At 40.0% G+C, this 143,342-nt stretch overlaps 1 protein-coding gene across 1 annotated transcript; it reads right to left on the minus strand.

Annotated features, from left to right (window-relative positions):
* Window positions 1-21,153: 21,153 nt before the first annotated feature.
* LOC129098348 (protein shisa-8-like) lies at window positions 21,154-114,244 on the minus strand. Its single transcript, XM_054607342.1, has 5 exons — window positions 114,168-114,244; window positions 104,344-104,919; window positions 70,722-70,837; window positions 30,347-30,463; window positions 21,154-21,653 (listed from the first exon to the last, which is right to left on the minus strand). The coding sequence occupies exons 1-5, from the start codon at window positions 114,242-114,244 to the stop codon at window positions 21,154-21,156; spliced, it is 1,386 nt and encodes a 461-aa protein (XP_054463317.1).
* Between the last annotated feature and the right edge of the window lie 29,098 nt (window positions 114,245-143,342).

Here is a 143,342-nt window from a genome sequence, read left to right on the forward strand (position 1 = left end):
CAATAGGAAAAGCAGTTGAAGGGTGCACAGGACAAGTTTTATTGTTAAGTTTTGTAAACATATTTACTGTTTACATACTTTGGATATTCAACATTATTTTGCTGAATTTCTTTAATGTAAAGTAAGGATATGTCCCCTCCAAAAGTATGGTTACATTTGGAAAATTACATTAGTTAGAATTGTAACGGTTGCCTAAAATATTCTCTTTTTTCTGGTCTCCGATAGTTTAGAAACGTTCAACTTTGGATAGAACGTTGCACACGTCCCGGGCCCTCTTTTACCCAGCTGCCAATCACAATGGAGTAGGTGCGGGACAAAAACCATAAAGACCCACCTACATGTATGCTACAAGTGCTGAACAACAACAATGACAGCAATATTAATACACGTAGTCCAGTGGGTCCATCCCTACCTGCAACATTCTTCCCTTAATCCAAAGTAAATACTCTACCTTGTGCTGACACTATTACTTCTGCGGACATTACGTATTATAGCAATCAGACTCAACCAGCGCCTCATTGCCTTCTGTTTTCTGCATTTAACAATAAACAAGTATTAAATTAGTTATTAAACTTGATTCACTTCTTTTTCTTTAAAAAGCAACAACATACCAAATAATAATAAATAAAGCCTATTTATATAGCACTAAAAATATTAGGATAATGAAATGATTTGCTTAAAATAATGGCAATAATAAGGCATATCACGCTGTTGTACCAATCATTATCAACACAGGGGTCATTTCTTTACAGCCTAATGTTAACATTTTGAGGTCATTGCATAACCTCAACTATCTTGAGAGGTTTCCACAACTTGTGTGTCGCTTATTAGACACGACCATATGATTGAGATTTGTCAAAATGGTCAATTCATATAGCTCAAGATTTTAAAAAACATTGTGCGTAAAATCATTCAAACCGTGGTGGAGTTTCTCAGGAAGGATAAAATTAGAAGGTTGGTCTATAGAAAGTTTGGATGTTTTCTCAGATGTGAGTAAAGAGCCGGAGAGCTGCAGGGGGCTGAGCCCTGCACTATATAGTTGACTTTACTGATGAGCTGGAACAAGTAGCCCTGAGCAATAAGTGACAGCGCAGCGAACAAAAGATATCAAGCCACACAGAAAAAAAAATAAACATCGGGCTGAGTCAAGAGAATGAGAGGAAGGGGACACAAACAGAATTAGATAGAGGAGACACTCAAAGAAACAGACCTGAGGGGAAGGATATACAGAAATAAACACAGCCAGTATTGCATGGATCTTTATGCTCTTATGCTAACTATCTCTCTCTGTCTGTATGTAGTCTATGCTTTCTACACATTTTGGGTTGTGCTTTTCATTATTGCACATTTTCACAATGCCTTGTCATTTTGATCCATTTCCTGTTGCTGTTTGACACACCTTCATGAGGCCATGCTTGGCCACCTTTTTCATCTTTCATACATTTCTCACTAACAGTGTTGAAATTCATTCCATTGTTTTATTCACACACACATTTTATTTCCACAATATTTTTTGTTGTAGCCTTTTGCTACCTGCTGCTGGTAAGTGGCATTTTTCGCCCAACCGAGATCCTGAAAGATTGATCTCACCACAGAGAGACAGAGGGGCGGGAAAGAAAAACAGAGAGAGAATTGGTTAGCAGGGAGTATACAGGCCACTGAGCTGCAGTATCTCTCGCTTTGTATTCTGCTGCTGTCAAGAGTTGTTGTTTTAATTGGAGCCCAACACAGCAGTCAGATCCTCTCAACCTGACCCCAACACAACAGATACTCACCCAACACACACAAAGAGACAAAGTGATAGACATAGAGAGGACAGCAGAGAAGTAAATACCGAGAAATGCAACGAATCATATCGCAATATAGTTAAATGCAATCATAACTATTCAATGGATTACTAACCTACAGTATGCCAATTATGTTTTGAGAACTTTATGAGCTACAAGCTGTCAAGATGGTGGCTACATTTCATGGCAGTAATGTATTTACTCCACTCCCTAGTACTGTCAATCCCCACTGATAATGATTATCTAAAAATAACCATGGTATTTATTTACTAATTTTGAACATTGGAGTGATAAGGAGTCTGAATACTTACATTCTTCTTATCTCTAATCCACTAGGAAGCGGGGATGGGATTCATTTAAAACAATGTTGATTATGTGCTTGATTGCCTTGGCATCAGATTCTAATTCAGCAATTACAAAGACAGTTTAATTTAAACTCAAGTGAATAGGATCGAAACGTTCATTGTGGCACAAAAGGAGAGGCAGGCAAACTAACCGCAGGGCAGAGTGTTATAAATGAATCCAGCTGCTTACAGGTGCCAAATGTATCGCCAAGTGTGGATGATTAAAAAGGTGGGACATCCAGGGGGAATCAGAACAATGGTTCTTTGTAAATCTAAATGTAAATCCAATCTGACGTATTGTCAAAAAAAGAAGAGACCATTTTGAATGGAAAATGTGTGGAAAAAAAATATGGAAGTTGCCTTATCACGAGCCAATGTGCCTAAAGTAATTTAACTTTTAACTAGTGTTCTGTGATCTTACAGGAAACATTCCCGATGGGATTCTGTTAAACAGTTTTTTAGTTGAGATAAACAATTCTTTCCAAGTCATTTAACTGTACCCACTTATCTATGCAGCCAAAGCTGCTGGGTATCCCTATCTAAGTTACTGATTTTGTACATTTCTAAAATCGTTTGCCTTGTGCCAACTCAGTGGAATGAGGAGAAGTCAAAGCGACTGTTGCGTCTTCCAGGTGACAAAAACAAGAATGAAGAAAATAATGCTAATAATGCCTTTTCCTATTTCAAAACTGACAAATATTTGATGTGTTCGTGAACACCTTGGTTTCTCTACCTCCCCTAGAGGCAGTTATGTCTGCAGTTACTGAAAGTTGAATAGTTTTCTTAAATGGAAAGACACCACCACCACCAATGCAAGATGAAACGTGTCAATTAGCACCGATTCCCCCATACACACCATTACATGCAGATGTTTTGCTGATTAGATGTCTTTTTGGGACTACGTGGGCCTTTACAGACCATGTCTCATTCGCTTCTCCCGACTTTCCTTTTAGCTTTATTACACTTGATGATCACAAAACACTGAATACAAGTCCAAGCTTATTGGGAGGCCTCAGCATACTTGCAACAAAGCTCAAAACAACAGTCCGCCTGAAAAAACATCCAATCAGCAAAAGTAATCAAAGTCATCTGTGGGTGTGCAGGGCCTTGAGTGCTTTTCCAATAATGTCGGTCCGTACTTGACATGTTATAGATTTAACTTGTAAGAAACATCCAATCGTTCTGTACATACCCTCTCTGAGGTTTTGATACCATGTACCATTTATTATGTCGACTGTTTAGCTCTTTACCATAAAAGAGCTGCTTGACTGAATTGCTATGGGAGACAGGTTAGTTATTGTGGAGATGGAACATAAAAGCTTCACATGAAACAGATTAATGCTGACAATTGAGTAGAGAAATTGCAGCTCCTGCAATGGCGAGAGACTGTAGTGGTGGTGAGGTAGATTAGTACAAAGTGACACAGGGAAAAGTGATGGAGAATGAGAGGATTCAATCATAACCATTTAGTGATTGCTCACTAATGATTTTGACTGCAATTAGTATCTCTTTGGGTTTGTTTACATTGAAAAATAATAACTGTAGGAAGACAAATAGTTTTCCTTTGAATGGGGATATATTTAAACGAGGTGGGCCTCTGAGCGCCATCTAGTGGGCTAGATACTGACAAATGGTTAAACAAAAATGACATTTCTTAAAATTGAACTTAACCGTTATTTTGTATATATAAACATCCTCAAAAATTCACATAAAAGAAAAACATCAAATTAAAACGCATAAATTCTATGACCAGTTACATTTGAATATTACCATGCCAACCACGACACATCAGGTAGAGACAAACATGATTTCCTTTGTTGGCTAGCTAACGTTCTTTTAGACGCACTGACACAGAATGGATCAGTTTTTAGAAACAAATAAGTGATGAAGAGATAACCTTTTGCTGAAAGTATGACCTTTAATACAATAAATTATGATTCATAAATGCAGGCTGTGATGGGGGAGGGTAAGCACAACATGTATGTTGGTCATTACAGCTGACAGTGGCATGACAAATATTGACAATTCAGTTTATTTCTTCTCCGTCTTTGGTCATCTTATGTTTTTTTCTCATTTATGCGGGAAGGGGGTCATCAGATTTTTTTCAAGCAATCACAATCCGGCCTAAAGTTACTAAAGGTTTCTTGCTGTGTAGTGACCCATATATGATTACATTTGTATTAACCTGAACCAAGGTTTCCATCTCCAGTTTTACATCTGAACAATAATCATCAAGCAATGATGCCATTACATTCACAAAAAACCTGAGCTAATTTATTATCATTTTTATTACTTTTGATGGACAAGACAATAAATGCAGGGAATTACACAAAGGCAAGATTTTAAGTTTCACCCCAGTGTCTTTGAGGTTGTGTAATTTTCACAACCACTTCATTGATTAAAAAACAGCCTACACCCATGATAGCCAGGGGCTCTGTGAGGCTGTAGGCTATGTAATGCTTTGGGCTGAATGCTAACATGCTCACATTGCTAATATGATGATGTTTAGCAAGTAGGTATACTATTAAGTTTAGCAGGTTAGCATGCTATCAATTGCTATGATTGATGAATATGATCAATTTTGCAGGTATTTTGCCATGGCAAAAAAAATAAACTAGGCAGACTGACTGAGTTAAATACACTTACTCAGTGGCCTGGAAGTCAGTCTGAAGAGGTAAACTTATCCAAAGAGGTAAGGCAGAGAACCACCAGTCCCTGTAACAGGCAGAAAGTCAGACAGGCAGGAAGGTACAGATTTAGGGTCAGGCAACAGGACACAGTTTCAAATGACTGGAAAGCAAGTGTATAAAGCAACCTTGGCTACTTTGACGATCTGGCAGGGCACCATTACAAATGGGCGGGTTAAATATCTGTAGGTCTGATTAGGGAAAGCGGGAACAGGTATGCAGGTGGGCGGGGGAAAGTCAGGTGACTATTATTGGAGATAAAGGGGTTACTGCATGGCAGGAGGGAGGGGCTGCATGTTGGAGTGAAGTGATTGGGACAGGAGAACGAGTCAGAGGGCACCTAGTGGACAGGAAAGGAAAGGCAATGAATGGGTTTCAGGAAGTGGGAAGCTGGAGGGAGGGGCAGAATGTATATATTATAAATATTTGGTCATAATCGAAAAATTTAAATTTGACCCCCTGATGGCTCACGAGGAAAAGTCTGTCTGTCTGCAGAATATCTGTACATAATTTCATGGTAATCCAATCAATAGTTGTAGAGATATTTCAGTCTGGGCCGACCAACAGACGGACTAACATTGCAGTCCTTAGAGCCACATCACTATTTTGGCCAAAAAAAAACTAAGTCATAGATTATAGCCACTCAGGTTTGCAACTGGGAGATAGCAGATTCAATTACCCTGAAGGACTGAAAACTGAATGAGGTTTATGTGTCCATCCCTCTCTCTGCAATTACGGTGATTGTTTCCTTAAGCAGCAAGCTGAACTCCCAGCTGGTCAGCGGGTAACTGCAGGTAGCAGCACAGTAAGGACGTGAGGGAAGATGGTGCTGCACACTCAGCAAAGCTGTACTGGAGAACATTTGGAAAGAAACGTTCCCAGCAGACACTCACTGATTCATTGTGATTGATTTCTGTTCAGAGGGACTACTGACTGCCTGCTACCAGATGAATGACTCGTTTACTCACCGGGAGTGAGGTACTTCACTTCCAAAGAGTTAATTTAAAAGTGTGCACACAAACACACACCACTACATTTCATTTTCAACTACAAATTACCCCCCCTACTCTGTATCTGTGATAAGACCTCCATCATTAAACACACACATACAAACAAAACACAACACACACACACACACACACACACACACACACACACACACACACACACACACACACACACACACACACACACACACACACACACACACACACACACACACATGCACTACCAGGCCAGAGTAATTATGGATGTGTCCAATCACCATGAATTTCCTTAAGTTTAATTAATTTTGTGCAGTAGGTCTTGGCTCTATCTATCCATCAGGATTGATGTGCTGTTTGCCGCCCACCTCTCCATCTCCTATCATTTCCCCTTTAAAGCAGAGGTATTGATTGGGGCTTGTCTTCGTTTTATGAAGAAGTCTGGAGTGCTTTTCTCTATTTTCCTTTTCTTTATATCCCTGTTGTTCTGGCGCTGAAAGCAAGTGGAATTTGACTTGTCTCTGCAGTAATAAAAACGACGTTCCCTTGACATAAATTGTAAGATTTGGCATTGAATAGCATTTGTTTGTTGACAGAGAGCTAGCAAAGATATTAAGGATTTAAGAACCAGATAATGCTGCAAAACCTGGATCTGTTTTCACTTCAAGTCATAATAAATGAGGGCAACAAAAGGTGTTAAGTAAGTGATCTATGGACAGTAGTGATATTTGGAATTTTCCTATGTTATATTGCCTCTGACATGTAGAGGGAAAGGGTGGAGATTTAATGGTTCAAACTTGTAGATTTCCCGCCAGATTAGAGGGGGAGGGATGGAGAGTGAGATTCAGATAGATAGATGGAGAGGGAGAGTGTTCTTCCTCAGGAGGCCTGCAGTTTAATTGAGTTTATGAAGCAGTGGACGGAGCAGATTGATGGAGGATATCCATCTAATAGCACCACGATGTCTGTGGACTCTCTTCTTTCTCGCTCTGCATCTTTCACCTGAGCCTTTTACTCCCTTACTCCCTTTTCCCCTTCATTCTTCCTCTATTCATCTCACTTACTGTCCTGCTACTTTCTGTCTCCCTCCCTCTTTTGTTCTTTGTGTTTGTCTCTTCATTTTTAGATATTTCTTTCTGCCTTCTTCTCTTCACCCTCTCAAACACACTATCATATTGTATTGCCAAATCCTTCACACACACAAATTTCCCACTTTACAGTCTCCATCGTCTCAATTTTTTTTCAAATTTTCCTCCTTTCCTCAGTGTTCTGAGTCATTTCCTCATTTACATCCTAATCTCTTTCTTTTTATGACACACTTCCAATCTTTGATTTTGCCTGTATTGTCAGAATCTACCCCCACATCTTTCTTCATTCCATTTCATACACCCAAATTAAATAAATTCACAGAAATCCAAGAGCACAGACAGTCTAATATGAAAGTTCCATTGAATATGTTGGATGCAATAGGTGAACCGTTTCCAAAGCAGACTTTAAGACTATATTTCATCCTTGCAATTCAGTCATTTATTTACCTTGATTGATATTATGATATTATTGTAATGTTATGTATATTACTATTATATAAGAAATTGATCTTTTCAAATTGATTCACTTTTCAAACAGTAAAATCAAATAATCAAACACAAACAAATCATGCTAGATTTGATTAATCATGTTGAAATACTGCTGATAACATCAGGCGGAGTTAAGTGGAGCATCAATAATTTCAACTGCAGCAGCTCTTCTCATAAGCATGCAGCAGAGAGTTTAATGAGTAGAGTTCAGGAGAGCCACTGGAGTTCCTCAGTTTGTAAATGTAGGCGAGTAAGCATTGATTTGGTGACTTAAAGTAAAAGTTTAAGATTAGAGGCGAGGAGAAACCCTTCAGTTTATGAAAAATATTCTATTTGAAGATCATGAAATTTGGAGATACATGGTTTCTATAGTATACGAAGGATATGAAAAGTTGAATTCTGATAAGTAACTTTAGCTGTCAGACAATCGTAGTGGAGTAGAAAGTATAAAATTTGCCACTGAGATGTATAGTAAAGCATAAAGTTGCATAAAAGTAAATACTCATGTAAAGTGCAGGCCCCTCAAACCTAAATTTCAGTACACTACTAATGTACTAAGTTACTTTCCACCACTGGTACTGTGTAAATAAACCAGAAGTAAATATACACATAGACACAGACTACAAATCTACAAATACTATTTTTTGTAATTACCTTAAACACAGATGAACAGGAGCCTTCTCTATTTTTAAGCACGTACACCCAGAACTAACACTAAAAAAAAGAAGTTTTCACATTTTCAATGCTTTGTTTTGAAAGCACTTCATTTTTTTATATTTCTACACTATTTACCTAATAACTATACAGATGTTTGTAAACTCTAATCTAAAACGTTATTTATTTGAAATAGACGACACTGTTACACACCCATGCAAACACACAGACACACACACACACACACACACACACACACACACACACACACACACACACACACACACACACACACACACACACACACACACACACACACACACACACACACTTAAATCTGTTTTGTCAGCCTGTTACACTTCTGTATGTGTGTTGACAGCTGGTTGTAGACAGAGAGCCGACCAGAGTGATGAAGCTGTCGCTGGCCAGGCCTGCAGAGTTGCACATTTGCGCATGTGTGTCTGGCTGGCTAGGCTGTGTGTGTGCTTGTATGAGAGGAAATTTTATTGATTGAGGATTAGGGCAGATGCAGAGCAATGTGAAAGAGTGGAAATGATATGCTAATGAATACATATGAATAACAGAGCAGAGAGTAAATATATATGTGTGAATGTTAGTGTGCTCCAGTGTGTGCTCTTCTTTCCATGTACACATGAAGTGAACAGTCTCTTCTGTTCCTGATGATATTTAGTGTAACTGTTATCCCTGTGATTATAATAATACACACCTAAATGCCTCAATGCTTCTTATTCACTCTTATTTAACCATATCAGTTGTATCCAGTGCCTTCATGATCAGTAGCTTATTAACTAATTAAAGCTGCTTAGGCAGGACTGAACTGAATACTCATAAATATACTTGATCTGACAAAACAGTGAAGACTAGCATACAAATCCATCTACAAACCTATAAACAGTAAATACAAAAAATAGGGGGAAAAGAAAGGACAAAAACATTCCTCATACGGAGAAAACAAAATCAGTGAAGAAAATAGAGTGAAATCTAAATTACAAAATGTAGGAGAAATTATGCTTTTTGAGTCTCAACAGAGAAACTCTCATCTTGGCAACTTATTAAAATGTCGGTTTTAAAAACAAGTCTAAGAGTCTATATTGATGCTAGCAGCACTGTTAAATTGTGCTCTGAACTAAATGCTAACATTATCATGCTAACATGTTCACAATGACAGTGCTAGCCTGCTGATGCTAAGCGGATATAATGTTCACCATCTTAGAGCGTGTTGGCATGCAAACATTTGCTAACTAGCATTAAACACAAGGGCTGAGGCCGATGGTAATGTGATAAACCAAAGTATAGGACAAATTTGACCAGATGGTGGCGCTAGATAAAAAGTCAGGGGACCACCAAAGTGATTACAACTCATCCTGAGGGGGGCTTGAATGTCTGTAGCAAATTTTATGGCAATCCAATCAGCACTTACTGGGGGAGTCAGAGAGGATTTATCCTCTGGGGACCATAAATGTCTGTTCCGAATTTCACAGAAATCAATCCAAATCCAATAGTTGTTGAGATATTTCAGTCTGGACGCAATTCAGTCAGGAAATTGCCATCCCTAGAGCAGCTAGTATGGCTAAAACTGAAAGAAGTGAGGGTCTGAGTGTGTAATGGCTCAATGGAGTTGCCTCTGGTTGGAAAAGAAAACCAGTATAACCCACATGATTTTGGCCCTCCATGTCACTTAGCCAATCAAACCACCAGGCTAAGCACTTCCTCAGCTCTCCATGGCCCCGTTTCCAGCTGAGAACTCTCAAGTCAACCACAGCATTAGCTGGATTAACCTCTAGGCTCACTCTGGTTGTCTGTCTTTCTCCCGCAGCACCAGACTTAAAGCTGTTCTTTGGTTCTCCCTGCCTCTGCCCATCTAGCTCTCTTTCTCTCTCCACAGCTTATGTTAAATTCTGTTAGTTCTGCGGCAAACGCACGCCTCTCGCTTCTTTCTCCCTGTGCTGCTGGAAATGTCATCTCCCTTTTCTCTCAGATTTCTTTTGTTCTTCCTTTCGTCTCCTGGCATTATCTATCTCAGTCTCTTTCTTCCGATCATTCTCTTTTTGACAATATTTCTTTAGACAGGGGATATTTCCTCCCATTTTCCCTCCCTCCCCTCCTCCTCGTCTAGCTTTTTGGTGTTTTTTTGTTCCTTATTCATTTGGTCCTCTGCCCTGTCATTATCGTCTGCAGTGAGTGGCTTTGTGTGGCAGTTTCTGTCTTATCTGGTTCTGTCAGGTGCCGGTTAAAATCCATTCATCGCTAGAATGCACAAAGGTGGGCTTGTGAAATGCCACTGCTGCCTCCACGATGCAATGGGAGGATTATTTATTTTAGCTGGACACACACCCTAATGTGTCTTGATTCCCTCCTCTTCTCTTTTAGTTTATCTTCATCTAACTATCAGTGGAACAGTGGAAGGAATTAGTTGGTTTGATGTTGTAACTGTGCTTGTACTGTTTCCTTAACTCTGTGTGGAAACGGGGTTTGACATACAACAAAGGCCCCGAGATTGGAATCAAACACCGGACGTTGGGGCAATTTGGCATAATTTAAGGCGTTCCAGAATGCTTTTTGACTTTAAGAATGTTTCATTTTATCTATTAGAAGGGATTCACCGATACCAACATCCGGTATTGGTCCGATACTGTGCTCATGTATTAATACTGTAATTGTAAAACTTCTTCAATACAAACAGTCTCCATCGCATCAATAAGTTTAGCTGCATGGTTTTTAGCAGTGTTAGCGAGTGTCCGGTTGAGAGTGAGAGCGTGTCTGTTATGATGGAGTATGGAGTACGCAGTAAAGTTAAAGTTGTGAATGTAGTAGTGCAGTATGTGTACAGTTTGATTGTACACACGTTGTACAGTCTACTGGCTGATTTAATAGAAGGAGGTTGGCTCCGAAGTTAGCGACAACAAAGGCTCAGGCTCTTTTAAGGTGGACCAGCTGTTCTACTTTAATTTTGTATTTTTTTTAACTGTTTAACTGTTATTTTAAATTGTTTTAGTCGGTTAAATGGTTAGTAGGTAACAGCCCCACTGCAAACATTTCACCAGGAAAATACAAAATGAAAATCTTGAATAATATTACATTTTCCAAGTCGGTACATCCGATGAAAATAAAACATGTTTTCAGAATAATTGTTGGCACTGTAAAGGTATTATAAAGTTCTGATATTGGTACTCAGTATCAGCAAGTACCCAAATGTAAGTACTCGTACTTGGTCTGAAATAATGTGGTATTGGTGCACACAAACAAAAACAGGGCCATTATCAGGTGCTTATTTTAACATCTAGCAGACACAGAGCACCATAAGCATTCATTTGGAGTTATGTTTCAGGCTACCTGATGAATGTTAGTCCAATACTACCTCTCCCTTTAGATCTGTTTTGTCTCTACCCACTCCGGAGGACAATATCTGGCTTGTTTGCTTCCTCTATGACAAGTGAGATTATCCGCAGAGAAAAGGGACTATTGATTGGATGCAGAATTGTTTTATATAATAAATTCCTAGATTACAATTATATTGCTTTCTCAAGGGTCACTGAAAGGTTTCGTTTTGCCACTAGAATGCAGAGTTCCTGCATTAGTTTTAGTGAGATGGCTGAATAAGTAATGGTAATGCAATATTCCAGTGTCCTCTGACCTGAATAACAACATTTATACACTGGTACTGAGCCCCAGGATACCCGCCATGGGCGAGAGAGAGAGAGAGAGAGAGAGAGAGTTTATTTTTTTTGCTCTCTGTGATGGATTTGGTCCAAACCCTTGAGACACACAAATGAACTGTGACATTTATGACAGCTGGAGATGATGCCCACTGCCCTGCCTGCCTGCTCTCACACACACACACACACACACACACACACACACACACACACACACACACACACACACACACACACACACACACACACACACACACACAGCAAACAGAAACAAACACAAAACACACAAACACACACACACACACACACACACACACACACACACACACACACACACACACACACACACACACACACACACACACACACACACACACACAATCACACAAAGCCCACTGTGTTGCATCCTTGGACAGCTGTTTCCAGTTTCTAAGATGAATGAGGCTATTACTCATTTATGGATTATATATCTATTGGGTATCGAGTGCATGTGCCATGTTTACTATAATAATTCATATTATTGTGTTGACATCTCTTGCATTAATAAAAACATATGTGAACAATTATTACAATGTGTTGAAACACTTGCATGACCATCAGTGTGGGACAATGGTTGGGGGCTAAACTGGAGGTTCATTCTGTTGCATAATCTTCAGACTTTAAAAGCACTTTGGATTAAAATGACACTTTGATTTTTTATTTCAACCCTGCTGGGAGTGAAAGCAGTGTCAATATGAAGAATGCTATTTAAATAAAACAATAGTCGAAGTGCCTCTCCGTTCTGTGTTTCTTATAAGGCCACTTGCCTCAGGGAACCCACATCCTGTTTAACCTCTCGGCTGGGTTGTTGACACTGTGTTCTACATTGTTCTGCTTCAATATTTGTTCATGTGTGAACATCTGTTACTCCTCTGTCTTTCACACATAACTTACTCCGTGCACATTAGATATGCTTATTTTGCTCTATTTCTTTTAGCCATGTGCATAGAGGACAGCATAAGCTATTCAGATGCTTGTGTGTAAAATATAAAGACAGCACAATAATATTTCAGGTCAAAATCTCTGTCTCTTACTCACCCCATTTTGTAATGCTCTCTTTATTCTCTTTGTTATGTCCCTCTCTCGCTGTACTGTGACATTTCTGCAGATCAAAAGCAATAAAATGTCTAATTCGCAGCATGTCTTTATTGCAAGATAAATGGACAATCCTATTATAAGTGTCAGAACCAATTCACTAACTCATCTTAAAGATGTTAAATGTAAGCTGCAGGTTGAAAAATAAATTGAGTCCGATGACTGTGCAGACATTCATAACTGGATTAGTCTATCGATCCAGCCACGAGGATGTTGCTGCACTAAGTGAGGCATAATTAGTTACAGTAGGTCAATTAGATACGACGCCTGACGAAATGCGTATGGTCTCTCTCACCCCTCACTATTTAACAAAACTACTCTTAATGCTTTAAGATTTAACTTTATCTCTATTACGTGTGTGCAGAAGGGATTGGTCTTTCGACAGGCTGCAGGAAACAAGGCGACGCCAAAGGTTTTTTAACGTGCTGTCGGATGACATCACACACTTAAGGGCTCTAAAACACACGCTGCCAGCTCGCTCGTAACCCAAGGGAAACACATCCAGTCAAATCCAAGATGATGTCAGAACAAATTAATTGGCCAAACGCCTCTTTGGGAGATCCAGACTTTAGGCTGTGTGTTACAAAGACATAGGAGGAGAAAAGAGAAGAGAAAAAAGAGAGAGAGTTGTTATCTTCCCATGGTCCAGCTGAATACAGGGGATGTTAGAGGATAAGGAAACTGCTGTTCCTATTTCTCAGTTCCTCATATTCTAACCTTTTTGTATATTTTGTATATTTTTTTATTAAATGTTGTGACTTTCTATCCTTACTGTTTGAATGTGCCGCATTTAGCAGTAAACCTGAAAGCATATTGTGAGGAGCATCGAGCTTTGAAACTCCCTAACTGGGTCAAATAAAAGCATGAAGCAGATATTTTGGGCTGCAGCTTGTAGTAGGCAGTAGTTCCCATTCTAGCACTACCATGGATGTTGTTGTCACGACCATTTAATTAGGATGATTTTTAGGAGAAACCTTGATTCTTGGATAAACCCATGCTTGTTTATGTCACCAGTCTTTGAGAGTCAGTGCTTTTGGGGGCTGTTTTGTGATAAAGTGTCATAATTTACCCAGCTGGTCAAACCACAACTTTGAGATATTTATCTTCTTATATTTCCCTGGATTTATTTTGACAAGCTTCAAAAAGCCTGAACTTGGTGAATTTCAGATGAAGCCTTTACCTTAAATGTCTGCAAGGTGGTCTTCTCAGGCTACTGTTGGTATATTTCCTTTTCTGCGTTCAGTTTAATCCTGTGAAAAAGTGAAAAAACAACAACAACTGATGTTTGCTATCAATACAATACAATATTTCAACTCTTACACTTACTTGTTGATGTCCTGAAAATGTCTCAGCTACAGTCAGAAATGAGTTTAGCTTAGCATATTGACTGTATGAAAGGGTGAAACAGCTATAATGGCTCAGTTCCGTGCGATCACAACAAATTGCCGGTTGCTCGCTTCAATAATTGCATTTTTTGGAGAGACGTGTTCACGTGATTCAGGCGGGGAGGAATTTTTGTAACAAAGGTCAACGTCACAGGATTCAGATTAATCTGTTTACTATTTGGCTGCAAGTCCTCTATGGCTGCACTTTACTGCAGAACCAAAGCTGAGCTTAAAGCGTTCATTGCAGCTTTCCATAGTATCTAATAGTGGATCTCAATTTGAGTTCTCACGTAGCTACACTTACTTATTGAAGGCTTACGTATGTGCACACTGACATGTATGGCAAAATGCAGTGCACTATGAGTACCCGGATTATGTACTCTTCACAAAGAGTTGAGTGTGGACATTTCTCACCCTTTAAGGTTGCCATCTTTTTCTCACCCTTTAAGTTTGCCATCTACAAAGATTTGTCATTTCGCTAAGTGTACAACAGCCATGTTCTATTTGAGACAACACTAACCTATTGAAATCCAGTTCATACTCTACACAGTTTACTACATTGAAGTGTACCAACCAAAGTTTCACAATTGAGACACAGCATAACTCGGCAAGAAAGCGAACAAGCGTATTACCCAAAATGTCAAACTGTACTTTTAATGATCTAGTTTAGACTGTCACAAAAAGTCCTTTATGTTAGCATTTCTTAAAATATTGCTCCTACTGAACAGAAACAGCCAGTTCACACATGTACGATTAACAAATGAATGCTATATTTGTCGAAAGATTTATTCAAACAGGACACATGGGCCAACGTCGTATGTTTGCCTATAGACAGTTCAGCCAGTTTGTCAGTCAAAACTTTATTTATATAGCATTTTGTATGCATGAAAATTCTGTTCACATCCCTTCATCCCTAAAAAAAAAAAAAATAACTCTAGAGAAATTTTTCTTGAGTTACAGAGAGTGATTGCCCAGTCTGTTTTTATATCTATAAAAAGCCCTTATATAAGCTGAGTATTCAACAAATTTCACAGCAGACAAGTGGTACAGCATACATATATACACAAGTAGTACATAGCAATCCAAAGCAGCCTATTGCTGCCCATTACAAATTATCATGAAACATTGCATGAATTTTTTTTTGTCATTTTTTGCAGATGTAAAAGCTGTACAAGAAATCACTGACTATTCCTTTCATCTTTCAGCTAATGTGTTGGCAAAGCACTTGGATACAATGCAATATCTTTTAACATTTAATACATGAGGACATGTATACCATACAATGTAACTCAAAAGATCACAAGCTTCAAACATATGACATCCTCTGATGGTAAAGGAAGGTGAGCAAGGGGAGGGTTGAAGGGTGCGCAGCCATGAGTCTAACATCTGGAAGCACTTTTAACTTTCCATTGGTCAAATTAACATTTTTTTTTTGTTTTTGACAGGGGTTTAATCCTTGAAAAAACACATTACAAAAAACCAAACTGACAAAAAACAAATAAACAATTGAACCATACATCATAATCTATATATTGCTAGGGATCATGGAGCCCAAGTATGTCTACCAGGTTGCATTCAGATAACCCGCGGTAGAATACTTGCATTGTTTCTTTTATAGAGAGAAAGTTTTACAAACAACAGTCTGTTAGCTCTGAGATGAGCAAGTGACGCCATAGTCTGTCGTTAATCGGGAGAAATTGAGTAAGTGCACTCTAAACTGATGATCCAAACAGTCTCAGCATTCTGACTGTTTTGGATGTTTAAGCATCAGTTAGGTGTACTCAGTTTCCCCTGATTCAAGGCTTTTGGTCCTGTTGCGCACCACAAAGTTGTGGACATTGTATGGAAGATATATAATTAATGTGGCTCTTGTGTCTTGTTTCATGTGTATGTATGTGGGTGTTTGTTTTTGTATGTGTTCCAGTATTTACATTGTCCACAACAGAGGCAAAACTTATCAGAAGCTATTTCAGTCTAATTTATTCAGCTTTACCAATTGCTTTTCCAGGCAGTCCTTTGCCTGAAGGGAGTCATAGAGTTCAATCAGCATTGAGAAAAAAATATCTTGATCCTGGATGCCTGGCCACAGGGAAATTAACACAAAAAGGTGTTTTTACAGAACGTCAGCAAGAGTGTTTCTTGTGATTGTGGCACCTCTGATGCACATATCCCAAAGAGCAAGAAGATATTCAAGAATCTGCCATTGACAGTGCTTGTTGTTTAAACTCTGTCGGGATAATCATTGTGAGCAATGTCAGCCAACGAAACTTGAGGAAAGTTGAGAAGAAGTTGTCAGAAGTTTGCTGGTAGCCTGTCCTCAGGCTCTGTTTGTCCTGAAGGACTTACTGTAGACTCCTGTTATTGTAAATCCTGGAGCAAGTGTTGCCATTGTGTTAAACCTCCAGTGCTGTTTGTTAAGTCAGCCAGAGAATTAAAGACCGAGACCCAACCACAACAATAGCTATGATGTTCAAATTGTGCAATTCAGTAAGTAAAGACCGACTTCCCCTTTCAGCTACAGTCACACCATGCTTTTGAAAGCTGGTTGTTTAAGTACATCAGAGAGATAAAACCCAGAATTAATGTTTTTGAGACGACACAAACAAATCCAAATGAAAAACAACCATCGCCATATTAGCTGTGTCCATGCAACACCATTTATCTTTGCTCCCAAGCCCTCTACAGAGCCCAATCTTTTGCTCAGCTCTCCACTCGGTTTGAAAACCCACACCCTCATTAGCACCCACCCTTTAAACTCAGAGGAAGGCTCCAGACAGACAGACAGACAGAGAGAGATAAGGATAGGGTGAAGACGGTTGGACGCTTATTGCTTTACTGACGCATATTGCTTGTTTACTCGCTGTCATTCCTCGTTTGCTCTCAGCCTCTAATGTATTCCGAGTGATTAAGGACAGACCCCACAGAATATTTTGGTAGGGCTTTTAGAGGCCAGAAAACGTTTCATATGGAGTGACCCACTTAAAGTGTGGCATCCAATAAAAGTTAAAGATAAAGGGAAGCCGTGGAGAAGAGACCTGCTGCCTCATGGTACATTACATACAGTGCAGTGCTGGCTAGAGCATAAGCGCAGATGTGTTTGATGCATATTCACACCATGCATATCCCATTCATGCTTTTGTATTCATGATCCCCACTCTGTGCTGATCCCTTATTACAAAAGCATGCCAGCAGCTCGGAGCAGCACTCCAACAGCCTTGCTTTACAGGTTTTTCACATCTTGGAGAGGTAAATGTGGAGAAGCCAATGCAGCATCACAAACAAGCATTATATTGCTAATTTATTCTCTCTAGTTAAAGTTTTACTCCGTCGCTTGCTTTATTTGCTTGTGCACATTCACAACTCCATTAAATTGAGATGCAAATTGAGGAATTTGGCTGACAGACATATCTGCTTGGGGGGGAAATCAATGGATTAAAAAATGTAAATTTATTTTACATAAAATCCACTTGGTGCAGTTTTAAGGTAGGAGGTCGGCACCAGAAAAGCTCAAGATGTGAATAATGTATTGCAAAGCATCTGGTCATTCATGTCCCAGTCTGTGGTTGTGGATGCTATTGTGGGAACGTTTTCTTTTTGAGTGTGAGAGCTTGAGTTTGCTTGCATGAGTGTGTGTTTTGGAGTAAATCTGGAGCCTGCCCTGTGACTGACTCTGTCATTAATAATAGTTTGCTCCCCCCAAACACACACATGCATACACACATGCTCTGAAGACCCAGTGAGAATACAATGCTTAACACCAGCATTGAGCACTGGGTACCAATCACCAGACACGTGCTTGGTATCCATCACTCAACTTTCCACGGACATGGATACACAGAGGGAGGTCGGGGGTAGAAGACCGTCTGTCAGAAGGCTGCCAGGAAGTGGAAAAAAGAGAGAGAGAGCGAGGGGAAATGCTAAATAGTGTGTGACTTCTGGTAAGCACTGACGTTTGATTAGGTTCCACCACCTGTCTGATGTGCTATAGCATGTGCCAGGCATATGCACTGCGGCATAGCTGGTGTCCTCACGATAACAAATGAAGGTGAATTCAATCAGTGAGTCAGACTGGCTGTTGGGCTGTTCTGAACGGAGGAGGAGGAGGGGAGAATATGTGGTGTGGATGCACGATATTTTGAAGGCTGAAAAGCAGCTGAAGCAAGCAATTGCCAGGGTGTGACAAGTAACTTGAAAAATGTAATATAATGTCCGATATTACTGACTGAAAAAGTAATTACTTTACAACGTATTTAGCATAAATGTGGTTTCTGTGACTCTACGGGTCGTGGAAACTTGAGGATAGGCGTAGAGATCTACATCCGAGGCATCGTGAGGCTGACCTTATCACCCTGCATAGTCAGTCATGCGGGAGGCTGACTTTCACTGTGGTTATACTGTCTTCTAAGGAAACTGAGAAAACTAAATGCAATGGACATTATAGCATAGATTATTATAAGAATTATTACAGGTAATTTCACTTTGATTAATTGGAACCGGACACATCAGACGAGGTGCTAAATCAAATGGAAGACAGAAAGAAAGACAACTGAGCTGTCTTGAAAGTCATACTTCAGGAAACAGGTGGTGTACTTGCGGTCACTGCTGTCATGGGAAATGCGCCAGGTTGAAATATACCAGAATTTTCCTTTAAATAACAACAACAACACATCAATATTTTTGTATTCAACCAAGTAGAAATAGAAATAATAGATTTTGGTTAAAAAAATAGCCAGCCTAGAGTTTGGAGGTATTTCAACAGCTAGCTTAACGTTAGCCCCGCTGACTGCATGCAGCTCTCCAAAAGTCCACATTATGAAGTTTTGGGGTTCAGACGACCCTTAAACTCTTAGCAAAAGCAGCTAAATCTTGAATGTGGCTTACACCAGCAAAGAAGACACAACATGTAAATAGCATAAAAGCATCCAAACAATCTGATCATTTTCATGCCAAAGAAACTAGATGCATTTACTGTGTTTGAATGCATTAAAAGCAGGAAATAAATTATTTTTCTGGATGCAAAAAGACACCATTACAGGGAGTGAAGTAAATTGCAGTGCACTGACCAGTGGTTTGAGCCGCTCAGATCATGTTAGCATTGCAGCAGTAAACACATGCGTTAAACAGCTGCGTTTAGGTTTAGCCATAATGTCAAAAGTAACGCATCAGTGCTGTTTTCTTCTATAAAACATCCATAAACACTTCATGATGTTAATCATGAAGTGTTTGATAATGAAAATCATGTCTCTGCAAACTTGTGGATCTGTCTGCTAAATAGAGTAAAATGTTCAAATGGATGTACATAATCTCTATTCACAGACCATAATTTCACTAAATGTTTGTACCAATATGCAGCGTTGGCTGAAATTTCTCGTAAACAAACCCAGCCTAGTTTTTTGAATCTAATGTCGGGCAGAGAGGAGGAGAGAATGCAATGACTTTATAACGGTCTATCAGGATACATTGACTCGTTAACTTTCTTTCTGTGCATCGTGACCCATCCTGTTTTTTCTTTAGAGGTAAACATCCACAGCAACACAAGGTGACTGAAGTTAGCAGCTCAACAAACCCTTACAAATACCAACAAGAGCACTTGCTAAATCACTTCCCCAGTTTCGAAAGATCAATGTGTGAAGAGACAAATGTGTGTCTCTTTGTGTGTCATTGGGAGGTGCCTGTGGTCTCCGACACTGCTGGGAACAGTCTGTAGTTTTTGACAAGTGTGTAGTGTGTGTGTGTGTGTGTGTGTGTGTGTGTGTGTGTGTGTGTGTGTGTGTGTGTGTACATGGTTGGGATCCTTCTCATCTCATTTGCTCTTGGAATGAGATGAATAACCAGCCTCCCCTCTCCTCCCCCTCTCGCCCCCTGCTGGTATGAATTGCCAGGCTGATATCTCCCTCTCTGGAGGTGCTGGAGGGTAATGGGAGCTGACAACACAATGGCATTGTCTCTGCTGATGGGGAGCCAACGTCTTAAGGGAAACACTCCCCGTAACATCCTCTCTGACAGTCTCGAGTCTGACAGGCGATTTTTAGGGGGGGATGCCTTCCACCTTGTTAACCGGCAATCCCCCCTCTCTCAATCTCCTAGTAGTAGAAAGAGTGCAGGGGGCAGAGGGTTTGTTTAGTTGAATATGTTTGTCTAGTCTGCCTGACTCATTGATCCTTTATCTAACAGAGGGTTGTGTATGTTAGAATCCATGGCCCTGACCTTATGGCTCTGTAATATCAGTAGCCTCCACCGGGCGCAGCTGTGCCACATTCCAGTTGTGCCGCGGGTGCCGGAGCTGATCACGACCTCTGTAGACTTGATTCCATTTTGTGATTCCACCAGACCCGTCGCAGCGTGTTTCAGGATCGTCCCAGAAGCGGCTATCACTGTGCAGTGTAATGAAAAATCAATGGCGCTGTCCGTGGTGCTGAAGTAGCAGATAGTTTGAGTCTTGTCTGGACTAGTTTGTAGGGTAAATAGTGTGTGTATGTGGGATTTGAACATTTGTGTGTGGTGGAGTGGTGCTACAGATCTGTGCAGAGTGTCATTGAGGTGCAAGGGGGTTGAGAGCAGAAGAAGGGGAGAGCTGTGCCAACACACTGAGAGGCCACTCAATTATTTAGAGGAGCGGCCAGGTTCAAAGAGTCACAGCCAGCACCTGCCGATCCACCACCTTCACAGCTAATCTGCTGCTTTTGTTTTGATCCAGTGGTCTTAAAAGAACACAAATATCACTGACATTATTATTATCATTATTGTTGTCAACAATAATGAGGAAAGTGTACAAAAAAAGAAAATCTGATTTTACACGATATTTGCTTTCTCTCCTCTCGCCATTATGGCTGTGGATATAAAAGATATCTGACCATTTATTTGAAAGTTGCTTACAACTCCACATGGTTTCCTCTTCTGTCTATTCACCCATTCATCCCCATGTTCAGACAGTGACCTCCGTCTTGCTGTTAGTGGGCAGTCCCTTGTGCTTGGGATGCACATGCGGCGAGTGGCCGTAGCCCAACGGCTGCGAGAAGAGCTCAGGCAGCGTCTCGATGCTGAACTGCCTTTTGTTGGAGTAGGCCAGGCGCCGGCTGTTCTGCTGGTGCAGCGGCTGGTGGTGCTGCTGCTGGATGGGGTGGTGCTGCTGCTGCGCCTGGAGGCCCATGTGGGTGGCCACCGGGTGCTGGATGTGGCTCTTACTGGGGTCCCATGCTTTGAAGGCCGAGCTGGAGGTGAGGGGGTGGGTGTTGGTCTTGGAGATCTTGGGCTTGGGGATCTGGGAGGCGTTGATTGTGATGGCCAGTGGCGCGTGGATGTCGGGTGGCGGGAGGAAGGGCTTGTCCTTGGGGTGGAAGTTGATTGGCTGGAACGTGGGAGGGGACTGGCGGTGGGTGTAATCCACCATTGGGTAGCTCTTGTAGTAGTCTCTTGGAGTCGTGTCTGGATAATAGGGGGAGACAGTGGAGGTAGAAAAATAAAGGCAGAGACATGGTTAAATTTATCATGATCTGACCCTGAACATAGTAAGACAGCTCATATGGTTAAAGTCACACATTTCTACACACACACACACACACACACACACACACACACACACACACACACACACACACACACACACACACACACACACACACACACACACACACACACACACACACACACACACTCCAGGCAAATCTGGCAAATCTGGCAGGTAAGCAAATAAAAAATAAGCCAAGGCAAACAAGATGAATCCCACAGTATGTATAGTCTGTGTGTGTGTCCATGGAATTGTGATTGTTTGTACCATATATTATGTATTTGAGCTCTGAACTGTCTATGCAAACACCAACAGCACTAGAGAGAAAGGAATAGAGGGAGAGGGACTGAGAATCAACAAAATAGTCGACAAAACAGGGGGAAAAGGAGGGTGAGTGAGGGAGTGTCGGGCAAAATGGGAGATTTGTTGGGAGTAAAAATAGAGTGGGTTCAGCGTGTCGAGTCATATTAGTGTGAGCTCCCTGAGTGGAACTCGACTCTGCTGTTCATCACCACTCCCCCACACCCCTATACACACACTGCCCTAAAGATACTAACAACCTTGTTTGCTTGGCCCTGCTTTATTGTTCCGTTTTTCCTGGAGAGAAATAAAAAACATTCTTCACTATGATGATTTTGGGGGGTCTTTTTATACATTCTTGAACACTTATTCAATCAAACTGCCTCTTCGACTTGGTATCTTTCAATATCTCATCATCTGTCTTCCTCATGTGATAACAGGACGCAGCTGCTATCAGCTTGTACAACATGTTTATGAAAAAGTACATCTGTCTGTTTTTTTTCATCTGTGTATGTGCCTGCGTGTCTGATCTTATCATTATTACACCCCAAACAGGAAGATAATAATAAGATTGTGTCAATTGTCTGGTCTGAAGATGTATGGCCTGTTCAGTTTAATTTGTTGTAATGAATGCCAATAGATGTGACTGGGTGTTAATGCATGCGTGTGTGACACACAAAAGTTTCAAGGTGTTCTGAGACTTAAACACTCCTCAGAAAGAGTATTTGGGGGGCTGTATATTTGCAAAACTGGACAGCTTGAGCTCTGAGGTTTCTGCCTACAGTCTCAGGTAAATAGATCTTTGCAAGGAGAGTCTTTGGATAGTATTAATTTAAACAACATAAAAAGAGTTCATCCACTGGCTGTCTGAAAACAGACTGCTGATTTATGGCTTCACGTATCCACTGTATTTGTTAGAAAGCAAAGTTTAGCAGAAGCCTGCGTTTTCCTCTGTAGCCGTTGCTCAAATAATTTACTTTAGCCAAGATGACTGAGAACATTTCTACTTATATTTGTTTTTTCAGAAAACACCTCGAGGAGTAATCTCACATTCACTCATGTCAAGAAACTGTCCAGTGCTATCACAGTCTGGTAATTGCTTATTGAACACTTCAAATGTGGGTCCATTGTGTAACTCCAGGGCACTTCAACAGCAGCTGTTGAGGAAGGAGACAGAGTCACCAGCAATCATTCAATAAAATTATCCAAGCCGGTCCAAAGATTGAAATACAATCCATCTTTTCTCAATGGATCATCAAATAAAGCAAGTGCCATTACAACTATTTAAATTGTTGTTCATCTCAAAGGATGCCTGGATATCTTTTCTCATAACATGACAAAGCAGCCTACGTTTAACTTGAACTTTAACAATTTGGTTTATTTAGAATAACTGGATTATTGATGCAAGATGTCAAGCATTTTAAAGGAGACATATCATACTTATTTTCAGGTTCATGCTTGTATTTTGGGCTTCTACTTAAACATTTGTACATGCTCAAAAAATACTTTATATATCTCATACTGAATGTACCTGCATTCACCCTCTGTCTGAAACGATTCTATCTCTTTAAGCTCCTCTCCCAGAAAAAAAACAGCTCTGATTGGTCAATGGCAAAAACCTCTCATCTTGCTGCATTGATGTGGAAATGTACTTCACGGTGTGTCAGTACATTGTGACATTACTGTTGGGTGTGGTTACATACCTAACTAAACTCAGTGAGCAGGGACGCTGAGGTGAAAGAAACTTTAAACATTTATGTTACTCTTTCAACCGAGAAGCACTTCTGTGCCACAACAAGTAATTCAACCTTTGGACAGTTATAAGAGACAATTAAGAGAGAAAAAAACTATTAAATAAATCACCTTAATTGTTCAAAAAACAATATTAAAGTATCACATTATTGATGTCTAAGAATGAGGAGAATGAACAGAAAAACTGCGTTGCTTTAATTCTAATTTTGCAAGATAGGGATGAACGTGTTTGGGATTAGTGTGTATTTGTGTCTGTGGATTCCTATATTTACTAACGTGTGTATGCAAATTGTGTGTCGGGCATTGTGCAACAAAGATTACATTTACATACATTCTTTGCACATTGAAAGGGAATAAGCCGCTTGATGTATGTGTCTGTGCAGTACAGTGCATCACATGGTTTTGGCAGCTTGCCTGTTTGTCACAATGACGTGAAGATACATGTTTGACGTCGGCACTTATGCTACAAATGCAGGTTTTAAGCATAGATACGTTTTGTGCAAAAAAAATATTTTCTGTTTTTGTTCCAGTTATTGATTATGGACCTGGTGACTCTCTTTTTGGTATAATATACTGCTACTGATTTTCAAGAGAAAATTGGTTCAAATCTCTGGATAGGGCGGCAGAACCTGGGACGGCACAAAAAACAATGAATTAAACACAGCCTTTCTTCCCACAACAACTGCTGTTGCTGTCCATTTCAGTGTTTCCACACATGTTGCCAGGAGGAGCACTTGACAGCAGGGCCCTCTGTGACAGTGTTGTGTGCCTTCCTCTCCATTTCACAGACTCTCCATCTGCTCATTGTTTCTCCTGCTCTCTTGTTATCCAATCTTTCCATCTGTATTTCATTTATTCCATACTCTTCGACAACATCAGCTTCCGCTCTCTATCCAGCAGCAGCCTAAAGCAAGGCCCGTGGGCCCAATCTGGGCCACCGCATTATAACTGCAGAAGGTGGGCCCTGCAACCAAGTTTGCTGGATTGTATTCGGTCTGTTTTGTGTGCCATTTAATTATGTTTGGCACAATGCAGATCTTATTTTTATGTATGTTAATTTCAGAACTTTTGCAACTCAATTCTGCAGTTTTTAAGGTGATTTTCGTACTTTACAGACTTTACTAAGTACATTTGGACAACATGCTGGCCACTTCAAATACATTAAATATTTTGATCTGCATCCTTAACCTCTTAATTTGCCAATGCTCTTATGGCTGCACCATTACCACAAATAGGAATATTCTATGCCGTTTTCACCACTTAATGCAGATTTCAATATAATTCAGACTGACATATTTGGTACTTAACTTTAGGATCTCAATCCCACCTCATACATTATAGTGTATAAGTTGTTTTTTAATTTCCTCATTAGTCTGCAAAGGTACTCCATTGATCATTGCATGTAAAGATACCTCTTCTTGAAGTGCAAAACATAAAAAAACAACCGTGAACCAGTGGAGTTCCTTCAACTTCAAAGCTATCTTTCGGGGAATATGAGATCACTCCAGTTCATGTAGCCATAAAAGAAATCCCCAAATTTATTTTATGTGACCTGAAAAGCATGCTAAAAAATGTAGCAACCTCACTGCAAAAATATCTGCTTCCTCAAGACCAAACCAGAGCATCTAAATTCTGCAATTTAAGTTTATCTCTCCCTCCTCTCGCTTCACACTGATTGTTCATTCTATTGCTGTCCTCTCTTTTTCCCTCTCTAACCTTTTGCATCTTTATCCAACATTTTTCTCAGCCTGTCGGTCCACCTGTCCAGATTTAATAAGGACAGATATATCAGAGCTGCTGGAGCCAGAGTCCTGTTGCTTCACCTGGCAAAGGTTTGCTGTCAGAGAGTAGCAACATCTTCGACCTGTTATGCCCTTCTTCTTGTTGATCGTCCCTTTTTTACTTACTGCTTCTTTTTGTTGCATTTCACCTTGCTTTGCTTGAGATGTTTTAGAAAACAAACGTGTCAACAGCTGCATTAAGCGCCAATGTGTTAATAAAGATTTTTAAAGCAGCTTGGTCCAGGTACCTTCTGTTTCTGCTGGCAAATGGTCAGCTATCCCACCCAAACTGTTGTGTGTCCTAGCCATGACTTTGTCCACACAGCCAGGATCTCTGGACCTGGTGCCTTGTTTATTACCCAGCGAGGGGGTGTTAAGCATGTGTGAAAAGATGATTGGACTGTGTGTGAATTCATGTTTATCTCTTTGTTAGTGCATTCTAAGGACACAATGAAAACAAATAATTCTAAAAAAAACAAAGCTTGAGGTACAACTTATAAAAAGAGTTATAGAAATGCTGTGTAAACATCTGTAATGTTAGTGCAGTAAACTTATTTAAAGCCATTTTAGTTTCCTTGATAGATAATTTGATTGATACTCAATTCTGTCTTTTTCAAGGATGTCAAATACACACACAAAACACTTTAAATGAAAATATGACTCAAATATTATATTTATTTTGACTCAAATTAAAGCAGAGGATATAGCCCTATACTATATTTAACGTGCCCCTATAACTTAAAGCAAGAAGATCATGCAGACTGCATGTAACTTATGAGGCAAAATTCCGGACAAAAAAAAGTCCTCTTTTTACTTTTGATATCTTTTTTCTGTTCGTTTTCCTGCCATTCTCATTATTTTTAATCTGATATTGTGTCAATTTATGTTGCATAATGTACGCGGGATTAAGCACAAATGAAGACAGCGATAAACAGAAAACAACAGAGAGAATAAAATAAAAAGACAAGCTAAGAGTGTGTCTGAGTGTATTCAATGTAAAACAATGCTGAATGTGTGTGTTGTACGTGTTTTGTGTTTGCTGTTAGGTGCATCATTCAGAGCATGTAGACCCACAGATTCAGAGGATCATTGTTTCTGATAGCAGAAAACACTACACAAAAAAACTGTACTAGAATAGAATAATGCATACAGAAGATGCATATGTGTGTGTGTGTGTGTGTGTGTGTGTGTGTGTGTGTGTGTGTGTGTGTGTGTGTGTGTGTGTGTGTGTGTGTGTGTGTGTGTGTGTGTGTGTGTGTGTGTGTGTGTGTGTGTGTGTGTGTGTGTGTGTGTGTGAGAGAGAGAAGAGAAGAGTGACAAAAACAGTAGAGGTGCACAAAGAGGAGCAGTTCATTGTCTGTGTGTCATCAAACAGAGAAAGAACTGAATACCAAGAAGTCAAGAGAGAGAGAGAGGTAAGAAAGGAGGGTTGCACCTCAGTGTGTGAGGGATTTGTTATTTGGCGTAGTTTTCAGTGAAATGCGTCTGACTTCTCACACTCATCACTGAGTGTATTTTGGGGGCTGCTGCTGCTGCAATCGGCCTTTGTTTCTCACTCACTGAGCAGAATAATGAGATGATTTCTTTCCTCTCCTGCTCTTCTTCTCTTCAGTCACTTTCTACACTCGTTTTTCCTTCTTTTTCCTTATTACTGTCTAAACTGATTAAACAGTACAAGTTTATGTAAACGATAAAGAAAAGATTAGAAATTCCTTATTAGAAATAGCACAGTGAGCTGTACCACCTCGTGTTCAGGGGGTCCTCAACAACAATGAAACAATAGAAGCACAATGAGAAAGATATTTAGCACAAAAATAATAACAACTAAACATAAACATAAATTAATAATTAAACAGAATAAAATGTGGAAATTATAGAGGTTTGAAACAGATTATATGATAAGAAGACAGGGCATTAATGAACATGGAAAGATGAGATGGATCGAACATTTACAGGTAAAATTTTCCAATCAGAGGGACTTTTGCACACAAAAGCCTCTCTTAGCTATTGACTAAGTAATTAATATAAAAAGAGCAGGGGAGAGTCTTTCAGTGATATTGAAATGTATAGATTTACAAATAAACTGCAGCCAATGTCATTTTCTTCTTATGATGGGGGAGGGCAAATCAAGAGTTAAAGGAAAACGATTTTGATGAAGATAAAAAGAAAACAGATCAATTTTGCTTAATAAAAGACTGAACAGCCTGCTGAACCAACACAACTAATATCTTCTGTCTTTGTTTTCCTTGTTTAAAAGGTCACACATCATCGGTAAACAGATAACTAATGCTTTATGCCTTGTGGTCGTATGCTTCCTCCAACCAGTCAAGTTGCAGGTTACACCCACATCCAAAATGTCATCACTTCATCATATTACCCTGTTAGAGATTTGTGTGAAATTGTCATAATTAGCATATGAATTATTGAGTTATGGCCAAAACATGTTTTTCGTCATGTTTCGTCACCCCCAGTCTAATAATTGAGTCCAAGTGGTTGTCGCTGGTGCGTAGGCATAAAAGGCCCTGTCCATGACTAGCTCATCCACTGTTTGCTGCTGGCTAGAAATCCAAAGCCTGTGTTTGTCTACCACAGTCTGAAGTCAAGGACCGGTTGTAAAAAAAAATATTAACAATCTGCCATTGTTAAGACAGTAAACTGCACAATATGCCATTTAAGAACAGAAAGCTTAACAAACGTAACCAAATAAGCTAAAGCTGGCTGGTTCAACCAATTATGGCTTTTCTCCTTAAAATCTTTGGATGTGTCACGCTCCTTAGTTTCTGTGTTTAATACTCTTCAGCTATGATGGGCAGTCCTGTATCTATTTGCATATGGTGCCAATGAACAGCACATGTACATGTGTCAAACTGCCGTTCCTCATCATCGTCACAATGTCCTTATCTGTCTGCAGGGATCAGATGATGTATGGTATGTATATGTGTGTATTCGTTTATGGACATGTTTACCCTCGTGCCCCTTACAGTATGTGTGCCTGTGAAGTACGATAAAGTATAATGTGTTCATGATGGAAACATTCATGTGTGTTTTTTCTCAGTGTGATTGTGTTTCTGTGTGTGAGAGAGAAAGAGAGAAGGCAAACTTTAAGCCTGAACCAGTCGTTTACAACTGTTGCTGTCCAGACAACCGTTACCCACCAATGTCTTACTAATGTTGTGTGTGTATTTTACCCTTTCTTTTACATTGTGAAACAGTTAAGTTACCAGTCCAGCATTAGTTATTTTATCATCAGCATTTAATTTATACCATCATCACATCTTTTTTTTTCCACAGCTGATTCACAGTAACCATTAACAGAGAGGCGAGCTGTCAATAACTGTCAGCCTTATAGTGGCTGCGCTTTAGGCAGATGACTAATATGCCAATAACAAACAGTGGACACGAGTGATTTTTGTCATGCAATACAATGATCCTAATGTTTGCTTTGTTCAATAAAGGAATTCCCCAGTTTCATAAAGCATTACATAAAATATGTTTTACTCAGTTAGAAGTGAACAGCATGCAACAATTCATATAAATATACTGTCCATACATATTGTACATTGTGTACATAAATGACACGCATTATATTTAAGACTACTATTGGTTTATGTAGTCCATCGGTTTTTCTACGTTTTAAATCCACATTGACCTGCTAATCTCTTGTTCAGCAGTGACAGCTTTTCGGTGAAGTGTGTGATGTTCAGCTTAAGAGGACAGAATAAGAGGTTACATTGATTCTGTGCTTCACCATGAGCCCAACTGAAGTTCCCAGTGTTGTACTTGTGCTGTTCATTTCACCGAAGAGATCTTCGCTTACAGCTTTTTCTTCTTACTCAACAAAGAAAAGGTTTCTTCCAGTTATGCCTTTACTCACTCTAGTTTGTCCCTGTAAAGGTTAGTTTTTGTTGCAGCATTGGTTTACGCATCATGGTGGAAAAGAACATCATTCATTTTTTTCCAAGTATTAAATATAATCCCACTGTTTTGGGAAAGTAGCATTATTGAAATCAGGTTGTGGAGTTATGTTGGGAGGGCCCCATTTATGCTTTCCGTAGGTCCATGACCAGTCACCATAAACCCCAAGTCCTATGTAGATGTCCGTGTGCAGCCCAAAATGTGTCACCATGCAGACTGTATGCATAACAAGTGCCAACTGCCAACTGTGCATGCTTCAGGTTCGTTCAACAGGTAATGATCTCATGACGATGTCCATCCAGCCAGCTCACAGCCAGTTAGGACACATGGTCATGGACATAATGCTCAAAAATAGATATTCAAATAGTTCAAACATAAGTGTTATCTTAGAACAAATCATCAATCATCAACTTTGACAGCCCTAACCGCTGCCAAAGAGCATGCGTGGAATGCCAGACAGACATGGACCCTCAATTGTTGTGTGAATGGTTTGTATGCGTGTCAACACAGTCATATTTACATAATAGCTGCAGTCATCTAATATAAATCTTAAATCAGCCAAAGAACTCAAGCATAATTCATGGATCAACATAGATGAAAGTCAGACTTAAAACATAATCATTATCCTAATTGGTGCTTGCTTCCCCTTAACCACTTTCCAACCCTATGTGTGTACCAATGTGGGGACATTTAGTATTTTTTTACTCATCCTAATTCAGGATTGTTTATACTTTACAGTATTTAACCTCACTGACATTTTTTTATTTAGTATGTGCTCTGTGTCTCTCATGATAGACACCTCTAGTTTTATCGATTGTGTGTCCATGAAGATGCTCGGTGTGTGTTTGTGTAATACTACTCACCCACGGCCTTGAGCGAGGTGTACTTGTTGAAGCCAATTCCCAGGTTGTTGTGAGGGTGAGACAATGCCATGGCTGGTCCCAGGGGAGACAAGGCTGCATTGTTCAAATGGTTATGATCTGAGGGAGAGAGAGAAAGATTCCATTTAATGATGTGCACATAAAAAAAAAAAAATACATTTCTGAAGTGTTAGTCAGAAGAAATGCAAATCCAAAAATGTTTCCATAAACTAGTGTTATGAGAATATACACAAGAGGGAGTAACAATATTACAAGTCCTCTGTTACTCTGGTACATCAGGGCCTTAGGATTGATTCTGACTACAGATAACATAAATGTTTTGTCCTCTAAACACAATGTTTGCACACTTAAACCAAAAGTAAAATCCAAAAACATAAATAAATTGAAATTTCAAATTTCAGGTAAAACTTAAATTCCTTGTTGGTGTACACAATGTTCCCACTGTGTTAGAAGAACCCTCTCACACACACACACACACACACACACACACACACACACACACACACACACACACACACACACACACACACACACACACACACACACACTCACACTCACACGCACATGCATAAACAAACCTGACACACACGTCCACCAGCCCAATGATGACAGACACGCATCAGTAAGAATGGAGCGATGGGGAGAAAGGAGAGCGAGGCCGGGACTGATTGAATTAGAAACAGAACTTCACTTCCCCCTGTAATTGATATGCAGTTATGACACGCTGGAGTGCAGGAATGCACAACTGTGTGTTGTAATTTAATGCATGTGTAGCTGTGTGTGTGTGTGTGTGTGTGTAAAATGTGAGTTGTTATTGTCTTATGCAAACTGCTGATACCACAAGCTCTCCTCACTCATTCATCTACCAACACTTCAAAAATAGAAATTTAAAGGTGCATGACCTTAAAGCAAATAAACAAAAACAAAAGCAATATAAAAAATAATAAGTGGCTAGAAACTTTGGTGGTAAATGAAGGGTTGGCACAAGCTTCTGCGACAATACCGCGCGTTAACAGTGGTAACCGCTGTATGAGCTCAGTGCAAAGCGGTGCTGATTAGCTAGCCAGTGAGGAACACACAGTGGTACTAACATGCACGTGGGGCAACTTAATTCTCTGCTCGGGTAGATATTTACTTATCTATATCTTTACATAGAAGAAAGTTGTTTGCAGCTATACTAATGCTCAGTAATGCTGAGTTGGATTTGACACCTTTAAAGTCAGAATTGTTGGATTTTCCTACAAAACATAGACTCATATTAAAGTAATCCCTAGGAATCATTACTTATGACCCATTAAGCGTGTGGAAGTGTTTGTATCTTTTAAGACCTCTGCCCATATTTTCTTATTTTCTTCTTATTTCTGTTATCTGGAAAAAAAACAAAAAAAAACTTTGCAACCAGGTGCCAGATTGCAAGCACAGAAAGGGAGGCTACTTAAATGGTGGACACAGCGTAGAAAAAACCCCACAAATATAACGAGGCGAAGCGCCAAGTGGAAAATGTTTGTTCCAAAATAATCTGGGGCACCGTAAACCTAAAAACTGCAAATTTACAAACTGCAGCCGACAAATCCTGCTCATTCTGCCTTTAATAACAACATTTAAAAGAACAGCTTTTGCTCTTTAAGTGTCCTACATTCATGTTCTCAAGCGTTCTTCTACCGAGCCGATAACAGTGGAAATAATGAGACAGACAGAGAGAGAGAGATAGAGATAGAGAACAACAGAAAGATTACGAGAGAGAGTTGAAGGCAGAGATGGACAGAAGAGAAAAAAAATCAAGTAATTGATGGAAAGCTCCCTGGCCGGTCTCCAGTTTGACCACAGGGCTGTTCCTGGCCACCAGAGAGGGAAAGAGAGAGAAAGAGAGAGAGACATAGAGGAGAGATCTCATTATAAATCTTGTACAGCCTGCTTTGACAATACTATACTAAATAATAGTCATGCTTATAAGGCATGGGATGTGATAAAGAATATAGTATACTAAAGAGAAGGTGTGCGACCATTTATTAGTTCTGTAAAGATGGATGCTGAATGTCTCAAACAACCTACCGATTTCTCTATTTTCATCCAGAGTATATAACTCCAAAAAAAGTTATTAAAAACATGACATAGTGCAAAGTGAAACAAGCCATTTCTCCATTAAAGGTACAGGAGGGTATATGAGTTCAGAAAATAAGTATGTTTGCTCTTAAAACAATTTTTCTCAAACACAAAGCACAACAAATAGCACACACAAAAATGCAATTTTACATAACTGTCGCTGTAGGAGTGATACTAATTAATTAGTAACACTCCTACAGTATTCCTGATTAAAATTAGGCACTTGGCATTTCAAATAAGTCTGAATAAATAGATTTTTGCCACTTGGGTGCAGCAAAATTATCAGTAAACACGACATCAGTTGATGTTAGCAAACAGTGGCTCATTTACATTTCAAGTAGATATGGAGATATATTAGCATTCATTTGAAGTCGTGTTTCTTTCCATCTGATGAACATAAATCAAATTTTCACTTTTCTTTTAGCTCTATTTTGGATCTCCACCAGCTGTTCATGCAGATATCAAGTTCTTAAGCTTCTTAATGCTACACTATGTCCACCAGCATGTTTCGAACTATGTCTGTCTGTTGTTAGAGCAGGTAGCATACTGTGTGTTTTTAGAGCTTTTCACTGAAAACAACTGCCTGCTGCTGCTGAAAATGACACTACTTCTGTGAATAGTGAAGTAGTGGGCTTTAAAATGTAAACAATGAGCTGAAAGAAGCTAAAAAGCTGCTAGAACTGAGGGGGCTGCAGAGTTGGGTCGTAATTTACTATGGGATTGTCACTGCTAGAGAAACCTTTCACAATACACATAATTATTGTATGCAATAGTACTATAAGAATGTAAATTACTTTAGCTTCAGTGTTTGGATTAGCTTTTGGTTGAATACAAGATTTTCAGTTGACATGATGACCTCACTCAGGGTTGTAAAATATTTGTCTTAATATGATTTGAGAACTGCACATGGGATACCAAAGTTCCATCTTTATTCAACTGAATTGAATTCCTCTTTGTGAACAAAGTGTATTTCCATTTTATCACACAATTTTCATTTTATGAGATGACAGGTCAGCAGCCTGTTTGTATGCGTAATTGCTTAAGCTTTCTGCTTTAGTCACTATTCTACTATTCATACTACCATATTGTAAGAGCAAGAGAGAGCAGATTGAAAGGGAATAAATTCTTCCCTGTACTCTGTATTCTTGAATAAATTCTCTCTGAATGTCCTACATTTTCCCTGTGTGTGCGTGTTCATGAGTGTGTGTGCGGATTCTTTGATGTACTATAGTATGGAGGCCTCAGAGGAGAAGCACTCATAAGAATTCAAATTTATGTTTAGAGAATGAAATGAGGACTTACAGCATATATGAATGCAACTCACAATGCGTGTAAGTGAAAATAGGATGTTAAGATGTATGGTTTGGAGCATATTATTAAGGTATTGTGAGACCTGAGTGAGTTGTTAATGTTTTGTTTTTTGCATCTGCATGCTTTGCTACTAGCATCCATTTGCTTTTGTTTGTTTGTGTGTGCTTGCAAGAGTACTGTGTGTGTGTGTGTGTGTGTGTGTGTGTGTGTGTGTGTGTGTGTGTGTGTGTGTGTGTGTGTGTGTGTGTGTGTGTGTGTGTGTGTGTGTGTGTGTGTGTGTGTGTGTGTGTGTGTGTGTCTAGTGTGTGCAGCAGGCAGCAGAGCACCGCTGGGTGATGGCCTAATTCAGCAGGGCTCAACATCAAAGAGGCAGACTGCTGCAAGGGCTTCATCCAGCCTTACTCTGACATGACTACTGTCATACACAGAGAAAGAGAGAGATGGACGGACAGAAGAAGAGAGCAAAATAGATGGCTCTTGCTAGCCATGCAGGCTAAGATGAGTGCACTTATAGAACTGTAGGGCACACTGGATGAACAGCCAAGTGGCGTATATGTCACATCATTTCATGTAACTGTATCAGAGAAGGAGAGGGAATGAGAAAAACAATGACTGAGAGGACAGGACAGGTCAAAGGAAGCCATGAACGAGAACTTTACTCTATGACACATTTTGAAAAAAAACATTTTTGGATTGCACGAGGGATAGCACATTTTTTATATGAGTGTGTAACAAAGGATACAAAGAATGTTCCTAGAGTAATGAACCAGCTGTTTAGGGGACTGGCCTCCATGTTGGCCAATTTGCACATCAAATTATTAGAGCAGAAGCTACAAACTCATACACGTGTCCTCACTTTCACTGCATGCAACCAGCATTATCTCACAAATTTGAAAACTATCATTTGTAGCAAATCTAAAGATTTTGATTCAAAGAAAGGAAGAAAAGAAATACTTCAACATTTTGGGTGACTAACTTGTTTGCTCTCTTGCCGAATGTTCGATGAGACAATAAATGCCACTTTCATACCTGTACGCTAAATATTCAGTCGTGCAGCTCTTCTAGATTTTCCAAATTTTATCAGACTAAATTGATCAAATTCTGATAATTGAGGAATTTCTCAGGGTTGTGATGCTCAAAAACATGTGTCCACCGTTTTACAGCAGCAACAGTAGCAGCAGTAGCAGTAGAGTATGGCTTATGATGTAAGCATAAGTTTAACTAGCTTGGTTGTGATTGGCAAGTGAGCCCAGTCCTGGAACATGCACGCAGCATGCTCTCATAAAAGGCACACAGAGAGGGTCGGTAAAGAGACCAACAGGGTTGGATGGCCTTTAAAAACTTGATGGATGTTTTGACAGTCCACCAGCCCACTGATGCGGTGGCCAACTGGGATTTGTCCCACTATGCCAAATGGCCAGTGCACCACTGCAAACACACAGAGTGGTACTGATCTTCTCTTCTAATTCTTTACAAAAATGCCAAACTATTTCTTTAAATATTAGGAGTTGCTCTGGTAGCTGAACGTGTACCTGAAATGTGATATCTAAACAACATTGCTGCCCAAAGCTGATGAATGCATGATTTCACACCTCAAATAATTAAACTATCATTTTCACATACTATCATTTTGAGGAACGCCATGTTAGGGTATGTATGAGTTATTTTGGGCTAAAAGGAACATGAATCTACAGCAAATCTAGAAAATATTTAGAAGCTGTAACTGTGTATAATATGCACATATTTTCATTTCTCAGCCAGCCTTACAGCACCATCTATCTATGTGTGTCTATATCACAGCTGATGAAGGCACTGACATAATTTTATAATATTTCCATATTTTATTTTATATCAACAATTTTAGTATGAGTTCATTTTTAATTCATTCATTTTCGTCAGCTGCTGCTGCTATAAAATGTAAAGAAAATACCTCCTTAACCATGAACGTGCTAGATAACTGCACTCTTTGCATGTTAATGCTTTCATTGGGTGGCATGTGTGTAACATATGGGCCTCCTTCATTAATTATTTTTTCAATGTGCTGGAAAACGTGTGAAGTATATCTTGCTATAGTTCCTCTAAATCACGCAAGAAAACATCTACAGCGTATGAGCAGATGCTGCTTAGCTGAGCTCTCTTCCTGTCCTCCCATTCCCTTCCTCCTATTCTCTCTGCATGTGTCTTTTTTTTTATCTTTATCTCTCTCTCCTTCTGTGTATCACCTAGTTTTTCTCAGTTACATTTCCTGTCATATGCCTCTTCAGCTCATGTCTTTTCCCCTTCCTCTCCCTTCCTCTATCCTCCTTCTTTTCTCACTGCCTTGCATCTTCCCATAACTCTTCTTGTCTTAGTCTTTTATTCCCTCTCAGTGATTGTAAGGCAGGCCATCTGTTGTCTTGCAATAAAGCAATGAAAGCAATGTGTTGGGAGCACTCATCCACCTGTCATTTTTTAAAACCTCTACCATCATTTTTATTATAATTGATAGACGTGCAAACAAGCATGAAAAGTGCTGTTTTTTATTCCGTGGTATGTTTGCACTGTATTTCTCAGAAATCAACCATGAGACACTGAAGTTGTAATTTTCGAAATTGCTACATTTAACATGCAGTAAAATTTCCCTTGCTGGTTGTCTTAAGTTGCAAAAGGTTTAAACATTGCAATGACATCTGGCACAAAAAGAGAGTGATGTAATGACTAGAAAGAGTTGTTGCAGCCATTGCTTGCCCACTCATTCCATGCCTCTCTCCTACTTTCTTTCTTTAGTCTCGCTCTTGTTTGTGTGTGTTAAATGGAGTAAATTAAGTCATTTCAGTACACTGAGTTCAATGAGGAAGTCTCTCCGTCATCCCCCTCCCTTCTTCTTCCATCTCACACTCTATTTGCAGGGTAAACAAGGACTTATCCCAGGATAACACCATTATTTTCTTCCTTCAGCCCACACATTGGATGCATTGAACTTTGACTGGCTGTCTGCTCAGCACTTTACGTAATGCAGTGGACCGCTATACATCTAAACACACACACACACACACACACACACAAACTGGAGTGGTAATAAACATGGCGATGTAAAACGGCTTTTACTTTGAAAACCTTCATGTTAGAGATATAGATGGGGAAGGCAGTGAAAGTGGAAGTGAAACAGACTAATAAAGGGAGTTAGTAGAGGAAATGAAGGACGGATATAAGGCATAAGGGAATGAAGGCAAACACTACTGAAAGTATATTGGAAATCATGAAGCAAATAGTCAAAATTCTACACTGATCTAATTTCACTCTGAAACCATAAAATTGCGATTTTCATTGCAACTATGTGAGGATCTTATATTATTCCTACTGAATATCAATATCGAAATATAAAGAATTCTTAAACCTGCAATCATTGATTATTTTGGCAAAAAACTAGCAGCTTCAAACAGCACATTGATGAATTTGTAAGCATTAGCATTTATTTGGAGTCATATTTCTGGGCACCTGATGAATGTATTTCTGATATTCACTCTTTTAATTCTGACGCTGGAGACAAGGATAATAAGAAACTAACTCAAAAAAAGATGCTAAAATCATGAAATGAGTTGAAGGAAACTGTAGAGTTATGTAATGCAGAGAGTTATGTATCAATAACTGTCATTCGATCCATTGTTAATGTAAAAATATTGATCAGTGCAGCTTTAAGTTAATGTATTACTATCTAAGAAGGAATAAAGATAGATACATTTGGTAGATTACTGTAGTCTATATAAATGTTGTTAATGGTATGTCACAAAAGTAGGAATGAAAGATGGGAGCCGTAAAAGCTGATGAAGGGGAATGTCAGGGGAGAGGGAGTGAGAGATGAACAGATGGGAGACATATAAAAGAGAAATAAAGAGGACAACAAAAAGAGCTGAGAATCTCCCTCTGGGGTCTCGTCTTTCCCAGAACATAGATCAGCTGTTTTCAACACCATGGGGAGAGCAATCAAGTGTCCCACTGAGAGCTCAACTGTTTCACTTCAGCACCATGGACAGCGTCATTAGCCTCAATACCTTACCACATCACACCCATTACTCCTTTGACTTAAATGGACAGTAGAGAGCGACACAAAACGTGGGGAGGCTGTCCTCCTCATGATATATGTTTTATTTCATGGTCTTTTTCTGCATCCTTCGTTCCTCCCACTCCCCTGTCTTACTTCTGTCCTTTTTACCTCACTTTGGACCCTCGACTTTTTCAAATTTTTCTCAAATAAACTGTCAAGTTGCAGCACACTAGATCCTTGTTCATGTAGAATTCATTGTCTGGCTGGTTAACCTGTCAGGCATAACTTAAGAAATGCGAAGCGACGGGTAAATGCAGGAGAATATTGGGTTTTCTTAATACACACAGACAAACACTGAGAGACTCTCTGTAGCTGTTGTCATGATGTGTGTGATAATTAGTCGGCGTATGCGTGCATGAGGGTGTATGCATTATTTTGTGCTTGCATGTGCATGTTATGCAACAGTAACTCAAACGGTGTGAGTGAATCTTTTTATTCCAGTATTTTCTTTTTCATTATCTACAAAGAGCTTCTTTAACTCTGACAGGCATCTGAAGTCCCACAGCCCCCCCCCCCCCCAAAGTTACCATGACTCACTCTTTCTCTCTCTCTCCCTCCCCGGTTCTTTCTCTAATTGTTCTTCAAGGAACAACAAAGCAAACCCCTGGCCACCGCTTCTTAACTTCTGAAGATTCAATTATTCAAAAGAGGTAATTGTACTGCACAGTCATCTAAAACTCGCTCGCTAACCCACAGACACTTACTGATGTTCTCTGTGTTCTTGTTTCTTTTTTTCTATGTCTGTGTTTGTAAGCAATCTTGTAACCTTGTGTGTGAATCAAATTTACTGTGTGTGTGTGAATTGGTTCATGCACAATGTGTGTGTGTATTGGTATATGCACAATGTGTGTGTGTGTGTGTGTGTGTGTGTGTGTGTGTGTGTGTGTGTGTGTGTGTGTGTGTGTGTGTGTGTGTGTGTGTGTGTGTGTGTGTGTGTGTGTGTGTCTGTTGCGTAATCAGCTCTAGCTCCCTCTAACAGCTGCAGGAATTCGGAGAGGTAAAGAAATCCTTGTTATGAAACAGGGCTCAATTCGTCTCATACATTAAGTTAATTTGCCTGAATTTATCTTTCATGGAAACATTTCATATCAACTGCCTCAGACTCCTCAGAGTTTTGGTGCACTACAGAGGTCAAGTAAAGGTTAATTTGTATCTCTCATCTTATTGTTGACAGATCTAAAACTGCCTTTGTCTCTCTCATTGTCTTACATTTGTGAGTCATGCACTCTTGGTATGACCTTGTTTCACTCTCTGAAGCACAGCATGAGTCAAAAGTGAGCAAAGTGAATGACCTCGTTTTGTATCTTTGCCCCTTATGCATTTTATCACTGAATATTTCATCAACACTTATTTTAGCATTATCTTTTTTTATTTTGTAAAACTATTTATGTATCAGGACCCCAATAATGTGCATCATGGGTCGAAAGTAAAACATATCTATTCTCTGGAATGTATTCTCACTGGTATTCGATAGGAATCTTTGATTTGTTTTCATATTTGCATGAAGGAACATACTTTATTGTGGACCACTCCCCTCAAGGTCACTGTTTCACCTATCTAAAAGAGTGCCTTGTCACAATTGTCATTCACATGGACGTTTTACTGTACTTTTCCCCTTGGAATGAATCACATCCACATACATCCTTCTGTAAAGATGTGGTTTTATGGTTAGGAAGATGTGAATTAGTTACATGTTAAAAATCATTGAGATTCATTCTGTTCTAGCTATTTAGTTTTTAATCTAGCTTTTATCAAGCTGTTGACCTATCTGTTCAAGCTAGTTGGTTTTTGATTGATTAGTTTATTTTCGGTTTGTTTTTTGGTTTGGTAGGTTCCTTGTTTTTTGATGGGTTGATTGGTTTTTGTTTGGTCTTTGATTTTTGTATTACTACCTCAATAATGCGCAACATGGGTCAAAAATGATTCCTATCTATTCTCTGGTTGGTTGGTTAGGCTTTTGTTGGTTGTTTGCTGAGAGGCAAACAAATATATATAGGGTAGCAGCTGCATACAGTGGGGCACCAGTGTTCATAAAGGTTTGTAGCACATGTGGCAGACCTAAGTGCCCTGCATTGCATTTTCTACATGGCAAGGGCAATCTGGAGGGTCTAGATATGATCAGCCCCTAAGAGGTTTAAAATGTGTACAGCTCTCAGTAGAAGAGATGAAACATCTTGGAAGAGTGTTAATCTTTAAGAGCAAACATCAAACACAGATATATGGCAATATCTGCCGTATAGTGAACCTTTAGTTCAAACCTGTAGTTACAGATATAACTTTCTACATCTTTGTGATTGGTGCAGATAATTAGTTTTGAAGGCTTCCTATTGACTCTTACTGCAGAACTTATTAATTAATAATAACCAACTGACAGATCCTTGTTTGTGTATGTTTTTGTTTGTGTAAGTACATATGTGTGTGTCACTGCAGTGGCTGAAAACAGGTACAGTCTTTACTGCTGTAGATAACTAGTTAATTATTGAGCTTATCTTAGTGATTAACATGCCCTTTCATCACAGAGACCAAGCAGCCCCCCGGGCTTCACTTTACACTCACAAATCTTTGAAATGTAACTCAAAGACTTGCTTCAAGAGGGTCAGAACATTTAAAGTCACACAAGACATTCCTTCTGCATGGATACATTTATTCAGAAAAGGAAATTTCATTGCATTATTGCGCCATAACTGAAGCACATCATGTGTAAATTCGCTAAAACAAAACATTTCACCATATTACCTTATTGCAAAGGACCTTATTGCGAAGGACTGGTTTGACATTAAGTTCAAAAGCCTCAATAAAACATTATCTTAGTTACTTTCAAATATTTTTTTCATCAAATTATTATATTGTAATTATTTAAACCTCTCAGTAGAAATGTAATCCTTTCACACCAAGTTGTCTGAGGTTGTTTTAGTCTGCCCTTTACTCTACCATCCACTGGAACATAAAAGTGTACACTTAAACCCACATTTTGTTTACATTTTTTGTGCCTAAGTGCATTTTTTTTCTGCTTGCTTTTCCTGTTTAGTGTTCTTTCGGGATGACCCTTATGAGCCCACCTGTCAGATGCCTTGCTCAAATGTATTTTTGTATTTTTGTTTTTATGACATGAAACCATCTGTTTAGTTCTTTTTCAGCTCTGGCATCATTGTCCTGGTCTGCACGCTTACCGTTCAGAGTTGCGTCCGGTGATTTGACCCCATTTTTATGTGATTAAAAATATACATAAAAAACCCCTGTATCTTTCGCTTCAACTCCCCTTAAACACACATTAATGTATCTCTTGCACAAATTCCTTGATCTTGTGTACTTTTCCCCAAAGACATATGACAATACTAATCATTATTTTAAACTGTTCTCTGGCCAGTTAACGGTCACAGTTGTTTAAAGAAATGTCCAGATCAGATTCTTTGCTTGGTGTGCCAAAAATCAGACACATCCTCACTATTTATTGTTCTGTGATCTTCTGTACCAGAGTAAAAGTCAAGTCTGCATTAGAGATTTAGAGGCCACCTCCTCCTCCAAAAACCCATTTAAGTTGTGACCAGGGGCTAATGTTGAACCTATAAAAGAGGTGAGGGAAGAAAATAATTGAAACATATTGTCCATCAAATCTTATTTCTTTGGTGTGTCAGCCAGAGTTAGGGCCATGTCTTATTTAACTGATTAAGTAGCTGTCCAAGGGCCATAAAAACTGAAAGAAATTAATGAAAATCCAGTAGGTGAGAATAAAAAAAAGGATGTCATAATACTAAGATCATCAGACTTTGTTTAAAGAATAATTGGTTTTTATGGATATTGGTTATTGTTTAAAGAGTTCAAATGATTACTTGATGAATGTCAGCAGAAAGAAACAATAAATATTAAATCTGGATGCTTGATGTTTGCTGGTGAGTGTAAAACAGGCATGCAAACATGACTTGTAAATGCGGATTAAAAAGCAGACACAAGTGGTCAAGGTCAGTGAGAACAAACACACATATAATACGACATATGGACACACACCCTCACCTTGCCAGGTTGTGTGAAAGGAGAGCATCAAGCGTGGACTTAATTATGTATGCATGCATCCAGACAGGAAGAAGGGCACGAGGTGTGCATACTAGTCTATCTTTGAAATATTACTGAATAGACCTTTGATGCAGCCAAAGGAATATAATAAAGGTGAGAGGAGAGGAGATATAGAGGAAGGGAGGGCGGGCGCTGGTAATGGAGAAGGAAGAGAGCATGAAAAAAGAGACAGAAAGTCAGAGATATGATGAATAGTCTAAAAAGTTTGCTGGAAAAAAACGAGGATAGGTTACAGTGAGAGAGAGCAAAGTGAAAGAAAATGAAAACCATCGCTGACTTGGTTGTGAGGCATTCAAGCTTGAGAGAAAAGAGTGAACGCGTGTTAGTGTGTATGGATGTTGTACACGCTACAAGCCTACCATTACACAAGAGCTGCTCTCCCTTAGTGTCACTTTAATAGTTTGGCCTCTGAAGTGGGCCCAATCTCTTGTGATGTAATTTGATGTATAATGGGTGATGACAGTGATACACAATAATGTGTGTACGTGCGGTTGTGTGTAGGTTTATAAGCTCCCGGGCTTCAAAGCGGGATACTCCCCATTTACTGGACAACCATCCAAGTAGGTTCATTCTTGCACAGATGACCATATATGCATATCTCTATCAGCCATCCATCTAAACACACACTTACTTTGACTTGTGGTTTATAATTAATGATAATAGGAAATGAGGATTTAGTAGCAAGGTGAGTCTCACTGTTCTACTGTCAAGATCTGCAGTATTTTATGTGATACTGACAATGAAATGAGAGGAAAAGAGATAAAAACAGAGGGAGAGAAAGAGAAGAGGAGATTTATGACTGTTCATTGACTATAAATGTAATATATATGTTGAACTGTGTGCAATAAGTTTAAATACTAATGCACATTTAATGTATTTTAAATGGCATTATACTTTTGTACTATATTGGCACACCACCCTTACATGGCTGAACTGAGGTATAGCTGAAACAATTAGTCAATTATTCAGGTAGTTCATTATTTGATTGACACAAAACAATTAGCAACTATGTTGAACAAATAATTGTTTAATTTGTCTTTTTAAAAGGTGAATTGTGTAGAATTAGGGGGCATCTAGCAGTGAGGTTGCAGATTGCAACCAACTGAAACTTCAAAGGCTTCAAAGCGTGTAGAAGAACTACGATGGCTGACGCAAAAAAACTGAAAATGCGATTGGCCCTATCTAGAGCCAGTGTTTAGTTTGTCTGTTCTGAGCTACTACATAAACATAGGGATTGGCTCAATGAAGAAAATCCGCTCCTTATGTAGATATAAACAGCTCATTCCAAGCTAACAAAAACACAACAAATACTTTTCAGACAATTATACTCTAAGAAAAAGACAATTATTAATATTGCATTCCATTTCTGACAAAAGATCCTCCTGAATGTGACACACAGTTCCTTTAAAGAAAAAATGCTTTTCTGCGTTTGCTATCCCTCTTTCTCAAAATGTAAGGAGTAACTGCTTTCTTCATTATCATTGTAAATTAAATATATTTTTAAACTGTTGGTTGGACAAAACCAGAATCTGATGACGTCCCTTTCTGCTCTGTGAACATATAATTACCTTTTTGTTTGACTGATTTATTTATCAATTAATTAATAAATATATATAATGGAGAAATGTATATGAAAATATTTTTTTCAACCATAAATTGAAAGTCCATTGTCTAAAGCCAACATCTCAGCCTGTAAAAGTGCGACTACATTTACCGTGTGTATTATAGACCCAATCCCAGTTTGCATGTATGTGTATATGCATTTATATATATACATGTGTGTGCATTTGTATGTTTGTGTCATGCTTGTTGACTCTGCCTCCCCTCACTCTGTACATGATAGGTATATACCCTATCATGTTAATTCCCCTGTGTGTGCGTGTTTTTCCATGTGTAAAGACCAAACTCTGAGCCCTATTGTTTGGGTGGTTGAGTTTTTTTATGTGTACTGTTCATGTGTGCATCTGCGGGATTGATCTCATCTATATTCTCCAGGCAGCGGCAGTGGTGGTGGAATCGCTCAGCTCACTGACTTCACGCAGCACCATAAAAACCCAGCAGCCAGTAGGCCTTGCCCTTCACTCTACGGCTCCCGCTACAACACTTGGCAAGGGGCGACTGGTCAAGAATATTAAGTGCAAACCTATGGTGGAGGAAAAAAGCTCATACAGCATCGTAGAATTATAACCATGAAGGTCACAAAAAAGAAAAAAGACAATGTTTTCATCTGTTCATGTAGTGGTTAATCAAGTGATTTTAAAATCCTCCACTGATGCAACCATCAGAGTAGGGCAACCTACCCAGCATTAATGCTGCACCTGTTGTGCAAGTTTCTCCAGCATTTACCCTTGTAAGTGCATGTTCTAGACCTTGACGAGATTCATTTACTCAAACACCCAAAGATGGATTGATATAGTTCTGAAATATCAAAAATGTCTTCTTTTGGCAGACATATCAGTAGATGGTGACATGGACTGATTGAACTGAGGATGAATAATGACACTAGCACAGATACCAAAACCTCAAACACTCTATCCATTTTGACTTTCAGGGTTACACTATTATCCAAGGTACATTTTAAACCAAAGTGCAGCAGTTTCAGTGAAAAAAACTTTGGTTTCACAACATTCAACATGAAAAGCTTACAAAAACAAGCAGAAGGGTCAGACCAATATTAGTGATGTAAATATCAATGTTACAATCAATTTTGCTTACTTAGATCTTGATATTTTTCTGTGTACAAATTGCAAATTCTTACATTCTTGCTTCTTACGTATTTGTCTGGAGGAAGTAAATTCCTGAAGTCCCCTTATGCAAATCCACAAACTCCAGGAAGTTAATGTGCTCGTTCAAGAAATAGTCTGGCACCTAAACAACCCTGAAGCAGAAGTATTCCTTTAAAACTATCTGTATGGTGATCTGAGAGAACTAGCATGCTTTTTTAAAGCTGCATCACAGCAATGTTAATTAAAATTAGGTTTGCCATTCATCATACACCTCATATGGAAAAGTCCCAATGTTACGTGTCATCAATTTGTCATCAATTCCCTGTGAAATGCAACACCCCGTTATCTCCCTCTGATTAATCATTATCTTCCCCGCACTCTGTCAAGTGTGTCATTCATCTATTTATCCTTTACTTTGCCCGTGTCATGGCTGTGGTGAATAAAAATAAAATCATATATCCACACATGAACAGGCTATTTCCCAATGGCCTCCCCAGGGCCTGGAAGGCAGCTAAAGGAGAGTAACCACCTCCTCAGGCAGCAAAAACCGAAATGCGTGCAAAGTTTGGAATAATAAAAAGGGAAATTCAAAACATGCAGATATACCAAAATACCATAAAATGGTTAGTCCATGGGATATAATTTACCACTGCCAAGCAAACTCCATTTATTCTCCGCTGTCTCTAGTTTTTTTCCATTGCTTTAAAACCACTCCCCCCTATGGCTCCTCTGAACTCACATACACACTCACAGGACTGCCGTGCACCTACGTGGACACACACACACCACACCATAAGATCTGGAATTTCTTATTAATCCTGTCATGTCACCAAATGTATTAAGTCCTGTCAAAAAAATGACATGCTGTATTTGCTATATCACTGCGATAACCCTTACTGGGAATTTGAAATAGAAAACAAATATTTCTGTATTGTTCACCAAAAGACAGTATTCAATTACTGACTAGATGCTCTGTGTGTGATTGAGGATGCGAATTAGAAGAAAGGAAGTGGAAATAGAGGATGAAGATAAAATAAGATCATAACAGTATCTTATGAATAATATAACAAAAAGATTTATAAACCAACACCTCTGAACAGGAAACAACAGAATGCAGCCAGCTACTGTTGTGAGAGATGCTTTGCGCTTTAATGAGCTCCTTTTCATGCAGCGAGTTTACTCCTCTGCCACATCCTTTAGAAGAAACACACACAAACACTTCGGTCACGTGGACGGCCCATGAGGGACTGTGTACAAACGCACAACTTGCACTGGAACACACACGTACTGTATGGTCATTCACAAACACGGACGCACGCACTGAGCTAGTCCTTCCCTCTGTCCCTTTGTCTTGTCGGATCAGGAGCCAGCTCCTCTCCGTGTTTCCTAAAGCGTGAATCTCTTGCCAGTGTGCCCACCCGCCATGTCTAACAGTGATTGATGCTCCACGGACTCTAAGACAGACGCTGTATGAGCGTGCATGCCTGTGTTTGACCTTCAAATCACCTTCCCACCAAACAACCCACCACCACCATCTCCTCCCATCCTCCCTATATGTGCTTCCATCTTGGTATGTTCTGACAGATTTACATGGAAGACTGGGTCAGCGCTGCAAAGGCCCACCTGAGGGTGGGGGTTGGGGAGGGGAGGGGTGCTACTTTATCCTGCATAGACTGCTAATTGGCTGCTATATACCCTGCGGAGGGGGAGGAACAAAGGTAGGTCAGGATGGAGGAAGAAGTGGGAGGACATGATGGACAGTGGCAATGAGTGGAGGGAGTAAGAGAAAGGGGGAGAGCCCGTGATATATCCTGGGATATAGAGGTGTGATGGGATGGGATGGGGGAGACAGGAAGATGAAGAGGGAGCGAAGGGCCTCATGAAGAGAAACAGAGGGAGCAGATGGCGTCGAAAGAGAAACGGATGACATGAGAGTGACAAAGGAGCAGAATGCTACATGGCTCCATCCAGCAGCGGTGTTGTCTCGCAGCGAAGCAATCTGCCCATTTTTAATGTTGTACGCATGTTTGCAGGAATGTCATCAACTTGTTCACTCAACTCTGTAGAAAGTTAGAAGTCACTCCATGGATAATCGTCATTCCCACTGCTCTGAAGTGCTTCCAATTATATTCAATTTTTTCATCTTTTTAAAAATTCTTCCCCTATCACTCTGCAATCTGCCCAGCCCTACTTCCTCCCCCCCCTCTCTGCATGTACCCCACTTGCTGCTCCCCTAAGGCAGTGATTTGTGGATTCTGTCATACTCTGGCAGCTGGATCCTCTTCCTGTCCCCTCTTAGAGAGAGCGAGGAGAAGGAGACAGAGACAGAGACAGAGAGAAAAAGGGAGGATGAGAGGAAATAAGGGTCTAGCCACCTCTGAATAATTACATGTCCCCTCTCTCCATGTGCTGTCATCCTTTAGGTAGTGTGAAATGTAGGCTACTGGACTAAAAATAATCTGGACTGCTAGGATGATTTGCTCTCACTGACTCTCCCATTCTTAAAAGGACCAGGTTCACTTCCGAACACCAACACAGGTGTTTTTCAATTACTCTTGCTGATCGGACCTCTGCTCAGTCTGAGGGTTGGCAGGGTTTTGTGCAGTGTGCTGCGTTGTTGTGTTGGAGTTTGGGATTCAGCAGATGATTGATTGACTTGGCTGCTCATACCAAGCTTGTAGATGTAGCATTAATGGAAATCTGGACCAACATGCAGCCCCCAGATGTCTGAGCTTGAAACATGTAGTGTTCATTTGAGCACTCGTGGGTCAGTGGTCCCGTTTTTAATATGATGATCATCTCATCCATTCTTTGTTGTTTTTTATTGTATAGGTTAACAGTCTGTCTCATAAACAACAGATGTAAAAAAATACCTTTTCTTAGAAGAAGTTTAAAAATGTCACAACAAGAAAAACACAGGTATGAATAATATAGTTAACCATGGCTGAATTCCATTTAGCTGCTTCAGTTTGGTTTACCAAGGCCCCTTTACATTGTGCTATTTCTGGCTGTCTGACTTGGAGCTTTGGCCACCAAAGAAATCCTGTCACAAAATTGGAAAATATGTCACAATTGTGTAAGAAGTTTAGCACCAAATTCACAAAATGTGGCTGCTGGAATGACCCAAGTCTACGAACCAACCAATTAGAATATAACACGAAATGACGCAGAATAGGCCCTTGCAGGGTGAGCACAGGGGTAACATTAATTATGTCCCTGTTCAATTTAGGCCCTGGTCTTTCGGCATGCTGGCTCACTGGAATGGATGTGACACACAAAGCAGAATGGGACCATAATTAATGGTCAAGCCCTACACCCCCGCCCGACCACTTCGCTCTGCTGCCTCGGGGCGACTGGTTGCCCCGTCGCTCAGAGGTCCCTGCGGCCGATCCACCCGGTCACAGCTTTTTTCTGTCCTGGCCCCTCAGTGGTGGAATGAACTCCCCACTGACGTCAGGACAGCAGAGTCACTGCCCATCTTTAGGCGCAGGCTGAAAACTCACCTCTTCAAGCAGTACTACCCTGAGCCTTCCTCCTAGCACTTATTGCATTCGTATTAATTTGTTGCACTTATTGTATTCGTATTAGTCTGTTGCAATTATTGTTTTCATAGTAATTTGCTTCTGCACTATACTTTTGCTCTGGTTTATGCTTTTAGATGATTGTTTAAGAAAGGAGATGCACTTATGACTTCTGGTGACTAGTAGTTCTCTTGAATACCTATGTTGAATACACTTCCTGTAAGTCGTTTTGGATAAAAGCGTCTGCTAAATGACTGTAATGTAATGTAATGTAATTAGTTTGATCAATTACACCTGCATTTACCCTATGACACGCCAAAATGGCTGCTTTGAAAAGGGCCTAAACACTGGCTGACGTGACATTTTGTAAGCGCTATTTTTGAATAAAGTTTAGGCTTGTTGTTGTCAAACAGTCTGGAAGCACATTCACGGCTCATTTGAATAGAGCATTGCCATCAATCATGTTGTCAGTGCTGTAACACCTGTGCTTTTCCTACAAGTCAAAACGGTTGCCTTTTACACTGACAATTACACTTCTTAAATGATTTCACCCATTTAAATGTTATTAATTACACATTAATAACACACACATTACAAAAAAGGTCATCCTATCCTACCCGTCTGTGCACTTGCTAAAAATAATTAATCTTCATAATTAATAGTTTCTGGTCTTCATACCACAGGGCTTATTATAACTAACTTATTAAATTGTGCACCAGCACATAATACTTCCGCACCCCAGTCTCAGAACCTATCATCTAACGATCCAACAATGGATAAGCCTCTAAGGGCAAGGAGCTAAACTTCTTGGGTTCTGGTGTAGCCACTGAATATCTGGGTGAGGACTTCCTTTTTCGTGTTCTGCTCTTTTCTAACTGTCCAATAAGCAACTTGAGATGCGAGACTCTGTGAGAGTTCATAGAGGACGTGTAAGACCTGAAGTTATATAGTCGTCAGACGATAGCTGGTGGGTGCTCTCAACACGGAATGCTTACCTGCATTGAACCAAAGCCTTCTCAAACATGATTGGTCTATATGACTCAAACGGTACCCAGAGTGCTTCAGTTACGAAAATATTGTCCCGTTGCCCACAGATTCGGCATATGAATGATGAATCTTTTTATAGAGATTAGGTGCTCCCCAAAATGTTTCACCACGCACAAACCAAACCTTTTTTTGTCAGTTCAGGTAGACATTAGTAATTTCTTCTGTACATTTTTGTAAACAGGAATAAAGGTGCAGATAAATGTTTTGGAGTCAGATGAGGCCATCTTCTAGTAGGTCCAAAGTTGAATTGTGTGCCCCACTTTTGCCGCTATCCCGCTTTGTGAACGCGAGTAAATGAAGAAAGCAACGTGTAAAGTACCATGCCATGCTTTGATGCTGGCAGTACTAGAATGTGAAAATGGCCAAGGAAGGATTTAAATGCAATCCCCTTTCACTCATTACGTTGGTATAAGAGTATGTGTGCGAGTGAGTGTGTGGTCGAGTGACAGAGAGATTGGATGCGCTGAGGTTCAATTGGATTGAAGCAGAGAAGAAATTTGTGGTTAAGTTGTCTTTTGTTATTAAATGTACAGCGTTGCTCATTCACACACACACACACACACACACACACACACACACACACACACACACACACACACACACACACACACACACACACACACACACACACACACACACACACACACACCTTTTTCTCCCCTTCCCTCACTTCGGAAATGTATCCAGCGCCTCTGGTCAGGATTAGGCATGTTACAGGGGAAAGGGGAGACAGCTGGTGGAGAGGTTAACTCTGCGGATGATGTCGGGTCTGGGTTGGGCCTCGAAGGTCCAGGGACCATGTAACAGCCATCGTAGTGTTTTTCTTGACGAAATGATCAATAGCTTTCTTCATTTTGAAGTACCAGGAGGTTTAAAGGGTATGTCGTTTGAGTAAGAGTGCAATGTGAGGTTTCACGTTCCAAAAATGTCGCACTCTGGACCCCCTACCATTTAAATACATGAGGAAATAGCATCAATCCAGATTTCAAAGTGTGCTTGATCAGCTGAAATGTACATTTTCAATGCAATTGCCTGGTTTCAATAAAGCTGTCCTCATACATCTTAAAACATTTTCCAAGTGTTCTTATTGTCTGACACAACTTTTTCTAATTGGATTTATTAAATGTTACCTATGCAGCCCTTTCTTCAAGTCTATCCACTTAAAGCATTAATAGACCATCTTCAAAGCAAACTTTCTCATAGCAGGAAAAGCGCAAGTGCCATTAATGACATGAACAATGCCTTTGTTCCACCCTGGTTGCCCAGTGAGCCATCCCATTGATGCAGCGTATGCACATCTTAAGAACAAAGATTTTGTTTGGAAATATATCTAAGTTGTTAACAGTAAAAACACATGAATTGTATTCAATGTCGAACCGTGTCGACACAATCCAACCAGCACATGACACAAATTGAGCTCAGTGACCTGTGCCTGACATTGTTGGCCTCTTTGTAGCATTTATTTGCCCAGGGACGTTGGTAACCATCTTCTACAGCATTTTGCTCATTTTCATTCATAGCGTGTTGTACAGTCACTCCTGAGAGCTGCCCAGCACACACTGTGTGGCCAGAGATCAGCTCCACTGGAACAAGCAGAGGTTAAGTGACTTGAGTTTCTCCACAACAACTATGCCTTCACTGCCCTACATTTCACCACTGGTCTCAAGGTTTCTGGTTCAAATCTTATCTGAGCTACGACGAATTTTATTGTTGCTTCAAACGAGAAACAAAATATCACAACGAGTCAATAAGGAAGAGTTGTGACTTCATATGCCAAGGTCAGGACTCTGACATTTGTAACACGTGATTCAGCCTGTTATTGATGGAGATGGGCTGGGTGAAGTGTACCACCTCAGGGTATGTTATAAAAAACACACTCACACTGAGCCACATGGCTGGGCAAAGCTTATGCTAACACACATGCAAAAAAAAATATGTACCTGTGAGGCATTCTGACTGATTTCAAAACCTCTAAATCAGTGCAGTAACTGTCTCTGCTACTTGGCTAACTTAAATCCTGATACAATCCTAATTATGATCTCAATGCCCGGCCTTAATATGAACCCAAAACTAATGGTAGACTTAATCTGGTGCTCATCTAACTAACCGATCCTCCATAGCTCATATTCCAACCCGAAGCCCTGAACTCTAACATTAAATTAGTGCTACCAGCCTCCTGATGTGCAAGATATTCACAAGCAATCTGCAACAGCCCGTAAGAGACAGACAGTGCACATTTAATAGCACAATTAAAGACTACTTGAAAGCCATATGTCACTGTAATTACACTGTTTGCCCACATACATGCTGCATGTTAACACGCCTCTAGTCTTGCATCCGCATGACTTATATACTGACACACACAAGGCACTTAATATAGAACACACATACGCACACACAGTGAAATACGTCAGCGGTTTTACCATGCTTGACATTTCTGCAGACAGCATATGCAGGCTGTCCTGTGACATTTAACACATCGGGTGGAAGGACAGACAGAGACAGAGGAAAAAAGATAGAAACCAGGAAATAAATGGGTGCAGTAAAGGGAAACAGAAGAGTGATTTGAAGAGGTTTTAACAGGTTTTATTACCACACACACACAACATGCTATTCCTTATTGGATCCAGTCTTTCTTGCCTCACCTCATCCTTCTCACTTTCTCTTTCAAGTTTCACTCCCCGAGTCCCACCATGTTTCTCACCTCATCGTCACCCTATTGCCTCCATCTGTCACGCATGCACACGCTGCCACATTGCACTTTCTCTCCAGTATCTCTTTATTTTTGGCATCTCGGCTATCACTCCTTTACCTCCTCTCTTGCGCTCTAATTCTCATTCCCCTCTCATTTTTTTCGCCCTCGCCTCCCCCTCTCCCCCACCTCTAATGCTCCTTCCCCGTCGTCTCTCCTGTGCGATGGTGAACGATTGAGATGCCCAGCGAATGACAGGCTGTGATTGGAAATCCTGTTTAGCAGTGTGTTTGCTTCTCCTCCGTTTCTCCTCTCAAGCTCCTTCTCCCCCCTTCTTTTCTCCCCCTCTCTCTCCTACCCCTCAGGCGTCTGCTCCTGCATGGTGGCCAACACTGGCCTCCCTTTGATCCCCCATAATGCATAGTGATGGCTGTGTCAGCGCTCAGCCTGATCTCAGAGAGACTATGTCTAAGCAACAAGCTAAGATCAATAGCGCAGTGTCACCAGGGAACTGTTTTCTCTGTTGGTCTCTCTACCCTCTCTGTCTATTTGATTATCTCATTCTCTCACTATTCCTCACCATCCCTTTTCTTTTTCTCCACCTCTATGATATCTCTTTGTCACTTCTCACAACCCTTTCCACCCCTCATGGTGCCTTCTCTCACTATCTCGTCAACCTTGCTTTTTGTGATTTATTTATTGTCTCTTTCTTTCTGCTTCCCACTCTTCCCTGCCACACACGCACAAGCAGGAACGCCTCAATGCACATTAAATATGGTTGTGTTATAAAAAGTCAACAAATCCTCTGTCAGTGGAAGGTCAGAGCAACGATTTCAGAGCTCAATTTGACCCCCCAACCCAACCCAACCATTACCATTGTTTTTATACAAAGAGAAATGGCATTTGCTCTGAATTTGACCACTTTTGAAAATAAACTGCACATGGCACAAGTTCTTGGCACTTCAGAAATTCGATTTTGTGCCCACAAAAAACGGCAAGACTGACACAAACCACTTCGTGTAACCAGACAATGATAAATTGACACTGAGTTTCCCATTTTCAGCAAACACAGAGAAAGTGCCAGGGCAAAAATTGGCCATTGTAGTAAGTGGATATTGTTAAATTAACCACAGTTTGTAGCTGTGAAGGGGGATTTTAGAGATACAACACAGCAACAGGTGACATATATTAAAGTGTGTAATCAACTTTTTATTGCCTTTTGTCATCAAAACAAGACTGAGAGTCTACAGCCATACAAGCAGCTGTGTGAGGCTCTATAGTGTCATGTTTGTAAGAGATTGGTAAGGACAATCTTTGCTGTTCAAATTGCAAAAGCACGAAGGGAGATGGGTGTTTCAAATGCAGTTGGAATGGTAATAATCAATTCAGTCATGAATAAGCACTCAACACTGTGTAGAGCTGAGGCTGCTGAGACAGTCATTAGTTTAGCAGCTATTTGGTCAGAGCCAAAATATTGGACAGAACAAACTGATGATTGGCACTACATGAAAAGTTAAGATATCCCCAAAGTGATTACAATTCATCCTAAGGGGGGGGGGGCATGAATATCTGTATTAAAGTTTGTGCCAATTTAGTCACCACAAGTAGAAACACAGTCAAATCACAATCGAAAAAAAACAGTCGAAAAAAAAAAGAAGCCTGATGATTGATAGCAGTGTATGGGATAAGATTGACGGTTTGACAGTATAACAGAAAACGCCCATTATTATGTGATTCTGAGCAGCAAAAGGTTTCTATCAATGACATCACCTCTACCCGGTAAGCTTATATTAAAGGACTTGCTACTTCCCCATCTAGCTTCAAGAGTATTTATGAATAATAAAAATCAATCACAACTTGGACACAGTGGCCACATTGCATTACATGTGTGCATAATTTCCAGATGTGAATACAAGGACACTGTTGAATTAATGATTTTCCAGATGCAGATCACGGTTTAATGTGAGGTATGAATTATGTGTTGATTCGTCCTTAGATCCCTATTGCAGATTGGTAATTGGCAGGCAGGGATTGCAGCAGTGTGTTTCGACATATGGCGAGAGGGACGGGACGAGGATGAACACCATGAGAGAGTGACAGTCAATGGGAAGGGGGAAAGTTTGAATGGCATCCAATGTGGGATTAAGTAAATGTGCAAGGATTAATGATTCATTTAAGAGAGATATTTGTTTTTAATGATAACGAAAGTATAAAGTGTGTGTGTGTGTGTGTGTGTGAGTGTGTGTGTTTATGTGTGAAAGAGAGTGAGAGAGAGCACTTCTCTTGTTCCAGCGCTGTTAGATAAATGATATCTGTCACTTGCACAGCAGTATACTGGCAGTGGTATATGACTTCACTTTGTTATATGACAATCTCACCTTGTCTGTCATACACACACACACACACACACACACACACACACACACACACACACACACACACACACACACACACACACACACACACACACACACACACACACACACACACACACACAGAGTGAAGGTCTGTTTCTATAGGTTCCAGTGATGGATTGTAACTATTGTGGTATCTATGACACTACTGAACCCTTTTAAAGGCAGAGAGTAAGTACAGAAACAATGAAGATGAGAAAAAGGTTTACGAGTTTGAAGGCTCCTAGACAAACTTTGTCACAGATATGTGCTTTGTAAAACCTGAATTTTGATTCCATTTTTATACTGATTTAACAGACCTTACATTAAACCCAAAACATTTGGCTGCACTCTATGTTTGGACAATTTAAAGTGGGCAGGGAAAACAGTTTCTCCAAATAAATTATTTGTTCTTCAGCTTTCTTGAGCTAGTTTAATACCTTAATCTTTAACTAAATACATTTAAATATGTGATTAAATATATAATAACTTAGAGTGAGAAACTGCAAAACAGCATTTACTACTATCAAGCTGGTCCACTTTTAGCATGGCTAATTTATCTGGTTTTACTTTACAATTCTGTTTTAAAACTGCTATAGTTAATTTTTTATAAATACAATGCATCATGTAGTGCCGTTGTCATTCCTAAAATATGCCTGACAGCGGCTTCTAATTGGTCATGAGTCATGACCTTACATAAGCCACTCTGTCTTAATGGTGTAACCTGTAATATTTACATCCAATAGATTTTCACCAAATTGATTCTCAAAAATAAACAAAGTGCATCTCTTTTCAGTTCAATACTGAACTCCCCTTTTAGTTTTAAAGTATCTGATGATTCCTTTTTCTATAGGACAGTTGGCAACGCTAGAGACTTATTACCTTAATCTACGGCTTTCCGTGACTTTATAGGTTTTTTTTGTGATTTCCAGCGCTCTGTTGAGCAGTCAGGCTCACAACTTACATTACATTAGTTCAATCAACACAAATTACCAGCAGTTTTCAGCAGAAAAGTCTAAAACCATATCAAACAATTTTAATTAAATCCGAACCAGAGATAGCAGTTCCTGCTACTCTAATAAGCTAGGTTAATTAGCTTTAAGCAAAACAAAGTTTATGCAGTGCTTTTATTATTCTCAAGATTGAAGTCTTATTTTGATATAAAAAACTAAATTACAATGATATTGGAGATTCACAAATATGACAAACAAGCAAAACAAAATGAAAATGTGAGTTGATTAGCTTTAGCTTAGGCTATCTGAACAGCCAACCTAAACTAGCCAGAGTTCTATCACTGCAACCTGATTTTTCATCATATTTGAGACACTTTCATGCCCAAATTGTATTTTCTAGGATACCATGTTTTCATGGTAACGCACAAAGGTCTGTCTCTGGTTTTTACTCAGTCTGGTCAACTTTGTTTTTGCGCCATTTTGGCTTTGGGAAGAATATAGGAGGCTCTGTGCTACTGTCAGGATCTGTTTTCAAATAAAACTGTAACAGAGATGACTGTATTCATTCTTAACATGGCAACTATGACTTCCTACTCATGCATTTGGTTCTCGTCTCGCCACTATTATCTCCCCACAGGTAAGCACTGAATCACCACAACCACTGTTACAGTAAACAAAATATTTAATAAAACATGTGTGTCCGCTCACAGGTTGATGATATGGAAATGAATCACAGAATGAGTCACTCATTCTGTGATGGCTTCCTTCTTTGTCTGTCCACATGTCCGCCTCTCCTGTCGTCCTGCACAGGTCTTCGTCATGTGTGCTTAAAGAGTGTGTGAGTATTAAAAGGTGCTGGTCGGTGTTCTCTCAACCCCGTGGCCGTCACACGGCACATCGACTGTCATAACAGACCTGAATCCCCCGCCGAGGATCACGCATCGCTGAGTGTGATTAGGTTAAACACGCTCTCTGAAATGACGTGATGTGATGTGGCATGGTGTGTTGTGTGTGTGTGTGTATGTGTGTGTGTGCGCTGGAGAAAGATAGAGAGAGTGTGTCATTTTCATGTGTTGTCATTTTTATGTGCAGTGCTCACATATGTGTTGTTAGATTCTTAAGGTGTGTGCTGCTCGTTGTGGTTCCTTGTTCTTTGATGTGTGTGTGTGTGTGTGTGTGTGTGTGTGTGTGTGTGTGTGTGTGTGTGTGTGTGTGTGTGTGTGTGTGTGTGTGTGTGTGTGTGTGTGTGTGTTTACCAAGGACTCCCATGCTGCCTACCCGGAGCTCTGGCTTTCCGATGTGAGACTGATTTCAATCAGATATGTTACAGCATCGTTTGGCTTAGCTTAGAGACACACACACATTTATACACACTTACACACATGCAAGCAGAACCCAGCTCAGCCACTGTTTTTTTAGTGATAACTACATCAATTGAAGCTCACAGTAGGAGCAACCTTCAGAGACAGAAGGAGACATGGTTATCAAAGAGACATCCTCCTCTGTTACGTCTTATTGGTTTTACTCATGTAGTTGTGTTTATGTATCAGAAATGTCCTGTGAGAACCTGGCACCTTTAATCTTCCTGTCACGGTTTATTTTTCCAGTCACTGACAAAACGCTTTGTGGCTACAGGACAAAGCCAAAGGATGTAGTTGAATTGCCTGAATTGAAAGAAAAGATATAAAAACTAGCATTTTGTGACTTTAGTCATGGAGATACAAGGTTTCCAGAGGACAAGTTCCCTTCATCTGATATCATCTTTAAACTGGTGATCACAGGATGGAGCTTGAACAAGATGGCTGGCTTGATTGTAGGAAATTAGTCTAGTTGAACACGACAGACCACATGTAGAGATTCTCAGAGTGGTAAAGAGTGGTACAAAGACTATGAACCAACTGGATGGCACATAGTAGATCAGCCTATGAGACTGAAAATCCAAGAACGCACTCTTGTCATACAGAGCTGCATTATCAATTAACCACAATAAAACATGCTTTTGTGTTTGATAGTCTGTACTTTATAACATTTATCTTACACACCTAAAATCTCTGACAAGGGCTTTTTCAGACCAGTGTTATTTTCATATTACTGTTGAACCAAACAGCAACTGATATAATTTATTTAAGCACTTTTTAAACTTTTATTCCACTATTTGTTACCGATTGTTAAAGGTGCTATTTACAAGATTGGGAGCATTCTGATTGGCAACATGGCAGTGGTGGAGTTAGTGGTTTGCTTACGGTGCCAACAGCGCTAACAGTGTCATCAACATCAACAGTGGTGACAGATCTAACAGTGTTTCACTTAGGGGGAACTGGAGGGTGAGTGCTACACTCCCGCAATGACGTCATATTAACAATGTTTTGTACAACTAACAATGAATTTGTTTCTGTTTTGAGCTAAAACTTAAGCCAGTATTGCATTCAAGCTATATTAAATTAAAGTCGGTAATTGTTTTAACCAATACATTTTAAATGTATGCATTGAATTTTAGATGGAAATATACTGTATATAAAAATATTGATTATTTAAATAATCTAACTCAAATATTAGCAGGCAGTCAGACTTAAAAATGACATTCTAAGGAACAGTCTGTTTCTTCCTGTAAATGTACTTTTCTGCTGGCAGAATTTCTGTCCTCCCTCCTCTCTCTCACCCTCCCACCTCCTTCATCTCCCTCCCTGCTAGTCAGCACAAGTACTACCATTGGCCTGATACATTAACCAGGAAACCATTGAGCCCTCTATGAGAGGGGTTATGCCTCATTATGACAGAATAACAGAGCCAAAATGGAGCCCGATCCCTCCCAGCTGCTCCATAACAGTAATACTATCAGTGAGCCTGCAGCAGTCGGGGCTAATCCTGGCCATTTAATGTATAGCCACGCACTGCACCTCACTCAGGGGCTCAACAGCGGCTCATATCAGTATCCAACAGACACACGCACATATATACACATTCACACACTCTTCACATTCATGGAAATCCACATTTTCCCCTTGAACCTCCACTCTTGCTCCTTACACATAAAAATGCCACCCTCTACTTGCACGTACAGCACAGCAAAGTGCTTTTGCACGCATGGAAAGTGAAAAACCTTCATCTTCATCGTGTCATTCAACACCCTAACAGGAATAATAGACTGGTGACTCTTTTGCTTAATGTAGTTCATTCTGATATATTCATGGACACATTTGGAGTTCTTATATATTAGAGGTACAAACAGTTCAAAACAAACAAAACATTTACACACAACTACTGTACATGCACTGACATTGCTGCACGTGCTTCTGCTTGCTCCTACACGCAAGTTTTTTTTTTAAGGTCAAAATGTGTAAAATGTGTCAATCCATAATGTTTTACTCTAGGGACAGCTGGAGGCAGAGGAGGTGACAGACACAACACAGCCTCCCTCAGTTACTCTCGCCAACTCCAAAACATCACATTAAAACGAACACACATACATTCATGTGCGTAAAACACAACCCTCACACATTAAGACACCACACAATGACAATGTGTGGCATCATTTGTCTCCATTGAGCGGCAATTTATGAAGTTGTCTGTCTGTGCTATCCACGATTGCCGTCATTGCTGTGTGTGTGTGTGTTTAGGAGGCTGTCATGACTGCTTGGAGCGTGCTGCTGCTAGGCGGGGGTTTGGTGTCCTTCAAATGACTGAGAGAAAACATCCCCCGCACCTCACCGGATCAATGCACGCACATACACACACAAGCATGCACGCACACACATACACAAGCATCTTTCCTCTTCACGAACACGCTTAAATAGCAGAACAGAAATGCCTGAAGATACTCTACTGTCCCTTATACATGCTGTATACATTATAAACACGTCCTCTGTAGCAGCTGCAGGGGTCTTAGTGTATTAACGTTACCCAAACAAGAGCGCAGAGATCTGCATGATGTGATTCTGGATTAATTAAAACTAAATCGTTTAAATCCATAAATTAACAAGATCAATCAATAGATAAAAGTTGGTCAACAGTCTGCCTATTGCTGTTCATCAATATGTCTGTATATCTGCAGTTGGAATCTACATGAATACTCCTTGTATAAGATAGAATAAATGAATAAAAGCCCCCAGCACATTTCCTGAGTTATTTGCAGGAGGACAGAAGGAGTGTTTAGTGAAGGCGATAGCCAGGATTTTAAAAATACTAAGACAAGTTCAAACAAACCCTGGGCATCAGAATTGTATATACTCAGTTGACTATTCAATTATATTTTCCTGTAAATAATATTTCCTAACATGTATGTCAAAATGCAGGAACACAACCCTCTCCACAAATAAGAATATGAATAGATTCTCATTTTCCATTAATACTAGAATCGGCTAGAGGTGTGGCTCTTTAGCAATGGCGCTCTGTCCGTTAATCAGCTACTCTGGTCCAAACTGAGACACCTCAACAACCTAATGGATTGCCTCAAAATTGTATAGAAGCTGAAACCCTGATTTCTCCACTTGAGGTACATGTTGTGGTTTTGAGAGAAATGTCTCTGGAAATATTGGATCCATCATGACCCACTCAGGATGAATTGTAGTCACATTGGCAAATCCTTATATTCCCATATAGCGCCAACATCAGGTCATAAAGTTAATTTATCCAAAACGTTGTGTATAACAGAATAACTGCAAAACTAATGACATTCCAATTGTTTTTTTTATTGAATTAATACATATATTACACAATAAAGTGTCCATTGCCAAAAATCAAAAGCTGCAAAAAGTGCTTTAGAAGATGATGCTGAATTAGCTAGTTTAAAGGCCGATTCTGTGTTCTGTCTGTGTCCTTTATCTAGGTTTTTCAAATGGAAACAGTCACTCAACGGTAAGCAAACAGCAGTGACGTAGGTAACAAAGTAAGCTAATCAATAAGGTTGCGAATAATGTGAACCTTAGCACTAAATGAGTCAATGTTAGCTGTGGTAAGTTTGGAAATAACTGACAGGGTTAGTTTAGATTTTTTTAAGTGGGGTTGTATGTAGACTCCAGTGCATCCATCAGTCAGTTTATTTGATTTACTGGGACTTTCCGATCTGTACTAAAGTGGCGTAGTACATTGCTTAGCTTCCGTGCCGGTACTTCTGTATGCTCCTCCAAAAGGGGAGCATGCCAGCCGCCATCCAGGTCACTTTAGGCAATACACACCGACTATTGACAATGATATACGTATATGTGTAAATTTAGAAAGTCATCATGAGGAAAACCCACATTAGGTCATATATAAAAACATTTTCAGAAGGGCTTTGGGGAAATTAACATTCTAATGCTAAAACATATGTACTTCGACCAAAATTTGGATGTTAATACAATGGACCCTACCTTTAACTTAATTAAGTAAAGTGTTAATTTCAGCAGACAATATCCTATCGTGTCGTTCTAAAGGCCTGCTTCTCTGTTGATCTGTCAGTCAGTGTGTCCGTCAGTATTCCTGTGTGCTTACCTGGAAGTTTGCATTCGTGAGTATTCTGTTTATCAGGATGAGAGAGAGAGAGAGAGGTGCAGACCAGAATGAAAGAACAGACGTGAAGGAAGATAGTCACCCATGATGCAAAAAGGGATATATACGAATTTACCAACGTTTCAGCGTGACAGTCTTCTTCCGGGCATTCTGTTGATCAGCCAATATGTCCAATCATTCACTGACCTTCTGTCTGTCTGCCTGTGTTTCTCTGTTTGTCAGTCTCAGTAATTGTTTTGGCGGCTCACTAAAGCCGTAATCTGTCGCTGTGCTGGCTTATTAATAAGCCTATTCTGGATATTCCTCCTCTGTGAGTTGGGTGACTTTCAGCAGTGGCGACAGATCTTCACAGAACTAGGATGAGTAGAGCGGCACCACCCATATCTCCGCTCTCTTCTTGAATCCTTTAATTTTCTGTATTTTTCATTTTATTCATATTTTCTACTGCAATATGATATTTATTCTCATTTTACTAACAATTACATCATCCAATGTATGTCTCTCTTTATATTCACATGACACAAGCTTTTGTTTTCAATTAACTCATTATTTACTTTACTTTTCATGTTTTAATCTGTATTTTTCACTGTATTTTCATAACGTTGCTTCTAGGTTTTGTCCCTACAACCTTAAAAGTTTGCTTTCAAGTGCAATTCAACTCTTGAACTCCTAAAAACACCAAAAGGAACATCAGGTCTATTTATTGTAGCTCTGTGATCATTTCTGGGTGACTTTAGAGTTCAGTCAGAAAATGAGGGATCAGACAGCTCAGTCTGCTGACACTGGGGCTATGATTTAGAGAGAGAAAAGGAAGAAAGAGAGAGGAGGGGAGATAGATGAGGAGGGCACTGAGAGCTGACAGAAAAAGCGGAAACAGAGAGAGAGAGAGAGAGAGAGAGAGACCTCAAGGGAAGCAGGGCTCAGAGCAGAAAGAAGGCGGAGGATGAGAGAAGATTGGCGGCTAATGAGAGGGAACTGGAAAGGCTGAGACGGGAAAAGAGATAGTGGGAGAGTAAAGCAAGCGATGCGCCAGAGGATTATCGGCCTGACTTACACCTGACTTACCCACCCGACAGTCAGGGGGGATATCTCAATCCTACTGTAGATCTGGTAGTGCTTCATGAAATAAACCTTTACTGCCCTTAATGAGTTAGAGAAAGATACATATCACTTAACATTCAAGATGGGAATTGCAAACTCGTCCAAATAGGAAAGATAATGAAAGCCAACCTTTTCATTGATGTTAAAATCATCAAGAAATTCATGAAAATATCTGCAAGTGAGAGAGATATGTAAGTGAGGTATTTTAAATGGGTGTTTTTTGGATATCCAGTGTTTTTTGCTGTGTCAGTATGGTTTTGGAAGGATATATATAGATAGTGTGGCCTGAGGGGGGAGAAAAAGTGTGTGTGTGAAAGAGAGAGACAGCAAAAAGTTATTTGACATAGAGAAGAGAATTGTAGACTGATATTTCCCCTCTCCAAGTCAGACAATAATTGCAAGATCGAGAGAAAAAGGAAAGACATTAAAGAGTCAAATAGGGAAAAGGAGCAAAGAACACACACCGGTCTACTGATATCGGGAGAAGAAGTATTATATATAGCCAACTTGAATATATATTTACAGTGTGCTTGTCTTGTCAAAGAACCACATCAGCTGCTGTGTTCAACAATCTCAAGTTTTAGAGTCAAATATTAGCTGTAGAAAAATCCTATTTGCAAATAGATAATTAAGTATGAAGGATTTGTTGTGTACATGGAGAAGAAAACACAGAAAAAAATCAATGATCTCTCTGAGAAACAATTAAATAAGAATAGAAGAAATCACCAGTCATTGGTAAAAGATACAGGAAGCTTAGCATCAACATGTGGGCAGATTTGAACAGGAACAGCTTCTTTCATTGCAATGCACCCAACAATTATGAGATATTTCAGTCTGGACCAAAGTGGTACATTGCCATCTCTGGAGTTATACTAGATTATCAACTGTGAGTCTACAGTTTGTTCTTGAAAGTTGGCATCTGTATAAGTTGTGTATTTCTGGTTGTTTACAGTTATATTAAGGCACAAACACACTGGCATCTGTTTTGATGTATCACAGCTGCCAAGTCTGGTAAAAACACAATCCTGTGATTCAATAAAATGTGTTCTGTTTTGAATTATTAAATACGGTTGTCTGAGGCCGCAGTAGCCATCACAAGACCAGCACCGTCAGGATCAGTCTTGTATGGCTCACAAGCACATCCCATCAGATGCTAATTAGGAATGAAACCTCCCAGAAAAGCAGCAAACAGATTGGTAGGAAGGTCATAGGTTCCTGTCAGTCATTCAGACATAATGGTGGGAATGTAACTGGATTAGAAGACAAGTTGGCCACCTGATGTGCAAACTGTACGATACGTTCATGCATGAGAGCATGTTTTTCATGCTTGTATGAACACACATATACTCACATATTCTTAAAGCATATTTGCTCTGTTTCACTCCATTCCCTCCGTCTCCCTCTCTCTGTCTCTCTGGCGGGGTGTCGTTGACGAGCTCAGTGCGGATATAATTGGCACTGGCCCCATGTGGCACTGTAGTGAAGAAATCAAGGGCGCACAGATGTAAACAAACACTCTCCCTCTCTCACAGATGCTGACACACTCATGCACACACACAAACACACACACACACAAACACCAGCCCCCCGCCTATAGTACGTCTTTTCACTTAACACCCATCCTGCAGGCTCCCATGATACTCATTTCCGTGTTTTGATTTCAATGTCACACTGATCCTATCCCCCTCCTCTGTCTCCTGCTCTCCCTCTCTTTCTGCATCAAACAAACACCGCTTCTCTCGCCTTTTCCTCCTGCTCTACCTCTTAATATTCCCTCCTTCCATCTCCATCTCCCTTCCTCCCCCTCTCACTCTGATGTTTATATTTCTCTCTCTCGCAGGCCGGCAACATGCAAATTATGCCCCACAAATGCAAATCCTCCCCTATCTCGGAAGAGACCTCCAGTGGATGCGAAGAGTCTGCCCAACTAAGATATGCCCCACTGAAGTCTTCCCTTCCGTAACCGAGGGGCGTCTTTTGTTTGAAGGTTACCTCAGAGAACTGCTGAATAAAGCAGTACATGTGTGCATGTGCATTATTAAGACGGTCCAAGGCATCATTATTCAATGTGTTTTAAATTGAAGTTGAAATAAAAACAAGGGCACAGGTTCCAATGGACTATATTTATGTTTAGGTAATCTGATCATTGCTACAATAATTGAAACTCATGTAGGGAATTATTATTGTATTGGCTTATGTGTAACAATATAGTTACGTAGCTAACAAATGAATCATGTAATGGTTCCATTACAGTTGCTAAATGACATTTCTACATGGTTATGCTTAAGAAACAGAGGAAGACAGCTAGCTTTTGATTAGATTTCGTAAGGTCACAGTCTCAAACAAGACAAAGGGTGCTTCTCGAAACCACAGCAGGTCCCTTCAACGGTGTGAGTTTCAAGGATGCTACGTCATTGAATTCTGCTGAAGGATTGTTCCAAAGACTAGGATCCTTTGAACAATACTGAGAAAACAGTTTTTGTGTTTTCAAGGCTGCATGTGCACTCATAAATCATCCACAATCCTATGTGCATGATACATTATCCTGTCCCCCGATTTTGAAACCAAAAATAAGCTAGTATACTTAAAGTTATTTCAACTGAGCAGTCCGCCAAATTTGGTTTCTAAGTAAAGGGACAATTCATCCTGAAGGAAACATGAGACCAAATGTCATGCCAATGCATCCAACAGCTGTTAAAAAGGAGATTTAAAAAGAAATAATGACAGAAATATTTCCTAATAAAATAAAAACCACCACCGTGTATCTTAAATGTGTATCCATGCGGATTCAACAGGACGCTTCTCTGATAATAAATCAGATTTCCTGCTCATAATACAATATAAACCCCAGAGTTTGTGCATTTAAATCTGATATAAACCCCTTTTATTGTATTAACAGAACCCTAAACACATGGGAATGTTAGTACAACAGCTGTTGGATGCATTGGAAATACTGAGGTCCAAGCACTAAAGGTATAATTCAAAGTACTTTCAGTCAATAAATACTAGAATCAGTCTATGAAATACCCACTGTGTACTGTACTTTATACATTGTATATTTTATTTGTAGAGCGCAAAGTTGCCCCACATAAAAGAAATGTGTCCACTCTAAATGGTAGCTAAGCCCTGATCTCAGCAGCTTTAATATTCAGATTTAAATGTTATATATCACATATGATAATAAATACTCCAGGAGATTTCTCTTGTGACTAACAGCTTGGTTTCATTTGTTTAACTCTTAAAATCTATTATAAGGAAGTTCTTGCATAGCCAGTTAAGGGGAAACTTGATAGAGTCCCCGCTGTTTTCAAGGGAGCTGTCCAAGGTGCTGAAATCAGCTGACTGCCATTTGAGAAAACAAAGGTAGGAGAATTGTTCTCCTTTGCTCGTTGCTGAAGTCACAGCTACAATTAGAGGCAATGCTGGCACGGCTGACATCAGCTATAAGTGATCTGGGAGTGTTCTCGCATTCCCACTTCCCATCTTCCTTTCCTGCTCTTCTTCCCTGCCATCTGCTCTCCTCTCCCCTTGCCACAATTTCTTATTTACATCCCATTGCCTGATACCCGCTCCATCACTCACTCTCACTTTTATATAATAACTCACTGTCTCACTTCTTTGCACTTTTTTCTGATTTCTAGTCCTCTGCACTAGTCTGCTTTCCGCTCTTTCCTTTCCTTCCATCTGTCCTTGGTTTCATATCTTTCCTTATCTCACCCAAAATTTCTTAACTTCCTTCCACGCCTCATGTACCATCTCCTTGAAGCCCCCTTATCTCTGCCCTCTATCTGTACAGTAAATCGCAACAAAATGTGTTTTAGACTATGTAACCCAGTCTGTGTTTTGTGTAATTTGTTTGTATGTATACATGCAACCTTCTGCGTGGGGTGTGTGTGTGTGTGTGTGTGTGTGTGTGTGTGTGTGTGTGTGTGTGTGTGTGTGTGTGTGTGTGTGTGTGTGTGTGTGTGTGTGTGTGTGTGTGTGTGTGCAGAGCAGGGTGACTGTCCTCAGGGAAGCTCTCCACACCAGAACAGAGCAGAGCAGCAGCTGACCAGCTGTCCCCCTTGCAGCTAGCAGCATGTTGTCTCTTCTGTCTATTCTCTCCATCTCTGACTCCATTCATCCTTCATGCCTTACTCTCTCTTTTACTTCTATCCAACTCTGTCTCTCACGCTTTTATTCCTTCTATCCCTCCCTCGCTGCTTTGCGCTCCAGCTCTCTCACACGTTTCTCCCACTCTCACCTTAGCCCCCTCTTTTTTTGTTCCACCCTTTTTTCTTCATCAAACACTGGACGCAGTGTCACGCCCACCGCTCATCGTCATTATCAGCCCCCTTTCACCTCCCTGTCTCCTTATTTCTTTCTTTACCGTCTTTCGCCCTTTCCTCCCCTCCCATTCAAGCCATTTCTCCCATTGCACGCCTCAGCAGTGTTATTGTTAAGGTCTGTCTCTTTTTAAACATCTCATTTTCCTCTCCACCCTCTCTCCACTCCCCATTACCTTGTTCTTTGACTTTGTTTGAGAACTTCTCTCTCTCAACCTCTCTTCTCTCCGTCTCATCAGCTGTCTTTTTGTAACCACACAAAAAACCTCTTGGTCCTCCTGTTTCACTGATTCAGTAATTGTAACTGTCGCATGACCTCAATACTTTTCCTCCTTGTGTTTTTCTGTTCCCCTCTCTCTCCCTCTTTTCTCTTTCCCCGTCAAATGTACCAGCGTTAGACTTTACCTTACTTTATCCTGACATTTGTATCCCTTAGTTCATCTCTTACATGGTATTAAAAATATGTCTTCCTTGAAAATGATCACAAGTGAGCAGGAAAAGAGTGGAAGTTAGATAAGGAGATCATCCTTTTCTCACGGAGGAAACATGAGGATTTGACTCCTTTCTTCATTAGGGAACGGGTTCAGAACTTGTTCAGTGTTTTTTCATCCTATTCTCACTGCACTCCAACTTGTGCAGCTAAAGTCTAGAGCAAGCCACGGTGCATTTATCCACACAAATGTGTAATTTCTGCATAGTTCCCTTGCAGTGAATGTGAGATTTATGGGTACACTTTCATTCTTGATGAGACTTGCCTTGTTTTTTATCTTTTTAGCCCGCCGATTCTAGAAATTAGTTTAGAGAAGTTGCAAGGACATGCAATAACGTGATCATAATCTGGTATGCACATTTTGCATTTATATCTGCATTGGAGGCTGGTCAACAAGTCAGAGTGGATAGATAAGAAAAGTTGAGGACTACAAGTGTATGAAACTACAAGTTCAGAATAAAGGCAAATTATTAATTATAATTTCAAAATGCACAGTAAAGAAAGAAAGAAACAAATGGGAAAGACAGAAAATAGGTCAGATTCAAGGTATTTAAATGAAAATGGTGCTGTATGATACTAACTGTATCATTTATATATAAATCAATAAAATGACTTATATGAGTCTACAGCCATATCTGCAATACCGCACTTCAGAACAGCAGTACTTTGAGCTAAATGATAACAATACTAACATGCTGATGTTGAGAAGGTATAGTATACCATGTTTATCATGTTAGCATGCTTATTTTTACTAATTAGCAGTCAACAGAGCTGAGGCTGATGTGATTGTCGTAAGCTTTCAAGCTATTAGTTCCTAAACTTTCTGAGAGGGGACATGAATGTGTGTACCAAATATTCAATCCATTCAATATTGAAGGGGACATTTTACTCTGAGCCAACCATGAATGTCTTTAAATTGAATGGTAATATAGCCAACAGTTGCTTAGCTATTTCAGTCTGGACCAAAGTTGGGAGACCCACTTTGGTCTGTCTCTAGACCTCTGTTTAGGCCTGTCTCTAAAAGACTTTCTTTCTTTTAGAGACAGGCCTCTGGTGTAGCTAGAAACTACTGCCGAATCTATTTCAAGATAAAATTCAAAGTGCTCTGGACATTCAATATTAAAAGCTTTCGCATTGAAAGGCTAAATGGTTGTCATTATAATCATAATAAGTTTGCCATTTTGCTGTAGGTCTTCTACAAAGTGGTGAAATATAATCTTTCATACTGCTTAGAAGTCTTTTGGATGAGCCCCAAAATTTGAATCATGGAGAAGGAAAGTTTTGTGCAATGGCCAACCTCGTTGGAAAAGTACTTTTACTCTAACCTGTGAAGAGATATAGATTTCATCTACATTTATACCCAACTGTCTTCCGTCATTCTCCTTTTCTCTCTGTGTCTTTCACTTCCTCACATCTCTCTGTTTTTTCTCTCTCTCTGTCCAAGTGGCTTGGAGGATAAAATGTGTTTAATTAAGAGGTGATTATGTGTAGACGGCTGACACAATGGGCGCTTTATCCCATTGCCCTACTGTCCTCACCCTGTGTCCCCATTCAAACCCTAACACACACACGAACACTCACTCTTTCCTCCGTATGTCCACCCTGTTTATCCCCCCTTTTACGTCTTTCACAGCTTTCCGTCTGTTATTCCTTCCTTTTTTTATAATCTTTCTATCTGCAGAACTAATTCTTCCTCTTCTTTTGCTTATTTCGTTAGCGGGAAATTACATATTAATATCTATCTATATATATATATACTTATATAAATACATGTATATATATATATATATATATATATATATATATATATATATATATATACATCTAATCATGCAGGTATAGTGTGGGCAGAAGGTAAAAAATATGATGGAAAACGTATTATTTTTTTACTGTAGTTTGAGAACTACGCAATAATCAAAAAATAACTAAATATCAAACACATTTAAACTTAAAGACAAACAAAAATGCTATCACATACAGTAGATAGTGTACTACCTGCTGTATGTACTAAAATGCATGTGTCTGTTGCTAAAAGGCTTATTAGACAATGATGTTGAAGGCCTCTAAAAATGTGAGAAATAAAAGGAATTAACAGGGGAAATGTATGAGCAGGGGGAATAAGCAATGGACGAAGCGAGGCAAAGCAAGATAGAAGCAAGCCGAGTGCTAATAAGCGCAGTATGGGGTGAAAAAGAGGCCAAAAACTTGTTTATTGCAATAGTGGGAAGATGAAAGTCAAGGGAAAAGCCTCAGCATTTTATTTTTGTCTGCATTTGTGAGAATACTGCATGTGTAAGATAAGAAGATAACCTTACACTATGATAATTTATATATGAACCAGAGCATATGAAACATCTGGTATCGCTGTTTTATCCGTGCATGTATGCCTGAAAAAGTAACTGTCATGTTTATTGATATCATATAGCTTTATGCATGAGTAACCAGATTTCCACCAGACTACAGTGGTGTACAATAAAGACATTCACCTCACACAAGAAAACAAGTAACTCTAGATACTAGAAAACAACTGGACCAAAGCAAGGCTCACATTTTCTCTGCTGTGACTAATGACGAGGACAAAAAAGTGAGGCAAGAGATACCTTTGTCCTTTAAAACATGCCATCACTCTTGTCACAAATGAGCCCCCAGGAAACATGCCCACTAATTTGAGTCTCAATGCACTGAGGAAGCACAGGGTTTTATTGAGCAAGATTATGTGTATATATGTGTGTGTGTGTGTGTGTGTGCGCGTGTGGTCAAAAGACAAAGAGGGAGACAGATGGGTCACACAGTGTTCCCTCTGTGGGTTCGGAGCTGGAACACGGCTAATTACATCTTAATTAAAAATGACCTGTCTGTCCCTGCTGTTTGCCCATGGATGACACATGTATGCTCATGTGAGTGTGTATGTGTAAGACAGGCAGCAACAGAGAGTGAGACCTAATATGTGTTTCGATATAAACGGGTACAAGGGCGTTTTGGTGCAGAATATGTGCATTTAATTGGTCTATGGTATCTTCACTGTCCCATGAGCTCATTCCATATGTGTTGTGTTGTGTTGTGTTGTTTCTCGGTGGATATTAAGGCTTTGTCCCAGTCCTCTCAATTAATCCATCCCCTTGCTTCTGAATTGCTATCAACTTTGAGGATCGGTCTTACAGTGTGTTCACGCCAAACGCAGTCCTTGCCCAAACTGTAACTAAGGCTTTATGCTGTGTTCACACCAAACAAGAAGAACATTTTCCCTGATTTACTACAGCAGTACAAACCCAAAATAAACAGATTTGCTGTGATATAATTGCAATAAACAGATAAGAAGGATGACAAAAGACTACATAATGATGTAGATATTAAAAAAACAATTTCATTCAAAGTCAATGCAAAGATGCAAATACTTTATTGTCATTGATAGCGCATTTGCGATATTTAAAGAGTGAGGAAATTTGCATGACGTTGTGTTACAAAACCTATCGGTATTGAGAATATTGAAGCCGTCTGTAGGCACACAGAGCTCTAGGATAGTACCTCATACATTGTACAGAGACATGACGAAACTCTGTGAATAAATGTATGTGTTTAAAACAATGGACCGTATATGGTATTACCAGGAACGTTGCTGTCGTATTTATGCCTAAATTAAGTTATTTTGAGGTTTGAAGGGGTCAGCTATAATCTACAATGCACTAATCGATTTGAATACATTCAAAAATTAAGCATCATAAAAGTTATTTGTTTGTTGTCCTGAAAACAAACTGGACAAAGCATGAATTTTCAGTTGATATCAGTTCAGTTCAGTGTGCTAAGATCCCACCTAATTGTTCAAAAGTATGGCTATACTATAGGCCTGTGACAAAAATAGACGCGGTGGCGATGGTATGTTATGCATGTGCATGCTTCCATAGATAAAAAAAGGTGTCAAATAAAGTACTCTATTGGTATCAGTATCATATTTGTGGGTACTGGAATTTGTACAAGTATCTTGTTTTTTTTAAACAATACCTAGCCTGTATGCAAACCCATCCAGATACACAGACACACACATTGGGGACTGACCATTGTTGGAGCGTAGTGATCTGGCGGAGATCCCGTTGGTCCCTATAGGATGATGAACCCCGGTTCCATCCACCAGTCCTGCCTCCCCTGGCTGCTTCATAAGCTCTGTCAGAGTCCTGGAGGGAGGAAGAAAAACACACATTAACTCACTTACAAAATCATCCTGCAAACAAGCAGAATAGTGGCACACAAAACAAAGAGAGTGAGGAAAGAGAGTGCTGTTTGGCAGATGAGAGATCTTGTGAGACTGAACTAGTGTTAAAGAGAAGAGAATGAGCACATGTTCATGTGGACATAATATGAAAATCCATTATTAAAAGTAACAGCTTAATAGCTCTACCTGAGGACAAAGACAAGTTTGAGGCAAATTGTTCACGTCCATAAAAACAAACCCAAACAGAAAACGCTCAGAATTAAATTCAAGAAAGTGGAATCGAGGATGAAAAGCACGAGTCTCTGGATGTTTGCCGACTGGGAGCATCAATCATTTATATAAAAAAATAAATAAAACAACTTCCCCTCTTGCCATCTTTTATTGTTTGAAGCCTTTGAACAAGTTCTGATGCGTCCTCAAAACTGGAACACAAGCAGGAAACAGCCTTCCAACATGCAGTTTTAACTCCTTCGGAGCAAACAGAACCTGCAGCTGCAAACAAGGACATTGACTGAGTTTTTAATAGGACAAAAAGAAGTTGGTTGATTTTATTCTGGACAGATTATTTTATCTATTCTGTGCAAGATGGAAAAGAAAAAGTTTTTTTTTATACAAGCGATGGTTTCAGCCAAGTTATCTGATTTGTCAAAGTGTCTCATACAAAGCTGCATCACTGTCACATGTGTGATTGCAGTTTAATTGTTTCAGTAAACAACACTGGTGGAAACCGAAGGGATATTTACATCCCCATTTTTTTTTATATAAAGCAATGAAAAAAGAAAACATCAAAAACCTGCTGTAAATAGGTCGCTCATATAAAAAGTTGTATTCTCTTTCCACCTCCTTGACTTTGTTAATTAGTTTAAAAAAAACTTTCCAGTATTGGCTCACATTAACAAGGACTAAAAACAAGGAAACGCTCAGCATCAACATGTAGCCAATGACAAGGAAATTATAGCGACATAGTCAACAAATCAGCTGTGACCTGAGCACTGCTATCAAGAGACCCATAAACATTTCCTCACTGTTAATCTCACTGTTGAAACCCTGAACACAGCCTCCTAAAATACAGCAGAGCAAATGTCTTTTTATTAGCCCGCTGTGAGATGGTTGCCTCTGGTCATGGGAACAGTAAGCATAAACACATGGAACCTTGTTCTATATAATGCAATTCAACACAGAAGACTTGCAATAGGCACTTAGTATAAAGTGCCAGAGTGAAGTTTTTCTTTTTTTTTTAATTTGATCCCAAATTAAACGACAAGAAAGCATGAAAACTAAATGGAAACTGGTATACTTTAGGTCACGATTGAGGTCATCTAGGGAATACAGATGAAAAATAGCCTCTTGGCTAACTCTGCTGCATTTACAGAAAAGTTTTATTAATCTGCACTGTCCCTACCAAATAAACCAAAAAAAAAAGGCAGATCTATAGTAATCAGGACAAAATGCGATCACCTGTTTTTGTCCCAAAATATCAATTTTGGAGCTTTTAAAAGAGTTAACTAGAGACAGATACTAACAAATTAACTGCCTGGGTAGAAAATGCTCTCCTTGGCTCAGGAAATTAGACGGCCCAATTCAATTTCTATTAAACACCAAAAAAAATGCTCACTGATGCTGTTGTGAGAGTTCAAGTGACTGCACAATACTGCTCCAAAATCAGAAATATCAGGCAGGAAATTCTAAAATTAAATTGGTATTTCTTCCAACTCTCTTGACATTCTTTCCACTGCTCAGGTGCCATTAAGCAATCCTCTGCTGCTCCAGTGGACTGTGGTTGTACTGGGCAGCTCCCTGGTGTGCATGTGAAAAATACCTGGCTCAACAGAAACTCCCTCTTGATAAATTAACATCAGGAGAAAAGTTTGAAGTTTGATATTACACCCCTGCTGATATGACAAATCATCTGTTCTAGCAAATACTGTGTACATTTGGAGTTTATTCTTAAAACCAAAACATTTGAGGTTTGAAGGATACAATGAAACTTCAATGATTTCCATGGGGAAATTAGTGCTTTAATGGGACACGCATGTGCGATAAATACCCATAAAATGTGTCCTCATACTTTATAGCATGGGCATTATATGCCACAGGAACACATATACTGTACCCAAACATGCATCTCAATTGCCCTTTGCAGTTTCTGCTTGCTAGCCAATCCATCTTCTCTCTCCCATCACATTAATATCTGTCCACTTACATTCCATTACTTCATTTGTCTTCCACTCCCCCACCCCCCGTTCTGTAGGCTGTATCTCCGTCACTCTCTCCCCACCCCGCCCGCTCGCTCTATTGCTTTCTTCCCCTCGAGAATGCTTAAGAGCGCTATTGTTGAGTACTTGTTGTTCTCTACACCCTCAATCTCCCTGGAAAGATCTTCTCTTTCTCCTCTTCTAATCCCGTCTGTCTTATCTCTTCAAATTCCTGCGTCCGACTCCATTCCCCCTCCTCTTATCTCTGCCCCCTTCTTCATCTTTTTCGTCGCTACAACCCTTTTTTTTTTATCTCTCCCTGTATCGCTTCCTGGACCCTCAGTCTCTCTTTCTTCTCCTCTCAGGCCTCTGATCCTGACGCTCTTGCACTCTCACATCGACGTGTCTGGTCCGTCTCACCCTTTGGCCCGATTTCTGTTTTCTCCCTCTTCTCTCTTTCTCTCTTCCCCTTTAGCATTCTCAGCCCTTCCTCTCTCGTTTCTCTTCCCCTCCCCGAGGAAACTGTCACATAAACTATTCTCACTTGCAATATTAGCACTCATGAAATAATACAGAGTGATATGAGGACATCAGAGCCCCCCTGTTGGTGCACACACACACAAACACAATCAATAAATGACTCCAGAAAATAATAAATAATAGAGTAATGGCATGCATCTACCAACAGCTTTCATCTCTACCAGCTTTTCACCACATCGTTCTGACCAATGGTAAATCTGCACTGCTTAAGTTGTGGAGAAATTCAAACACTGTGTAAACCCCAGATCAGAATAGCATTCACCCAGTCTATGTGCCAAGGTATGTCTGGCTCTTCCATGAGGTTGACATGCAGCACTTCACATAACCCACACTTCTAGCACAGCGAAATTCTGGGAGAATGCTGTCTTTTTTTCTAAAGCTGGTCAACTTATAAAATGCTGATCTGTTAAACCAATCTTCTCTTTAAAATGTGTCAAGTGTGAAGTAGTTGCAAACCCTCTGGACTTGGCTGTTGAGTTGAGCTGATGTTACTGGCATTTTAGTCTTTGTATAATGGCCATGTGGCTCTGGAGGAGCTTTGACAAGCTTTTGAAAATAACCCTGATTATGCATCTGAGTCATTTCAGGGATATTTTCCAGGCTTGGGGTTTAGAAATACGAAAATGTATAACTAAAAGCATGCGTCACAGACTAGGTGGCTAAAGTGAAATTAGGCTATTGGTTGCATTAAAGGAAAGGTAAGATTTAATGATTTTGCAGCTTGGCCATAGAGTGCTGCCTAAAAAGTCCACACCTAAAAGGAGTTACCCCCCCCCCTTCAGAAACACTGCTCCTGAGCTGCCTGAAACAGCTCGATTGAATTCTCTGCTTCACTTCCGTAACTTTATGAGGTCACAATGTAATGGAAGTCACGTAAAACTCTCCGGCTAGTTTGACCCTCAAACAACAAAAGAGAGAGACGAAAGAAGAGTTTTTTGAAATGTGAAACGTTGACTAATCACAGAAGAGAGAGGGCTAGCTGACCAATCAGAGCAGACTTCGCTTTCTGGAGGGAGGAGCAAGTGCTACAAAGGAGCATTTCAGAGAGAGGGTGAGAAGGTGTGCTGCAGGACAGCCAGGATGAGAAAAACAAGGCGGATTATGAGCATTAACGCATGTAAACATGCTGTAACTGTAACTTGAGATAAAAATATGCACTGGGAAAATAGCATAATAGGGCCTGTTTAAGTGTCTTAAAAGGTAGTTGCTAAGAAGTGGCTATATGACAGTAAAAACGTCATCACAATGGCTTTATAGCCTTGTTGTGTACACTCATTCACTCATTAGTTTTAACCATTGTTTTAAATCTGTCTCTTGTAAATACCCCAGCTTCATGGGAGTTAGGAGATTATGTTGCAATGATGTTTAGCACAAATTATATATTAGTGGAGTCTGAGAGATTTGTGGATACAATGTTCAAGGAATTTACTATTTCTATCTAATTTTGCTCAGCCATGTGTGTATTTTTAGTATGCATTATTGTTACAATGCCATTGTGCCCCAATCTCCTAAATTAAGAAGAACACCAGCTGGCTTCCGAGCAGCACCAGTCCATGGCGTGCCCTGCTGGGACAGCCCACCATGTTATTTCACACCCCAAAGTCAAACTGCAGTACTGTAATCTTTGTTTGAGTCACGTTTAATTGTATTATGTCTTTTAAAACAGCTTCTCTTACTTTCTGCCCAAATTGCAATCATTATTTTAATCATAGTACAACATAGTAACTTTTTTCACTTCTCATTGTTATACGGTATGAAGACAAAGACTATTTGGCAAAAATTGTGTGAACTCTCTTCATATGGAAAACTCTACTGTTACACTATTGTTAATTAATTTCATGAGGTTTGCATTCACACAACACCAGATGAGCCTCATTTCCTGTTAAATTACTTGAAAAATGTATTTTCTCTGTAACGCAAGACAGGATATGAATTGATTAATGTATAGATGTACAGAGACTGTATTTTTCAAAACTCATAAACAATAATGATTCAGCCAAAGACTGTAAATATCTGCTACAGAGGGTTTTAATCCTGTGTGGTTTGGTGGAACGTCTGGAAAACTCCACAGAAACAAATCTGGGTATTCTGACAGAATTAAAGTTCCCACAAAAGGGCGAGCAGAGTGCTCTTTGATTACGCATATTTAAGAACTTGCCGTGGATCTGGAACAACGAGGCGGATCTCTATCATCCCACAGACCAACATTGTCATCGCTAGGGCCTTGCCGCTAACATGGCTTAAAAATCACATAACAAACTGAGCAGCCGTCTTGACGATAAACATATAATTTACACTCAGGTCATTAGTTAATGTACACTTGAGGAAATGCAGTTTATTAAAACATTAGAGAACTATAAAAGTGATAATTGAGTCTGTATCTTTAATGTGTTGTATCTTAAACTGCTTCTTTAGATACCATAATCAAAAAAACATATAATCAAACACATTCATATTAATCGTCTAAAAGCACGTGAAAATGTTATCCATTCCCTCCATGTGTCTGTGAATGTGCCCTTGAACATTGTTGTGTCACAGTTAGTACTCCAGGAGAGCTGCTTGGCTAAAGGCTAACTTTATTCGCTCATGTAAGCATTTATTGTTTGGTTGTTGTGACATAACGGTAAACTCAAAAGGGCGATTAAGGAACCAGCATGATTAAGTCACTTGCTCCCTTGTTTGCACACTCTGCTGCATGCAAATCTGCAAATGAATGTCAATTGAGTTAGTGGATTGTGAAATAATTCAATTTGAAAGTAATAAAGAAACACATTTTGTGAGGTTTGGCCAAACACATTTTGCCAACTCCAGACAACAGGAGAGGGCAACAATTTTTTTCATGGTCAAATTGCAAATCAATGTGGCCAAACACTGTGAAACCAAATCTCTTGCAACCATACAGTTTGTCATTGTCGGTGTATCCAGGTCTTGGAGTGGCCCTGTCCTGGTTGTATAACTAAATGTGCACTATTGCTTTCAATTGTCAAAGTGTGTTTCGTTCTAAAAATAAAGTGAGAAAAACACCCCACGGTCATGTAATAAGCAGTCAGTATTGTTCTGCACACAAACACATTTACTCCCCTGGGTCTGAACACAGCATTTTGTAGCTGAATCACTCTTCACTGTCACAGCAGGTTAGTTTATATTACAAGGCCCCCCACGGATGATTCCAGGGCCCTGTAACCTAGCATGGGGCCGATCATGGAGATACAACCCTGCTGTTTTAAAACAGGGGCGCTGTATAATTGTTTGTGACGCGGCTCGCCACCCCACCAACAAACACACATACACAAAGGCACGGCTCATGCTCACACACCCGCACATGCACGCTTAACAGAAGCTTCAGACAGACACACACACACACACACACACACACATACACCCACACACACAGCTGCTGGTGTCCTACCTACGGTTGTGCCAAGAGGGAGTTAATAGATGCCACACAGGAATGACTCACCTTTCATTCTCTTTGGTGGTAAACTAGAGGGGTTACAGTGGGAGGGAATTGTTTGTTGTGTGTGTGTGTGTGTGTGTGTGTGTGTGTGTGTGTGTGTGTGTGTGTGTGGGGGGGGGTATTGGTTAACAATTATTTCATGTTAAACGCTCTGAGGCAGGGAAAAGGCATTATGAAATTAACAAATGAGCAGGATGTATAAGAGTTTATGACCATGTGGGGGCTGTATCTTCTCTGTCCTCCTCTCATATTTCACTATTAATTAGATATTTGAGAGTCCATAACACCAAACAATTAAACAAAAAAATTAAGGCCTTCCTAATTACGAGTGAATGATCTGATTTACCACCTACTTGTTGAATATTACATATTGCGCCTAAGTGTTTCGTTTTTATACCTCAACGGTAATAGGATTAAGTTTGTTTCCATGAGCAGCTTTTTTGAAGAGCCTTATTGTTATGTTAATGAAGTTAAAGTTCACAATCATTGTTCCAAAACTGTTGCCTCTGAATGGGCGGTTTCAACTAGAATGCCAAATGAAGCCTTTTGTTAAGAGGAGAGGCAGAAAGAGATATTCACATGTAAAGCAGTGTGTGTGTGTGTGTGTGTGTGTGTGTGTGTGTGTGTGTGTGTGTGTGTGTGTGTGTGTGTGTGTGTGTGTGTGTGTGTGTGTGTGTTTGTTTGTTTGCGGTAGTTTATCTGTCTCTCCATCTTTTCCTCCTTCTCTTTGTCTTATGGTGTTATGAAGTGATGGAGCCAACACTCTTCATCGGTAATTCACTGCACTTTATCCCACCACTGCTGTCAAAGGGAGGCAACACACACACACACACACACACACACACGGATAGTAGGCTAAATGGACGCTGTAGTGGCACAAGTGGTAGCATGTATTATCTCAAAGGGGGTCTGTTACACCAGTCCCTCTGACACACAAACATTGGCATACTCGTACGTACATGCACGCACGCACACAGCAAGACACACAGATATGCTGTGGCTGCCAGATAGTGCACCCTTGCAGGCTTGGTTCAGAGCCTGGATCCATCTCCCACCCTGCTATACCCCTATTAGAGCTGACAGCTGCCAAATAATGTCCCTTGGCATAGCTGAGCGCCCGCCATGCCAGGGCCGGTTTGTGTTCATGCATTCTAGCCTCTAATCCACATACATGAGGGTGTTTACGTGTGTATAACATCACATAGGAAGAGCTTTTTGAACCAAAAGTGGTGCCTTAATATTCACAAATAGAGATTTATTACCTAAAATATGAGTTAAGCCAAAGTGTTAATATCAGCCATAGTTCAGAGGCAGATTTGTTTTTTTGTCAGATGCTGGGTCAACAGCAAAAAAAACAGTTGAACAGTCAAATGAAAGTATGATGAAAGATGATTTTTTTTCACAACAAAAATCATACCAAAAATAAATTAAAAGTAGCTTTTGAAAATGAGAACTATAAACAAGAACTATGTATCAATATTTGCCCTCAGGGACTTGAAACTCTATCTTTACAAACTTGATCTATACATAAGCAGTTTTTACTTTGTTCATCATGTCTGATAAAGAGAAGCCTGAATTATAGTCACTGTATGTTGTCAGTCATCAGCGCTCCTCTCATCTCCAATTCATAAATCTATCAAATGTTACAGAAATGACAATGAAGATTCGGGGCAAGTTTGATTCACAAGCTTTTGCTACACTGATTTATAGGCCATGGTGCCTGGATTGAGCAGTAAAATAATAATAAAAATGAACAAATTCAAAGCCAGCATGCTGGAAGCCGCATGAACCAGTTGCTGGCAGGATCTCAGCACCGAGGCTGTAGTGTTGCTAAAGATGATGTCACAGAAAATACCATATGTCAACCTCTGAGTCACTGCCTGCACTCATTATTTTTGGGCCTTCTTTTTTTAATTTTTTTTAGAAACAACAAAACAGATTCACTCTCCTCAAGGGATTTGTTCTCAAACATTCATCGGTATGACGCACACATATCCCACGCATGAATACACCTACACCCATACACACATTTGTCAGCAGAATATTCATCATCCTGTGAAGCCTTTGACAGTATTGGTGAGCACAGGTACTCAGTACGTTATGATCCCACACTCATCAATCATTACACTGGGATAGACAGAATGTTATTGATCTGTTTTATCAGATATCTATCATTGTCTAAACCGCTCATTGGGAAAAGCCCATTGAAGACATCATTACAGGTTTCCACCAAATAGAATAGATACAGAAGATTTATGCAATTGTGAACTAATCAACCATTATTTCGACCAGCATGTTGCTGTTTTGACTTTTTTCTTTATGTCACCATCATAATTCCTTTTTTGACTATTAAGGCATGCATGTTAAAAAGCTTTATCCAAAATACATGGTGGTAGACTCTTTGAATTAACTCTATTGTAGGACTGAATATAACAGTATTCCTTCATCCTAAATTCGATGCAGCCAGTGAGATCGACATCCCAACCATCCATCCTTTTGACATGTACAATAGGATCAATTCAACCTTTTATGCCTTTTATGGATGCCCCCTTGTGTGCCCAACACACAACCTGTTCATGTCTTGTACTGTAAATAACATGTCATGGTCAGGGCAGTATTGATATATTAGCAATACCACAGCACTCTATCATCAGTGCACTGTGACAGGCTCTAGTAAATGGTGTTAGCAGTGTGTGAACTGCAGAGTTAAGTGACCTTGGATTACGACCTCAGGCGCGGACACATGGAGCTGGCATGGCCAGGGTGGTGGTCATTCGCTCAGGGAGCTGTTCGCTCGGTTCGGGGAAGGTGGGACACACACAGAGCTCGCATAAACTCAAAAGAAACTGCAGGATGGATGGATGAATGGAAGATTTTAACTCTGCTCATTTTGGATGCAGTTTGGGCAATGAGCAATTGGCAGCTCTGCGTCTCTCTGATGGGTGCTATTAGAGGATAAGGGGATGCAGCTGGTCAGCCAGTAATGTGAACCATCAATGGACATAAAAAACAGTTTGAGTAGACACTCAGGAATGCCTGATAAATGAGTACACATCCACAGATCCTATTTCAGGTTCATGTTAGTGTGACCTCATGTCGGATTAATGATTCAATAACTTTTATTCATTTTTGTTGATGTTGATCGGCACTGTTCACTTTAAGAATTGATGTGGGCCCTATATGGTTCCACATCAATATGTGAACATAAAACATTCTCAAACTATATCAATACCACTCCAATGTCCGTATGCTAAATATGAAGCTACAGGCAGCAGCTGGTTAGCTTTGCTTAGCATTAAGTCTGGAAACGATGGTAGACAAACCAGCCTGACTACATCCAAAGGGGGAAAAAAATCCCAACTACCAGTAACCCTGTAGTTGCCAGGCAACCAGCAAAGACTCCAGGGAGTTGCTGTGCCCGGCCAAGAAAGCTTAATCAGTGAGCTAAAGAGGAGCTGCTAGGTGAATTTGTTGCCTTGCATCGGAGCAAGGCTAGCTGTTTCCTGCTGTTTCCTGCTGTTTCAAGGCTTTATGCTAAACTAAGCTCACCTGCTGCTGGCTGTAGCTTCATATTTGGCGGACGGTTATATATATATATATATATATATATATATATATATATATATATATATATATATATATATATGAGTAATATCGTTCTTCTCATGGAACTTTCAGGAAGAAAATGAATAAGCTAATTTGTAAAAACTATTTATTTAAAACAGCCACTGAAACCTGTACATTTTTCAACAATCTTTATACATCCTGGGTAGGAACTAGCTGAAAATGTTTGGCAGTGTAGAATTGCAGCCAGATAGGTAAAGATTTGTGTCTAATATTATTATTTAAAAGGTTTTGGACCAGTTTATACCCCAGAAAACATTCACTTAACATCAGAGTTTTAACAGCAGTCTTATACTGCAGCCAGCCACCAGTGGGTGATCGAGATATTTTGGCAGGAGTCATGTCGTCCATGTTTATACAGTCTGTGGTTATAACCCTATGTTATCTTTTTATTTCTTGTTGCCCTTAATCCCCAAAGACTAAACCAACTTTGTCTCACTACTGCAGCTGTGTTGTTCACACAGTTAAAACAAAACAACTCAGTGCTAATCGCTTTGACGCATTACAATAACATTGATGGAATGAAATGTAATGTAACAGAAAGCCACACAATAAAAAGCTTTAGCAATGCAGTGCAACAGAAGTGGGAGCTGGGAGTCAACCTGTGTTTAGCTCATAACACGCACTCGCTCAAGCACAGATATTCCCTTCACACTGCATTCAGCTCAAAGTTCAGCCTTGACATCAAAGCTATGCGCAATATGTAGTTTGTCACACACACACACACACACACACACACACACACACACACACACACACACACACACACACACACACACACACACACACACACACACACACACACACACACTTACAGAGATTGCAAGGACACTCTGACAATGCGGTATAATACACTAATGGATAAGCAAGTCACACAGCCAATTCTTGCTCCTCATTTGTCAGGAAATCAAACACATTCACACATGTACAATAAGTTTGATCTTGGCTTTTCCCCTGACATGAGTGAGTGTGTATCTACAGGGTGGGTCACATCAATGACTCTAATCTATCAACCTGTTCAACTGCTTCTAATTCCACACACGTCTCTCTCTCTCTCTCTCTCTCTCTCTCTTATTTTCTCTGTCCCTGTATCTCCTAACTCATTCTCTCAAGTTCAGTCTACTTCTGCATCATCTTTTAGAAATATATTTTTCCTCATAAGTGTTGAAAGAGTCCATTTCACTTGTGCTGCTTTTCACTTTTGAACTCTGTTTTCATTCATCCTGCAAACAATTTTTTCTCTCTTTATACTTGGCAGGTTCCCTTTGTCTTTTTCCCCCTACCGCATACGAAAGTAAAGATATCATTTTCAACAATTCAGCAAACTAACCAGGAGATTGTTTTGTTTTCTCTTGCCTTGCTTTCATGAGATTATTTAACCTCACTTGTTCTGGCCAAAAAATGATTTGAAAAAGAGGAAAGAATAATACATTTTCAATGGGTGCTTGCTGAACATTTTGCAACCTCCATTAGATGGTCTTCCTATGTCTATCTTTACCACTTACTGCTTTTCCTGACCTTCTGCCCAATCGCTAAATATATGCCTTCAGCAGACAAAAACCATGATTCACTTTGACTTTAATGCACTTAAATTTTATTATTCTCATTTTAAAAAACTGCTGAAAAAACATTCAATCAATTCCCATGTCATCAATGTCCCGTTCTGACAAACAGCCATTCCAGGCGAGGTGGAGAGGAGAGACATGTGAAAAGAGGGAAGATTAATGGAGTGATAGTATAAAAATTAACTCGCTCAGTCCACTTTTGATAAAACGCCAATTAACCAATCTATTGCACTGGTTAATCTCAATCTCTTTTCCCTAGCTTTCTATTTTGCTCAAATTCTCTCTCTCTCTCTCTCTCTCACTTGTTTCTTCTGTAGTCTGCCTGTTTCTCTTTTTAATGGCTCTCTAACTCTGTCGACTATCTCCCTTCCCTCTGCATTTATTTTATGTCCATCGCTCTTTCCTCATCTCCCACTCTCCCATTCTCAATTTCTTTTTTTGGTCTCTCCTTATCTCCGGTACCTCCTGACTCTTTCTCTCTCTCTCTCTCTCCCTCTCTCTCTCTCGTCCTCTCTGTTACGTGTGCTGTTTAGCTGCGCTTAGCTTCACCTGTCAGCTTGGATCAGGGCTGTGGAGCAGCAACATGACAAACTGCCCTCTGATTCACTTACACACACACACACACACATATATGAGCACACACACTTGTAGCATCTTCTCAGAAAAATCCTCCTTTTCCCCATCTCTGTGTCTTTCACTGGCTTATTGCTTTGAGTTGATACGCAGGAATGACTTTAGCTTGCAGTAACAGACAGGCCTGTCTTTCGACAAACAAATTAAAGGAATATTCTTTATTTTTTTGCCCATTGGCCTATTGGTCAATTTATCTAGGTGTGAAAACAGACACCAAAATGTGTTCCTGGATTGAGTGCACTCAATATTCAACTAGAAACAGCAACAAATGTATTATCTCAGATGATATGTTGTTGTTGGAGTTGCAATTAAATCAGAAAGTGTTTTGGGTTGTAAAGAGATTGTAAAGCTCATGAATTTACCTGGCAGGAAGGGCCTAATGAATGATGCTAACACTGCATCATGGGAAATGTAGTATCCACTGTTTTTTGGAGGTTGAAACATACAGCACTAGGTTATAAAAATTCAGGATATCTCATCGTCTGCTGCTTAGAATTTGTCTTCGCGAGTGACTGTTTCCTAATGGAAGGGCGACACTAAGTCTCTGGAGCAGCCCATCCCTTTAAGTTATAGGCACAGTGAATGAATATGGTGGCACCGAAGAAATTGTTAAAAAACTAAAACTGGTTACATACGGAGCAGTTGTATTTCAAGTCAATACCACAAACAAACTACACAACCACCACGTTTTAATGTAAATGACACACGCATGGTGTCCTAAGGCCTCAGAGGCACAGAGGTCGTTCTCTGCTATGGGCTGATATTTGAAGCTTAAAAAGGGAAAACATCCACGTCCAAGCGGTTTGGTTAATATATTTGTACGTCTTTGAATTAATTACAAACAGCAGACCATAACACTCATTTCTGTTTTAAAGCTGAAAGAGTGTGTTCTGTGGATTATTGTGTAAAAGCTGCTCTTTATTTTATTCATCCAAGACAAAACATGCAAAATGCCTCAAATGCAGAATAGGCTTCTACTTGATTTGCAACAATACAGACACAAGTAATGTAAAAAACAAAACAAAAAAATGTTTTCTAGTGTACAGACTCCGTTTTGGAGTTTTAACAGTCAGACACACCTTATGCAGATGGCTTATAAAGGTGTTAAATGACAGCGCTAACACTGTTTACCTAAGGGGAAACCGGAGTGTGGGTGCTACGCTTTTGTGACGACGCCTTTAGTCAGGACGGTCTTTTGATAGCCAGTGGGGCACGTTCACATAAAGTAACATGCATAAAAGGCACACACCATTCCAACTATGTCAAAAAAGCATGGAGGAGCTTCGGTAAAAACAGACATACACACACAGAGGGACTTCATTCTCTGCTCAGGTAAACATTACTCAAATATATCTTTAGATATAGATGTCTTGCTTGCATAGAGAATCTCTGCCAATTAAATCTGGATAAGAATCTAGACTATGTATGTGTGACATGTTGCTGGCACAAACAAAACATGAAAACAGGTCGGGCAGACATGCAGGAAGAAAGAGCATTGATTGGGAGTCTGAGAAAGGGTCCTATAGCTTTCACAGAAAGGCAGGGCTATAAATCTACTTAATGGCTGGAGATATTCATCACTTAGAGGAAAGAGGAAGGCAGAGATGGAGGGAGGGAGGGAGACAAACAGAGTAAGAGGGGATAATAACAGTGGAAAGTGGTTTATTATATGCTGAGCGGTTATGTGCATGTAAATAAAGGGCTGTACACATATTGATGAAGGTAAACACACACACAGGCAGTGGTCTCCGCATACAAAAATGCTGAGGCTGGAATGAACTGTTTGACAAAATGTTGCCCACCACCAAATTTCAAAATACAGATTTGTCACTTGTCTACCGTCAGATTTATTGGCAGCAAAATATTGTGCTAATCTAATACATGGTTAAAAAATATATTATTTTCAATAATGATCAGTTGAGAAACATACAAAATAACCTTTCATCTACAAGTCCATATCTTTGATGTTACAGTATGATGTGTGAACGAATACCTACGATATATATGATTAGAAAAATTACTAAATTGCTCATTAACAAAGGAACTAGGGTGCATATGAATACAAACATGCATGTGGTCCCAATTAAAGGTACCCTGTGGAGTTTTTTCCAAACAAACAAACAAATGTTTACCTCAGCAAAACACATTGTGTGCATCCTTGAGGCTGAAAAAAGATCCCTCCTGATAAAAAAAATTCAGAGCTGATTTTTGGAAGAATTTGATAACAATGTTGTTACATCCGTGTTTCTTTACTAGGAAACTTCTTCACTGCCTTTTGTTGGCGCATTGCTACATTACTTGGCACGTTACCACCGGCAACTGTCAATCAGTGGAATAGCATTAAACCAGAAGCAAGACTGTGTGTATGTGTGGTTACAGTTTCAGGTACATGTATTAGGTGCATGGTGGTACCTGTGAAACACATTATCTACGGAGTCTTGGACACACACATACAAACCAAATAGAGAAGGAGAGAGATTAAATTGGGTTGGGATTGTTGTGGTTTACTACATTCAAAAGCATAAGCACAATGTTAAAGCACATTATGATGATGGAAAACTACAAAACCACCATGCCATTAAACAAGAGGTTCTTCCTTCTGACAATCTCTAGTGTTATGAGTGGGATGCAGACTGCTTTGCTCCGTTTCCCAATTTACCACTTTTTTTTTTTCTTTTTTTGAGCATCTCCCACTGCTGGAGATGGATGAAAGACGAGGGAATGTAAAAAGACAAGTCAGCAAACAAAAGATGGGGAGGGGTTGACAATTGTAGCCTAAAAAGCCATGTGAGTTTGCATTGTGGGATGTCAGTGCTCTGCAATGCCTTCACTTTGTCATGGTGAAAACGTTCACAAGCACCGACCATTTGATACATACTGATAAAATATAAATGCTAGCCTGAACAGCATTCTTTATTTCTATTCATCATTCCAGGATGTCTGTTGATTGCCTTTCTAACTGAATAAGAGGCAGGAATAAACATTACCAAGCTAAACCAAAAATTGCAGTACATCGTTTTCAGTAACAGTGAGTTCCTGCTCTCTCCTGCCTAATCACTTCTACTTTACTGGTCATTTCTGATATTTCCCCTGATGCTTCTCGACAACATCCAAAATCTATGTATCAATTAATTTAATTTTAGCTCTGTTTTTTACATGGAGGGAACAAGGCAGTTGTGTTCCTTCAACAAAATGCATGCCTTACAGCTGTAATTCATTATAATGGTTGAAGCAGCTTTTGTTGGAGATTTTTGTTTGTTTTTGAAACACACATCCCTTTTGCTTTGATATATGACTTCGAAGCCTTGTGGCATGTAATTTGCTTCTATCTCTAAAATTTGTCTGTCAGTTTTCTCAGTCAGTTGTCAAATAGATTTTCAAATATCCTCTTTCATTTCTTGTCATGGCATGACAGAATATTTAACTCTTGTCACCACGAGTTGTGCCTGCATAAGGTGGCTATCTCAGCTGGAAATTCGTACTATTGTTTTCCAACTGAAACCAGTGAACATCTGGTTTCATGTCTACTGCCTTTCGGCCACAATATGTATGCAGCATATACAACGATCCTCCCCTACCTTAAGATTTATCCCATCATTTGAAAAAAAGCAGGGAGGAGAGGAAGCATGTGGCTGGAATGTAAATGTCCCTTTACATTTCACAGTGGTTCATACCGATAAACACACCAAATGGAGGAGAGGAAGATAGATTGATGAATGAGTGGACTAGGGAATGGATGGAGGAGATACAATTGAAATTGTCTAAGGAGAAAAGAAGGTTATAAAAGAGAAAATAAGAGGAAAGAAGAAAGAGTCACATAGATGGTCGTGGCAGGAAGAGCATCAAACTGAAAGCAAGAAGCAAAGGACACAGGAGGGCTGCAAGAAGGACAGAGAGGAAATCTTGGGACCTCCTCCTCTCTTCTCTCAGGAATTTTGATGAGCAGGTCCCAAGATTTCCTCTCTGTCCTTCTCTTTTATTCTACTTCTCATGTATATGAAAGACAGAATGACAAAACTTAAGTCTATGAAAACGTGTTTCAGCCATCAGTCTTCCTCAGTGTTCCCAATGGCTGAAATATTTAAGTTGCGGCAGCTGCTGTGAGAGTTAAGGTCTGTCAAGAATACATATTATGTACTTATGGCTTTGTGTTTGTGGAAATTAAAAAATCCTGGCATGAGTGGGTTGCATCTTTCATAAGTTTCATCGTATTATCTGTTTACATCTGCATGGAAAGAAAATGATTCCTTAGAGATCCAGCTGGCTGCAAAACACAATATATGCATTATTTGATAATTTACATTAGATCTCGTAGGGCAGACACATGTAATTGAGTGTTGATTTGATATTTGAATTGACTCTCAGCTATAAATGGGCCCATATGGCCTGGAAATGGAGGAAAAACACATTAGAAATAGATGGTAAAGGACTCAGGAGTACTCTAAAGTGAGTAGCTATAATTTATTATATACATCTAAGGGATGCTTAATTAAAAACATTTGGAGATAAATAGTGAATATTTTAGGTAAATACATGAGTTAAATTATTTTGCCACTTTAAAATAAAGGCAAAATCATGTGATGTCAAGAACAATATTGAGGCAATATGGTGTGGATTGTTCTCCTGACAACAATCATGGCAAATTACCTATTTTGGAATTTAGAGCACAGGACTTCTTGGCTAATATCATCCCGGCATTAGTTTGCATTCTCATGTTTCAACTGAATTAATCAGTCTGTCAATTCACAACCTGTCTCATTTACTAGAAAAAAACAATAGTAATTAAGCCAGGCTGGTTTTTTTTAGTCTAGGGATCCTGGTGACAAAGCGTTGTCACCGTCTGGTTGTCAGAGCTTGCTGTGCCTTAATCTAGTTTCAAGACAGATGCTGCACTCAAATTTGAGAAAATATCTTAATCAATATGTATTCATGATTGTAAAAATGAATCAACACCAAAATAATATCATGTTGAAGTATGTCCCTTTCCACTTACCTCCTATATTTTACAAACCTACCCTCTTTTTCCCAGATTCCCTTCCCAGCTACCTTTCTGTTCTCTATCTCCTTCTGAAGCTTTCTGCCTCTGTTTTCCCAAAACTCTCTCACCCGTTGTCTTGTGTTATGTAACCATGTTTCTGTGCCTCTGTGCTCCACTTTTGGTAAGGAGTGTAAGGACCCTATATGGTTGAACAGTGCAGCTGAGCACTGGGACACAGTGCTGGGTTTATTGGTCATGGGGGCCAACAGTAACCATTGTTTTTATTCCTTCACCGAGGACAGAGCAGGAATGAACAGCATACATGAAGTGACTTTGTTTCTTGGAGCAATGGATGAACTCTAGAGTGCTTGTTTCACATCAGCCACTGTGTAACTTGACTGAGCAGTCTTAACATTAATGGCTCTTTTGTTGCCATTATACCTGAGTGGATATTCTTTAGTGGGGTTATCACTGCCAACATCCACATAATCACAGTAGAGAATGTCCTCAGGGGTTGCATCCTTACTAATGCATTGGTGCTTTGTGTTATATTTGCAGTAAATGGAAATTTAAAGAAAGGGAAGAAAAATTGCTAATAACTCATTGGTTATGACAACAGTTGGCGCTGTGGAAAGTTATAGAGGTTATACTTGTCACACGACTTAAACAACCTGTATTAATATCAAAAGGTTTCTTTGGCCACATTGGGGCAGCACAACAAACTGTTAGCACAACATTGATATATAATCACCTCATAAAGTTGCTCACTTCTGTTACTTTTCCATGGAAATTTTGTGCTAACTGGGTCAATGGATATATCAGACCTTTTCACTAAACACTAAAAAAACTAACATGTTTGCACTTCCGGTTTCCTTGTCTCAACGTCAATGGGTTTTTTGAATGGGTTTTTGGTTAGAGGCCTGATATAAGGTCTGTGGTTAACATAAACTTCAGAGATTTGAACATGTCGTTCCACTTAATGAGCATACTAAACGTCATCACACCAACACTACCCCACCTTAAGCTTACTGGTGGTGACATCATGCCACCGCGGTGTAGTTTGTTAATAGTCTAACGTTAGCTTTTTGCCTTTGGTGGTTGATTTACACTTAAATATATAAAAATAATAAAAAAGTGGTGTTCATTTGTCAAGATTATCTTGCTGAAAAAAACTTGTAAGCGGTGTTCCTGAGACGGGATGGACGTGAGGTCACAGGGACTTGTGACCACCCAAATCTAATCAATTCATCATTGAGTCCAAGTGGACGTTTGTGCCACATTTGAAGAAATTCCCTCCCAGTGTTTTTGAGATATCGCATTCACAAGAATGGACCGACGGAAACATAATACTTCATTGCTGTCGCCTGTGTGTAGGAGTATAAATATTTATAAGGCTCTTCGAAAACCAGGTCTAATGTAAGGTGACAACCAAATCAACATTTATCTACAGTAAACTATTTAGGGTGTTCCCACACATGTAAATGTCAGAAAAAACCTTTCCCTTTCTACTTGTCAATTATTTTCAAATGGCTTAACAAACTGCAGCCTGACTATATCCCAGATATGCTGTTTTCTTTTCAAGATTATGGTCCTGTTTCACTCATTGTGTCTTCCAGTGTTGGCCTTTTGGATGCCACAGGCCAATATCTGCAGGAGACAGAGCATTTAATATCTTTGTTTGCACCCCTCAGCTCAATCTGCCAGAGAGACTGAGGGCAACAGAGTCTGGTGATAATTTGTTGAAGGGTGGTCTCAGTTAAATTAGCTGAATTCAGCAGATTAGACTATTTAATTTAGAAATTAGACAAGCACAGGCTGTATATTTTTTTCAAACATAAGGACACAATACGTTCATTGATGTAAAGGCACCAGGTGTTTCTAGAGCTTCAGCAGTATATCAATATTACTGAACAGAATCACCACTCTTCAGTGTTTTATTATTAACAATTAATATGGGGTTAGAAATCAGAGGGGTCAAGCAGGCTGGGGAGTTTATGAGGAAGATAGCAGAGGAGGGGAAAGCAGGGGAAGAAGCGTAACAACAGGATGAGGATGATGGATTGAAAGAGAGATGACTGGAGAGAGGGAGGAGTGGACGGATAAGAGTTGTATTTTGACCGTCGTGGCTGTCATGTAGAGATGAGGAATCTCACTTCCCCTGTCATTTTCTGTCGACTCTGTTATTTCACAGTGGCCTATTGGGGATGCTATATTGTTCTCACTGCAGCTCAAGGACAGGAAATCAAAATCTATTTTCCTCCTTTGCTCCCTTGTCCACCTATTTGGCTATTATTCTCTCTTTTATGCCCCTCATGTAGCGTCAGTGTTGCATCACGAAGACATTTAACACGTTGATACAGCATCGGTATAATTAGAACACATATTGACTGTGTCACTGCTGCCAAATGTGAGTGTGCGTATGTGTTTGTTTGGGCATGAGTGCAGTACGACAAAAAATTCAGACTAATGACCCTGAGAGCAATCATGATGCAAAGGTTTTAAGGATCTCTGACTTTTAAACCTGCATTTTAGTTACCAAGTTAAACATTTTATTTGTTGCAACCTTGTATCTAATGTTTTAAAAAAAAAAATAACAATGTTTTTTCACCCTTATATTTGATGTTATTAAATATTTGGTACAATTATTACACTACAAAAGTGGATGATTCACTGGTGTCCAAAAAAAACTATAAATGAAGACAGCACTTGGCACAAAACTGGCATCATTGTGACTGGCTTAAAATAATATAAAAATTGGAAAGAGTTGACAGTCCGGGCATATCTCCAGTGAAGATGGGAGGCTTCCAAAGAACTTAGAAAGATGCAGGTAAAATATTGAATTTAATATTTGCTGTTGGCTATACAGACAGCACAGTGGCTCTTGTGTATAATGATGACAGTGTCATCATGCGTTGTAACTGCAGGCCCGAGTCATGATTGATTTTCATTATAGCTCAGGCACTGTGTTATTAATCCGAGTGCAAAGAACAAACACAATCCTGTTCAGTACACAGATAGTAGAGATACACTCTGCGGCTGTTTTCTGTACAGCACACAGGGTTTTGTGGCATGTTTTAATAAATAATAGAATACTTAAAGTGACACGCCTCTTTGTTGTTGAAGACTCTGGTCATGCTAATCCTAGTTGAAAACGCAACAAAAGGTTAACTATGACAGTGATGTGTCTCTAACTAACCCGCTATACAAAACAAATGAGATGGAATAGAATAAGATGGACAAAGTGAATAAAAAAACTAAAAACCAAGATTGTGTAAAAACAAATTCATTTTGCTAAGTTATTTAAAAAGATAATATTTCCATGTCTGTGAGAGGGGGAGCAAAAAGAAGGCGAGTAAGTGTTAATCAAATACAATATTTGTCATCTTATTGTCTTCCAGTCTGATTTGAACTAACTGCTGCCTTGTATGTAGCAGAACACTTCTATTTTGTGTTTGCAAACGTTAAGCACAGCTCTGTGTTGTTGTTGTTGTTGTTGTTGTTGTTGTTGTGTGTGTGTTAGAATGAATATGAGCATGTAGGTAGGAGGTGGGGGGTTCAAGGGAGTTGAGCAGACGACAAAATGATATATAGTGGTGGTATCGACTGTGGACCCTGAACCCACCACGGTCTCATCAATCATGTGACATGTTACACACACCAACATACAGAGTAAACCCCAATTAGCTGCGGTGAAACACCAGTTATATATATTGTATGAAGGAAATCCAGCCAAAACCAGACACACATGGTATAATAATCCACATTTAAAACAATTACCATGAATTATCTATTTATCAACTGGAAATGGGAAACATGATTTAAATGCAGGCTGCTTTGTGGGACACTCACACTGTTATACATTCAGCAGTTCAAATTAATTCAGTTTTGCATTCTGGGTCAATTTTGGCTGAGTTCAGTGACTATAGTGTAGTGTTTTGTTTCTGACTGCAACAACAAAGCAATGGAATTTTGTATTACACTGATTTATTATTCTCAGTGTCATGGGTACTGATTTATACCACTTTGCAACAATCACAACAAACAAGAACAAATATGTATCCTAAACAATGTTAAAATATTCTAACAAATATGTAACAAACAGCAGTGGAAGAAGTACTCTAATGTTTTAATGAAGTAAATGAAGCAGTACTACAGTGTAGGCATACTCTTTTACAAGTAAATTTAATGCATATAAAATTGTATTCAAGTAAAAATGTAATAGCCTCAAAATTATGAATATTGATGTGAATGTCACCTTCACTTTGCAGCTTTTTATATACTGCTGGTTAGCTTGTGAATTACCTACTTTAACATAACCTCTTTTTCTTTCTTTTTTGTTTTTAACTTTTTTTTATACTTCCCCTCTCTGTCTCCTCTCCTGTTTTTCGGCTGGTATGAGAGGAAGATGAATAACCCGGCTTTTGGCCTGAAAGGTGAGAAACGACTGCTGAGATTGGTCTGAACATATATAGGCACTGCACTCTGCAGCCTGTCGCCACAAGTTTGTGTGTGTTATTGTTTGTGAAAATGTGTGTGTGTGTGTGTGTGTGTGTGTGTGTATGAGTGCTTGCTGGTGCTAGTGTATAACAAAAGAGGGCGAGTAGTTTTGTTGGGAAATTTCTACACTTAGAAAAAAATGTGACCATTATGAATGATACGTGCTGAAAATAACACTTTATTTGATTATTAGACGATGGCTGCATCAATGTCTCTGTGCATCTTATTTGCTACATACTGTACAGTGTATGTTCTATCATAGCACATGAAATAACTTTGGAGAAGAAATTGGGCTGAGAGGAAGAGAGAAAGAATGACGAGACAGAGAGAGATAGCGAGACAAGAGAGAAACAGAGCATGATAGAGACAAAGAGATACCAACGGGGAATGAGACAAGCACAAGCATATGAATATGAAAAGCAAACAGAACATGAACGAGGATGATGGTTAGAGATGAAAGTAGAGAGCAAAGTAAAGAAGTGAAATCCTCCTCGATGTGCCATCCTGTTCCCCTCTGAGTTTCCCCGCATCCACACTCTTGTTTCATCTCTGTCCCTGCACAATGCTGAAGATTTACAGCGGTTTGGGTGATACCGGCTAGCAGGTAATTCTTTTTTGGACTATACAGAAAAGGAATGGGTAGAAATGGGAGGATAGGGATGGATGTTTAAGGCTGAAGGAAGAGAAGGGGCGAAGATGAATGTCAAAAGGGGATGGATTTCTTTCTCTTGTTTAATCTCTGTGTTTAAGTTTAAGCTTCCCTGTGGGTGCGATGGTGTTCAGAAATTAGAGCTGAGATGTGATTACTGAGAAGGCAAAGAGCCACGATTGGTAGAGGATGAGATGGGAAGGATGGGAAAGAAAGCAAGAGAGGAAGAAAAAGAACAACAGATTTACAGCCATATGCAACAAAGAAAATTGGTTGATGTCCTTTACTAATAACAACCTGTAAGAAATTAATGTGTACACTGTAATAGATAAGAGCTGTATTGTCTCATTGGCAGATATAAGATGATGAGAACAGTGGTAGAAGGTGTTAGATATTTGTACAAAGGATTATAATAATGATCAGTTATGAAGGCCTCAAGTTTTATGTATGTATTTACAAATCATTTGTAATTGACAAATTTCAAATAGTCATAAGCTAATTAAACACAAAATATTCATATTAAATCTATACACATTCATTTCCCCAAAGTAATTGTTTGAACAGTAGGCTACCTTTCTTTATACTTTAGTTGCTTCAGGTAAAATTATTTCCACCTGAGTAAAATGGTTCAGTATTCTTCTCTCCTCTGACTGAAAGATATTAAAAGATGAAAAAGAAACAGAAGGTTGAAGGGCAGATTGCAAAGAAATGAAGATATGCATAATAGCTGAGAATCTTGAGATGGCAATGAATATAAATTAGATGGACAGACAGACAGACAGACAGACAGACAGACAGACAGACAGACAGACAGATAGATGTACAGATAGATTTAAATAGCTACAGTACACGGGGAGTGATAATGCTTGCTACTGTGCGCGCTCCAGCAAACAGCTACACGTAAGCAGTTGATTTTCTGTCAGGGCGACTTGGATCCTGCGTCAATCCACAGTGGGACAAGACCATTACCAGGATCACTGGAGTGAAAATGGAGCCCATGTTGGATGGCCTGTTCCCAAACTATGTAGACGATACACACAAACGTACACAGTCACAGAGAGGCTCACTGACACACAATGTAACACACACACTCTCCAGTTCTGAGGAGTTAGCAAAACATTGTTGGACTGAATATAGACGGAGATACATTGACACACTTTAACAATGGAGCCTCTCACAAACCTCCTACAGTGCCTTCAAATTAGAAAGTCAAAAAGGACACAGATCCTTGTTAACAGCCCACAGCCCTGCTCAAAAATAAACCTCTAATTTTGAAGTTATCAAACTTAATTTATCTATAATTTGTCATCTTTTTCAAATATAAAGTGACATGTGGTGTTTAAGCTACGTAACTTATGGTAGATATCTGGTAGGCTAAATTTGGGTGTTTTGGCTTTGATGAAAATCTGATATAAATATCACACAGATGAAGTAGGAATGGATGCTTTGGCAAGTTACTTAATTAAAGGCAAAGCAGAGAGGGGAGGAGAGGAGAGGAGAGGAGAGGAGAGGGGAGGCGAAGAGGCAACTGGGCTTTTGCAATTTTTATTCATTATGTAAGTAGCTGGGAGGAAAGGGAAGATGTGGGAAAGGTTAATGGGTGAGTTTAGTATTTTTCAACCCCTATTTTCCCGTGTTTTTGTGTCTAGGTAACTAATGGGGACAGTTTTTGAAATTGGTTCAGTATTGAGGGAAAACACAGCAGATATCAGCCTCTAAACGGGCTGCAATGCAATCACTCAGGTCAATTACTCACCATCAATTGACATCCACTAAAAGTGCTTGTTTGGGTCACTGACAGGCTCAGATTGTTAATAGTGTCACCAAGGCATAACACGTTTTTCTTACTTTACACTTTCTCTTTGTTATTTTGTCATGACTTGTTGCAGGATGACAATGCTGGCAACTTGAATGAGTGTTGAAGCAAGGAGTGCTGGTGTTGTCAGAGTTTGTTTTGTTGGAGTACAGAAAGTGTAGCTTAGATTTATCCAAAAGATGTTCAATGTTTCTAAATATTAAGCTGATTTCGACAACCTGTCGTTAAGCGAAATTTCAGAACGAGACTTCTTCAAATAACACTCAATCAAGCAAAAGGCACAAAAAACGTTTTATTTCTCTGTTATGTCCATTACACAACGTTATGAGACACTTATGATAACAGTCTGAGGTTGTCAGTGGCTAAAACAAGCACTTTTAATGGAAGTACATTCACTGTAAGGAGTTGCCCCAAGTGATTATTTTGCAGCCTGTTAAGCGACTGCTGTCTGCAGCATTCTTGGTCAATATCCGATCAATTCCAAACATTGTTGTCCCCAGTAATCATTAGTCAGTTGGACACATAACATAGGAAAATAGGGTTCATGTAAGAAATAAAAAATAAGTCTACCTTCTCAAGAAGCTGTTGTGCGTGTGTGTGGGTAAAAAAATATTGTACTCTGCAGAGCAGTGAAAACGACACTTCTCACTTTGCTAGAAGTTCCTCTATATGCAAGATTTGTCTTTAAATATAACATATTTAAAAACCTGCCATTTGCTCAATAGCCTATATCGGTAGCAAGAGCGACAAGTTAGTGGATAGCCGAGTGAAGTCTCTCAACGTCTCTTAAGCTCCGCCCTCAGTGAAACACAGAGATCAGACGGGATTTGTTTTTTCCTACTTTGATTTCTATTCTCAATACCTGTCTGTTTAAGGAAAAGCACTTTTAATTGCCTTGCTGTCAAAAGGTGCAATACAAAAAATCTTGCCATGCCTTCGCAATTTTTAATGTACAATTTTTAATGTACAATTTTTAATGTACAATTCTTAATGTACAATGTTTAATGTACAATTTTTAATGTACAATTTTTAATGTACAATTTTTAATGGGAGCATAATGTATGACTATGCTAAATCTCCTGTCATTGATTTTTAATCTGACCATCTGCATGCACACTCTTCTGCGTCATGTCTGCCACATGTTTAATACACGAGGACACTGGAGAGAATGAGAGAAAGGAGAAGATGAGGTGTAGAAACGGGAGGAGAAATAATAGGATCCAGTATTCTGAAATTGGTTGACTTGAGGAGGGAGAAATAGGAAGAAATGGACCGTTTGTACATGAATAGGAAAGAATAGAAAAAGTGTTGTGGAGTCACTGCAGCAACAGTTGAGCTGAGTAACTTTAGTGCTCTGCAGCAATCCGTCTCTCTGCGCTCTGCTGCACTGAGGTGTGGTGTGGAGTTACAATCATAACACAACTGACACAGCAGCCTCTATCGGACATGCATGTGAAGACACATCTCTGTCTATATACACAGAAATAGAGTGTAGTATGCATACGTCTTATGGTGGGGGAAGTATTGAGATTAAGAAGTAGAAGTCTTGCCTTCATTATTATACTTAAGTGGAAGTACAGACGTATAAGCACCCCCTCTGAGGTATAATTGGATTATTATTACTGGTTATGTTGTAACTGGTCAAGATTAAGATTATTATACCTACTTTACATGCTGAAGGGTAATTTAATCTATAAATATACATCACACTCTATAAGCTAATCATAAGTGTGCAGGCAAAAATCTTTATCTGCAAAGTAGCTGTCAGATAAGTACAGTTTTACAGTAGAAGTATAAAGTAAAATAGAATGCAAATATTTAAGTATGTCCTAATTGTATTAGGAGGTACTTAAATAAATGTAATTGTTAATAGTAATTGAGAAATGGAATTAGTTACATTCCACCATTGCCCGACATGACATATTAATACAATATTAAATACATCTGCAAAACATTCATTGACATTCTTATGTCTCTTTCAATATCTGATCCTGAGTATTGCTAAAAAATAAAAGGGACAAACCTTAGATGGTTATTAAAACAACCAGCGACTGGATTTAATTTTGTCTGATTACTATCATTTATAATTTCTTTCTTGCATTAACTGTTTATCTAGCTATCTAATGAACACGTGATCCAAAACAGTCACTGCACTACTGCACTTTATTAATTGGTCATATGTGAACAAGATCCGTAGGTCAAGACAACAACTACAAACCAATCATATTTTTGTCACAGCAGTGCACTTGTCTGAGTACACCAAAATAGTAACATAGTAGAACAGAAACGCACTGTTCGGATTAAGCAAATTAGTTTGGTCGGATGTAAAAAATCTCACTGAAATGTCATTCTCCGGTGCAGCGCTGCTTCTCTGAGCAGGTAACCTCAACTTTGCTGTTTAATCGGTTAAACCCTTTATTCAGATGAAGAAGTTAAAACAAGTAAGATTCGTCAAAGAAAACTTCAGGCTTGTGCATTAAAGCCATCAGTTGGCTAAGAGCAAAGAGTGTGTTATAGTGCTGAAAATAACTGTGTATATTTAATCCCTTCTACAGTACAACTGCTAAAGATCACTCTGGCCTTAATTGGAGAGCAGAGATACTGGCAAAGGAAAGCATAAAGTAAAGTCAGGAATAAAATGTTAACACAACAAAAAAAAAAGCATAGGTTGACTATATATTCACTATTCTTCCATAATCCTGCACAGATGTTAATAACAATAATTTCTTGTTTATTTGAGTGAACTTTGGTAGAGTCAAAGTTTGTGTTTTATGCTGCCACACCCTGAAAGAGGTTATTTTGGGTCCAGATTAAGCATGGAGGAGGAGGAGGAGGAGGAGGAGGAGGAGGAGGAGGAGGAGGAGGAGGAGGAGGAGGAGGAGGAGGTGAGTTTAACAAGCCTTTCTGCTTTAGTCAAAAAGAAAAACATTAGCTCTTTTAATTGCAAGGTGAGAATAGAAATAGCTCCAACAAGTTTCATTGTGAAGTCATTTTCAAGAATTGTTTGATCTGTTTCTTGTCATTTGCTTTATTTTCCATTTGAGATTTTAATTGATTTCTTTTCATTTGTGGTACCTGAAAACTTTTGGTTTCAAAGAAAAAGCAACTAAACCTCACATCATCGGTTCATTCCACCCCACAGGCCTCCATACGGAAAACCTAATTTGGACTGCACACTTCGCTATAAAAGGCTAGATTCATGCTGCAACAGTTTCAGGAAAGCAGAGCCGTGTGCACATGTTTATCTCTTGGCTCTAAACACCTGTCACAGGCGATGATGGAGAGCACCACTGCGGCTGAACAATAAAGGAAATAGAAAGCGCTGTTGATGTAACACAATACAGTAGAGGAATAGAATGGCCGGTGGAAATGCTTGTGTGGATCCCCAGTGGGTCATTCAATCGCCTGTGCCCTTGAACACATGGCTTTTCAGTGGAATAACTTATAATAAGTGGTAGAATGCTATTAAGGGGAGTTAGTGTGTGTCTGTGTGCGTGTGTGTGTGTGTGTGTGTGTGTGTGTGTGTGTGTGTGTGTGTGTGTGTGTGTGTGTGTGTGTGTGTGTGTGTGTGTGTGTATCAGGATGCATATTTCTGAATTAATAGATTTAGGTATCAAGTGGTCACTTGTTCCCTGCAACAAAAACACAAGAGGCAATTTAGCCGCGTAATGTGTCGCCAAAATCCCTGTGACATTCTAGACATGATCAGCTTTGTTAACAAGGACACCACTAAGGTAACACATACAATGCTTGTTATGAGTAATCCTTCCGTCAGCACTTGTAAGTGCATAACACATGGGCAGTATTATTTGCAGGATTAGTTATATTAATTCATAAGAGTTCCTCTATTTAAGCACAGTAGTTTTCTCTGTCAACATGCAACGGTATGCTGTATTAAATAATTTTGTTTACATTGATTACCAACAGGCATCACCATCGAGACAGACTGACCTATATACCGTGGTGAAAAGAAAAACTAAATTTACTCAAGTACTGGCCTTGAGGTACTTTTACTTTATGTCAGTATTTCTATTTCATTCAACTTTATACTTCTACTACTATCTCAGAGGCAAATATTGCACGTTTTACTTTTAAAATAACAATTTTAAATGTCTATGGCTCTAACTCATTCAAATGACAGAGTCCTAAAACATACATAACAATTTGAACATATTACTCTGGTACTCAAATTGTTCATTGGCTTCCGGCAAAATACAGAATCACTTACAAAATCCTGCTAATAGTCTATAAAGCACTTAATGGTTTGGCTCCTAAGTACATTTCTGACTTGCTCTCAGATTAAAACCCGATCAGGCCTTTCAGGTAATTAGGCAGAGGTCTTCTTGCTAAACCCAGGATTAGATCCAGGTGCCTTTAGTTACTCTGGTCCCGATCTCTGCCTCATATAACAGAAGGGTTTTTCTTATTTCTTTAGACATATGTCTAATGCACCAGTAATCCAAAACATCATAAGTAATAGTAAAAAATTTGACTGCACAGTCACTACTTTTACTTTTGATACTTTAAGTGTAAATTGCTTGAAATACTTACATACTTTTACGTTTTAGGTAGGTAAGGTTTAAAATGTCAGACTTTTACTTGTTATGGAGTTTTTTCACAGTGTAATATTGATACTGTTCCTTAAGTAAGAAATAATTTTGTATGATGTATGGTGGTTGTATGTGTTTTTTGATTGTGCATAAGAGAGCCTGTGCTTATTTAGTGCTTCCAACACTGGCATTAATTCATGCCTAGCATTTAGATTATTTATTAATTTGGCAGTTAAGTGTTGTTTTATTGTTTTTGAATTGCTTAATGCACCAGTAGCTGTGGGTATTTTTTATACTTACATTTTATGAAAGGTGTATGTGCCAAATATTTATTGGCCAACACCTTAATTGCACATGAACTGATTAATACAGCTACAGATTACATGTTGGTCTCTGGACAGGATATTGCTGCTCTGGGCTTTTTGGTAACTTGTCGAAATGTAAGCTGAGCTGATTTCTACCAATTTGCCTCAATGATGCAAAGTGTAAGCTTTAAACATTTGTGGAAAATATTAACCTTTTTACTACTTGAAAGGTCCTTGTGTAAGTCCTCTTCGTTTTCCCTCCCTCTGTATTCCCTCTTCACCTTCAATGAAGCTGCAGTCCATAATATGATGAGCTGAGTTGCCATTACTTAAAATAAAGCTTGATATGGCATATTAATTTCCACAGCTGAATCACGTATCAAAGGATATGATTCATTTTTAATTTAGCTTTGCGGCAGTTTCCACACAGCAGACGCAGCAGCAGACAGACTGAGAGCAAAACAAAAACACAAACAGCCGCTTGGGAGGAGAAGCAGTGGGGGGGGGCAGTACTCTTATAATGAGTGTGTGTGTGTCTGTCAGTTAGTGTGTGTGCGTATTCACATGTGTGCATGTGTGTTTGGTGCTATAGATCATTGCACCGCTGCCTGTTGTGATTGCCTGACCCAGGGTTTCAGCACATTACAACCTTAACAGCTTTGTGGATGGATTTATTCGTTGAGTGCACACACAGGGCAGATACACAAACACACACGCACAGGTCTACACGAAGAGCCAATACACTTTCTCGCTCATAACTGGGTGAAAGTGTCTCGCTGTCAAATGTATGCAGGCTGAGAATGAATGAGATTGTTTTATTTTTGTGATTTGACCCAGGCTCATCCAGTCTACACGAGGACACATATTGGCCTCAACAGGTTTCTGTTTCTTACACGGAAACTGTGACACTATCCAAAATCCTGACTTCATTTTTCATAATTGGGATCTAAAACGGAATGCATTTTTGGGATATTTACATTTTAGGTGACAACTAACAATCAGCTATAACTCAGATGACTTCTGCTTCTATTCTTTCTGTTTTTCCTGCAACATCATCTCATTTACTGTTTCTGTCTCTGTCTCAGTACAAATAAGTCATAGAACTCAAGGTTAGGGTACTTTTTTTTCTTAATTAAAACATTTTCAACTCTGTTTGCTTTGTTTGCTTCCACTTGTGTTATTTCACTGACTTTGTGTGCAAAGTGCTGCCTCTAAGATGTGTGTTAGCCTGAATACACTCTTTCTGTCAGGGAGACTGTGCTGAGGCAATTAAGTTTTGTCTTGAAAGACAATTATGATTGGAATAACTAACCATTTATCAGTTATGAAAACACATTGCTCACTCTACCCACACCCTAATCCCCAAAAATCTTTCCCAGAATATCTCAGGGAGAGCTGTTTTTGCCCAGACCCACAGAACACATATGGATTACCAAACTCCTATAAAAATCTGTAAGCAGTGAACAGGATGAAATCTTCCAACAACTGGTCAGAAAACACTTCCAAGTACCTTGAAATAGGTTTTAAATAAGATTTAATAACCCAGAAACCACTGCAGTTTAAATAACAACTGTCATGTTCCATCCTAAAAGAAGTCGAAAGTAGTCTCAATTTGTTAAAACAAGCCCTCAAAGTGAAAATGTCTTTCATGAAAGTTTACATATGCAGCCTGGCCACAAAGCTAACCAGTCATCCACAGCTCTCAGTGGCAAATCAGCTGAATTACAACAGCTAAGCCCTTCACTCATCAGCACCTCTTTCTCTCTTTTGTAACTTTCTCCCTTACTCATTCTATCCCTCCCTTATTCATGCTCCCTTGGACGGTCCCTTAACAGGCTCCTTTACAGGCTCCTTTACTACATCACCACAGTCAATCGTAAATGCCTTTGTTTCCCCAACATAGCCTTCTCCCATTCTTCTGTTTTATCTGTCACTGAGCCTTCCATCCGTCAACTCCTATGAGTTAAAACATATCCTTGAGATTACGCCATGGTGGTACATAAAAAAAGCACTTTCATAACGATTCAGCTTTTTTCACAATACTTTTGTATGTTGGATATGAAATATTGCAAGGCAGACAGAAGGCAGATGAAACTTGCATTCTTTCTAATGGCCAGCAGGGTGCTGATTCGGTGTCAATCAAACTCTTGCCGAATGTCGGGAAAAGAGCAAAGATATCTTCTCCATGGATAAAAGCCTTCAGTGTCGTCTTTGCTCTTTTTTTTTAATAAAGAAAAACCATCCACCTCTGTTTATTGTTAGAATGAATAGTCACAAGTAGCTTCTCACAGGAGGCAACATGACCATATACCCAGCCCATAAATATGTCGGTGCCCCTATGGCTGATATGTATGTTTTTGTATAAGATTGGTTGTCATTTTTGTTTTTAACAATTTAAAGAGTTTCTTCACACCCATCGTATTCAACTGTTATTTGTGATGTGTTTTATGACCCTGATGAGGATTCAAGCCAAAACGTGTTGGTCTGACAATAAAGTTGTTCTTTATACTACAAAAGTGTGTCACCATTTCAGCCAGGACTGGGGAAGGTCATTTCTGATTTGCAAATACAGAAATAATTTCAGTGACAAATGTGTCGCTTTTAATTCTCAAATAAATTGTTCTCTGCATGATTGCTCCATAACAAACATCTTGATTTCAAAGAGGACTGGTAATAATAATGCATTTCAATCACCTATCTTTTTTATTTTCACTGGGATTTTTTTTTTTTCATCCTCTAAGGTCAAAGTAAAAGGTCAAGTGAGGAGAGTTTCAGTGTCCTGTTCCAAACAGCAGGACGCTTGACAACATCTGCCCTGCTTATTCAAGGCATTCACATGTCACTTATATATATATATATATGCTGAATATCTTTTAACAGTATATGTACTGCATGTGGTGAAGACAGAACACCAGATTTCAGAAATATCTCCCAAACAATTCCTTCTTTCAAGTACAGAGCGTCACACATGATTGTTTGATTCAGGGGAGAAAATGTGCCAAGAGCTGCTAGCCTTCATTGTTATATGGGTGGCTCAGTGAAGTATACCACTAATGAGTGCTGATGTCCACCGCTGTCCTCCTCTTCCTCATCCTCCTCCTTTTTCTCATCCTCCCCTGGAAGGTTGAGAGGAGATCCGGTAATGACAGGGTTTTAAAGGAGCCCCCATGGCCCGACTCTTAACACCCGATAGGCTGGTCGGTCACACCAAGCACACACTCTGTCTCCATCTCTTCCTCTTCCTCTCCCCCTCACACACACACACACACAAACCCTTGTTCTCTGCACTAGAATTAGCCGTTGGCTGCACTCCAGTCAGATCCGCTCAATATACCAACCTTCCAAAAAAACACCCTCTCCCATCTCATTGTTCACTGGAGGCCACACATTGCCACAGTCATAGTTGTGTCACAGCAATCAATCATCCGTCAATGTGAAACGGCTACACTGATACAGAGAAAACACCACACAACAGCACGGTAATTTACCCCAAACTTCTCCCTTACTATCCCCTGACATCAGTCCATAGGAATCTACATCCATCTCCCACTGCTTGACCTCTAGCCGGTCCTCTCTCTCATGTTCTCCATCACTTTGGCCATTGCTCCCTCATGGATACAGACATCACACCCACTGTCACCTCTGTGATTCAGTCACTTGATTCATTAACCAGCTGGTGACCTTCTCACACATATGCAGAATCATTGACACATGCAGGAATTTACAGAGGCCATGCACATGCAAAAAACACATGAATATGCAGATGAGATTTCAGATTTTTGGATTGTTTCCGATTAGTTTTTTCTGTTAATTCCGTTCGTGACTGACAGTGATGCATTACTCAGTACTTTTCTTCATTAATAAGCAGTGTAATAGTTTTTGAAATTTACATTTACTAATCCCAGTCACGCTCTATTACTTTGAAAATGAAGGCCGAAGTTTGTTCATTGTCTTACTAGGAGATTAGTGGAGAGTCAATATCAGTTTGGTCTCTGCATCAGCGTCGCCAGATGTCCGATTACTGTTGTATTTGTAGGAAAATTTTGCCCTCTGTGTGATTTTCAATCAGTAATGCCCTAAAGTGCCATCATGTACAATAATTTGACTATTCTGTGATGCTTACAATTTACAGTTGGTTTGCACTGTCTCATTGGAGAAACTGCGTTAGCTTAGAGTAGGGGCTGGAGGTGTGGGGAGGACGTTAGCCTGTGCTAAAAGAGATACTAAATGACACTTTGCAACTCTTCATTTATTCCCTCATCCCAACAATGTAAAGCTGGAAAATATTATTATAATGAGCAATCTATTGATGTAAAGAAAAACATGATTCTAGAGAATGTAAAACATATGTATTGTATAGAATTAATATAAACATTTAGACATTTATGGAAATAGAAAGCTTCTATCACTATCATATATTTTTAAATGAGCTGATTGACTCATTTTCCTATCCAGCAAGCCAGCCAGCAATTCAAGATTATTTTATGAAACTAAATGCATCAATATCATAATGACTGTTGGCAACATCAACATCATTATCATTGTCATCATCTATTTCGCTGCTTATCATTACCACATCTATCATCTACACATGAATCATCACCCTCTCCCGCTTCTGTGCCCAACATCATCCATGCATCCACCTTTCTCAGCTCATACCTTGAGTTGGTCATGTCCGTCTGTCCTCCCTGACTCTTCTCCAGCCCGAGCTTGGTGAAAATCCCGACCAACACCATGATGGCCACCACTCCACAGATAATATACACGATCATGTGGGTCCGATCCTTGTCCGGTTCCTCTTGGACTTCTGTGACGGGTTCCGCAGGCCGCCCGGTGTTTGCCCATACGGGTGTGTCATAGTTGGAACAGGAAGTCTGGTCCAAACTGTGGATCTTGAACTGGCAGCAGAAGCGGTAGAAGCAGGAGCCACAGCAGAACAGGTAGATACCTGCGTTACAGTTGAAAGGCGGGTCCCACTGGCCCATGACATCATAGTAACCCCAGCAACGGTTACCATTAGAGGGAGCTGTTTTGTCCTCTGCGTCCGGTGTTGGGGTTGCCAGCGCGGCCTCCGGTATCATGGAAGGCTCTGTTGTCTGGTTGTTGGTAGAGATCTGAGCCGAAACCTGACCTGATGGCCAAGAGTTCAGTCCACCCAGAGAGGTCAAACCCAGCAGAATGGCCAGGGAGAAGCTAATCAAGAGTGGATGCACGGAGACGGCCATCTTGGATTTACTCCAGTATCTTGTGGTGGCTCAATGCCGATGTGTAAGTTTAAATGATAGTAAAGCTCCTGGGTTTAAAAAAACAAACAAAGAAATGGAGTTATATATCCTTCTTATCCAGATCTTCAATTTATAGTCATTGATTGAAAATGTGAGCGATTTAGGTATGAGAAATCATTGAGATAGCAATTTCCATGAATAGAGAGGTTTTAGACAATATGCATGCCTGGAAGAAAAAAAACAGCATTCACTTAGCGCTGTGGGAGTTATTAATTCACACAGGTACAGAGGACTAAATTGTCATCAAGGAGCAGAGGAACAAGTGAGTTAAAAAAAAAACAATCTCACATCTCAACAAGAGTGAATAAGTTCTTGCACAGACACATCACAGTCCATGGCTGTTTGTATGTGTGTAGGTGTGTGTTTATCAAAGCAGATAAATATTCCAAAACTCAAATGTCACCTTTCACAAAGCCATATGTCATCAGCAGACAGCAGAGGCGGTTGTAGACAAATCCAAATCCGGTGGCTTGGAGGGAATCTTGTTTAAGAGGGCGTGTTACCTACAAATGAACTTGCCTCTGGCATTTCCTGCACTAAGCTCCCCCGCTGAGCGGTTGAATAATCCGTGAAAAGTGAGAACTCTTGGTTCCTGACGGCTCTCGCAGAAAAAGCAGGCGGATTCCTCTCAAACTTGCAGATAGTCACGGGCTCCCACATGAAAGGCTTTTTTACTCCAGAGACGCACTCATATTCCTGAGTGGATAACAACTCTATTGCTCAACGCTGGAGTCAAATCAGCTCTGATGTCCTGGAAACACTCTGACCAGAGTGCAGGGTTTTCCTTTGGAAGTCGTCGGTCCCTCTCAGAGCTTAACTTGCATCTATCATCCCCCTACTCTCAATGTCACTGTTCAAAGGGAGCCTTTTTATCTTTGTGGTGGGCATCTTTTTCGCTGCCACCTTGCTCCACTGTGGTGAACGTTACCCCCTTCCTTGAGATGTGTAGATCCAGTCTTTATGAGCGATATTAAATATGGAGATTTTATTTTGGAAAGATTGCGCAGGATATTTCCTTCCTTTTTCTAGCCAAAGAACCCAACAGGTAACAACAACAGCTGTGCAGTGTTCTTCAAAACATTGCTCCAGGCTCTAGTCAAGCTGAAATCCTTTGATGATTACAGTCCAAAAGCTCTTGCACCTGAGGCGTGATTTTCTCTCTCTCTCTCACACACACACACACACACACACACACACACACACACACACACACACACACACACACACACACACACAGAGACACACACACACACACACACACACACACACACACACACACAGACACACACACACACACACACACACACACACACACACACACTCTCTCTCACAGACACATTCACAAACAGCTCAAATTCCCCTGGTGACAGTGCTCTGTCAGTGTCGGTCTGTAGCTTTTAAGCGACACACAAGGAGTCCAATTGCTGTTTGTCCTCGCTGTGTGCTGGGGCTCCTGTTGCTGCTGCTGCTGCTGCTGCGTAAAAACTCCACTGGAACCCTCCTCCTCTGTGTGGATCCCAGGGTCTCCAACAGACCCGGGACACCAGCTGGGTGCTCTGTCTGTCAGCCCGCTTGGTCCTGCCCTACAAGTGCTAAGACTAAAGGGAGAGGAAGAAAAAAGAAGAGAGGTGGGAGGGGAGGGGGGGGGGATTGGGGGGGGGGGGCTGATGTTGTGACACTGAATCTCTGATCGTAATGTCTTAGCGGTGCTGCATCCACGACTCAAGAGAAGCTGTAAAAAAAAAAAGAGATGCTTGGATGACTTGACCAGAGTGGAGCGTCCCACTTAATGGATCGTGGCTTTGATGGTTTTTTTTTTTGTCTCTCCTTCCTTGATTTGCTTTTGGCTCAGTTTTTGATTATCTCTCTTTGTTTACTCTCTGATCATAATCTCCCTCTAAGCTCTCTTTGATAATTTTTTGCCTCTTTCTCTCTCCCCCACAACTTACCTCCCCCTTTTCCTCTCGGCTCGAGGTGGGGCTTTTGTCGTTGCTGAGGAAACACCAGCGTGGGGTCAGAGAGCTCGCAGACTGCCCTCTGCACTTTCAGTGTCGCACTTGTGAAAGCCTCATCAGAATAATACTCTCCCAGCCCATTCGGACGACAGAGACAAGTGGAGATGCGACAGCCAAACAGCCGTGTGGCAATGAGGGCAGATCAAAAAAAAAAATCCTGCTTTCAAAAGAAGCCCCCGTTTGGAAATATAGGACTGCCTGCAGCAGAAGCTCTTTGTTGTTCAACAACTCAGTTGTCTTATTCCTAAATTTTCCATTTGCATCTATGTTTTTTTTTGTCTTTCACCCCCCCCCCCCCCCCCACTGAGCAAATAAACGGACCAAAAAAATTCTCAAAGCATTAATATTCAACAGTTTTTAAGCATATCATCTCCCAATTTTTGATGCAATGGATTTTGCTGTCAATTCAGTCCTTGTCCGGCTGCAGCTTCTTTGAAAACAGTCATAATTTGATATATATGTATAGGAATTTTATATATATATCATATGTATGTGTTTTCACTGGTGCTCTGCTTGTGGGATGCTCCAGACAGAAGTGGGACGAGAAAGGAGAAGCAATAAAATGCTTCTTTCTTTTTTTTTTTATTCCATCCTCTCCCTTTGTTGTTGCTTCTTCATCAGTGTGTATTCCTTATTTCCTCGCTGCTCAGTGCGTCTTTTATCCCGTCCGCTGGTGATGCTCGCGCTGCTGCTACTACTGCTGCTCTCTGCCAGGACTGGATGACAATGTACACTACACGCTCTCTGGCTCTTTCTTTCACTCCTCCCTCTCCAACTCACTCCTCCCCTCCCTTTCAGTCTCTCTCTATCTCTCACACACACACACACACACACACACACACACACACACACACACACACACACACACACACACACACACACACACACACACACTTATGTCTTTTGTGCATAAATGAGCGCAGCTCTAGCCTGCTGACTCTCCCTTTCACTCTCCTCCTCTGTCTCTCATTATGTGTCACTGACACTCTTCTCCCAGTTTTGTCCCACGTTCTTTTTTTTGGGCTCCCGACTATCAAACACACATGTTACCTTCATGTTCTCTCCATTCCTGTCATCTGTCCTTTTTTTATATCCATTCATCTCAGTTTACCTGCAGTCTGTCTTACCTTTACAGTGTGCGTGTGCATGGGTGATGCATGTTTTTGTGTGTATCTCTGTGTGTGTGAGTGTTGCGTTCGTGCCTGTGCGTAATTACCGCACTAATACCTTTGCACACCCCAGTCTTTGTGGTAGCGTGCCTGGAACATGTGTGATGCTGCAGTCTATAAGGGATGATTTAGGGAAGGAGGAGAGAGAGAGAGAGAGAGAGAGAGAGAGAGAGAAAGGGAGGGGTGGATGGAGGGCGAGAAAGAGGGAAGTAGGAAGCAAGAGTGAGATAAAGAGAAAAGGAAGGGGGAGGCAGGAAAGGAGAGAAGAGGAGAGCGGAGCAGCTGCCAAAGAGAGGGCTTGACAGAGAGGAGCTGGGGAGGGAAAGAGGATAGGAATTATCGCAGGGAAGGGAGGGGGATTAAGAAACATGGGGAAAGCAAATGGAATAGGAACTGACAGAGGGATAGAAGGAGGAAGAGAGGGGATAGGAAGAAGGTGCAGACAGGTAGGAGGGGAAGGGAAAAAGCTACGCTATTTCGAGGGAAAGAGACATATTAGACCTGGATATAAAGAGAGAAGGAATAGTCTTCCGTCAAGGCCCCAGAAAATTCCCAGGAAATCAACTGAAGTGAGAGATGGAGAATCAAAGTGTTATGAATTTTGAATAATCCCCGATAATAATATTGAATGTGAACTAGATTTTAAAGAGAGAGAAGTAGTGCCTCTGGGCCTGACCATGAACCGGGCAAACCTCATTAGAAAACACTGAAAAAAACCAGCAGCAAAGGAAACGCTGCTTAATCTTTTATTCTGTTTTTAAGTGGCAAACATTATATTCATCTTAAATATTCATTTTTCAAACTTTTCTTCTTTTACATAAAAGCTTAAAGGCTTTTCTATCATTTGCTTGTCACCCTCTCCTTTTTATCTTTTTATCTTTTTTTCAGACACTATCCGCAGACGCATTTGAGCCACACTGTCCTTTTCTTTTTTTGTTGTTGTTGTTGTTTTTGCTGTAAGTACCCCCAGCTCGTCTTCCCTTGCTGTTTGTACTCTATCCAACCCTCTCGGCCTAAATTCGCTTAAAATTGTTGGCAGAGTGCATCGGGAGTTGTGTCAAAAAATGCACGTACACACTTAGGAAATGAACACAAACATGGCATGCCGACACACACTGCCGTGACTTCACACTCATTTGTGAAGAGCCACAAATCAGCTAATCCTCCTCCTTCCTGCAGTCTGACATTAAAGTGTCCTCAGCACATTTTCCCCTAATGGAAAGCAGGTCATTAATTAAGAGATAGAAATAAAAAAGTTGTGGTGAATAAAGACTGGTTTACTGCCGTCAGAAAGGCAGGATGCTGCCTCTCAATGCTCCGAGAGGCAGGGAGACGGGGGAGCGAAGGGTGTTGGATGAAAATCAAGACGGAAAGGAAAGAGGGATGAGATGGATGGAGAGGAGGAGTCCTAGGGGAGAGATGGAGGGCAGAGAGCGCAGATCGAATGGGTGATCTGTCTTAAATCATTTCTCTCCCCCTATCTCGCTCTCTCTCTCTTTGCTTGGCTAATAGCACATTTTCCACTCTGTTGCTGTCATGGTCTTTCTCCGGCACATCTCATGCAATAGTATATGGATATCTAAGTATTAGGGTTGTAACCTAAAAGGTTCTATCTCCATCTTCTGCATATGTCAGAAAAATACCTGTTAGGATTTATATTCTGAAAGTGGGCAGGCCTACATCAGAAGTTATTAGAAGTCCTCTAGTAGGGCTGGGAAATATATCAGTATTATTTCGATATTGTGATAGGAAGATATACTGTTCTAGCTGTTCTATTATTTCCCTTTATCAACTTCATCATTATGTGCACATTACAGATGACTATTTATCAAAAATTAAATTGTCTAAATATTTTGTGAAAGCACTAATTGTCAACCCTACAATATTGATATATGGGTATTTTGTAAAAGATATTGTGATTTTAGTTTTTCCTCCACATCGCCAAGCCCAGCTTTATTGTTTTCTACTGCAATTCATGCTTTTCACATAAATGTTTAAGTTTATCTGCCAAAATATAATACAAATTTTGCATAAATTATACTATTTTACACATTGCATACTTTGAAAATGCACACACCATGCCCTCTCATACTCACAAGTGTTAATACACAACAACTTAACAAAAACTAGTCAGTAAAGGTAAGAAAAAACATCATAGTTTGTGTTTAAATAATTAAGCTAAAACGAAACGTAATAATTGTAGTACAACAGCACATCTGTGGTTTTATGCAACTTGCTTTAACCGAATGCAAAATCGTCCACATTCTAGGAATCCGTAGAATGCCACCTTATTTTATCCTGCGTCTGGGCTGCTGAGAAGATGTGCCGCAACATTTATTAGACAATCTGGTGACAGGTTAGTTGGGGGATGGGGACTCAGAAGATATTACTGCAAAGATTCTGATGCTGTTCATATCTGGAAAATGTATTCCTATTCGTTTACATCCCTCATATGTATTATTTATTTTGACATATTCTAGCGTATTTTATCTAAAATAAGGTGACTGTATTCAGTAGATTTTCACATTCTGCTCTAAATCTTTCCACTTCTCTTCTTGCATTTGTCACCTCTCCCCTTTGCCTGGTACTTGTCTCCTTTCTTTTGTTCCATGCCCTTCTTTTCTCCTCTACTTTCTTTCCATCTTCCTCTTCTCTTTGTACCTCCTCTCCTCTCCACTCCTCTTTCATTACATCTTCAATAAACTTAGGGAGGATGAGCACGCTAGGTTTCCTCAAAGCCAACCTCAATCTCCCTCTTCATCTCAGTCACCTGCTGCCTCCGCTGCCACTTCAAACCACTTCCCCCTCTTTACCTTCACTTTGTCCTTCCCTCAGTATGTCTCAATCTCTCACCTCATCTTCCGATGCTCTCATCAAACTGTCTCCCATTGTCTCTCAAATTCTAGTGTATGTGTTGTTCCACGGCATGCCTGTCACTCCCACTCTTTTTTGTTTCGCTCCATGTCCCTTCTATCCGCATGCCATGGCTGCTCATCACTTCTGTACTCTCTGACTGTCACTCAGTATAGATTTGTCCAGGGTGGAGATCAGCACAAAGAAAATGGATTGAGTTATGCTAGTGTAACTCAGACAAGGCCATGAGAGAATACAGAGTGAGCGAAAGAGGAAGGATGAAGGAATTCAAAATAATGGAAAGGCCTTGAAAACAAAATGGAGTCATTAAGGAGAAAGTCTGAAAGCAATAAAGTAGATACTAACCGAAAACAAATGAAAAAAAAGAAAATACATTGATAAAGTTATAGTTTGATGACATTTGTAGGGTTGATGGATTTTTGATTCACTGCACAACCTGCAGGCTGACCAGTAAAACCAATTGTGGAAGTGCCTTTGAGTTGTATTATTTCTAATAGCCAGCAAGGAGGCAAATAGATGTCAGATTGTATATAAGTCAATGAGAAAATTACCCTATTTCATACTTGATTTATTACCTCAGTAAACATTCAGTTTATGAAAGGTTATTGTAACATTTTGGTCACCTAAAATTGTATTAATCAGCAATCGATTGTTCTGGGCTCCACCCTCTCGTGTCCGTTCTGGTTGGAAAAAATAAGATAGAAACGGCTTAAGAGCCAAGATGGCAACAGTTAAAAAACAAGATGGCATCGGCCAAAAGAAAAAAGATGGCAATAGCCAAAAAACAAGATGACCACGGCCAAAAAGCCAACAAGACAACAGCCAAAAAGTCAAGATGGCAATGACCAAAAACAAGATGGGAAAAGCCCAAAAACAAAGATGATAATGGACAAATTGCCATACTCAATGCTTCCAAACAGCAGTCCACAACCCAGTATGTGACGTCATGGTCACTACCTCCACTTCTTATACAGAGTCTATGTTCAGCCCTGTCCAGAGCCGATGCCTTCCCACAACCTTGTCCTTGACTGCAAAGGTCAGACATTCTATACCTGCAATTGATTCCAAGCTGGCACACACACAAATTAAGACTTTCACGCAACCCTAAGCACAAAAACTCACCCACAAACAAAAGACATTGTGTTCCCTAGAGGAGGATCAAGACAGATTTTAACGGCATAGAATTTATAATAGTCTGATGCTCTTATGAAAACACCAACCCCTGACCGGACAACGTCGTGGTAGCGACCTCTCAATCACAAGGTAGCCACGCCCTAAACATACCCTGGTTAATATTCTTTTTTTCTCTAATTGGGACCATAATTTACCAAATGAACACAATGATGTACTGCAGAACACTTGAAACCAGCGATTGAGACTATAACTGGAGGGTGCTGATTGGCTGTAGCTTTATCTTAAGTGGACAGTTTTCACAGTGGTAGCAATCCTCTCATCCAACTCTCAGCAAATGACCAAAAACTATTACTTCAAAATAAGGCCATTGAAAGTTACGTCCCATAGGTTTTTCTGCAATCCCTATAAATCTTTGGTAGAAATTAGCTGACAATATATGGTAATGAAGAACTCCAGCCAAGTACAGATTTCTTTTTTAATATTATCTCAAAGGTTAAAAGATAAAAATAAAAAAGTCATTGAAAGTAACGCTGTCTCACTGGAGGTTGCTCTGAGGCTCTCATCATCGCAGCTCTCTTAAAAATAAAAGTTTCATTTGCAGATGGATCCCCCTCCCCATGTGGGCCAGCTGGGTCTAATTCCCATCTGTGGCACTTTTTGTACTGCGATCCCTCTTTGTCTGTAACCCTCTCAGCTTTCTCTCTTCTTCTATCAAAAGAAAGCACACAAAGGTCTCACCCTGTCTGTTCCTTGTGTCGGACAGAAAAAAAGCCCGCTCTGAAAGGAGAGCCCTGCTCTAACCTCTCTGTAAGACAATGTGGGTCAGACAGATATAAGAAGAAAACGATCTATAGTGTGTCTTAAATTTCCCGTTTATTATGGAAAGCATAACTTTGGAGTGATCCTACATCAAGTGTATAGTGTTTCCTCTATTTCCATATCATGTCTCTCTTTTTTCTATGTTCCTTTGTAATCTACTCCAGTGAGATTTTACCCCACATGCCCTTCCGAGGGTGGATCAATGACCGCTGCTAATGTATTTAAAGTATTGATGATCCTTTTTATCCATTTGTTAACCAGCCTATCCACTCCTGTCAGTCAGCCATCCAAACAGCCATTTAGTTTAATGATGGCCCAGAACACACTCACTCTATCACCAAAAATGTCATCTGAACCCATCAGCAATCCAGCCAAACTGTCAACGAACCTGACGACACAGCATAATGAGGGTTATCATTCATTATCCATCACGCTCCCAAAGAAAGTCTCTCCTTGCCATCATCTGCAGCACTCGACTCATGCTTCCATACTCTCACTTCTCTCACGTGTGTGCTGGTAAAGCTCTATCCCCATTCAATCCTGCACAGGATAAGCGGGTATAGATGATGGACGGATGAAAATCAGTCAGATATAAGCAAGATTTGGCAGAGAGCTACCAATCAGCTAACCAGAGCACCAAGGAGGAACAAGGCCAGATAACTAGTCGAGCAGTCAGCCAGCAGTCACCAGTAGAAGATTATCCGACATCAGTGGGAGGTCCATGTCATTATTAGCTGTCTGTCTCCGTTTCATCCTAGTGCAGTCTCAGTCCCCTGCAAAGCCATCCAATGTGTGTACGTGTGTGTGTGTGTGTGTGTGTGTGTGTGTGTGTGTGTGTGTGTGTGTGTGTGTGTGTGTGTGTGTGTGTGTGTGTGTGTGTGTGTGTGTGTGCATGTGCGTGTGCATGTGTCGACAGGGACAGCCGCAGTAACCCAATCAGCCAGTCAGAGATGAGATCTGTCCTCAGAAAGAGAAGGAATGTAGAAAGGGACTGTGCGAACCAGAGAAAGGTTACCCAAAGGTGAGCAAAGAAAGGATGTTGGTGGTGGAACAATAAGGCAGGAAAGGAGCTGGAGGAAAGAGCAAATAAAAAAAAAAAGGAGGTGCATAAATGTCACGCATTGTCCAATTATGAGACAGTGGAACCCTGGGAACAGACATGTGCAAGTCCCCCAAACTCTCTGAACTGAGAAAGAGCAAGAACTCCCAGACTAAAAAGACTTTCTGTGATGATTTGTGAAATTTTGTAGACATTTAGGTGCATTTGTTGTCATTTTTTTACCTTATTATATTCTTATTTAATCTAATTTTACATCTCTTTGTAAACGTTATGCATCGCTTTGGAACTCTGAATGTCCTTTTGTATGTTTTTGTAGTCTGTCTCTCTGTAGTCGATTTGCTTGTCTTTGTGGTCTTTTTGCATCTCCGTAGTCATTTTGTATCTCTTTGTAACCATTTGAAGATCCTGCCTTGCCTTGTTTGATTGACTTTCCAACTAGAAATGTAAACATAAATTTGAATGTCGATAAAAATGATAATGTTAACTTCACACTGTTGCTCTGACACAGGAGCCCCCTGATCCTCTGGGCTCCAGGCCTGTGCTTGGAAACCTCACTGAATAATCCATGATGTCAGGACATGTTAAGGAGATATAAATGGAGGGAATGGTAAAATCCAAACGGAAAATGAGAGTTGGATAGAGTTGCAGTAAGGAGACCTTGTTATTGCAGAGACACTAACTTGCCCTCACTCGCTCCTTCTCTCTTCTTCTAAAGTTTTGTGACACAAAGCGGATTTGTAAAATCCAGTAGGCTTTTATTGCAGCTCAGTGATCTATGCATGCACGCGCACACATGGGAGTGTAAAGCCTTTGAATTAACATGTTTGATAACTTTACAGCTTAAGGTCAATAATTCACACATGTATTAGCACATGTAGTATTCCATTATTTATCCCTAGTTTATCTAAAATTATCTATGCAGGCACCACTGTGGTTTAAGTACGTGTCTGTGCTTATGTGTGTGCGCGCAGTTTGAATTGGTGGATTTCAGTGGATTAGCCTATTTTAGGGCTGATGTTTTCATCACGAGGCTGCTAAACTTGCGGATGACTCATATATGGTCCAGTACCGCTGATGACATCACCATACATCTTACATTGCTTCTCCCTGGAGCTGTTTATCCAACTCTATATTTATCATCTTATCACACTTACAGAAAACGCACTCCAACATGTGCAGTCGGTTACCTACATGCCACGAAGAGCCCAGTAGCACCTTTAGATTTTCATGCAGGGCTGTAAACTCGAGAAAATCCCATATATTTTACAGCGTGTAAAAACGTGACATATATTGGAAAGCAAACTGCCTCTGGGAGGATATTTTTCCTGATCTAATCGAAAATGTTCATGCTGAGATGGCAGTATCAAAGTCGAGCCTTCCTCTTTTAGTTTGATTCTTTAAACTTCTTCAAAGGGAAAGTTGCGTCAAGGAGGTTTATGGCAACGCCTGAGATACTGAATCCTTTTTTTTTTTCTTCCTTGGAGAGGAGTGAAACTATGAGAATGTTTAATGGTTGATTTCATAATCTGAGCACTGAAATATTCAAAATCAGCCAAAATTATTAATTGTATCCATTCAAATATTTATTCAGAGAAGTCCGCCATTAATAATTCAGTTGGACAGTCCTGATTTAGTCACCACGTGTGTGTAATTAGCTATGTTTGGGCTCCAAACTTGCATGCACCTCGTGTCAGTGAGCAGCAGAAACAGAAGCATGTCTGTTTCTTATGGTCCAGAAATGATAAAGACCACTTGTAGTCTCCACATAGTGGTAGAGCACAACTATAACTCCTCCAGTCTAGCACATTCAGCTACCCTACCATGATATTTCTCTTTTTATTGGCTTAAAAGGAGCACTTACCCAGGATACTACACATGATAACAGTCCAGCGTGGCGGCACATTGTGGGCATCAGATTTATTAGAACCACAAGTGATTTTGCAGTCCCAGTAAATCCCTGATGTTGACAACAAACTGCCCCTTTTTTCCCCTCTTTTCCCACATATAGTAAGTAAGCTTTGAAAAGAGAAGACGTTTTAGAGTAAAACCACCTTGGGTCTAACCGAATTAAACTCCTACATTGTGTAGTCTCCTTTCCTCTTTTACATTCCAATTTCGTTAGCCTTCAGAGCTCACTTTGCAAAGAAGCTAGGAACGACGACAGAAATGTTTTCTTCGCCATCATCAAAGCCCGCTGCAGTGACCTCATTATCCCGTTCAAAAATTTCAAAGCTCTTCTGAAATGGGTTCATCACAAAATCTGTCTCCACCAATCAAAAGCAATCTAAATCAAAATGAGGTTCTGTAGCTACTGAGAATATCCTTGTTCCTGGAAGAGGAAGATAGATGTTCTCCACTATTAGATTTGATTTACAGTCATTGACTCTGCACAATATCAATCTAAATAAATCTTACAGAGAGCTACATTTGTTACTTCCTCAAGCTACACAATTCCAAACCAATTGAAATAATCATGGTACATCTCATACATTGTTTTTTTCCACCCAAAAAAATTCAAAAGAGACAATTTAAGAATAACCCATTGAACTTTGAGGCATTGCTCAGTGCATCACCATTACGCTGAACCTTCACTGAGTGTCCACAAATTACCTGCTCTTTAATACACCTGTCCCGAGACATTTCAATCTGACCCCAGTAGCCACTCACCTGGGGTTGTGTAAGATTACATGCCACGAGTCCATTTACACGGCACTGCTACAACAGCATATCAGGTTCCATTATTGTAGCAGTAATTGCCCTGGCGTCAAAGCTCCTGATCAGAGCAGGGTTATGCACTGTATGGTAATTTTGGAGGATGTAGTTTGTGGTGCTGTTAAATTGTCGAACGTTGCTGCCGTAGGGATGGTGTAACCCATTAATGCAGAAGCATAAATGAAGCTTAAAACTCCTAATTTACTTAATCCTCCATGTCCCTTGTGGGACATAAGGCCACAGTGAGGTCCCTTCGTAATTCCCTAGCCTTGGCAACATGTCGAGCCCCCCCAAGTTAAATTGATCTTGGCTAGCTCATCTGTCACAGTTCTGCGCCAGGCCTTTTTATGGTCATCCAGGTTTTCTTTTGCTTGTACAAGTGGAAATAACAAAGAATGTCTCTGAAATTATTCACTATCTAGAGTATTTTGTGTGATTACCTCTGAGGTCTTCCTTAAGGATTATATCCTCTTTTGAAAATAAATCCAGTGAAAAACAATGTCCCCAGGCCACATCTGTCACTCGTATGGGTCCTAAAGCAGATGTTTTTGGCAGACTCTCTTTCCTCACATCTCCCAGTGGATTTCAGTGGACACACACATCACAAAGAGCAAACACTGAAATGTAATTTCACTAGTCATTAGGAATTCATTGCATTTAAGATGACATGGACTACAGGAGTGTTTGAGCAGGCTAGGATGGTTAGTCTGAGAATCTGAAAAGATCTCCAAAGATGAAAGAAATATGCTGATAAAAGTCATAATTATTTCACTGGCAATGCAAACATACTGCTTCGTATACTTTCCATGAAAGGATCAGAATATACAGATAAAACTCGGAATGAATTGCACCAATAAAATTGATAAAATAATAGACATAGATAGACAGAATAGACAAAACAATACAACAAAGGGCTTTAAAGTAAGGGTTGCTATGTTGCTATTGGCAACATAGCAGTGAGAAATGGCATTCTGGGGCTTTGGTTGCCATCAGTTGATACAGATTTTTAAGCAAACAAACTGGGAACAGCTCACATCATAAAAAAAAATAATTGCTAACCAGGAACTGAGGGTTGACATGTTAACTGTCTGTTAACACTTACGATTCAAATTCTATAAAGTAGCAGACAAAACACAAACTACAAAGAATTGATCCTTTTATGTTCCATTTTCATGTTTGAGATGACATATTATTGCAATGAGTTTTACTTACTCAAATTATAAGGTGACTAAAAATACCAAGCATATTATAAGTTCCCGGCGACCAAAAGCTGCTGGCAACCACTTTTATGAGTCAATATAGAGCCCTGAAACAGATGAAAAGGTTTACAACAAAACATGCATTTGAAAGATTGCATGAGAATTGGTAAGATGTACTCAACACATCTTTTAATACCAGCTCTTGTTATGAGATCACACATACCTTCTGTCAGCTTTCACGCTCTCACGCAGAGACACTCACACCGCATGACATTTCTATATGGAGCATATGAAGGTGTTATGATGCTGTGAATGTTTATATTCGTGGCATGTATCTGCTTTTACACAAAAGCACACGCACTAACAAACACTCTTGGTCTCTGTTAGCATCCAGTTAACCCCTTGAGCCATACTTTCATTAATGACCCTTACAAGGTCATTGTACTGTCTGTATTAATACCACAGACACAGAGTGAAACAGACATGCGCATGCACACCTACACACTCTACTGAAGAGTGAGCCCTTAAATTCTACACCAGCACCGTAGAGGTTTATCTCAGCGGTAATCAATATTGTATGACTTTCATTATCTTTGTCGTTGGTAATTTAATCACATCATAGCCCGAGAGAACTGCAGCACAATCCTTTATCGTCATAATCATCGTCATAATTGTTATTGATGTAAGTGGATGGATATTTAAAGCACAGGGAAGCACTCCACTGATCCTCTGGAAGATCATTTAGTTTGAACTCCAAATATCCTTAAGATCTGTTGCATGAGCTGTAAAACACTTTCCAATTACATGGGTGAACAATCTGTGGCAATGTTGTGTTTTATGAGTTTGCTTGGGTCAGAGAGAGGTTGAACATGTCTCTGTCTCATGAGAAGATTCATTGGTGCATTTTGATGAACTCAAGGTTATTTTCAACTCAATTATTTGACCTATCCACATTTAAGGTGCATTCATTTCGGAGCAGAGAACCTACTGTACCATTTGAGTCAAATGTATGTTGCACACAGTTCTCCTCTGTGTTGAGGAGTGACTGTTAAGGCGTATTCACCTTGAAAAAAGCTTCACTCAAAATAAGGGAATATAGGTTATGTGGAGTTAAGTAAGAGTCAATGTTTCAGTTGGTTCCATGGATTGTGTAGAATAAAATCATGGGTTATAAAACCTGTGGAAGAATAAGTATTAAAATGCTTTTCAAAGTAAAAGTACTGATACTCTGTTACAAATAAAAGTTTTGCATTCAAAACTCAAGTAAAAGTACTGAGACAAACTAATCAAGTAAAAGTACTTTTTATGCATTACTGCAAAATAACTAGTTAGTGTAAATGTATTGCTGAAATATTAACTTATTAACTTTTATTTATTCCAGGGGAACTCATCCCCCCTGGTTAGCCCGTAATTCAAAGACTGAGTAGAAGTATAAAATTGCATGAAATGAATAAAGCTATAAGTGCAAGTACCTCAAGGCAGTGCTTTGTACATTATTACAATTATGTGTGCCCAGCAGTGTCTCTGGAGTCTCTGGAACATTGACCTAGGTTGAGAAAAAAAAGTATAATATTCCCTTAAATGCCCCTCAGCACAAGATGATAATGTATGTTCATTTGAAATGGTTTCCAATGCCAGTAGTTAGCACACATCAGCATTTAGCAACAAAGCATTTAGAAACAATGATCTGCTTGCTTTGTGAAATACATGACATGCTACTTTGCTGCAAAAACAGTTTGCCTAAGAATCACTTGACCTGAGATGACAGTTAGCCATGTTAATGTCTCTGTGTGAAAAACTCCTCAGCCAGCCATTAACCCATGTTTAGATAACCCCGGTTCACTGTATGTGTGTGCTGTGTGAGGGGCTCTGTGGCTGCTCATTATGTATCAATAAGTTGACTAAATTGAAGACATAATAAGGTAATTTCAATCATAAATGATACCGACCATGTTATTCTGCGTGACTTAATCAATTCTTTGAAAAGCTGTCCAATTCGAGTTCATATGAGGTTGAACTGTCATGCAACGTTATGCACATTTCGTTCCTGCGCAGATGTGGGAAGGGAAATATTCATAGGGCCTTGGTCAAATTGACACGTTATACATTTCCATGACAGAGTTATTGAGGAGGGGTCAGGAGGCCGGCGTGCGCACACGGGGAACTAAACTAAACTCGCACTGAGCTCGTCCAAGCGAGGCAAGAATCACAGAGCATCCCAACACAGCTGTCTTCTTCCCATCAGTCAACGCATGGCACATCAACAAATCAGCAGCCGCGCATCACATGCTCATTTGCGTGGCCTTCCTTTGTTCCCACAGTTCAACCACAGTGCAGTGCTTCCGACATAATTTAAAGCACAATATTCAGCGATGGCGCCCGACAAAATGATTACATGCATGAAAGTGAAACACATTATGGATTGATGAAAGTCGTGAGTCATCGGAAGCTCTGTGTTTTTAAGAACAGAGATTAGCAGAATGTTTCATCTTTAAGGAAAAAACAAGTATTGCGTTAGTCCGGGTGCCATTTGCAATGTAAGCAGCCGTTGATTGTCTGTGTTGGAGACAAGAGGTTGAATCCTATCAGCTGAGTGTGGTGTTGGGATTTAGAGAGTGATTATATTTGACATCCTGCTAACAATCCCCCTGTTGGTGAAACCATTTAAAGGTACAAATAGAAAGATGCTTCACTCTTAGCTGGGGGCATATAACACAATAATAGCATCAGCTGTCAGCCATGAAGACACTGTGGGGAGAGTGAGCGCGCAGCTCGTTGGGTGAGTCGCTGAATCGAGGTAGGCGAAAAACAAAAAAGATGGGGAAACTGTAAAGAGGAGAGGAGCTGAGGGACAGAGGGGACTGGGTGAAAAGAAGGTGCCTTTCAGTTTAATTAGCGGTGGCAAATTAATTAGCAGCAGGATGTGAATTAATTAGTGTTCCAAAGGCAGTTTAAAGGCAGTGCCATAAGGAGCACTGCAGAGGTCCCATAAGGCTTTACAGTTTGTTGCAGCCCAAACATTATCCTATTAATTAGCAATTAAATGCTTCTTGAATCCAACTCTCTATCAATCTCACTCTCTGTTTTTCTTTACTCTAATCTATTCTTTTTTGTCTCTGCTTTATCTCTACAGCACCTTCAGGAGACAGAAGTGCAACCCCCCTGCTGATATTTACAGTAGAAAGTCTTCTTTGCTACTTGCAGCTGTATTACACATTTGTGCGATTCACTGATTTTGATTCCGTTTATCCACACAGCATTGCAAACTGTATCCCTCAGGGTGTTTTTTTCTCACCAATAAAAAGCTAGCTCCAGTTTAGGAGATTCAAAGTTTTTTTAAAATATTACTTCCTAGAGACTTGCAATTGTGGGAGAAGCAGAGCACTATTTGATATTTTCATGGATTTTAAAAAGCCATCTCATTTGCCATGCTCTTATCAGAGCGTTTTCTCCTGCCTGCTTTACGGCCAACATAACGAGGTTTGCATGTGTGAATGGGTCAGTGCACAGGACATTGGCTGCTTTAAAGAGTGGTTCCTTTTTTGGGTTTCACAAAAGAAAACGGTTAAGAACCCCATGTCTGAAGGTATTGATGCAAAGAGCTCAATTCAATCGCCTCAATTTATGTGGTTCCAAACGATGCATTGAAGGAGCATCATGGGGCTTCTCTCACACTGTGGCTTTTCTATCACATATCTCCTTTCTTGTCTCAATCTTCTGCAATTTGAAATAATGTCGAATTGATTGCACACTCCAAAGTATCAACAGGGAGACATCAAATCAAGTGTATAACAATATTTCTGTAGGATGGCAGCAGCGAGAGTGATGAATTATTGCAAAGCTTTATGGCAATACAGTAGGAGACAGGATAGGATACTCCAGGGCCTAGAGGCTGGTGGTGATGGTGGTGGAGTAAAGCCTACATATGAATTATAAAAAGTTAAATCTACTTAAGCATCCTGAAGGGAATGGTGATGATGGTGGGTTGCGAAATAGTAGTCCTCAGAATTGCATGATACTTAAACAGGGCTAAGTCAGCAGCCATGGTAACAGCTTTTCACAGAGGAGCTTTGAGCTAAATGCTATCGTCAGAATGCTAACTTGCTCACACGACAATACTAATACTAGGTTTAATGTTTGCCTGGTTCATAATTCATAATTAGTGTTTTATGCTAATATTTCATAATAACAATTAAACACAAAATACAGTTGATGCGGATACAGATGTTAATAGTTTCGCAAGTAACATAAACCAAATTAGTTGACCAACAATGAATGTGGCTTCAAAATGTCGAGGCAATTCAACCAACAGTTGTTGAGATATTTCAGTCGGAACAAAGTGGTGGGCCGACCAACATCGGCTTCCATAGAGCGGTGCCGCAAATGTGCCAAGAACAGAATCAGGGGAAAGCAGGCATTGGACGTGAGTGGTGATGAGTGTAGGGACATTGACAGTCATGGAGAAGATTATTGCAGCAAGAAATGGTAGAAATTCACCCATGGAGGATTGAAAGGCAATTCACAAGTGAAAATATCGTTATTGAATTTCTTTGTACCCAAATTGTTTTGAAAGAGTCCTTTTCTTTGAACATTTAGCAAAAAAAATAAGTAAATTCACACATCACATTTTCTTTTCAAAATAAATAATAATCTCTTCTAACCTAGCTCATGTTTTCATCTATCTGTCAATAAAAGGTGTGTATTTCTAAAATGGGTGAATTGGTGCTCTGGATTCCAGTGCAGAAATACCAGGTTTCATTCTGGTATTGATTTTCTGTCATCAGTCAGAAAGTATTCTGGAGAAAGTGGATGCAAGAAACCGAGGACCTTATAGAAAATTGCACGTTCACCTCACAGGGTGACACAATGCTCCATGCTGTATTGATTTGCTCTCCAATGCAATTATGATACTATATTTCAGTTTATTTTGTATTTTTTATTTGTATAGCCCAGAATCACAAATTTGCCTCAGAGGGCTTTACAGTCTGTACACATGCGACATCCTCTGTCCTTCCCTATTTTGATGCCTCTGTTTGTCACAACAAATACAGGGGAAAGAAAGTCTGTCTGTTTATAGCAGCAGTAGTGACATATGTCACAGTGTGTATGTTATTTTGTGCTCCAGCATCTGTAGGTCATTTCAAGGTCTACTTACAGTGCAGCTCATTACCCTTTCCTCTTTTGCCGTTAGCTCTCTTTGCTGTCTCAGCCATGCTAACATTTCCTGTTTATTTATATATTTCTTGATGATTATTCTCCTTGGCCCCACTTGGCTGAAGCATCATCCATGTCGGGGTCAGAGAGTCGAGTCTGTCGTCATGTTCGGTTCTCTTCTTGCCTTTCTGACTCAACCTGAAGACGCGGTGCAGCCTCTGCCCTTCATGCCGAGACGATATAAAGGGTAGATGATGGGGATTTCTGAGATGTAACGTTTAGAACCATGAAACCATTGTCATCTGTTTTATATCTGAGCTTTAATTATTTTGACCCAAGTAGTTTATGAAACTTTATTTTACTTGAATGTTTGCTTGTCTATTATATTTATTATTTGTGTGGCCTATAGATAAATTGAATAAAATCGCTATAGAAGACATTAAAGTTGAATTCAAGCAGACAAGCCATCTGTTCCAATTGATATAGTTTTTATTTGAAATTCACCAACAGCTTCCCCAGCTTACCTCAGGCTACATGTTGTTTCCAGGTACGCAGCTCATCAAGATGAGAGACAAGTGTTGGGAACTAAAAGAACTGAGCGTCAGGACTAACAATACGTTTCCTGCCTTCAGGCATAAAGTTACACAATTGTAGCTTTTAATTCCTTGTGTATCAGCTCTCTGTTGACTTTCGGAGACGGTGAAAAGCAGCCGGTCTTGTTTATTTTTCTTTGCTGGATCACAGTCAGTTTGTAAAAAAACTCAACAGGCTTCCTACATTCAAGTTGTCAGCAATGTGGCGTAATGGCTTACAGTGCTCCCTCTCGGTGCTCCCTGGGTTCTCACATTTCTGAGAAGAAATACAAATATAGCAGAGTTAATGAGGATCAGTTGTCACTCAGTGCCTCATCAGCCAACATAGAAGTGCTACTTTAAGACACGGATACAGAACAAACCCTCCTGGGGTTACACTGAGGGCTTCCTACAGAACGGGTCATCTCTCCCGTGTTATGTAACATCAGGCTGCGGCTCACCATTGATTCTCCCTGCTGACTGTGTGGAGTCATGGGTGGTGCCACTCAGCCATCGACTACAGCCGTCCCTGATCAATGTTAATGACACCGCATGTGCGACATTGCCGCAACTTTTACCCCAACTTCTACTTTTTGCTCAATTAGCAGTAACACACGCCAGGGGAAAACTATGGTGCTATCGATCCGAGATGTTTCCTGATCCAGTGATGCTGCCAAACTGTGTGTAGTTACAGTACTTCTGACTCATGAATACTACTAGTGTCAGGATGCTCTATAGCAAATAGCTGCTGATTAGGTTTTATGCAACTACTTTGCAACAGCAAATATTTTTTGTAATGCGATTATGTTTTTAACAACACAATGAGGAAACATGTTAATGAATGTAGCTGCAAAACATATATTGACAATGCATTTAATTTGTTTGCCCTATCATATCCTTATAGCATGATTCATATTTCTATGGTTGTGTGTAGGCAACTCAAGACACGTGATTGAGGTTTGGGGAAAAATTGTGGTCTAGGTTAAATATTTTTAAAAAATGACTCAAGTATAAAATCCTGAGCTCATCCAAAGTATTTCCTAAACCTAACCACATGCAGGCCACAGTCCACCTTCCTATGCATACTGTCCTCCTGAGAAAAATGACTGCATCATTCCTTTCGGCAAATGTCCTAAGACTGCACTTTTTTAATCTTTAAGTGACAAAGACCTCTAGTTCAGTTAGTCCATTCAAGCTAAAGAGGAGGTAGTGGTAGGACCACAAAGTCCACATATATAGGTTGTTGTAGTGGTTGGATGGGTCAACAAGATGTTTCAGCGCTGATTTATTTTCACCATGACCACAGATGTTTCCTGCCTTTAATAAAGGAGTCATTTCAAACTAAGCCAAGACCTTTTTCTTTCCTGTGATTGATGGAGATTGGTGCATCAGATTTGTTAACAATAAAAACTCTACATGGCACCTACATGCAATCATGCTTCTCTGAGTGAATTTATATGTGAATTTTTATGTTTTACAAACACACAGACACACACACCTTCTGCAATTCTCTTCTATCATGGTGTTTATGTGCAGTCTAGGAATCCTCATTAAATAAAGATGGAAAGATACAGAGGTGCCAGGCCACCAGATCTGGAAGATTGGAGGGGATGATAATAAAAATGTACTGGAGTCAGCAATAAATCACAGACTGATAAGGTCAGCTCCAGAATATTCATCATAATAATGTGATGAGCTCCAGCCATGAGCTAGCACACACACACACACACACACACACACACACACACACACACACACACACACACACACACACACACACACACACACACACAGTTGAACGTTGATATATATATGTATATGTTTAAATATATACTGTACATGCATATACTGTAAATCTTTGTGTGTGTGTGTGTGTGTGTGTGGGGGGGGGGGTTCATCTGTGTGTGGATTTGCATGTGCCTGGCTGAGCAACTGACCCTTTACTAGGTCTCGCCCCCCAAAGCAGACCGACCAATCATAGCATAGCATCGGCAAGCTTCAACAACTATCCGGCTCTGCTCAATAGACTCTCATGCAATTGTTTCAGAGTTTCATCATTTTCAGGCTGGTTTTATGAATTTGTAGCTAGTCATGGTTAAATTTAGTGTAATAGTGATACTCTTTATCCAGAGAGGTTGGGAGGAGATATATATTCCTAAGCATTACGCTTCTATATAAAAACTGTGCAGCTAACGTTAGCAGAACACATTAGCACATAATTTACTATTGCTGGCACTTCTAGGCTACGCTAGCTACCAATGGTATACTGAATATATGCACAAGCTACTTTTGCTTTTTAATGATTCTAACAAATAATAAAGACCATCCGGCTTTACAGGAACAGTTTTGTTCTTAATTTCATAGTCTTCTGTCTCCATCAACAGGTGATGTGGTGATCAGTAGGCTTAAGCTTCCATTTGTGTCTTTTTTTTTTTTACCTGTTTATGCTGTTGAATAAGTTTGACATCCTGAATGTACCCTCAAACGCTTATTGTAGACCCTTCTATCTGCAATTGCTTTTTCGGTTTTCCCAAAAATATATAATATTTATTCAAGAAGTACAGTAAGTGAAAGTGTGGGCTCCGTGGTAGCTCTGACGGCATGGCGGAGTAGCAGCGGGGGTGTGGGGCTAATCAAAGGGTCAATTGTGCACTTTGGATAGGTTTACTGAGAACGCTCAGTTTGGCAACCAATGTGTCTTTCCCCTCCAGACAGAAAACAATACCCCCTCTTCTAAATATAGGACGTCTGGATTTTACCTCACTCCTCTTTCTCACTATGTCCCACCAGTCTCTAACACACCAAACATACTCTCTTAAATGTAGAGCAGTTCTTCCTATTTTCCTTGCAATCCCTCATGTTTTTGGCCAGGGTAGAGTGGTGGCTCATGGGATATTGATATAAACAGTTGTCTGTGAATTCAACACTGAGTGACGTCTTTAATCTTTGGATTGGCATTCAATTTGGCACAGAGCTTCATGGTCACCAGATGATAAATCCCATTGACTCACTGACTTATCTTCTCACTTATCCATCCTTTTAGTTCCAAAAAGATACCTCAAAAAACTACTACTTAGCATACCCTAATGTCAGCCTTGAATATTAATCGTAAACAATTCTTTATTATAAATTAATCTTCACTAGTGCCTGTTAAAAACGTGCCTGTTGGGAACGGAACTATTGTTGTTATTTTTATGCGAAAAATGCCAAACATTCACTAGTGCCAAAATCCCAAATGTGAGACTTGAACTTTTTGGTAACACTTGCTATGTGTGCATGTCTATTATGCATTATAATCAGCTTATTTGCAGCATTTTATAATGACTCATAAGGTCAAGTATGCTGAGAAGCATGCTGTAACCATGTTACCGCGTTGATATTAGCATGTTACATTCTCTCTCCTCTGGTTTGAAACACAAACGGCTGTTTCATCCTGCTCTCCTCTGAGCTGTTGCAGAGCTGTGATCATTGCAAGCTCAGCTTATCGCCAAAGCAACCAATAAGGTCACGCCCATGCTAATAGCTTTGATGAGCGTTTTCTCAGCGCTCCACACCCAGCCCCACTGCCCCATTATCACGCTTCCCCCCTACCACGCGCTGTGTCAGCATTTTCTCAACTTCTATGCCGCATTGGTATATGCAGGAGAAATGTGTGTGAGTGTGTGTTTGTGTCTGTGCACACACGTGTTCAGCTTTTCTGCTCGGCTTTCCGTTGATGAGCATCGATTCAGCCGCATGCCATTTGCATTTTGCTCTGCGTCTGTTGTGTGGAAACGTTTTCAGTCTCAGTGCTGCATGACATGAAACACATGCAGAAATGAAAAGCAGCCAATTAAAAATTGTTGTAAGTAGGACAGTCTCTCTCATCACTGGTACGAGCACAAGATTATGCTGATGGGAGGGATCTCCAGTGTTTTCTGGAATTCCTTGTTCCAGTTAAATATAAGAAAAATGAGAGAATGTTAATTGCAAAAAGCAACCAATATTGTCATTTTTCTTCACAGCCAAGACAACAAACTTCCTTTAAAAACAACGGTTGCAACATGTATGACTCAAAATGACCTTCATGCAATCATTGATCATCTCCTCTAACAAAGATGAAATGGTGAATATGGGTCACATTTAACTGAAAGTCAGTGAGGATTGTAGTGATGTTGAACCTAGATGAGGACATTTGTGTCATGACAACAAAAATGAAGACACAGTGATCTTGAAATTCTACAATTAAATGTGAACCTAATTATCAAAACTCACCATATTGATAATCAAACTGAGTGTGTGCCCCCCTGTATGTATGTAAATAGGGGGACAAAAAAAAGAAATTCTTAATATAATACATTCCAGTGCATAATCTTTCACATGACCTCAGTAATAAAAAATTAAAAAAGAAATGTTAACAATATTACCAAAAAACTGAAGCTCTGTACCGATATAGAATTTGTATTGAATTGCAGTAGATTGTACAGGCGAACCTAATAAAGTAGCCGTAGAGTCACTACTGATTGAAACATAACTGCAGAAGACAGATGAACTTCTGACCATCTACAGCCCCTTCAAAGTTAAACCCTTTAAAATGATACGTCGGCATTAAAGAGTCACTCAGCGCAGCAGCAACTGTTGACTGGAAGAAGATTATATGAGAGGAGGAGATGGTCTGTGAAGGCTGCAGGAGGAGGCATCAGAAAGATGATGGAAAGGAGGAAAATACGAAGCAGGGCAAAACACCCGTCACAGTCTGTGCAGCCTGAGACGCTGTGATGTAACATTTTTTTAAAACATCATTATCTCCGCTCTTTCGACGTCATCATCCCCTCCTCGATTTACCCACATACTTTTAGGATAACAGCATCCCTGTCTACAAGCCAATTACCAGATGTCAGTAAACAGCCTTAACAACATGGTGTCTTAATAACACGACAAAACAAACACTGCGGAGGAGTGTGTGCTATGAAACGAGCAGAGAGGCAGGCTTCTGTTTGACAGGCTCCACTAAAATGTGGTATTTTGTAAGAAATACGTACAAGGTTAGAGGGGGTTGGTCACTTACTTTCCTGTCAGGAGATGTTTTAATGCAAATCATGCCTTCGACAGAGCAAAACACAAATTTAGGATATTCAGAGAACATTCAGCCATCTGTAAATAACAACTGCCTCCTGTAAACACGACGTATCTCTACACTTAGCATGTCTAAACGGTAGCAAACCGAAACAAATTTTGTAAAGTAGTTTCATGGCAATCTGTCACATGTATTTTCATATTAATCAGAAAGAGGTAAAATGTGTGGAAGTATTTATTCATCCACCTTCATTTCTTTCCTTGTAGGCACAAACCTCCCTAATTTAGAGCGTGACAGCAGCCGTTTTCACGCCAGTATTTGCAATATTTTGAAGCTGTGGAGGTAATCAGGATAACAAGCAGGAGGAGAGAGGAAAGAGTGAGAGAGAGAGAGAGAGAGAGAGAGAGAGAGAGAGAGAGAGAGAGAGAGAGGAAAATGCATTTGAGGCAAAACAGCAAGGCAGCATATCAAAGCAGAAAATTACATCTAAGGAAATATTAGTTTAACTGCAGCAACGAGCGCCGTGACAACTGGTGACAATCGAAGATAGTGATCAACCAAATCATCTTCTGATATCATTCATATCTGAGACATACTGTCAGTCACATGGAACCCCACACCTTCTCCGAAGGTAACAAAACACTGTTGCAGGCTTATTCGCAGCATCACTGCCAGCGCTGCATTCACACTCTCTGCTGTAGGTATCTGTGGTAGGCCGGACAATGTGCTTGCTAGTTAAACAACACGCTGCCTGGCACACATCCCCCATCTCTGCTGACGCATTTAGAAATCAATTCTGTGCAGGCAAACTATACAGAGACGGCACTGGGGCTTTCCGGTGTCCCTATTGTACCTTCTGGGCTTAAGAGGTAAACAATGTTCTTATAGGAGAGATTCCCATTGTCATTAGTGCAATATAAAATATGTTGTATTCAACAGAACTCACAATGCTAAACATCTGCAAAATATGATCAGCAATATCCATCAATGGCCTGAATTTGGCTCAACATAAAATGTAAATGTAAACTTTTCTCTACTTTGCCTGAGCTAAAATTGGGGATAAAGTATATGAACATCGCACTGAGAAAAATATTATAGCAGTCTGTATGGTCAGCACATTTTGTCTTAAAGGATAAGGCAGCACATATTCTATAGTTTTGTTATTACCAACAAAATCCATGAAAAGACAAAAACCAACAATGCATTAGTCCATCTCTCAATATTTTCTGACGTCCTCAGTCTGTCTGTGGCACTCAGCAAGCTCATTAGTTGCTGCTGAAGACTCTAAATAGAGTAAAGCTGAAAATCTAATTAGTTCCCTTTTTTTATTGAAAGGCTAAGTAATTTCTAAAAATGTTACACAAACAGGATAAAACGGTGTATTTGTTGTAGACTATTTTCATGGTGCACTGGTGTTTATTTACGACAGCAGGACAGTACATTTGGGATTAACTCAAACTAAACTATAGTGCAACATGTTATATACACAGTATTAAGGAAACATGTCACCTTGTGCAACAATGTGGCTCCCTCATGTGATTGCAGACATAGTAGTGACAGGTTTCCAGCACCGCCATGAGGTTTACATTCATGGTTTGAGGTGAAATGTCTCAACAACTTCTGGATGGAATTCCATCTAATTTGGTTCCAAACTTAACGTCCCCTCAAAAATGAATCGTCACATCATTCCACATCAGTTCAAAATTGAATTTGTCTAATACTTGAGTTAATCAGCATATACCTGCCAAACTAATGTCATCTCCATCACCCTTAGAAATTTTTCAAATGTAAACCAAAAGCATCTAATTGGCCAATTTGAAGATTCCTCCTTGCCTCTACTAAAACCTCTCCGTCTTTTCTCTGCTTCACTTCATTACAATCAGTCAGTGCACAGATGTCATGATATGGTTTTCTAGAGCGTTTGGGCTGCATCATTCCAAAAGAATCAATCACTCTGAACAGGGTTAACAAGGTGGAAATGAAATTATTTATTGATGCGGTTTTCAATCTTAATTCTGACCCAGTGCCATGTATACAAATGCTTTAACCTCCGCAGAAATCTCAAGAATAAACTTTATAATGATAACATTATTTAAATAGTGATTGTAGTTAAAGAGATACACTATTTTATTTTGGGCATGTCATTTACGAGCAGGGGCAAGAGACTTAGTTAATGGTAAAATCCCCAGCCTCCTAGTTCAGCCTTTGTAATGAGGTCCAGGCAACAAGATCATTTTACTTTCAGTTAAATGTTAAAAAAAACTGCAGCAGCAAACGTTCTCTATATTAAACCAAAACCATCTTTCTCTCAACTTAACAAAATGCTGCTGGTGGCTAAGCATAACCACACAAAGGTTAAATAATGCTGTAGTCCCTTGTGATGGCCGCCCCTGCTGCTACACAGCTGTTTTAGGTGCCAGTGACCCTCCAGCATACACCTGAGTTTTCTGTAGTGTACACTTTAAAGTTTATTTTCTCCTCATTGAGTTTGTTGACTTCTTGACCTCATGCAACAGAGAAACGGTGACGCAGAGCTTTTGTTTCGCACATCATACTCAGCCTTTACTAACAGAATTTTCACAATTCTTGGCAGTAAATAAGTTTCTATTTGTTAGGTGCTTATTTAGTCAACTTGTGTACAATCACACTTTAGATTGTCTTTAAGTTAGCCTTAAGTTGTTAGGTTTCCTTGGACTTACCAGTGCTGAGGGTGCTGCAGGTTGTTGCTTCTGGAGGGACATCTTGACAGGGTGGAGCAAAAGATGAGGCCCCTCAAGCAGAAATCTTAAATACAGGAAGTGACCAATCAGAATGTACCAAGTACCTGGCACATGATGGGGGGGGGGACGGGACTATTTGTAGTTTAGGTGGTAGTGATTGTCTTTGTGTTACCACTTGAAACCACTCAGAAATGCTCAGTTGATCAATTGATCAGCCATTTGTTCCCTTTTGTATTCAGTTTATTGGGTCAGTTTAGTATGCTTGGTTTTATTCAGTTTATGTTGAGTTAGCAAAGTTTAGTTGACCTCTTTTATCGGTCCAGGACTTTGTTGCATATTTCTTCCATTTTTAGATGAATAAAATGTTTAACAGATATCCACCTGTGACTCCTAAAGCATGCCAACAAATATTGGATTAACACATTGAATATTTTGGCGGAGAATAAATTAGATACCTTGTCAGTGAATATTTTTCTAATACGTTCAGTAGAAACATATTTAGACATGATAATTGACAACATTATGGGAATAGAAAATGTAACCAGTCAGCTTCACATTTCCTTTTAAAGATATTAGCTGTTTTATATCAATTTAACTTCCAGGAGACAGGATTTGAACCCAATGAGCCATTTTCTGTGAACATCATGCATTCTGACTTGTTCACACGATAAGAAACTACTGTAATTGAATGTATGAGAAATTTCAATAAATTAAAACTCATTGACAATAAGCATAGGATACACATTGTACACATTGATTCTATTACCACAATTATTTTACTCTCTGTGTCCTAGAATTGCACTCACTGACCCGATTATTTATTATTAGGACTGAAGCACAGACATGCATCGTGAGTAGAAAGAAAAGCTGACGAAGCATAAAAAGGTCAATTACTTTGTGTGTGTGTGTGTGTGTGTGTGTGTGTGTGTGTGTGTGTGTGTGTGTGTGTGTGTGTGTGTGTGTGTGTGTGTGTGTGTGTGTGTGTGTGTGTGTACACAAGGTCTCTGTAAGCAGAACCTCATAGTTTCTCTAATTAGACGATACCCTCTTAACCATAACTAAATTTCCTGATAAGTGATTTCAGCGCGCTCCCTCTGACATGAACATGTGCCACGACACTGGCCCTGCTGACGCTCTCTCCCTCCTCAAACCAACTGTTCTTGTCTTATCTCCAAGAACAGGATTTTAATAGGCTACCCTGAGCAGGACTTTTGACGAAGCCATATCTGTTTACATCTGTCGTATCTTTCATGCGACAGTGCTGTTGAAGTGATGAGAAAGGATGCTCCGCGGACACTGTTCTTGCTGGTACAGTAAAGTTTATTACAAACAAGCAACACATGTCATGACGGACGTCTAGAGCGCCCGGAGGTCTCGAGTCGAATCTGTGAGTTCCCTGACTTTCGAGCTCTTACACCTCCTTATATAGTGTACATGTTATTCACATTTGGGCTGAAGTCAAGACCTTGTATGGGGCTCCGATATTCTTGTACATGTTATTCACATTTGGGCTGAAGTCAAGACCTTGTATGGGGCTCCGATATTCTTGTACATGTTATTCACATTTGGGCTGAAGTCAAGACCTTGTATGGGGCTCCGATATTCTTATACATTTGCCCTTTGGCCCCTTCGGCCTTTGGCCCCTTCGGCCCCTGGTATCCCGCACAACTGTTTCCTATATACCATATAAGGCAAGAGCACTGGGGGCCTTAGTTGTATTGTACAAGGCCTGTAAATATACCACACATCAGCTGTGTTCATCTACAGTTGTGCTAAAACTGACATTAAAGAAGACTTGCAAAGCTTTCCGAGCTGTCATCGAGATCCAGTAATGAGAACAAGTGTTTTGGAAATTTTGTCGGAGTGTCCACAAAATATTGAATATCATCTCACACAAAACCACCTGTGGTTTGTGCCAGGAGAAGCTTTGATCCATGTGTGTGTATGTGTGTGCGTGCATTTGCTTCACAGTTTCTTGTAACAAGAGGAAAGGATGTAACCTTAAGAGGAGTTATGTCATTTGTTTCACAATTCTCTCTTCTCTCTCATCACTGCAACCTGTACCCATTTCTTTATTTTCCATATTATTTCACCTCTTTATAAAATCCTCTCAGTGAGTTGTTGAAGTGTTGGACTCTGCAGGTGTTAGCTGTGAATGTGTGAGTTTTCAGAAAACAGGAATAGATGCTGGATGTAGAGAGGGTGAAACCAGGGGAATGAGACAGTAAAGGTTGTTATAAGGAAATAGGGGAGAGAATGAGAGAGCATAAGGTAAAGAGATGAATAATGACTGAGATATTAATGAAGGTTAATGAACCAGAAATAGACAATCCAGATGTGTAGTGGTGTCTTGAATTCTATATAACAAAGGGAGGAGGACTCAAATGCAGACAAACAGGCTGCATAAAGCAGGTCAAGAAGGTACAGTAGGATGAATAGAAATTTACTTAAGGCAATAGTCAGGAAGATACCTACTGGTTGGCAACAGGAAGGCAGTCGAAACAAAGCAATCCAAGGGGCATCACAGGCAGCAAACAGGAAGCATGTCCAAAAACAAAAGCAGTCCACAAAAGCAAAAACAGAAGCAGGTACAGGATAAAGCTCAGGTTCAGATAGTTTGATACAAAGGTGTAAGCATCCAACACAGTCTTACGGCAATTTGTGAAATAGTCAAGAAATAAGTTGTTCTTGTTCTGCAAATTGCGGGGTTTTTTCGTGTCACTCGGCATGACTTTCTTTTCGTGACGACTTAGGTTTTGGCAACAAAATCACTTTGTTAAAGTGTCCCTATTTTGCTTTTCCACTTTTTCCCTCTTCTTTAGTGTGTTATATATATTTTTTTACATGTAAAAGGTCCGTAGAGTGTAAAACCTGAGGTCCACGCCTAAAAGGAGTTACCCTCTCCCTCAGAATTACTGCTCCTGAGCTGGCTAAAAATGGCTCGATTGAATTCTCTCCTTCATTTCTGTAACTCTGTGAGATCACAATGTAACAGAAGTCACGTAAAACTCTCCAGCTAGTTTGGCCCGCACTCAAACATAAAAAAAGATAGAGCTGAGGGTTATATACACCATGGTATAGTGGTTAAGTCATCAGTCTGGTTCAATACCTGTTGTGAGCTATTGTTCATTTGTCATGCTCTGGAGAGAGAGTTTTTTTAAATGTGAAACATTGACCAATCACAACAGAGCGGGCCAGCTGACCAATTAGAGCATACTTTGCTTTCTGGAGGGAGGAGCAAGCGCTACAACGGAGCGTTTCAGAGAGAGGGTGACACGAGGGCCGGCTGTGGCGTAGTGGAGAGCAAGGTAGTTCTCCAATCAGAGGGTCGGTGGTTCGATACCCGGCTTCGGCAGTCGATGTGTCCTTGGGCAAGACACTTAACCCCAAGTTGCTCCCGAAGGCTTGCCATCGGTGTGGACTGGATGTTGCATGAATGTTAGTTAGAGTCTGATGGTGGCACCTTGCATGGTAGCCTGTCATCAGTGTGTGAATGGGTGAATGATATGTAATATACTACTGATTGTAAGTCGCTTTGGATAAAAGCGTCTGCTAAATGACTGTAATGTAATGTAATGTAATGTAACGAGGTGCTGCAGGACAGCCAGGATGAGAAAAACAAGGCGGATTATGAGTATTAACATATGTAAACATGTTGTAACTGTAACTTGAGATACAAATATGCACCCGGAAAATAGCATAATAGGGCCTGTTTAGATAAGGAAAAACATCATGGTTGGGTTTAGGTTAAGGCAGCAAATCCCTGAATGGTTAGGTTTAGGCAACAGCAAGGTGTTGAAAAACCGGTCTTCTGGTTGACAGTCTCCTGGTTGACAGTCTCCTGTTGACAGTCTCCTTGTTCACAGTCTCCTGGTTCACAGTCTTGGTTGTTGGACCCGTCCACCTCAGCTCCCGCCCGCCCTAAGTAGTGTTTTTTTTTAAAAATACGTCACTTACTCCAACTGTTATGAAGTAATGTGGATGCATTTAATTTGTGTCTCCACCACGAATAATGATCCTAATTGACTCTCCATTGGCTTTATTTTCGTGCTGAGCTAAACAGACAATTTGTGTCCAAGATAATGAACCAATAGATTCAATTTCGTCCATATTTCACGAACCCCTGTGATACTGGGCTGAAGCATCATGAGAATCTGGCTGGAAGTGAGTGGAAATGAGAAGTGGAAACAGGTGAGCAGGTGAATGAGAGAGTCAGGTGACTAGGGCAGGTGAGAATGTCTGAGGACATCTAGTGGTTGGGTGGAGAACGGCCCTGCATGCTGCAAGCTTTGACAAGGAAGAAAAATGTGTGGAATGAAAAAGAGGATATCTTTGATTCTGCTGCCTTTTTTTCTTAAAACTGTCCATTCAATGTTTGAAGATTGCAATGATAAATGGGTGCAGTACTGTCTTAAATGGAAGAGTCCAACAGATTAAATTAAAGATTCCAACATGAATGCCTGCACTCTGCAACATGGACAGTGATGCAAATCTCCGTTCCACTGCACTTCTGTAATCATCCATTTCACTATAAAACTGCTTATGCGCGTTACTTCACGTGAGGCGCACTCTAACAGATGTTACATCAGACAGATTGTGTGATACTTTTCGCCTCACAGCAAAGAGAGTGAGTGCAGAGTTTGTATGAAAGTTCAGAGCTGAGAAACAAGCAGTGGTGAGGTGTACGTAGGGTGGTTTTCAGTCACAGCCTCTAATCTTCAGGCAGCACTTCCTGCAACAGAATCCTCTGTGGCCCACAAACAGGTTTAAATCTGGAGCCAGGATGCGAGGGAGTGAGACAGGCAGAGGAGATGGAGGGGATGTCTGAAATGTGAATGGCTAAGAGAGTGAGCGCAGGATGAGACGGAGGGAGAGAGAAAGAGTGATGGAGGAAAGATACAATGTGAGGGTTTGACCTCAGTGTTGAAATTAGAGAGCAGCAAGACAAGAAATGAAGATGTTTCTGTGTGTGTGAGAGACTGTGTGAAAGCATTTTCTATTCATACAGAAAAAGCGTGTACATTTGTGTGTGTGTGTGTGTGTGTGTGTGTGAGGCTGACCTCATTCCCTTGCTACCCAACCTTTTCCTCTCCCTTCCTCTGAGAGGAGTATAGACATATAATGAATCAACGCAAACACAAAATATGCAAAATACATACCATAAGAAGACATTCACAGATGAATTGGTAAATTCCTTTTTTTGCATGCTTCTCCACCCATATTGTGCTATAATACCCACACAACACAACACATTTTTACATGCAGGAGCAGAAACAGCTTAACTAGCAACAACCATAGCAGTTATACAACTGGCTGTACTGTAGGTAGGACATGAAACTTCGGCCCGCAGGAGATGGAGAGATCAGAGAGAGAATAATGCGATTTAAACTCTACCTTCCACCGGCTGTCATGGGAAATGTGCGGTTGGCGAACAGGAGGTGGATAAGCTCTTAGCCTTGATCTTCACTCCTTGGGAATATCACAAATGCCTCTTAATGTGCTCGACTGAGAATACAGAGGGAAAATAACTGACTCATTGATTATGCTGGAGGGTTTTCAGAGGTTGTGGGCAGACTGAGGGTAAAACAGAAAATCTTATCATGATGTGGTTTGGAGTCTGTGTTCAGTTTCGGGCGGTGTTCTCTGTGGGAGCAGTGAAGATGTTTGCTGGAAAGTGGTCAGCAAGATATTGAGACACCATATTAAGGCTTATGCATCTAAAATATTTCCAATTTTAGTATTTTTCAGATCAGGGAGGAGGACTGCAAATCTGCATAGTCTTAAAAAAGTTAGGATTTGCAATTCTTTATAAAAAAAACTTTAAATTGCTCCAGGCAGGATTTCTGTATAAAAATACACATTTCTTATCAGCATGAATCTCAAAGTGGGGCTCTGGTAAAGAAGAACTTACCATAAATGGTTGCACTGCAGACTGTTTTGTTCCCAATTTGCATCATTGATAAGCAGATTTTCCTTTGATTGTCCGTAACGTAAGGGAGAATCAGAATTGATGAATTTAAATTTGATAGCGCAGTCCAAAACTTGCTGTCAGACCAGCCACTAACAGGTTCACATAGTGTATGACAATGCTATATTCTGACTCTGGACTTTTACACCGCAGTGCACACAGCAAGGCCATTATTTCCACTGGAGAGAACAGTTGTGCTCTCTTGGACAGCTGAGCGAGTCATAGTGTCGAGCACTACGCTGATTTTCCCTATAGGTTTTTGCGGCCAAAGTTCAACTACAGGTAAAAACTAATAACTTGTCAAAAAAGGCAGGAGCATTTGACAATGTTATTTATACAGCTTGGACTTTATTCCAAAGCTGAAAGCTCTGAATAAGGCACATAGTTGCCAAAACATATGGAACAGCAAGTCTTAGCTGCAGCTTGTTTGGGTTTTTCAACCTAAAGCTTGTTTAAGTTAAAATAGGTCTTGAGTAATAGAGCACAGCGTCAAATAAGTTTTGAGAGAGAAAGCTAAAAAAACTAAATTGAACTTTGACCCAAATTGATCCTTTCAGAACTTGTGGAAAAGATGTCAAGTATTGCAGAAGAAGTCAGAGAGGATACCAGATTGGAAAATTAATACTGTGGTTGGTCACTGTAGCACACAGCATCCTAGTTAGCTGTTTGCAGTAGTATGTGCTGCTCTTCATTCTACAATCTACTGTACGCCTATCTCAGAGCCCATCGCGCTCTGGGGGATAGGGGCAATATTACTGGGGTTTCAGTGTAGCAGAGGATGTCCGTGCCAAGACTTCCTTTTCCGTGCGCTGCTTGTTTACAGTGCAGCAAGCAACTTGAGATTAGAGACAACGTGTACTATCAACTTGTTCCACAAGTTACCAGTCTATATAGCTGATTTTAAACCAATTAAAATCTAAATTATCACCACACGCTAGCCAGTGGGTCCCCAGATTGCATTTCGGCCAATGCGTTCCGCCTCTTTTGCTCTCCACATGGACTGATAACCTGAATTCAACCAAAGCCAAAGCTAGAATATGATTGATCAATACTACTATGACTACAACCGGAAACCAGAACGCTTCCAGTACAAAAATCTTGTCCAACCGCACACTGACTATTCGTTCTTGTACATTTGGTCTGAAACCAAATTTGCCAATCAGGTCCATTGATTATTGAATCACACCCGATGGTAAACAAGAATGTTTGTACTGAAAATGTAATAGGACGAGACCTTCAGCTGTGGTTTAGTTTGTAGGACAATAGAATGGCTTGTGGTGTTGCACACGTGTTAGATGTCAGATGACAAGATTTCTGGGAATTTAATTGCCGATTGCAGTGTTGAAGTGAAACCGATCATATTCACAACACATACAAAAGACGTAGTCATACATCATACCTGCATAGGAAGAAGCGTACCAGTGATTTTCAATACAGATAGACACTGAAGCCGCTGACTCCACAGCCAAAAGACAGAGTGACGTAAACACAAGCAGATGGACACACCAACGTATGAGATCAAACATACAAACCAGACAGAGACCCTGACAAGAAAAAACTGCATCACCATAAACAGATGGGAACCCTGGACGCCTTTCTCTGTGTGTGTGTGTGTGTGTGTGTGTGTGTGTGTGTGTGTGTGTGTGTGTGTGTGTGTGTGTGTGTGTGTGTGTGTGTGTGTGTGTGTGTGTGTGTGTGTGTGTGTCTCTCTCTCTCTCTCTCTCTCTTTGGCAGGAGTTCAGCAGTTTTGTTGAGCAGAGGGAGAAAGTATGGAAGCTGCCAGCGGCCATATGATGCTGCCTCTGCAGTTTACACATAGAGGCGGAGAGAAAGAGAGATTGATGGCAAGGTCGTGGTGCCATCCCAGAGGACAGTGAATCTAATACATTTGGAGTTGAAGGTAGACATTAAAGATCAAAGTTGATGTCATGTTGTCATGTGTTTTCTCACCCTCACGTGTTTCTTCTTTATACCTGTAGTATTTTTTTCTCAGGTAATGTGTGTCGTTTCGTATGCGGTAAAGGTCAGTACACTCTCCACCGCTTGGCTGACCTAGATTCAAAAGGCCCTTTTGTGTGTGATGGTGTGCATATTTTGTGTGTGTGTGTGTGTGTGTGTGTGTGTGTGTGTGTGTGTGTGTGTGTGTGTGTGTGTGTGTGTGTGTGTGTGTGTGTGTGTGTGTGTGTGTGTGTGTGTGTGTGTGTGTGTGTGTGAGGGTGGCCTGCCACTGTCTCTGTATAATCCCCCCGGTAGCATTTGGTTTCAAGCATAAATCAGAGAACAGTCAGGGACTCAGTTTGCAATACGCCTGACCTACATCGGCTGCTCACTGTGCGCTTAAGACGACACATGAAGTCACACTTACTCTATCCTCCTGCAGAATGTCTGCTTTCAAGGGCGTGTATGTGTGCATGTGTGTGTACATGGGATGCTTAAACACACACACACACACACACACACACACACACACACACACACACACACACACACACACACACACACACACACACACACACACACACACACCAAGGCTCAACAGTTTAGTAATGATGGTAGTTTCGCAGAAAATGCTGCTGTCACATTAAGGAAAAGATTAAATTCTCTTTAAGCTTCTCTCACCAGGCTGCCTCTCTCCAGGTGGTTAACAGGAGAGGTATAATCTCCACACACACACACACACACACACACACACACACACACACACACACACACACACACACACACACACACACACACACACACAGTGACAAGAACACAAAGCGAATTACAGGCACTGAAACATAACGTCTCAACATGCGGAAACAGTCTCGTAGAGGCTCAAAAACTGGGGGAAAAAATATTCTGTACATCATTATAATGTAGTCAAAAATATCTACAATAGAACGGAAACATGCACCCTCATTGTGTGCTGTTTGGATCGATGTGGCTGCAGTAATTAGAGGTGCGACAGCTAGACAGGAAGAGGTGATGATAATTGGCTAAAGCTATTTCCGTTCTACACTCTCTTGCTTTTTACCTCTCTGCTTTCTCTGTTTCTCTTAGTTTCTCTAATTCACATATTTTCTCACCGTCAAACACCAAAGTTTGGTCCAGGTGGGACTGAAATGTTCCTTCACACATGCACAAATGCACGTGCACATCACACGCCCTCCCCCTCTCTTCCCTCATTACCTCTTCATCGCTTCTTACTCACTTATCTCTGGCTGTTTCATTTCTCTAAGCTGCATTTTCTTTGTTCCCTTTGTGCGTTGAACTGATGTGATGTCAGCTTTTCCTCCTGCTTCATTTTTTGTTTTTCAGTGAATTCCTCCATGTTGCGGAAGGGGGTTAAGGTAGATGTAGCACAATAGGTTTTTATTGTTTTTTGTTTGTTTGCATTTATTTTCCCTGAGGTTGATGTCACAGCCTACCTCCCATAATAAGATATTATCTGTTCTGCTAGCAAATAGATACATTAACACTTATTAATCTCATTAAAGAAAATATCCTCTATGCCAGACAAAAAAGTAGTAGTTTTTTGCCACAGGACAAAAAGCTGTGAGATAAGTTGATATAGCAAACATGTTTGCAAAGCGATGCTAAATTACACATCCAGCAGACATGGAATAACATTAGCATTCATCTTGGGCCAAGTTTTGAGTCCACCTGACAAATGAAAGTCCAATACGCACTCTCTTTTTCCCTCCATTTTGGTCTCCACCATCTCCTGGGGGAAATACCTGGCTGTTTGGCTGCTAAATGTTTGACTATGTTCAACAGCTAGTTGCTAATTTTGACTGTCTGCTTGCTGATGGGCAAAGAGTGCAGTGAGTTGTTAGAAGCTTTTCCCTGAAAAGAGCTTCCTGTGAGATTGGTGAGAGTGAGCGTAGGGTCAATTTGGATTTATTGGTGTGGATGAGAGGTTTGGGCCAGACATTATACATTTGATTTAGTTTTATTACTGCAGTTTTATTTTACATTTTATTTTCCTGTATGTTATGATTGTATCCCTGTGGCTCTGTAGAACTATAGGTGAGACAGGTGGCCAGCGGATGGAGACCATTTAATAACCGATTCATTAAAATACAATAAATTAGCTATTCTTCTTCATGACCACGGTGCATTGTTCCCTTTAATACGGGGCGTGTGGAGCTAAATCCTAACATCGCTGCAAGAACTCCATTGTCATTTTGTAAGTCTGACCCTTATAAATAGCTAAAGCAATAAATACCAGAACACACGTGTCTTATAGTGAGTCTGTGTGTGTGTGTGTGTGTGTGTGTGCATGAGCTTGCAGCCATGTTTTATTTATTAGCATGTGGAACTGACAGCCGCCGTCATAGTTTTTTTCTGACATTCAGCTCGAACTGCCACTTCTTGGTGTGTTTCTGTGTCTGTATGAACATGTCATCGCAGCAGGTTTCCATTAGAGCGGATCAGATTATCTGTCATCTGGAGAGAAGCTGCTTTGACCTTGAGGATCTTTATAAGAATACATGTTGTACCATGTGAAAGGAAGCTGCTTCAGTCGGCAGATATTCTTCACCCCTCTTGCTAACAGCGAATTAATTTCACTCTCTAATCCACTGTGGAGACGTCATGTCGTTTGGTCTGGAATAACCTGAGCTTTCAAAGGACTGTCACATCTAATCTAGAACAACAGCAGCTCCGCACTCAGTCTCATAGGTTTTTGTTCTGTGACTGTGGGGGCTTTCACATCAGTAGTTTGGTTGGCTTAGTCATTACCAGACATGGAAAATGTAGATTGTGGTCAACAGTTTGGAAACAATCTCAACAAGACATGAAAAAATTAGAGCCTAAATCCTTTCAGCAAATCCCCCATAACAACACATGATACATTCAAGCCTTCTAGCAGATATAGGAATTATGAATCTTGTCCGTCGGGGGCAAAGGAGGAAGTTTGCAAGCATTGTTATAGAGTCACAAAGTCTGTATAGGTTTTAGGTTTCTTCATTTAACCTTGACTCTAGCTTTTTTCTAACTGTTACCAATTGGTTATTAATGGTGTTGAGAGACGACTTGTATAAAGCAAGTTTACATGCTCATTTTAAACCAATAAAAAGCTAAATCCTCGTCAGACGATAACTGGTCGGTTCCCATGTTGGCTTTTCCACTGCAGGAGTTATGTTAATACATATGTATTGGTGCAATCCTGTGTTGAATAAATCCGTTTACTTTGTGTATGTTGGTGCCAGCACCTGTTTCTGTGTGTGTGTGTGTGTGTGTGTGTGTGTGTTTGCAAATACTAACAAACTTCCACATCACAAGCAGACCCCCCACTGCTGTGCTGAGATTCATCAAAGCATCTGCAGAGTTACTTCAGGCTGCCCAACGGCAAAACTTCCTCTAAGCCCAGTCCGACATTATAGGGTTTTAGAGGTGTGTGCATGTGCTGATGAATTTGTGTGTGCTTGGATTTCTGTGTAGCCCCACACTTATCTAGCTCATGACAAGCTATGCATGCAAACGAAAGCTGGTTGACAGGACATAGCAGATCAGAAGGTTGCAATTTGTTTGGTTGAAATACAAATTTAAAAAAGACTCTTATAAACATCTGCAGAAGAGGAGTCAGCAGTTTGTTTTTCAGATTCAACTCATTTCAGTGCAAGGTTCTGCTGGAGAAGCATGAGGAAGAAGGAAAGGAAGTTGGGGTAAAGAAGGAGCAATGGAGGTGAAGAACAACCAGCAAGACAAATATCTACAAGTCTGCTTTCCAACAAAATGAAGAAATTTAGGGCTTTGAATACACAGTATGTTATTATCAAAGGTGGCTGTGCATGATTGTGCAAAAATGTCAATTTGGGAGCTATTTATTCACACACACTATCATTTTCAGTGGTAGGCCTGGGATACCCAATTTTGAATAGATGTTCCTGGTATCTTCTGCTCCCCTCCATTAGTAGCTAAAGTTTTGTTATCAG

This window comes from Anoplopoma fimbria, chromosome 11 (assembly GCF_027596085.1).
Source record: "Anoplopoma fimbria isolate UVic2021 breed Golden Eagle Sablefish chromosome 11, Afim_UVic_2022, whole genome shotgun sequence".
Lineage (NCBI taxonomy): Eukaryota > Metazoa > Chordata > Actinopteri > Perciformes > Anoplopomatidae > Anoplopoma > Anoplopoma fimbria.

What these genes read in the sequence shown, in the direction of transcription:
- LOC129098348 (XM_054607342.1), bottom strand. Translation starts at nt 114,244, where the DNA reads ATGCACCTAAATGTCTACAAAATTTCACAAATCATCACAGAAAGTCTT. An exon ending in ACGGACATGACCAACTCAAG is followed by an intron (nt 70,838 to 104,343) that starts GTATGAGCTGAG and finishes TCCTCCCTCCAG; the next exon opens with GACTCTGACAGAGCTTATGA. An exon ending in CACCTCGCTCAAGGCCGTGG is followed by an intron (nt 21,654 to 30,346) that starts GTGAGTAGTATT and finishes CCTATTATCCAG; the next exon opens with ACACGACTCCAAGAGACTAC.